General features: G+C 43.0%; 2 protein-coding genes across 2 annotated transcripts; both read right to left on the bottom strand.

The window, feature by feature from the left end:
* Window positions 1-9,551: 9,551 nt before the first annotated feature.
* Window positions 9,552-55,651, bottom strand: LOC306741042 (contactin-1a-like). Its single transcript, XM_079223295.1, has 24 exons — window positions 55,560-55,651; window positions 39,687-39,821; window positions 37,680-37,718; window positions 29,869-29,995; window positions 28,897-29,075; window positions 28,330-28,425; window positions 27,070-27,276; window positions 24,892-24,991; window positions 24,210-24,391; window positions 23,790-23,914; window positions 23,150-23,267; window positions 22,766-22,913; window positions 21,788-21,915; window positions 20,893-21,065; window positions 19,946-20,069; window positions 17,356-17,517; window positions 16,908-17,057; window positions 16,262-16,332; window positions 15,006-15,240; window positions 13,834-13,937; window positions 13,425-13,614; window positions 13,203-13,315; window positions 12,905-13,061; window positions 9,552-11,818 (listed from the first exon to the last, which is right to left on the bottom strand). The coding sequence occupies exons 2-24, from the start codon at window positions 39,739-39,741 to the stop codon at window positions 11,742-11,744; spliced, it is 3,060 nt and encodes a 1,019-aa protein (XP_079079421.1). The 5' UTR covers window positions 39,742-39,821; window positions 55,560-55,651; the 3' UTR covers window positions 9,552-11,741.
* A 25,421-nt stretch (window positions 55,652-81,072) lies between these two features.
* Window positions 81,073-120,198, bottom strand: LOC306741438 (neuronal cell adhesion molecule-like; the record flags this gene model as incomplete). The annotated part of the gene is made up of 31 exons (XM_079223725.1): window positions 120,186-120,198; window positions 103,188-103,353; window positions 101,706-101,811; window positions 100,374-100,567; window positions 99,884-100,006; window positions 99,023-99,193; window positions 98,409-98,465; window positions 97,090-97,201; window positions 96,792-96,976; window positions 96,469-96,603; window positions 95,603-95,746; window positions 95,382-95,493; window positions 95,133-95,299; window positions 94,371-94,518; window positions 93,959-94,083; window positions 93,627-93,653; window positions 92,741-92,842; window positions 91,714-91,911; window positions 91,478-91,548; window positions 91,038-91,263; window positions 90,787-90,902; window positions 90,432-90,627; window positions 89,560-89,682; window positions 88,970-89,146; window positions 88,041-88,076; window positions 87,501-87,560; window positions 87,072-87,191; window positions 85,695-85,856; window positions 84,888-85,019; window positions 84,082-84,160; window positions 81,073-81,319 (listed from the first exon to the last, which is right to left on the bottom strand). The coding sequence occupies exons 2-31, from the start codon at window positions 103,267-103,269 to the stop codon at window positions 81,073-81,075; spliced, it is 3,933 nt and encodes a 1,310-aa protein (XP_079079851.1). The 5' UTR covers window positions 103,270-103,353; window positions 120,186-120,198.
* Between the last annotated feature and the right edge of the window lie 23,981 nt (window positions 120,199-144,179).

Below are 144,179 nucleotides of genomic sequence, written 5' to 3'. Positions count from 1 at the left end.
TTTTCCTTGATATCAGTAAAGTAGATATTATGAGTAAGTAACGGAGAATAACAGAAGAGCTAAATCAGTGTGGTAAGACAACACGTATGCCATATTACGTGATGCAAAATCAAAGGCGATATCTCATATCACAATGTCGATACAATATGAATATATTGCCTAGGTCTCAATAAAGCCAGGCGTTTTCCTTAATCCTGCTGCCAAACAAACCAATAAAAAGAACCACCTTGGTGGAAGTAGTAATGGGCTTCATTTTTTTTTTGACAAACCAACATTTTAAAAGAATTGTAAAACTTATATATCTACATATAGGAGCTTCATAGAGACCTGGTCATATTTTTCCTATTTACTCTGGTTCTATATAAAATATACTTCCAATTTTTGTTGACTAACCATCAAACTAATTATGAGAACACTTGATCATGAATAACCCTGAGACGGGCACTGGCCATGTAGAGTTTAACTTGGTAGTGGAGCACTGGCTCTTAGCTCTGCCTGTGGACGGTCGAGCCACGACTTTACCTCATTTACACACTCATTACAAGCTGTGCGGCGAACTCCGATGATAGAGTGGCCACTGCTGTGTGTGTGTGTGTGTGTGTGTGTGTGCGCACATGCAGCTGGTTGTGTACACAAGTGTACATGCTGACTCAAGGCTTTTGCTGTAATCTCCCTGTCCCAGCTGTAGGTTACAGCCACATGTTTATCGAGGCTAGAGGGGAATCAGTAGGTGCGTGAGAGTTGAAAAGGCATCAGGTCACTGACTAACCAAACCCCCCCAGTGACGGTAAAGATGGGAACAGAGGGGGCGACTGAGTGTAGACTGGACCACAGATATTTAGCTGGTGAATCAACTGAGCCATTTTCTCATCACACTCGAAGACAGGCGTTTGGTTGCATGAGAGCTCTTGTGTACAGTGGAGCTTTACGTGACATCATTTATAAGAGGGATACATCATGTGTGCCAGCTGTGTATAACAGGTGTGTGTGTATTAGAATAGTGCATATATATATTACAATTTTCTGTTAGTATATCCATGTATGAACCTCTGTCTGCTCATTTGCTGGAGTATAAATAAGCTACATGTACGCAGTGGAATTCCTTTAAAATACCACACAAGGAAGAGACCTGGTAAGTTCATCAGTTTCTATTCAACCTCCCGGTTTACGGCCTCTCTTCAACAAAAGGCTTTTTTTCCAGATGTATGTCGGCTGATGAATCCTGAACTCGAGGCTCTCGCTGTAGAAACGCCGCAGAGGGCGGCGAGCTGCAGTCATTAAGGTGTGAATAAAGTCAAGCGTTCTCCTCCTGGATAAGTGAAATGATGAATCACTCCCGTCACCGAGTGCTTCCTGCGGTACACCGGAGGCCGGAGCCATAATGTGAGACTGAGCTGCAATACATGAACATCTGCTCGAGTTGATCCTGGGAAAACAGCATAGAAACTGTCTGCAGATAATCTCAGATAGGAAAGTCAGTTGTTACCATTGTAACAGAGTGTACACACAAGCACACAAATAAAGTGTATCCACACATTTACAGAAATGAGGTCGGAGTGAATATGAGACTCAGCAAAAACAGACCATTTCTATAACCTTCATAAAGAAAGGATGTACGGCCGGCTGCTGTGTTAGACTGCATTAATATTAGCTACGTGTATTTAATAAACCAGCAACACAAAAAGGCTGCTTTGCAATATGGTTGTATATTTCACTCTGCAGATATTTTCAATGTTTTCTATTTTCACTAGAGAAAAAAAATGACTTCAAAGTGTAAAGTGTCTTGATGATTTACTCTCCAAACTCCCACAGACCAAACTAACCAACGTCCCACTGACTTTCAAAAGGGGCCTTTCAGCAGGTAGGGACCAATTTACCCAGAGTGCTCCTCTTTCACGAGCGCGGTGGTCTTTAGCGGAACAGTTTTCTTTTTCACACCTCCTGCCTAAAACAACAGACCCGGGCTATTTAAGTAAACACATGCAAACACACGCAAACAAGACGTTCACAGCGAAGGACAAAACCCACAAAAGGTGCACGCTTTACTCCACAGCCGCTGCTCTTGGTCGGTCCACATCCCCAACCTTGGAATCTGAAATATGCTAATCTCAATATGGATCGGCCTTATTAGTAAACGCCAAGAGCTTTGGAAAAACATCTTGTTTGCCAAAACGACACCTATGAAACCTAAGCGGAATGAATTCCCATAAAAATGCACGGAGATAAGAAAGAGTAAGACAAGTCTAAATGCTGCTAAAGAGGCATTGAGTAATGAAGCGCTTATCTACATCTAATTCAACTGATATGAATCTAAATGAATGCAAGCTGACGTTTGTTTTAGCAGCTTAGTGTGTGTGGAATGGGAGAGGAAATAGGAAATGGTGATCAGAGCGGTCCCCCTCTCTCTCTCTCTCTCTCTCTCTCTCTCTCTCTCAGGCAAAGGATAAACAGCTGCCATGTAACTTCTGGGCAAATGTCGTCCCAAACAGAGCAGAACAGGTAAAGAAAACATCTCCAGAGGGTTAAAGCACACAGGACATGACAGCCACGTATTCAAGCGGAAGTTGAAAGGGACCGTCGGATCGACTCCATTCCCAACATCCACCGATCCCATTTTCTTGATCCGTCAGCTATGAGGGAAACATTTGTGCCATTTCATCTGAATACAAGCGTTCTGTTCCACTTTCAGCAGAGTGCTTTGGGGAATTGGAGCACAAGGAGACTATAAAGCCGTCTAGACGAGCAGTAAAAAGATGTGTACAACAGTGCGCCCAACTGATTTGGCTGTTAGACATCTGCCTTTGTTTGCAGCAACGTATAAAAATGTTTTTTCCATATTTCTCTAAAGTAGTTAAATTTGACCGTTACCCCCTCCCCAACCACACAAACACACAACTTCAATGGGGAAAAAAATAGGTATTCACGTGTTTAGCATTTTATTTCAGTGCTCAAATCTAATCCACTGACATAAAAGCTGAGGTCATAAATTCATCTTTTCTCTCGCTGCGAAGCAATCTTTTCTTGCCATCTTTTGTTATGAGAGCAAACAAACTGGCCTGCCTTCGTCCCCGACTGTCACGCAAGATTGGATTTTGATGAGACCGATACTCATGTTGTGCACTATTTGCTCCTCGCTTCCCCTTTCTTCTCTCTTGATCTGAACAAAAAGAAGAATTACCTGAAGCTATACTGTGCTCACTCTCGCACATGGAGGGGAAAAGGCACGAGTGTTTCTGCCCTTCGCTCAAGTGTCACAGGCACAGTCTGGCTCAGCAAAATAGATTTCTGCTCCCCTGTGCGGGAGACACTTTGTACAGCTTCGGTAACGGATGACGAAAAGAACGATCCGCTGTGTGAGTTACGGGGGAATGCTTCCTTAGTTTCCAAACTGACTAAAAGTTGTGGACTTGGAGGACGTTTGCTGCAGGCGAGAGGAGAAGTGACCTTGTTTTACCTGAACTGTGGTTGTATTTGTGTATTCATCTGGTTTTAATCAAACAAACAGGAGACAACTATGTTTTTGCAAAGGTGACTAATCCTGTTGCCGTTTCAATGATGCGTCGTGGCTCCATTATTCCTTTCCAACTTAGCAGAACAGGCTGACTCACACACAGCCGACGACTGCGCTCACACTGAACAGATCAGCTGGATCTAGATCAGTACATCTCTGAGGTACATGGGGAAATGTGCTGTGATTCTCACTCACTCAGTTTTCTCTGTTTGTCTCTCCTTTCACACACGCTACTGAACAAGCTCTCAGCAAGCTGTTTTCTGCAGCAGCCATCAGAGTCACTGACAATAAAGAACAACTGGCATCTGTGGAACCGCTTAGTTGTCAGAGCCACTTCAACAATACACTCAAAGGTTTCTTTGTTCATGTTTTTTTTGTACAATAATGTCATTATTAACAAACCACGAGGGGCAATATTATGAATCAAAAAACATGAAACCATCCGGCAAGGTGTAACTCACCTAATTAAGCCGATCAGAATATCAATGGACTGTTTTCTGAACAACGGAGGTACAATCATAACTTAGCAACAGTAACCTGGCACGGCAGGCCTGTAAAGCTGGAGAAGGATTTCCCCTCGGAGTGAAGCTCTAGTGAGACCTATACTCTGGATTTATAGAGTGGTGGTGGTGGTGGTGGTGTTGTTTTTTTTAGCTTTTCCAAAACCAAAACACAAGTATGAATTGTTAAGAATGGAATAAAAGTGTGTCTCTCTGCTTGATCGTGAGCTGCTAACTTTACCAGCTTACCACATGGAGTATCAAGGAGCTTATCTTTAACGCTACTACATTGTTTTGTGGGGTTGCATTTACAAAAGGAACATATTCAGAACTGGCATAATTGCGAAATCTGCTAACTGTAGATGTGAAAGTCACCGGCAAAAACACACTTCAACCTGTGCAATATAAATACATATTATTATGTCTGTATATATCATATTTTATTGGAGATTCTTACTGTTTTTTTTTTTATTACTGTTTTTACTGTTTTTTTAATTTTTACTATGTGTCTCTTGTGCTTCTGTAATCCTGCAAATTTCCCCACTGCGGGACTAATAAAGGAATATCTTATCCTATCTTATCTTATTTAATAACAAGAAGCCTGTTTTCAATCTACCTGAAGCATTGTCTTAATAAATGACATTTCCCTTCATACTCCAGTGTGTGACCGACGTAACAGCGTCTAAAGGGTCAACCAGACTTCCCAGCCACACAAAGGGACCTTGAATGGGACGATCCATAACTGCTACTGGGGTGTTTACTAGTCATCCAACTCTATTGTCCATTACAGACAGAAAGCCCATCAATTATTTCTTTACAAAGTGGAATTCCGCTAAACTGTAAAACTCTGTTTGATGAACTCCAACCCAGCTCTCTCAAGTGTTGGAAAAATCCATTTTGGAAGAAAACACACAGTGAGAAAACTATTAAAGAGGCATTAGAAAGGAGATTTTAGACGAGAGAAGAAGAAAAAGAACTGACAATAGATGCTTGCTGTGTTTCTGCCCAACACTCGCAGAGGAGGAGAGTGAACAGTTTTCCACATTAATCAAAAGGGAGTCTGTTGTGCTCACAGCATGCCGGAGGCAATTAGAGAGATACTTTACATGACCGTTACCTAGATTAAACCCGTCCAGCCTCAGCAGCGGGCCAAACACAACAGAGTCCGCAGTGTGTGTGGAGGAAGATTCACACAAAACTTTCAGGCTACCTCGTGAGCTTTTATAAAAACAGCTATGTTTAGATTTGGCAGCCACACCGAGAGGTTTGATAAATGATTCCCTGCAATAACAAAGCTTGAGGAGCAGTTAGAAGCCGTGTCCATATAGTTCAGCCCATCAATTTCATGCAACAAACACATTATGCAAAAGCAAGTGATGATTCACATTTAATACAAGCTGTTAACTGTGTCACAAGCTGTGTCTATATACACTATACATTGTGTTTAATGTAGACCACAGAGTCATAGAATTGTCTCCGAAGAGGATTTGGTTTCCGTGTTTGTCTTTTAAAAGCGAGGATGCAGTGATACTAAGTGAAATACAATACGCTCTTCTGACTTGAAACTTTCCACATAAAGGCAGGACACCACACAGACAATTACAGTACATGAGATCAGCTGCGACCCGGAGAAGAAAAGGACAAAGACCACTTCAGACGTCAGAAGGACGTCTCCAGTCACACAGGATGGACAAACCACGGTGAAATATAGGACAGATCCCTCCACAGACGTCTGGGACGAAGCTGTAATCACGGCATTGAGGTCATCACGCATTACTTACAAACATATACACCGACTACAATTATATATAAGCTCAAATATAACTACATATCATCCAACTTGAATTCAATGAACACGCATTATCGCTGTGAGAAAATAAACCCCACCATGGCGAATGACAACAGGGGGCAAGGAGAGATTATCTCCCCTCAAGAGTTTGCTGTCATCCCAAAATGAACATTTACACAAAGGACTGTCCGGCAGCAGGTTGAGCCTGAGCTGAGGCAGCAGATGAAACAGAGCAGGGAAGAGGAGAAACTCATAGAGCACCAGTGGCTGCTTTTTTCTCCTCTTTTTTTTTTTTTTTTAACAATATTCGGAAATGTTTCACCATCAGTGAGTCTGACTGCTGCCTCTGGGCATTTGGGGATGAGCACACTCTGGAAGCTTCATGAGTGGGCCGTGATGAATGTCAGTGTTTCCAGCAGTAGACAGTAAAGGGTACAATGAGATGTGAGCGCTTCTCTTCTTACCTCAGGTGCTCCCTCTGCACACGTTGCTGTGTCTAACATCTGGCTCTGCATGGCGTCAGTTGTCCTCACGTCTCTCTAAAACAAATCAGCCAACAAACACCATTTATCAGCCATGTTTTGCCGTGTACGACACCCAGTCTTGACTCAAAGTGAAAACACACTCTTTTTTTGTTTTGCTCCTGTGAAAACAAACCCCTCTCACCTTGCGGTACCCGGTGACCTGCTCTGCGATGCTGTTGATGTGCAGCATGTGCTGGTGCAGCCTCCGTTGGTACCTGAGAGCCGACAGCTGGGCCTCGTTGTGCAGGGTGGACACCTGGGCCAGCAGGGACTGCTCCCTCCGGCTCCACCTGAGCCTCGCCATCCGGGTTTCGTGCTCCAGAGTTGCGCTCCTTTCCTCCAGCGCGTCGGTGGCCGTGCGTAGCGCGTCCACGCAACAGTGCTCCCCTTTGTCGAAGTCGTGGCCGGGCAGCGGGAGCCCGCACCCTCCCTGACAGACAGCCCCACCGCGGTGACCCGTCTCCGGCTCCATCGCGCGCGGGTTCGAAACTCGACAGATTTGGCTCCTCGCGCGCAGACAAGTTTTTTTCCCACGTGCGGCACCAGGAGTTTTGGGCGGCCAAAGTTGTGTTACAAGTCTGAACACATGAGCGCGCGCACTGAAGGTTGTGTCCCGGTCTGCGCAGCTCGCGCCGGGCTGAGGGGCAGCGCCACTTCTCACGTTCGACGTGTGATGAGGAGTTGCTCTGAGGAGGAAAACTTTACCATCGCCGACTCACTCCTGCTCTCTCTCTGGTCGATGTGTTTCCCCTGCTGTTCACAAAAAAAGAGACAACAATACATGTCTTTGACTTTATTTTGACGTCAGATGGAAAGGCATCTTTGCATTCTGGCGGTGTTTTTTCGTGTAGTTTAATTTCCTTTTGTGCCGGTTTGATGTAATTGCGTGCAGAGATTGGCGCTGTGCACTTTGATGCGTGTTCTACGACCTCACCAGCAGAGGTCGCTAATTCCCTTATACACTCTGAAAGGGTTCACTTGGCAGCAGAGCCCTCAAATGTAGCAGTCCACGTCCTGGTTGACATTATTATTATTATTGTGCCTCATCTTTACCCTGTTAAATACATTTAGTCTGTTGCAGGTTCTGCACAGCGATGACATCTCAGGGAAACTGGTCTCAGGAGGACGATGGACCTTCAGTGGTTAAACCCTGGCTTGAAACACAATATCTGCACGGAGACCTCCACTAATAAAGCCTTCCTGCTTGAGCCGGGGCCGGTCTCGCTGCCTGACACAGCATGACACAGTGCAAGCATCTCAGAGAGGGCGTCACGTTTCAGGTCTCCCAGCGCAGTCTGGTTCTGGTCTGCTGTGCACCACTTTAAAGTATGTTTTGTGTTGTCTGGGCTGTCAGAGAACAGGTGTAGGTTTACAAAGACAATAGCGCAATATGTCCTGGGACTGCACACCTGTCTGCAAAAACACACACACGGAGGTCAGAAGAGCATCCTCCTGTCAATCACTGCAGATGAAGCAGTAGCTCTTGTATTTCTTTATAATTTGATATTAAATTCATTATTTTAGCTGTATTTGCAGAAAAGTCTGGTTGAGCAGCGGCCTGCAGGGTCACAATGATTGTGAGTGTGTTTTGGGGGTAAATTGTTACTCAGACACCTGGGATCTCACCTATCACACAGGCCATGTGCTTGGACTGATAAGCCACTGAAAGAAGGAAAAAAAGAAGTTATCTCTGTCGATTGTTCTCTCTGTGAGCTGATTTCAGTGAATACCACTAAGACCCCTGATAGAAACGAAGAGATTGCCTCCAGCTCTATAAGAATAAAAAATCTGATTGATTTGGCCCGACCTACTCCATGAAGAGAAGTGATATCCATCTACTTTTCATCTGCCGGACACCTGATAGGAGACAAAACTCCAACAGCTGTTTCTGCCTGAAAAACTAGACATTGACAGAGTTGGCCTTATCTGTAATGGAGGACAGATTGAAAGGCTATCTGACATGTTTGGTGAAGCGTAGCCGTCTCATGGAGACAGATTCATGGCTTGAATAAAAAAGGAAAAAAATCTACTCAAATAAATAAATAAAATAAATTGAACACTTGTTGATAATGGAAAATACTCCTAGATTATAAACAAAGCTCTAGTTTCGCTTATTTGTTATGTGAGAGCTGAAACACTGCTGAGAATGTGTCACGCGTCCAGTCTAATGTTACAGTCATACAATACTTTAATCCCAAAGCAGAAAGGACTAAGGACACAAGGGATTAGGTGTTGGGTTGTTTTCTTTCCAACAAAGCTTCCTTTTTGCTGACTTTTTTGATTTAAATCCACATCAGGAGTGTGGGCACATCTAAGAGTGAAAAGCACCTGAGACCACCAGTTGTCTGACCCCAGTGGAGAATCTGTCTGGATTTGATAACACTTCTTACAATCTTTGACACGTTTGCTTTTTGGTGTGTTTGTTTAAAGTGAAACTGTCGACAGGCCGGTCTGGAAATATTCTCCTGGGGTGTCTGCATTGCTTTGGCTTTCACAGATGGACTTTCAATGTAGAAATAACATGAGTATTTCAAACTCAATTAATAATTCATTCACTGGGAGCAACATCTTTTAACTGGGACTTGTCATTTTCAGTCATCCGTCCTTAATCCACAAACATTATTCAGTGCAATCATGCAATGATAAAGATCATGTGACGGGATGGAAAATTCAAGACGGGAGATTTTTTTTTTGGACCTCAACTCCATCTACTTCTTCAAGAGCATGTGATATAAACAAAATCTCCCAAACTAAAAAGTGGTGAGATTATTGTTTCCACGATTAATATTGTTCTTCAGAGGTCTATCATAACCGGTAAGCGGTCATTTCAAAACTTTGGTTGAATATAGTGGTACATTTTGCATCTTTCATTATGCATCTGTTCCTAATTTGTATATGCATGTACATTATAGAGATAAAAAATACATTACATTTATGGTTAGTGTAACATGCTGTGTTAAAACTTAGAAGTTTCAAGTTGATTCATATAAATTAAGACATTAAATAGAGAAAACGTTTGCGCTGCCTATATATCCTCCTTTGTAAGGAGCCATTACGTACAACGAATACTTCTAATTACTTCAACGATAATCTTGTAAATATAATGGAGTATTACTACATTGTTGTTTTGCTACTTCTTCCACATGGCCTGTAAACCCGACAGTGCAGCTGCTCTCACACTCTGTAAAAGTTACTGCAGAACAACAGAAAAAAAAACACCAGAGCACTTTAATAGTTAACTACACTTTTAATGTTTCTTGTCCAGCCAATGAGAGGTTCCAGTTTCATCCCTCACAAGTCCAGCGAAGCACTGAACGTCCAGCAAACCGCCACCAGTGACGCTATCAAATCCCCACCATTTGGACTGCGGGACCATATCTGACCTTGAATGAGTGAGATTCCTTTCGTCAGTTTAACATTCTCTCTAAAATCCTCTCTCCAAGACTTCATATGAAATGACCGGCTTAACGTAGCTGAGCAGCTAATGCACATATAGCTACGCCGTCTCTGACGTAAAGGGATGTCACTCAGGAATGGAATGTGTTTCATAATGAAGCTGAGAGGTTGACAAGTTGCTATGATGTTGATTTGTTGCAAAGTAAACGTACTTCGTCTCCAGTGTCATGCATGTTAGAATGTAGAGCCGCCGCTTCTTCCAAAACGTCAAAGTTCAAGGCATTCATGCATTTGGCAACTCTTTTCTATGATTTGTTGCATGAAGGAAAACTGGGGAAAAGCACTTTGTGGTGGATGTTGATATAGTCACAATGTAGAAGCATGGCCAGCATCAGTCACACAGGAAATAATTCGTGGGGGGGGAATTCAAAACGCAGCATTTGTTCTCTTCCATTCGAGGGAAATACACTTTTGAACTGTCCAAGGTGGATCATGACATACAAATATGATAATCATAAACAAAAAAACAACAACAGTTGATAATGTTTATATATCTCTGATCACATGTTAATAAAAAAAAGACAGAAATAATGCAGTGGAAATAAAGACGTTTTGATGGGCTCCTGCCACTGACATGGATGGCTTTGCTTATCATCTGTTCATGCCAGATAATACAAAATGAAATTAGATTACTGTTAGAAGAGCTAGGCAAGTTGTCTCATTAGCAAATATAAAGTAGCCACAGACGATCATACATTGCACGCTTATTGGAGGGCATTAGCGTCGCTACCGTTCACTATAACTGTTAATAGTGACTCTCACACAAAGCCATTAACAAGTGAGATGAGATAAAATTGTTTACACGAAATAAAATGCCAACATTCTTTACAAAGCACCAGCTGGTACCACGGAGGTCCTAATGATACAGTCAAAACAAACTTTTTTTTTTAAAGGTTTTTTGTAGTTTAGGTTGAGTTCAGCAATGACCCAGATGTTGTGGCAAAGCCTTGATCATTACACAATTGTACAAATATTACCAGAGGAGACAAGCACTCAGAATGACCGCTGTCACACAATGTGCGCTGCCGTTGGAAACATTGTGTGACATGTCCGATACGTCGTTCAGTTCACTTCCTGCTTCTGTGGTTTGCTTTACATTCAGCTTTGCAAATATGGATCCCAAACATTATGAACCATTTCAAACCTTCCTTCCGTGTAACAATGTCGTCATGCACACAATATGAAAGTGGTGCTTGTGTTGCAGGTCAACCCAATCTATTTTTCTTCAAATACCATCCATAGTATATTAGATAGCAAAACAATACCAATTATTGGATATATTATTTCAGCATGACATAACTTGCTCTTTCCTCTATGATGCTTGGTATTGAAAAGCAAGTATGAAAGGATGAGATTTGCTTTGACTGTATCTCTGTAACAAAGGTTGTGCTTCATTTTTAAAAAGAAAATAGAACTGCGAGTAAAGACATAAAGACATTTTTATAAACTCATACACTTATCCTTCACAGCTACTTGTTTACTTTTTACTATGGAATGCGCTGGAGGGTAGATTTACCGTAAATATCACAGATCAAATGAAGCCCACATTTCTGGACAAACAGCTTAATCTATGTAAGAAAGGTCGGCTTCATGATGTCGACTTAACGGATAATCTAAAGTGGAATGTTCACACTTTCAGTCATGATCCATCTTAAAACAAGTTATTGTGAAAGATAAGTGCAGTCATTTATATAAGGCATATTTAAAAAGTTGACAGAACTCCTTTGACACTCCTCCAAAGAGGCCTTATGTGGATAAATAAGGGATGTCTTTGTCCATTTCCAATTTTTCCATTTCTGTGTCTATTTCCACAAACATATTCCAGCGGGGAAGAGTTGGAATATGACGTCCCGGGATATGGGATGGAACCAAAAGATTGTGGAAAGAGTTCCAAAGTCCTCATAGGCGTCAACCACAAAGAGTCTCCTTCACAGGAAGTGAAGACAAAGATGGCGCTACATTCAGAGGTTCAGGCAGAGATGAGCCACCAGGAGCAGGGAGAGTACGCTGAGAGACGGGGCGGACATGACACCTCCACCTGAGAGACACAGAGACAGAGGCATGTTAGTTTCTCCTTAAATATTCCTGAAGTCACAGTCAAATTTTCAGGTTGGTTTGAGAAAAAATAAAAATCTCTCGAGTGTCCAGCTCTCATCCATCAAACTAAAGACCGTGTTTGGTGTGTGAAGTGTGATATTATACCCCATCTGTGTGGAGATCACCTTAAATGCCCCTCCATTTGTCAATGCCCTGCATTTGAAATCCCCCACGGTTTAAATTCCCGGGTCTGTGAAATCAAGCTGTCAGATGGGTCTGGGCTGAGCGATAAGGGATAAGGAAAACCACGGGAGGGGTTTCCTCTACTCATCAAGATCAATTACAGAGGCTTAAGGCCTCCTCCATCCAGTCAGCCTACCTGTCAGTCCATCAGCCAGTGAGGGGATCGAGTCAGGGGGCTATCAAGGCTTTAGTCATGGATCGTAAGGTTTCCCATTTTAGCCCTCCAATCTAATGTATGAAACCTGGAGTGTCAGCTCTGCTCCGGCCCATGGGAACCCTTCTAGCTGTGACAAATGATAACCCACCGCCAACTTTGAACCTTGCATAATCTCACCGGCAAATGGCAGGCCAGGAATGAACTGTCACAGTGTGTCACCTCAGCACTATGGATGTCAAATGTGAACAGATGACTGAAGGCTTTCTATATTTTGGATCCACTGATGGAACTAAACCTGGGTGAAAACAGAATACAGTCATATTTTTCTCTCACTCACTACATTTTATTTCAGTGTCCATCTAACAGAAAACACAATTATTGCAATACGTGATAGTGCCAGCTGCTTTTCTGTGACCCAACACTTATAGATTGAGGACACATATTTACAGAAAAGAAAATAACTTAAACACTGAATCAAACTCAAGCACCTAAATTGTACCATAACCCCCTGGAGGTTGACTTTCTAAACGTTCTAAACGCTCCTTTGTTCAGCATGTCTTTGTATCTGCAGGCTAAAGAGGGTTAACAGGAGAGGCTAGGATAAAACAAAGATCATTAATGTTATCAAAATACTACATTACACTATTCAGAATTGTGAATGAAGTAAATGGTGGATTCTCGTGTCACCTGTGATGTTGATTTGTGCCACAGCCCCATCTCCCCCTTCTGAGTGCGCCCGGACCTCCACCACGTAGTTCCCATCTGCGTGCATGGGAAGGTCTATGGACTGCCTGGCGGTTGTGTACAGAGTGCCTGTGGAGTGGCCCTGCTGCCTGTACAGCACCTAGGTACACACACACACACACACACACACACACACACACACACACACACGTACTTTAGAAGATACGTAAGGTGCCCAACAGCTACTGCTTCACTTCAGAGAGATTATAATCGGTAAAAGTAAATGTAGAACTGTACTCACTTTATAACCTTCTATTGATGCCTCGTTAGCCAGCGGTTTCACCTGTTCCCAGGCAATATTTACTAACTGGCCCTTTAACTTTTTACCAATTATTTTGGGAGCTTGACTTGGAGCTGTTAAAAGACAGAAAAAGGGTGATGAATAACAAGTGTATTAAAATGATGGCCGTTGTTGTTATCCATGCAGATCCCTGTACTAAACTGCTTCAAAAGCACAACATACGGGGCTTCTTGGTGTGGATCGGGTGGTGATCGCTGGCCGGCCCGTATCCTGCAGAGTTGTAGCCCCGAACCTCAACAAGGTAGTGGGAGTCTGGCTTCATACCCTCCAGCCTGGTGTAGTTCTCACTGCCGGATACCACCACCCTCTGGGCCCCCCCTTCACTGTCTTCATGATTCCTCCAGTACTTCACCTGGGACACAGACGGACAGAGGTGAGAGGCTAGGACCCAACACCAGCTTGGTGTGCAAACCTGGCTTTTACAGCACTTGCAACAACTGATTTAAAGCAGGAGGAGAGGGAAAATGTCATAAAAAAGCAAAGTATGAGTAAATAAGTAAAATTAAGATAGGTACAAGCTAATAGTAGTATATTTTTTTTCCCAGGATACCTCAGTAACAACACCACTGACCTGGTAACCATCTATATTGCTCTGTGAAAGAGGCAGCCACCACACTACGGCGTCCGTGGCAGAGAGAGCTCTGCCGTCGACCCTTCCAGGAGCTTCAGTTGGAGCTGAGGAGAGACACACCGTGCAGATTGGTAAACAGGTTGCAGTTTTTTCCTTGAATTTTCCGGCAGCGGTAATCTTTATATTGCACACACAAAACGCCAACATCGCGTATTTTATATGTATGAACATATTTTGCGCTAATGGAGTCTTTACCATGACCATAAACTAACTAGCGTTCCTTGTCTGTTTTTATTGGCCTTAATGATGACATTTTTCTCTCAGTGGTGCTTAAGCATCATTTTAGTGATGCGAATGAATCACTGTACGGTACGAGGGAAGTGACAGAAATCTCTCTTGGCCCACATTCCTTCACTGACCACTCTGACGCTTCCCCGTGACTTATGGGGCAGTTTTACACTTTGAGTGTGCTGCCTCTGCCAGGAAACTGTCCTTGGATGTTAAATTGTCATGCTGGGCCTTGAACCAACAACCCATCACATACAGTCATTGTGCTGCACAAAGAAACAAATGCACAAAAACAATACTGCACAACCAGCGTGCCAAAAAATGCAAATGGCCACAAACCCTGGAGGCAAAGTGCCTTCGCAGGCTAAGCCGCAAAGTCATAGACACTCGAACAAACGGCAAGCGTTCCCAAAGTGGGTTGCCGTGGCAACGGGGCATCTCTGTAACCCATCAGGTCTGGGTTGCCAGTGGTTATCTCAACTGTCTGTCAGTGAAAGTTAATAACTAGGCTAAATGCTTTGCATCCTTGGGCGAATTATCAGCTTTCTGGTTCATGCTACATAGATCATGGTAATCCCCCTGAAGGGAAAGACGGAGAGAGGGGAAGATAGGTTCACTTTCAAGGGGTATTAAAATTCCTCACAACTATACATGAGGAGTCCTATTAAATGAGTCCTACTCCATTGAAAACCCTGCTTGTGATAAGTAGCTGACACTGACAGATTGAAATAGCAGAGTGTTGGCATATTGAAGAACTCCTCATTCTCCGTGATACCCAGAAAACAGAAGCAGGTTGATCTGTGACATCGTTTTGAGATCAGTTTGCCACATTTTCCCCTTTTTATGCTTCAGCGTTGAGAGCTGTAGATCATTTTAGTGCTTACCGTCCTGTGCAGAATAAATGGCGGCTGTTAGGCTGAAGGGTCCCTCTCCTATGCGGTTAAATGCCTTGACTTTGACTTGGTACTCTGTCAATGGAGGGATGGAGGAGTCTTTGTGGACGTAGCGCTTGGCCTGGGGGTCGGCTACTGTCACCCTCATCCACTGGGATCCGTCGTGCTTTTTGAAGGCCACAATGTAGCCAAAATCAGGCCCGTAGTAGTACTGCGGCTGTACAGGCTGATGACAGAAACAACAAGCATCACTTTAATGTGGCACATGTTTTATCCAAAACACCCCTCAAGCCTGCCTGTCCCAAATGTGAATTGAACATAATCCGGTCAGAGGTCGCACTACGAATACCAAGCATCATTCACACTGCGTGTGCTGTGTACTATGAGTAACTGCAAGATTCAAAAAAGGCCAATTCCACTTGATGATTTGTACATAGTGTTGGGTGAAATGATGCTCAAGAGTTCAGAGTTGTGACACTTTGCTGGCTCGTCCCTCTTGATCGGTCCCGGCGCCTCATTTCCTTTGTTGGCTCTCTGGCTTTATTCTCGTCATCATATTTCCAGCGAGACATGGCTGCACTAGGCACCGCTAACCTATCTCTAAGCGCAGCGCCTCATCCTCCAGCTGCTCGAGAACGGAAAAAGGCAACGCTTCAGTCAAGCAAAAGGCAATTTACTTATGAGAGCTAATTTATCAACGGCCGCAGCGGGGAAATGAAAGATAATGATTCAGTTCAGTCATTGATTTACGTTGATGGGGATTGTTTTGTTTGGTATAAAGTAGGAGACTATTACATGCTTCAGTTCCTCTGCTCATCTGTTGATGTATTACATTGTTAGTTTTCCAAAGTGACTGGCAACTTATCAATGGCTCGCTTTAAATTCATGGACCACTTTTATTTGTATTGTCAAAAGTATGGTTAACTTTGCCAAAACATTGATCAAAGTTGACATGAATGCAACTGGAGTGATGAACCATTTTCTTTCTCTCTTTTTTTTTATCTGCATGCGAGCCAGCGCCTCACTGTTTTTCCCTCAGCCTTTTATCGTTGAAATGATGTCTGTTTCTTTTTCATTGTTCTGGCATGTTTTTCTTGTGAAGCAACAGGGCTCCAAAGGTTGTTATTGTTATTAGAAATGTAATGCATTCTGACTTAAAATGAGCTTGAGGTGAGAAAATGGCGCCATGTCTCCTCTCTGTGACCTTTTAACATGCGCCCCGTGTGCAGTGGAAGGTCCAGACCTACCGTCCACGTGATGGTCAGTTCTCTGCTAGTTCCTCCACCGCCACCGACGTCCGAGGGCGCCACCACAGGAACTGCAATGAGACAGCAACTCTGAGCCCACATGCTAAGAATCCACACAAACAACGCCAACCCACACAGGCTGTAACCTATCCCTGGCAGCAGTTCTGAAACATCCTTCCTCTGCAAATACAATATCGATGTCTGTGACCTGTGCCAAATGCAACACCGTACGGTCAATGTGGGAACCTCGCCACGAAAGGAGGCAAGGTTTTTTTGTTTTGTCTTGAGTCTGGTAGCTCACTCTCAAATGAAGGTTATTTGTTTAAGAGAGGTCACTGTAGGCCTGTGATTTCTATTTTATAATTGAATTTTTAGTATACAGTTTCAGCAGAGTGCTCATTTGTAGAGGTTTGTGTGGTGAGCTTGGCAGCATGCTTCTACTGTAGGAAGTTCAGATTGATGGGATTTCTGCTGACTCATTTCTACAGCGATACTTAACATAAAGTAAACAGCGCTATAATTGAATGATGAAGAATAAATATCAGGATGGAAAGCTGGACTGTAGGACCACATTTCCATGACAGTTTAAGTTACTCTGCATCTTCATACTGTCAGTTACACTATATGTACCAGGCCATGGTCTTACATGCTTCCAGGGTTTTGTCTTTTGGTGACGGGCTGCTTGGCTCTCCTTTCCCCAGAGTGCTGGTGGCAATCACTCTGAACTCATATTCGATCCAGGGGAACAAATCCACCACTGTGGCCATCTCTGCATTCCCCTCTACATCCGCAGGAGCTGGATCGGAAAGCACAGATTTCCTTTTTACAATGCCAACATGTCAGGGGTTTACAGCACCGTATAGTATAAGTTGTGCTTTCCTTCTATAAAAAAAAAAAGAAGAAGAACACATTCCTATATTTCAAAGCCTCGATGCGTGACGTAATTCTATTTTCACCATCTTTAAGAGACATTAACCACCATGTAGGCCTACAATATAACGATGTGGCATGACCCACATTATTATAACACTGCAGCCAGCTCAGCATTAAGGTAGCAGTGTTTATTTGACCAGCTAGTGTGCTGAAGCTCTCACATGTGGTGGCGTTCTTCCAGACATCCTTTGAGAAGGAGTCCCTGTACTGGATGCTATATTTGGAGATGGGGTTGTGGTTGTCTGCTCCACGGCTCCACTGCAATGTTACATTCGTGTCAGTTTTGTTCACCAATCGCACCCCACCTGGAGCACCGGGGGGACCTGGGGTAGAGACCAGAGCAAGAGACAAGTTATTAGTGATTTTTGACAGGTAATGAAGACAAGAGGGGCTAAACTGTTGTGTTGTGAGTAGTGACTCTTTCCCTCAGGCAGGGAGTGAACTACTTTAAAATTGCTATACAGACAGAAAGTGGATATAGCGTTTCTGAAAGAGCTTCATCTTTATTCAAAATCATGGGGAAATTATTGGTAAAAGTCATGAGCCGTGAAACAACGTAATACTTCAACACCAATCTCCTCTGTTTGATGCACATTAAAACGCAGCACGTCAAAGCTTTTAAATCTTCTCTTTTGGGTCTCTTCTTTAACAGCAAAGACTGATGTGGATTACAGGATTAGAGTCCATTAACATACATGAACTAAGGTTAAAGCAATCCAGTGCTTCTCTTGGTCCTCCTGCTCCCCTCGAGTCTTCCTTTGGAACATAAAAATGGCCTAATTGAAAACCCAGACTGTGTTAAGGTTAGCCTCCTAACCCACAGCCTCAGACATCAGCCAGGATTGACTTTTTCCAAGTCATGAATATGAGCCGAGACAAGTAAGGCGATTAGACATAGCTGGACATCCCTTAAGCTCCTCTCTCCTCAACAAGTCAGGAGAGAAAGTATTTAGTTTTTCGTACAATTCACTGTAAGGGATGAAATATTAAGATAAATAAATATAGGTTGTCCATGTCTGTACAACACTGAGTCATATAGATGCTTTGCACAACGTGTTGAAACTGAACTGACATCTCCACCCCCAAGAACCGAATTTAATAAAGACTTTGAATAGATTACCAGACAATTACATTAACACAGCCACATTTCAACGCTGTTCCAGACAAGACCGTAACATTACGCTACAATAACACACACACCCGTGGTATGAAAACAGCTCTTCTCCCTATCTCAAATCCCCTCTAATAACAAGCTACAGGTGCAGAACTGTGTTTTTAGCTCGGACAATCTCCCGAAGCGGATCTGCTTCCTCATCTGCCGTGATAAATGGCCGTCTTTCATCCGTAGCTCTCTGCAAACCCAGCCTGCTGGCATTTGGCACTCCATTAGGAGCGGCCCAGGGCCTGTGTTTTGGTTCCACTCTGGGAAACGTTACAGTCAGCTGCTGTGCTTTCACCTGGCCATCTGTCAACACCTGCTCAGAAAGCAGCAGCGGTGGCAGCACACCCAGGGCACAACAGGGATCACTGGCAACCAGATCACTGCGAGAGCTCTTGAGTTCCTATCTGAAGGGATCCTTTGTCCACCAACACTGGGCCCGCTTCAAGAGCCGAGGGGAGGCTGTAAGGCGAGCTCTCACTCATCAGGAAACGAAGGGTGAAAACGACCTGATGAAACATCCAGGAGGTGAAAAACAATAAATGACAGACGGCGCACTGCGGAAGAGAGGCGGTGTTCGTTTTTGTGCGTGTTGATATCTGTATGTGGCTGGAAGAACAAGTGCTGAAATCAGCAGCTCTCCATATCAAAATATTGTGGTGAAGGACAGAAATCTATCATGTCCTACACACGTCAGTCGTCAAATACATATTACACAACTAACAACCATGAACATGCTTGTTGCTGTACCTCAACAGCTCTCACGCTACTCTATAAAAAGCGTTCCTTTATTCTGTTATAATGAAGACAAGTGGAGGCTAACACTCTGTTCATAACACTTCATAATGATACAGAAGAAATGCTTGCTCCTTGCAGCTACACATACTCTGCAACTGTTTCTAATTAATCAACCACAGCCACAGCTTATATTAGGAGTTCATCAAATTTACTACATGTCTATACTTTTCCTGGCTGGACACAGAGATTTGGGATGAATAGGGCCTCCTCTCTTGCTGTCCTTTGCCTGGAGTCTCGGGGTCGACAGATTATCCGACAAAATCGTCTACAGTCTGGTTACTCTGAACAAGATTAACTTCTCTGGATGCCGTACTTGTGTTATCTCTCTCCGTCTCTTCTCTCTTTTTTCACAGGGTTTGACAACAAGGAGTCGGGGGAAATCTTTAATGAGTAGTTTAGAAATATGTGCCTGATGAACCGTGAAATGCTTTTGTCTTGTGTTCAGTTTAATAAGCTCGATGGAAGTAACCCCCCCTGAAAACCTCACTTAAAATCCTAAATATTTCTCTCCAACATTACATATTCACAAATATCAACCATAACGTTTGAAAAAAGTTCAACACGAAAAAACTGCTTCATCCGGACTGTGTGGGTGGAGCTTAATCAGATGTGAACGACAGAACCCAAACGAACCACAGTTAGAAGAAACACAAAATACAGAAATCTGTCATCTAAAATAACCCAAACTGTTAGAGACTTAACAGAGAATAATGTGTTCATGTTGGATGTCTTCTTCAGAGCCTTTGAGACATTTTGTACACATGACTGTTTGTGGATGTGTAACTGTGACTCACCCCTGACGACCAGGAGGGCGGTGGCGGTGACGTTGTCAATGGGGGTCTGTGCGGTGCAGGTGTAGTAGCCAGCATGCTTCAGCTGGAGGTTCTTGATCAGTAGCTCGCCGTTCGAGCTTCCATTCTGCAATAAACAACACGACAATTCATTTAGGAGAAAGCAAAAACGTCACAGATAATGAGGCAAAGCCTTCCTATTGTGTTCTTGTCAGAGCAACATTATAATGTTAGATAGTTTCTCCCTGTGCCTGAAACTTATCTTGAAATATGAGAAAGGAGATATTATTTCAAACACTAACGTAATTCCTCAAGAGCAGAAGGACTGAGTTATCCAACTCAATATCCCATTAGGTGAACTGGACGTGGGCTCCAGCTCGAGGGCTTCACCTCTGTTCCTATGAAGAAATGTCAGCCTCCACACAGTGTTTGCAATCTCTAATATTCATGGTGCATTGAACCCGCAGTTTAAGACTCAAACATGCTTTGCTAATACCACACAAACTGTACTAAGTGGAACCGGACCACATTTATACGAGGGGAAAATCCTCCTTGTGTACAAAAAATGGGGGATCATCAATCACAATCATAATAGCGTTTGCCTAGTGGGCAGAGTGGCAAATGAGAAATGCTAACCGCTAACTGATGGTTAGAGCTGCACGAAGAGAGAGAGTAGGTCATGTCAACAATAATGGATGTTAGCGGAAATTGCTATTAAAATGATATACAATGCACTATTCCACTCAGAGAAGGAATGTGGCTTTTAGAGTCATATCCATTTAAAGCAGGCTGTACTTTTCCATTTCAGGTATTCCAATAAAAATACGACAGACATCAACCCGACCTGAAATATGATTTGACTGGATGAACTCCAGACTAGAGCTGATATTGTAATTATTGATGTATCATTTCCCTTTAAAATACTTCATGAACCAACTTGCTGTCCTCACCAGGGTGCGTTCATAATGTTGACTCTCCTTGTGTAAGTCAATGACCCGGCCATCCAGGGACCAGACGAAGGTGATGTCCAGGGAGGGGTCATGTGACGCGATGCACTGCATCCTGGTGCTCTCCCCCACTTTAAGGTCAGCGTTGGACGGTGCCAAGGTGATCTTTGTGGAGTCTGAGGAGAAACACGGGAGGAACGAGGGAATCAGTGACAAAGAGAAAGAGATCTGCCCGGCCGCTGAAGCGTCATCTGGTGTATTAAAAATGTGATGATATGGGAGGAAGATATCAGGTAAATTACTTAAATAAAAACAAAAAGGGGATCTTGAGCAGTCACATGGTAGACAGCTAAATGGTAAAGTATGTAGTGTTAATATGAAATTGCTAGAATACTTCAATGTGCACAAATGTCCAGAAGAGGGCAGAAAAGAGCTTTAAATCCAGAATCACATGAGCTCAACTGTAAACAACTGTTTGACAGCTGAGATTGCATGTTTGAAGGAAAGAAATCACAAGCAAAAAAAACTCATATCAATGTTATTATTCGCTATTCAATCAAACTATCTCAACAGGTTCATAACTCAAGTCCTCTCCTCATTCCTCATTGAACAGTGCGTCCCGCCACATCAGATCTAAAGCAATCCCGTCTCGCCTTCTGTCCTTGGGGAAAGACTGAATATCCACCAGTAGCCTGCATACTGTCACTCTGCTCACAGGGGTAATAATTCAACAGCAGACATTTGGAGGTCGGAACGGTTTAATAGTGGGACTGAGAGAGGCATAAATGATCGTCAGCGAAGGCTGACATCAGTCAAAGCTACACCAGCTGTCCTGGATTATAAAAAAGAGGTATGAAGAGTGTTATAATTGAAGCATTGTTCATTAGCTGCAACTTGCCTGTAACCAACAGAGAGCCCGTGCTGTTGGCCTTGCCCCGGTCATTCTCGGCGAAGCAGGTGTACCTGCCTTTATCTCCTGGAGTCACGTTCAGGATCTCCAGGCTCCCATCCTCCCAGATGAGCATCCTAAGGAGACACCAGAATGAATTCTTTCCACGCTGACAAGAAAGAGTGATGCGGTATTAAATATTCAGCACGATACGAAGGTCAAAAGTCCAGCGTACGTTATTTCATAGATATGTGGATGATGAAAAATGTCGAAACTACTCTGAATGCTCGCCGGTTCCCTAATGGGAACCCATTTTTTCCCCCCTTTTTTTTAAAGAAAGACAAGTATGTCAACTTGAAACTATTCAGTAAGACACAACAGTTGTTGCACAAAAATAGAGGCGATGACGTTGGATTCATTTTCATCTGCATATTTTATATTCATGCTCGAGCATCGTGCCAGATGCCCGTCACTACTCCGCACCACGACAGCCACCATCCAGATCATTATGAAGCATACGCTGCATAGTAATTTGCCCGCCGTTCCTCCTCTACGTGAGTCCCCACTGTGGCGCACGGGGGGAAGGGTTGGGTGGCTTAGAGCTTCAGATTAGGATGGTTTTGTCAGTGAGGAGCACATGACAGAGGGTTTACACACCCAGTCTGTCCATGCTGACAAGCTCGAGAAGGAGTTTCATGGCAACCAGCAGAGCAGTTCACAGCAATCACCGGCAATCAACAAAGAGCAATCACTAGCAACCAACAAACAGCAATCACTGACAAACAATAAAACTAAAGATGTTCTGGCGCAAAGTAAATTGAGGAGATCTAGAGCTTATTTAGATCCCCACAGTCACTAAGCTGTTTGTGTCGAACCCCTCTAGAGGAGTGAGACGTCTCAGTTACTCTTCCTTGTGTTCATATGACCCAGATCCTGATGTGTCTCCCAGTCAGAGAGAGGTGGATGAATGAATGTGAGGCTGCTCACCTGGTGGAGTTGTGGATCAGCTTGGTGTCTTTGCTCCAGGAGAACACGGGCTTTGGAGCCGCTTTGGGTCGACATTCGATCACCACCCGGCCGTTTTTCGCCGCCATGACTCTCTTCACAGGGTTGTGTTCAAACGTGGGAGCACAGGCTGAGGAGCGACACTTTGGATTATTCATCACAAACTTATTGGAATATGCATCGACTGCACAAATGCAGAAATGTACAGTCAGTTTATACATGAATACAAATGTGTCCGGTACTGATCTGCTATGTGATAGTTTTTTTTCTGTCTCAAATCTGACGCTGCATCCATGAATCCTAATGAGCTCCAATTAGTCAGAAATGTGACCTTTAAATGTCTGATGCAGCCAGAGTGTGCCTCACCATACACACGCAGCTCTGCAGTGGCATATATGAGTCCGTGGTGATTCTCTGCAATGCACTGGTACATCCCTGAATCGTCAAACGTCAAGCTGCTGAACCTCATCTCTTTCCTGTGAGACTGTGGAAAAATAACGAAGAGTGTGAAGTTAAAATATCATCGTTCTACATTTCACCACATTCCTACAGTTTACACTCTATTAGTAAGTAAATGATTGAAATCATTGTTGAAATCCACAGACGTACGGAAGACAATTAGTATATTTGACTGGGAGAGGATTTCATTAATACATAATGATGAATCCAGCCCGCATATATCAAACAACCTCCCCCACTCCGCCGCCACTAATTGTTACTCTCTTGGGTATTTTTCAGGCCTGATGACAAGTGTTTCTATGGAGGGTTACACAACCCATGCTGGCATACACTCAATATACGAACAGGTACTTTCTCCTGACATGATGTGTACCCACAGTGCCAGCTTCCTGTCACCGCTGTGCTACTGGAACAATCCTGGGATGCACACTGTGCACCTCACGGAGATCTGAAGGGGTGGGGGAGGAGGGCTCTGCTTATATTACAGCTATAGCTAAATTAAGGTTCCTGAGACAAGACATATATATATTATTAGTTTGAATTTTACCGGTTGTCCATTTTTCAGCCAGCGGATGCGTGGTTCAGGTTTGCCGCTGGCTATGCAGGACATAGTGTAGTCCCTGCTGAGGTCCTTCTCTATGCTGCTGATGTGCTCCACCCACTCAGGAAAAGCTGCAAATGAGCAAAATCACAGTGGTACAGTGTTTGAAAAAACTTTGAAGCAAACTATAAAAAAAAAGCCGCTCAATAATATGTGATATGATACTTGAGGCATAACAGTAGGTGTTAAATCTAAAGAAAGGAAAAACCTGAGAAAGTGCTGGTAAATGTAACCCACGCAACAATGTCCAGAAGATAACAAAATAAAGCTGGTGAAGAATAAGCCTTACATTCGATGAACGAGTGCATTCCCTGCTATTTAGTTTTGAAAGAAGAAGGCTGACATGACAAACAACACACTTCGTACCTTCCACAGACACGCGTGCAGCGTGGTAGTCCTTCCCTTTCGAGTTCACCGCCTCACACTGAAAGCTGCCTGCGTCTTCAGCCTGCACGTTGTACAGGTGCAGGTGAGCGCCCGCCATCCGCACCTCGTGATTGGGAGGGAGCTGTCCGTCTATCTTCTTCCAACGGATCTCAGGGACAGGACTGGTAAGGGCAGAGAGAGAGAGAGAGAGAGAGAGAGAGAGAGAGAAATAATACACAAGGCAGTCAGGCTTTAGCTTGTATTGCATCACTGCACTCAAGTCATCATCGTTCTGAAACGTGCTTTATGAATGATTTAGCTCTGAGCACAGGCAGTGAATCTCAGGCGATCTGAGCTACAGTAAACAACATTTTACTGTGCATTAAGGGTGAACTAATATGGTGTTTTGAGAGATTGATACATCATCCCTATCATTTAAAATTCTGTATTTTTGTTTTTGAATGTCTTGATGCGCTGCATCATCTCAATTAACTTATGAGTAACCTTTCCTGATTTCATTACTGAGTGAGCATTAAAAAACTTCTGAAATGTATACTATCTTCATTTAAATTCTCCTTTGAGATCCATTTAATAACAAGATACTGATGCCAGACTTTCATGAAACCTTCCAGTCCAAACAGTGGACATGTCCAACAGGTAAGCAAGGATCTCTCACACTTACTTCCCCAGAGCGAAGCATTCCAAGGTGATATTCTGTCCCACCAGAGCAGTGGTATCTGGGAACTTGACTTTGAGGTCAGCAGGGTATTTCCTGATGGGGCCTAAAAGGAATTAGAACGGAATCAGGACTTGGGTGATAAAACCATTTCTAGCAGCTAAGCCTGAAACAAACAGAGGTCCCAGATGATTTTAACCATTGTTTGATTCAAGATTTTGTTTAAAAGCCTCTTCCGTCATTACTTTCCGTGGGTCAAATTTAACAAAAGATACTTCTTTGTAAATGTTCTTTACTCAGATGTCCTACTGAAGCACACACACAAAAAGCACTCCATAACAAGGCTTTTTAGGTCAGCAACACAATGGCTTTTTCTTTTACAATATTTGGGTTATGACGTTTACATGGAACATGAGAGACCAGATTATTTACCAGTTTATACTGCCCGTATTCATGTTTTTTAGGAAGTAGTGGCTCATTTCAACTGGGTTCGTCTCTTCCAGCCTAAGGCAGAGGAGTTTGTATTTTTAGAAGGAAACCTGTAAACTCGGTATTGTCAGGAAAAAGATTTTTGTGCATGGATCCAGCTGTGCCTTTGATTTGTCAAGAGCTCAGTCTCTCTGTCATGTCTGTACTCACACATTTAACTCAGCAGGTGAGAATGAAGACACAGTGAAGTTCATATACAGCACCGGAGCATTTACCGGTCTGATGGTTTGAATTGTTGTCATCAGCAGTAATACAGACAGCGGGATACAGGTGCAACGCTACAATCGATCCGTTCCGGTGTCATTTAACACTTTTATTTCTAGATCATCGTTTTTTGTTTTAAGGACAAACTTCTAACATAACGATAGTTAATGAAACACCTGCTGTTAACATGCTGAAGTATCCAGGTTTATATCTGCTTTTCTAATCTGCTGAAAGCTGATTATGGTGTTTACATGCTGAACACATGGACCAGGGTAAAAACAGATTTAGATGGTAAAGAATGTTTTTTCTCTTAACAGAAAATGAATATAAAGCATAAAAGCAATTTCGGAGAATCGTTGCTGCATGAGGCCCAGTGTGTCCTATCTCTGACAAAATGCAAAGGTCTGTACTCCCTCCCAAACACAAACTAGTTAGAGTTAAATACAGGACACGACATACCCAGAAGGCATCTCATAATAATACACATATGCATGAGGGAGCCCAAACAAATGGCCGCCTCGGTTTTGATCCTGACCTCTTCGGTGGGACACAACATTTTATTGTGTTCAGTAACTTTAGTACTTTTCAAATCTGCCACAGGTGAAGCAGGCCAAGCTACATGGCCATGAAAGTCAAAATCACCGAGGGCCACTGAGAAAAATGTTGAAATTGTGTTGTTTTTTGTTTGTACCTCTTATATACACACACACACACACACACACACACACACACACACACACACACACACACACACACACACACACACACACACACGCACAGAGCATTAATAACTACTCCTGTGTACACTAGTTTGTGATCGCTATGTATGGTGCTGTTCATGTTCCAGGTGTTTTTAATATCTCATAACATGCTGGCTCCGTCTCATAGCAAGTTTGTGTGCGGCAGTTTACCTCAGAGCTAATTTGTTCCTATAAATCTAATTTAAAGAGCCAACAGTGGCATGACCTTATCACATTTAAAACAAGCACTGTTGTAATTAAACATGATGCTGCAGCAGGGACGTGAGAGAGAGATAAAAAAATCAATGTGCTACGTTGCTGCAGCCAGGGAGAGTCACTTCCTATCTTGGAGCTTATTTTTGAAAGTCATCTTCATACTCACACCTTAAAAAGTCTGGATACTTTTTCTTACGATTTTCAAAACCTTCTTCAATATTTCTGGCTATAATAGAGACACATATTTAATCTCTATGTTGTATTTCAAGATTGTATAAAAAGACATCAAAGCATATGTTTTGTATTGCATTCTGAAGTGAGTGGCATTATTTGCAGGGAATTGCAGTGCATTGCATGTTACTGTGGTATCATAGCGTGATCAATCTACAGGACAATTAAACCAACCCAGAATTTAACCTTGGCTTTTATGTGGGGGTTTTCAGAAACCAGGAATCCCAAAGAGCTTCAATGTAATCATAATTTAAAGAAATATGCAGATGGAAGCACACTGGGAAGTAGAAAGTGAGGTACTGACGTTCAGCCAGAGGTACGAGGGGGATGTAGTTGGAGAAAACGCTCTTGGAAATGGACGGGCTGGATGCAATGCAGGAGTAGTTGCCGCTGTCGGAGGCGTCCACCTTGGAGATATAGAGGTTACCCGTTATCTGGGAGACAAAACGCCTCTTGTCCAGTGGGATGAAGGTGGGGAATTCATTGAGGATCCATCGGAATGACAGCTCATCTGCACAGGAAGAGAAAGGACAAAATGGCCCCCGTCAATCAAGACCTTGGACAGACTCACAGCAAAAGCTTCGGAAGGAGCCGAGGGGATTGGATGTGAAACTGGCTCACTTTGAATAATGTGACAACATGCAAATAAAAATAGCACAATTCGTTGGTGCTGAGGGGGATTTATTATTCAAGCGTCTATTGACCTTTCCGATGAAATCTTATAATTCTTTTAGCTGAGAGGCATAATAGAGGAATACTGTGAGCACATTGGCTTGTTGAGGTAATTCTGATGCCGTGGAGAGAGAGTGAACAATGCTTTCAGACTGCTCTGTCAGATTTCCATAAGCATGAATATGGAAAATATGTGTAAAGCTATTTGGGTTGATGGCTATGGCTATTAACGGCAATGCTATTAAAAAGCTTTCAATATTAGGCCACGAGCAGACAAATAGAAGAAGGGGAAATAAACAACAACCATTGTAATGACATTTTAGCTTGAACTTGATATGAGACTATTGAAAACATGTTGAATTCTTTCCCTTTTGCATCCATAGGGGAGTGGAAGTGAAACCAGCATGGGGAAGGCTGCAAACTGAGAAGAAAAAAAAGCTTCAAACTCATAATGAGACAGTGACAAAGTCGGTGATGTCATTACTTTTATACCTTAGAGGGCATTAAGAAGGGCAATTCAATCTCAAGTCAACAGGGGATAAAATATCTTTGGTTCATTTCATGTAATCGGTCCATCAGTGTCATGAAATCCCCCATGTGCATAAAAAAAAGCTCACTTTCTGATGACACACTTTCTTTAAATATATGGGCAATGTACACTCTTCAGTCCGGCTGACCTGCATGGCCATGGACGGCAGCAGCAATCAGTAAACCCACTCAGTCAAGCGCAGAGGAGACCACTACTCATCGCAGGGAACAGTGCTAACTACTGTGCCAACGTCCATCCGCCCACTACAATCAATCAGACGCTACGGCTACATGATGATGGAGGGTGAACACAGACCTGTAGGAACCCTTCAGCAGAAGCACACTCAGCTGTCACATGCTGTACCTGGATAATGTGGTGGGGGAGCGCAGAGCAGCACCGCCCCCTGTCCCTCTTTGACGTACACCGACTCCCTCTCCTCCGACGAGAAAAGGTCGAGGTCTGTGAGGGGCAGAGACAAAAATCAATTGTAAGACCGACTGAAGAGCTACTCAAAATCTACTGTCACACTTTCCTATTTGAGTATCTCCTGTACAATTTCTATAAAACCAACACTAGAGGATGCATAAAGTTCAACAGTTTTTGAAATGAGCTGTAGTTTACATACACACACACACACACACACACGCACGCACACACACACACACACACACACACACACACACACACACACACACACACACACACACACACACACACACACACACACACAAAATACATTCGCTATGCTGGCATCATAAAGTTAGACCATTCAATAATTGCACTTTCCACACCAATTATGATTTGTCCCAGCTTCCCTTGCAATTTTACCAACGCTTAATATGCATGAAAGGACAGCTCCAGGGCAGCTTCCTCTTACATCTGTACGGTACCGGAGTGGACATCATGGCAGCTCACATCTGGGTTACTTACATCCGAACTGGACGGAGGCCTCCCGGCTGATGACTGTGCCATAGATGTTGGTAGCCAAACAGAAGTACTGTCCGACATGCTTGGTTTTAGTGGGGCTGCTGATGACCAAGTTGCCTCCTACTAAACTGTAGTGGCTGCCTTGTGTATTCAAGTCAATTTCCACGTTGTCTATCTTCCACCTGAAAGGAAAACAAATCAGGGTCACTAGAGGTGTGCATTGTGAAAGCAGTATGCTGTACACTACAGGATGTTATGAGAGTATCTATGTGGCAGGTCAAAAGCTGAACAGTCTGCATTACAGTTGCTCTTTCTTGCGATCAACGTCTGCACATAGTGTAAGAATTAACCAAGATCTTTTTAAAGCTGTTCTACAGCAATAACACATTTCATGTTTTGAAAAGCATAACAGCCTGTACTGTAGATGAACCCTCTTAAACACTTTATACCAGCTGTGGTCAAAGCTAATTCCTTCCCCTCTGACATCTCATACTGGGCTCGCTGACAGTGAAACAGATTTGGAGGATGCCAAGCAATATCATTTACATACATTTACATCCAAATTGAAATGAATCATGCGAAGCGCTTTACATTTTGAGTTGCAAAATTAGGTTGAGCCACGTTGGCAGTGCTGTTAGTGCTGCTGCTGCAGGAACAACATCCTGTTTGTTATTCTTTTTTTCCCGGCGTGTCATATTTTGTCATTTAAACTAAAACAAAGTGAGTTGCGCCGGTTGTTTGAACAACAACACAACCACTAGGGGAACATGTATAACTCAATCATGCCCTGCTGAAGGGTCACACACACACACAATAAACCTTTGAGGTGCATCGAGGTTAAGATCAACATCTGTGTGACCTTGCCATTTACAGGCAGATCCTAAAACAGTCAGAATTCCGACCTGAGAGATGACGAGTGATGGGAGGCACACAGCGGGTAGTAATGAGACTGGGCTTATGGGGAGCATATGTTACTTGTATGTGGCAGGTGGATTGGCCCGGGCCCGGCAGCTCATGGTGATTTTTGCCTCGGGCGACTCCTCGGGGTAGATGGTATCCACCGGCTGCTCCTCAAACACTGGCCCGTAACCTGTGGCGTCTTCTGCCGACAACAAACAAACGAGACCCGGTTAAACAACAAGTTGGGTCAGACTCACAAACAGGAAACATCAAGGTGTTAGAGCTCAGCGTCTGTCTGGCACATCTAGGGCAGCTCTGTCAAAAACGAGACAGCAGGGTTCAGATGCAAGACACCAAAGAAACAAAAACATATTGACTGGTCTGTGAGATCGGCACTGGAAGATATTTCCGCCTGGTTTGTGGTGTTCACACATGCCTCTTTGGCTCAGTGGCTGGTTCCAGATACATCTTGGTTTATAGCTGAAACTAATCGTATCCTTGATTTCTCTCAGAGTCCCTCTTTGAAGCATGGTGCACAGTAATAAGCCCCTGCGTCATCCCAAATCGCTGTGCTCACGCAGGTACCAGACCACAGTGAAACATTCATCTGTTGCCAGTGCATATTATATTGTTGCAAGCTAATACCAATCCTGGAACTGGAAATGCTATCTTGACTTAATAGCATAGCTTAATAGCATAATCCAAAACCCTTTCATACTGCATGTGTCATCCTACATCCTCCAGCGAGAAGAACCTCCTTGATGAAAAATGCCTTTCTTGGTTCAATCTGCCTTTTACACCTCCAACACACACGTACAATTAGCCCCAATTACTCATTAGAACAGACAGACATCACAAGCGGAGGCATGAATAACTCATAAACACAATGCCAGGCTATGAATAAGCAATGAGGCGAAATGTTCCCAAACGCTGATTATTCTCTCAGATCAAGAGTGTATGTAGGTGACTGCAGGAATACAAATGTGAAGCGTGTGTGAATGTGTGCACGCACACGAGTGTTATTCCCACTGCGTCACCGATTTCTAAGAGAGCACAGCTGACATCTCAATGGGGAGACGCTCGTCCTTTCAGACGGTAATATCCTGCTTCTGCTCGATCCCTTTAACCAGGCCTGCATTGGCGCTTCGGATTCACTACTTCTGAAAATGTCATATTGAGTGACGGTGAGCATCCTTTAGAAGCCTGAACAAAAGAGCGTTTTCACTAGTTACTTCAACAAAAACAGGACGCTATGTTTGTGCAGAAAATATAGCAATAATCATATACATTCCAGCAGTCAAACATGTGTGAATGCTTGACATTGAGGTACAGTAATCTCCAATACTATGTGGTTAAACATCAGTGAACCAGAGTAATATGTGTCTGCCCCGGCTGCAAAAGGAATTAAAAATTGTATAATCCTAACCAGTATGAAAACCGACTTGTAACCACACTGGCAAGTCAGCAGCGCCGTTCTCGCACGAGGACGGCCAACCAGGAAGCAGCAATTAAGACGTTTGAGACAGGATCCACTCCCACACACACACACACACACACACACACACACACACACACACACACACACACACACACACACACACACACTCCAGCAGCTAACGGTGTGTGGGTGCTTGACATTGATGCAAATCCCAAGGACCAAGAAATTATATTGCTGGCTGAGAGAGAGAGAGAGAGAGAATTAAACATACTATTAATGGGGCATTTTGAGGCTGATGGAAGGCAAATTAAGTGTTCTGGAAACAAGAGAGAAAGAATAAAGGAGTGAAGAAAAGAAACAAACAGACGGACAGAAAGTAACAGGGAAGAGTAGAGTAAAGGGAATATACTACTGTAGTGACCCTATTCCACTGTTATGCACTTATCATTGCTCTGCATGAGTGTCAGCTAAATGCTTTGCATGTAAATATGAAATATAAATGTGGGATGGGGTGGAGGATGGGAGCCACTAAAGCTCTGCGGCAGTGCTGAAATAGTTGGAGTGAAAATCGGAGAGATGAGTGCTGGTGGCGCTCCTTTCCTTTCCCTGTAATGTGGGTTGTGACAGATGGTGAAGGGGAGTGTTGAGGCAGGCCACATAAGGCCCAGTGCCTGGAGACACACGGACCTCTTACATTCTCTCTGCCTCGTTTTATACTTCCTTCGTCTCTAACTCTCTCTGGCTTTCCTGTGTCCTCACTCCCTCTCTCTAACCTATATCCTTCTGTCACGCTCTGCTCCGCTTTATTTACCTTTCCTGGATTTTCTTCCACGTCTACTTGCATTCTAAAGGTCGCTCAACTTCCTAGTTAGCCATGGTGGCTCCATGGCCTCAGGGAGGGCGGCGTCAGTCGCAAGGCCGAATTATTGGATGGGTCGCCATGAAGGTCCACCAGAGATTATGGATCCTACTGACTTGACTGGTGATCCTCGAGTCTAGTGACATCATGATGTTGGCTTTTTTGTTTTTGAGTGAAATGTCACAGTATTGGTTGTATCCTGTTTTATTTTGAAGTCCTTGTCTCTTGTGTCCTCTGTTTCCCTGCACTTCCTGCTCCTGTGATTGTCTGCCATGTCCCTGATTGTTTCCTCCTGTGCCTAATCACCTGCACCTTCCCTGTGTATTTAAACCCTGTTTGTCTCCTGCCCCAGTGTCGGTTCGCCCTGTGTGTATTCCTGCTTAGAGCCGTTTTGATCTCTGTTGGACAAATAAAGATAAGTTGTACCGTTGTCGGCGTTTGGGTCCTCTCTGAAGCCATCCTGTGACATGAAAAGTCTCAGCTTCTGGATGGATTTGATCAATATTTGGTACGGATATATTCCCAATGCTCAAAGGATAAACCCTAGTGACCGTTGATTGGATTTTCACTATAATAAGTACAGACATCCATGTCCCCCTCAGGAGGAACTGATTTAACTTTGGTGAATGTTCCAACTGGCACCATCATAAGGTCACATTTTCATTATGACCAACCCTGGTGTATGGCAAAACACCATCAGCCTTAACCCTACTTTACCTTTAGAGCTAAGTAGAAGATGATAGCATGCTAACATGAAAAAGAAAGATGGTGAAATTGTCAACATTGTACCTGCTAAATACCAGCATTGCCATTTTTAGCTCAAGCACCAGCCTCTAAAAGCCCCCCTACCTTCAAATAACTAGTCGTGTATTCTCTCATAAACAGTTTCCACCCTCATCCTGAACAGGCCTGATAAGTTTCTTCCAAAACAGAGAGAATCTCTTTCTCTTTCCAACTCCCTGAAGCTACATCCCGATTTCAATCTCTCTGTATCTGAGGTTCTTTTATTCACTGCATAAAAACACTTTTCTTTTTTCTTTTTTAATTGACTTGACTGGATGCACTGAGTCGCCCTGTTTAACAAGCAAGTAATTGTTTACACACACACACACACACACACACACACACACACACACACACACACACACACACACACACACACACACACACACACACACACACAGACCAAACTCTCAGGGAAGACCACATCTGTACAAACAGAGGAAGACATACACTACTCAGAGCCTGCATCTTTGGGGCTTCCTGTAAGTGATCTTCCACTGCACAGATTTCATTATAAAACACAGACTCGTATTCAACTGAAATGGAAGTAAGTTTTAAATCTCATTTGAATTTGAGGTACCGATAAGGCCATTATTTTAGGAGCCTGCTATCTTCCCTAGCATCAGTTTGTAATGAGACATCAATTATTCATTGAGGTTTCAGGTATAATTTGATGTGCATCGACTTGTCGATTTGAAACGGTATAAGACACAATAACATAAAACAACAGCAATCTGTCATCTTTGAAAATGTACAGCTGTCTCATGGGTTTCACTTCCCATTTAGCAAAATACATGTTTTTGTTTCACATTTAAATCGTCACATAATCAATCAACACCCCAGAGGAACTTAATCCTCTAATGAATGTATCTTTACTCACAGCTGTCTGCTTGGGCTACATCTGCAGCATGGTTTGTTTGCATGGCCCCGAGTGTCCAAGTGGGACATATAACATATTGTTTCCTGCAGGCACCCAAAGCACGGTGTAGCAATAATTACCCACAAGCCCCTGAGCCACACAATGAGGCACAGTGGCCAACAAAATTGTCCCTTGGGTAGAAATCTACTCTCTAGATGTCATATGTTGAATTGATAACTAATTCTGCTTCACTGCCAGCTAAATTATTATGCAGAAGTGTTGGCATGAGAGTGCCAGTGTCAGCCAGTGTGGTGCCAGCTGTGCAATCACAACTGCTGTCAGAACGAATTATTCTCTGAAATGATGGCTGGAACAGAGCAGAGGTACTCAAATAGGACATGTGAGAGGGTGAACTTGAATCCAGAAGTTTCAAAAACCATAACACATTAATCTGAAGCACAGTCTGCTATAATAAATCGATGACAGAGGTTTTTGCAGAATCCAGCACCGGATAAGCGCATTAAAATAACTTCATCCAATTCTCAGCTGTTAAGCAGATGTCCATCATTCACTCATTCTCAGCAGAGCAGCAGCTCACGATGTAGGACTGTTTCAACCAAAGACATTCTTTTCTCCTCAGAGAATCACGCAAAAGCACCACTTTAAAACTTGTGTTTACCAGAGATGTGCTCATAAGTGTCATTCAGCATAAAAAAGCATGAAGAACGACGAATCAACGAAATAAATCTTAGTTGACTAAAACCATGAAAACCATTTAGTCAACAAATTGACTACAAACAAGCAGCGCTAACAGTCCAAAACCCAAGGGCATTCAGTCAATTCAGCAAACGTCAACTCTCATTTCAAAATCTGCAACCAGCACGATAAAACTAAAATAACTAAAAAGGTTATTCTGCAATGAGAAAATCGTTGCAAATGACTTTCTGCTGATCGACTGACGATTGCAGCTCTAAACTTCACGGCACTCAAACACAAAAACATCCACTTCCTCAAAGCTCAACGAGGTCATGCTTACGTATTTAGATTGAAGTGGTGTCGTCATTCACATGAAACGTACATCGACCGTATGGCTGGCCAGCTGAGAAATGATTCAAGAAGTCTCTGTTGACATTTTCATACTTTTTAATGCGGTGAAAACAACAAACCTTTGACAGCCATCCTTGAAGTCTGCAGGGGGTGATGGATGCTCGAACAGCAGAATGATCCACATGAGCATCGCTATGGACTGAATCATAAGCTGTTTCACTTGCAAGAACTAAAAATCTTCTCCCAGCTGGATGGCCACCTACGCAACGATGTAACCTTCGAGGACAGTGGGATCCACTGCCTCCTCCTATGGCTGTGCCGTCATCTTTGTCCAAGTTTGACAAAGCTTTCAAAGTGTTGAAGCCTGAGCAGCATTCAGTGAGCAGTGACCTTAAAAACTGAAGTCTACGTGTATCGGACTGATGTGTGTAGCATCAAAAGCATTCAGCAGAGTGCAGAGTCTTAGCTGCTTCATGCTGTGGTTTAGAGAGAAAGAGTGGAGATATTGGCAACATGACCAGGAGGTGACACTCTATACAGGCACATAGACTGTAAAAGTTATATACGGTCGATGCTTCATAGAACAGAAAAGAGAGTAAATGGAGAGTAAAATGAAATAGTCTCCTTCCTGAATCCCTCAACATTTCAACCTGCATGCAGCATCCCAATGTGTTCCCAGGCAACGAATCAGCAAGACTTCCTTTTATTCCAATTTACCCCTTGCTGGCAGTCTGCCTGAGCTTTATTTTTCTCCCACAGAAGAACATGCATGGTGCAAATTTATGCAGATACAGAAGTTAACACTGACAGTACAGTAAACGACAGGCTGCTCTGTGTAGTAGAAACTCTCAATTTATATCTACCAATATAGATTGACAGTGCAGACAGTGCTATAGCTTTCTGTTGGATTTTTTTATATTTGAAAGGTTGTACCTTTCAAAATCACATTTAATATTCCTTTCGCTAACACACTTGATGTAAAAAATTACAACATTTTGGGAAATGCACATATCTTCACCAGGGTGTTAGATGAAAAAAAAAATCGATGGAGACTATTTATGGACTATTTCTTGGCCGGGCAGTGACTTCCTGGAGTCTCTGCTGGTTGCCTGGCAACCTCACAGCGACTGTGCCCCTCTGACTCACATCCCACTGTAAAACCTCACCACGTCATTTATACACTTTGGTTTCCGTACAGATCAAACAAACGATAACATGTTTATTATGAAGCTCTATTTGCTGGTTTTGTTCCCTGTGGACAAAGCCATGCAACTAAATCCCCATTCACGGCTGACGGCAGGAGCCGGAGCACCTAACGCAGCGGGCATGAAAGTGGTTTCTATCTTCTCAACTTGACAAGTGAGCAAATTAGTTTAGTTCCCAAAATGTTGAATATCCCTATAAACAGTTCTCAGTCTGTCACCTAATATTCAGGATTATCTGCAACGATATAGGGGTTGTATGAAAAAGGGTTAAACGATCTTAAAATAAAAGTATACAAGTACATGAAATATATGTATATATGACACTACCATCCATCATATCAATAATCGTCACTGATATAACCCCCACCGCTCACACACATCCTCACAATGAGGCATAGCAGCTCTAATACAGTCCCAGCTCTAATGGTCCTACATTAATTTATTATTTAAGTAGGAGAAACCCAGAAATAGCTACAGTTGAAAGAAGCATGACCTCCAGATAGATTGTCATTAGTCCTGTCCTACTGTGGACCATGAGAAAGGGAGCCATCTGTCACTGCCCGTCCCTTAACGTATCCAGACAGGCAGATATTATTGTAGTTTTACCACCTCGGGGCAGCAGAAGACGGGCAGAGCTGCAACTGAAGCCTGTTTGGATCTGACATACTTCTTTTCTCTGGCTTCCATTGTACTTCGGTAAATGAGTAAATCAACAGTACAAACGCTGAATGGTTTGTTTGACGTAATATCTCTCTTATTTCTCATAAAACTTTAGCTGGGCTGCATTGTTCAAATTTTTTTTAATGGGGTTTCAGAGGGTTGTATTTCACATGAAAAGACATGCCATGTGGTTTGGCTTTCTGATAGATTTCCACAGAAAAATGCACAATTGTGCAAAACGAACGCCGCTCTCCTCTTCTGGACATCGTAACCATCTGATGTGTTTTCTTAATTGAGAATAAAGTTGAATTCCAAACAGCAACAGCTCTTGAGCAAGCGTTTGTTTTGACAGTATGATGCAATAAGCTACCACAAGTCACAGGCTGTTCTCGACTCAAAAGGATCTTATGTTGCACCCTTAACTTCCGATGATTTCACGGTATATTAATAAAATGTTATTGAATCGCAGCCGGTTTAACCTCACTGAACCACTTCACCGACCTACCAGTAAACAGGTGCAGCGTGCCGGTCTCCGTTTTGAAAACTATAAATCAAATAGAAATAAGTGCAATTTTTGACATTTCAGGTATTGAGTCTGAGTGAGTGGAGGGATCCTCAAGGGTGCTTTGATGGCCGAGTGACCTTTCTGGCTATCAAACGTTCTCTGCGACCTTGTGGTCATCCTTGATCTCGAAACCTTATCACCAGTGATAAAACTTTGGACACATAAGTAAAAAAAATAAATTACATTTTCATTTGAGTCAGTCGCTTCAAACACAGTGAGTGGCAGAGTTTCTTGGCTAGACTGATGGTGCTGGCAAGCAAAGATTCAGCAGAGAGAAATGTCTTCTAAATGTGTGTGTGTGTGTGTGTGTGTGTGTGTGCGTGTGTGTGTGTGTGTGTGTGTGTGTGTGTGTGTGTGTGCGTGTGTGTGTGTGTGTGTGTGAGAGAGAGAGAGAAACCAAGAAGCATCTATTTTCATCATTATTGAGAACTCCATAGTAACCATATATTTGGTATTTTAATCAGTCTTACCTCCATAAAAGTCGGGTGCCTCCTCGTGCATTGATGCATCTGTAACAGTTAAAAAAGGAAATCGTATCAACATATTGAACTACGAAGATTTAAATATACTTTATGTCTGCTGATATCCATTTTTGAATTACATCCGCAGGTGTATTTCTCTCAGGATACAAGCAAATGGATCAAAAACAAACGATCATCATCAGTCATAAGAGTTTCTTTGGAGAGGCGCAGGTCATAGAATTTATTTTTGCTGCTGAGAATGTGACGAATAGCTGGAAACGCTGCATTGTGGGCAATCTCTGTGCAATCCACTACATCCTGCTCTTCACAATAAAATAGAAAACTCAAGACTTTTGTGGTTTGCCTTCAGTGATTATAGATTTAATTACTCTAATGCTGTATTCAAATAGTCATCTATGTACATTTACAGAAGGGAAAGGACATTATCCCAACCTGACGATTAAACAATAATTCTGTTGCATCGTTATACTGCATAAGCTTTACTATGGGCCAGCTGATCCACAGAGAATACACACACTCATTCTCTACTTGAGTTGTAGTGTAGTGTGTGCTTGACTTTTGTTCTGCTGTCAGAGCATTAATGTCAGATTAACCATCAAACTCTATTCTCGTGGGGGCTAAACATAAATGTCAGGCCAATGTTCCAGCATCACGACCAGAGTCTGTTGGTTGGCTGCTGTCTGTTGAGATCGAGCAGCCGGGCAGTTCAGCCCTGTGTGGGTGAACTCTCCATACTGAGTGTATGTGTGCTGTGCAACCATGCATGTGAAGCTTTTGAGGCATTCTTTTTACGCCCATTTCTTTTTTCTGTAGATGAACGTCAGCGCATTTTCAACAGGATATTCTAAGCTTTAGCTGCAGTGCTGCCAAAACCTTTGGTGAACTCAGCTAGAATTGCCTTACCATGAGGGAAAGAAGAAAAAAAAGATACATTTCCTCAAAGTCTGTTTGGGTAAGATGTGGAGGGAAGCGGGGAGTATTCCCAATTTAAGCTTTTTGGTTCATGTGAATTCAAATATGAAACAAGTGAAACAGCCCAAGGTGTGGGAACACAGAGGAGCTTGTATTTTTTTTTTTTGGACAGGCCATTTTCAGGCTTGCTGTTTTCTGACCACTTTGCTTTGTTTCCAACACAGCTGACTGCACAGCAGCATCACCGAAAGGAATGAAAACCTGCAAACTCGAGGCCCTCCGAGGCACACGGCTATCCAGCCTGGAAGACATACATACGGGCTGTAGCATTTTCTACAATATTTGCTTTTGTTCAGTTAGCCTTGGCGTGTGTGTCATATCTTAAGTATATCTAGATCTGATTTACTTTACTTTTACGCCTGACATTACCAAGCACCTTTACTGGGGTCTCCCCTGTTATCACCTTCAGTGTCATTATGTTTAAAATGTTCTTTAAAGCTGGCAGGTAGGAGCTTCTTCACACCTTTTCTTTCTTGACCCTCATTCATCCTGACAATCCAGTTTTGACGTGTGCTGCTCTCAGCTAGCTGCCACCTGTGTGATATTCATGCTTTATATCTGGAGCCATTAATCAAAGTTTATGTATGATTCTGTAGCTGCAATATGAGTAGTTTAGACACATTGTATTGATAGTTTGTAAAAAAAAAGGAAAAGCATCAAGACGTCCTTTTGATTTCTGAGTGCTGCTCACCAGCGATTTTGAAAAGAACGTTCTCTGAGAACAAATTGAACTATTGAACTAATTACCACATTTAATGTTTCACTAAAGCTGAGTAATTCCTTTTTTGGTGATTTACACGGTTTCATTTCAACTGTAACTCGCGCTGGAAAGCAGAATGACTCATGGGGTCATACAATATATCAACAGCTATATAAAGTAACATGATTTTCACATTAAAAGGGTAGAGTGTAAGGTATGAGTTCTAGAGACGTGTTGCTTTCAACAGCAGTGATACCGTATCTCAAAATACACATTCTGACAATTCATTGAGCGATTCCCTTTCATCTGAGTGTGCTACTGACCTGCAGGGGCGAGAGAGAGGAGCAGGAGATGGAGGAGCAGGGTGAGGTGCAGCATGATGTTGAAGTGAGGACCACCAGGTGGGGTTACAGCTAGAAGCTCAGCTGATGGAACATTAGCAGGACTGCCTGGGTTTCCTTTAGGAGATAGAAGAAAATAGACAAAATTGAATCAGAATCAGCCTGAGTCGTATCACACGACAAGCGTCAGCAGCCAATCCCAGCCGTCAGGTGGATCACAGGCCAACAGTGTCGCAACATCTTCACCGTGTCTCTGCTTCCTGTCAGCCCTCAAGGCACATCGATGATTGACATTTTCGACTGTTGCCAGAAAAAGAATCCCTGAGAAGTGGCTAAGCTGAGCAGGCACCTCGCTGCTTACTCACAGCCCCTGAGATGATAACACCACACCAAGAACCAGCAGCGTTGCACAAGCTTTCAACCCGACACCCAGCAACACAACTTGAGAAGCAACAGCTGTGTGACTCAGAGGAGCTGACAGAGACAGGATGTGTGCCACTATACAATTCATATTTTCAGTTTAATGATGATTTGTTTTCATCAAACTAGCACAGCACCCCCCCTCCCCGTCACAGACGGAAGATATAGCTTCAGCTTATTTACTGATACAGGAGAGTCTGAAACAAGTTTTCCCATAACAGAGAGGACATATTTGGAAGGAATGAAAACATAAGCTTGAAGTGAATATGAGTGAACACGATAAGGAACAAGGACTAAATCAGAATCAGCTTTATTAGCCATGTGTGTTTATACATCCATGGAATTTGACTCCGGTTTCACGTAGCTCTCATCGTACACATATACATACTATATACAATAAACAAGATAAATATAAAAACGACATTAAAGACAACAGAGACCAAAAGACAATTAACGACAACAGAGTAATCAGAGTAGTGTGAATGAAGTGGAATGCACCTCCAATGGATTTGGTATCCAACTAACTAAACTAATAATTTTAACTGGCAAAATTAAACAAACAATCAATCATTATAGCCATAGACAGAATCTTCAGGGAAATCAGATTGGGAAAAAAATGTCAACTTGACAACAATTCAAATGTGGAAATTTGGAGCATCATTATCAAATCTGTTGACATGTTAAGAGCTGACAGGAAAATCTCATTAGCGCATTACCTTTCTGTCAGGTTCAGTCAGCTCTGCTTTCAATGTCTTTTTTTTTAGTGCTTTCCAACCTGCACTGTCAAAACTCACAACCGAATCTAACACCTTCATGTATTCATTTACTGGCCTTACAGTTCTGAGCATCAGTTCAATATTGTCCATTCATCCCCAGGTCGTGCTGGGCTGGTATGTGTAGATTAGAGTGTAATTGAACATGAGGCAGACACTATTGATTCTTTGCGCACAGCCTGAGGTGTCAGCTGGCGGAAACTGAGAGGTGTGACAGCAGGATTGAGATCTCAGCGCTCACCAGACAAATAGTCTTATTAAAGAAAATGGATTACGATAGAAGAGAGTCGGTGTTATATTCTGGCTTTGCACGACGCAAACATAACTGCACTGTGCGGCTAAACGTCCAAACGCACACTGATGCGCAGACAAAAATGAATTGAGACAAACGGGCAGAGACACCACGTGCACAATAAGTTGGACATAATGTCCGAGCTGTACAGCTGCAGGAAAGCGATCCAGAGGGGAATTCATCTTCACGCCGGCCTGTATCCTAGCAACACATTTCAAAAGGAGCAGTTTAGTGTGCCGCGGGGGGCCTTTTGTGACCGCCGATGAAACTATGCAAACACTCATTTTAATCTGGAACAACACCGCTGTTGTGGAACAAAGGCATATATGGTTCTCTGCTCATCGGTTGCACACATTCAGCTCTTCAACTCAGATAAAGTGCTGATAAAATAAGTTTATTAAAACTCACTCACGCATCCCACTCTCCATGAACCTTTATCCACAGCTATATTGCTAAATAAGAAAAATATCTGTATCTCATGAAACATAAATGATCTTAATAGATGCACTTAGGAGATTAGGGGAGACGACAAGGAGGCTCATTATAGCGCCGCAGTACATAGCGAAAGAACCAATCCCGTCCATCCCATTAAGAACTGTCAATGAATTGATATACTGTAAAAAACCATCAGACCAGCACCACTCAGAGAGGGCGCATGCTCTTATAATCAGTATTAATGGGGCCTCCTACCTCGCCTACCTTAGCAGCCTGAATGCACGTGATGAGAGCGCTCCAGTCATCACAGTAAATCACAAGGCCCGAGACGCGACAGCGCTCAAACAAGGCCATTTCTTCTCCTCCATAAATCACCCTGGACAATGCCAGAGCTATTACTGCATGTGGTTTGATTTTGGTGGGTGTTTTTTTCTTCTTCTCTTTCTCCCCCTTTCCCAGCTTTGCCTTGCTCGGTGAATTTCAATCTCTTCCCCTCTCTTTTTACTCCCCTTAGAATTCTCAGCCCCATTGCTCTGAAATCAGAAATCATATAACACCGAGCAGGGCCTGCCGGGGGCAGAGTCTTACTGCTGCACTCCGATGGCCAATACTGTCATTTATGCTTTTATCTTGACCCCAAAATCCCCTCAGGGCACCGAAGGATAAGTGAAAGTGAGGGGAAACCCCTCCTTTTCTCTGCTTGGGTCGATGTGCGCTGCATAATCAAGTGGGTAACTTTATGAACATGTCTTCCTCTATCAGCTTTGGCAGATCCGGTGATGTGGGGGAGGAGAGACGGAGAGGATGGGCTGGAGGAGAGGAACGAGGGAGAGGTCAGAGTGCTAGACTTCAAACCCAAGACGTTGCTCCTACAACCCCCACCCCCCTTGCCCCCACCAGCGTCATTCCTGACACACACACACACACACACACACACACACACACACACAATCAACCCCACCAACATCGTCACCATCAGTCATTAACCACAGATTTGCAGTAATCCCTGCAAGGGGAAGCCAAGATGGGGTTAACGCTGGATTGGTCTTAATCGGCTGGAGATGAGAAGATGAGCGCTGCTTAAGACACAGCGTCAACTACAGCATCCAAGTCTCGTCTGAATTCCACAAGGACGCAAACATCTCTAGCAGCCGCGGCACAAAGAGGCGCGTTGCTGCTCTTCTGTTTTATATCAGTGTAAACTGAACGATTTCAAGACATTTTATAGATTAATCAGGACAATAAGATAATGAGATAATTCAATAATGTGTTTCTTCTTTTGAGAGTTTGAGTTAGCAGTGGGGCTGGGAAATACATTATTGTTTATGATGTACTGTCTATTGTTATTCAATCAAGTCAATTTGTCAATTTGTGGGATTTTCTATGTAATATGATGAATTGCAGTGTTTCCCACATAATTAGATGTATTTGTCGTAGCTGGGGGATTTGGTGGCATCTAGTGGTGTGGTTGCCCATTGCAACCAACTGAATACCCCTCTGCTCACTCTGCTTTACAAGACTGAGGTGACGCGAGCTATCGAGTGCAAAACCGCCTCGATCAGAGGTTCATCCTTACACACTACTAACATGACGGTGGACCCGTATGTATATGAAGAGCTCATTCTTAGCTAACAAAAACACAACGATGCTTAGTTTCAGGTGATTATACACTCTTGAAAACATAGTTGTGAATTGTATATTCCATTTCTGCGAAAGCATCCTCCGAAAAGCTACTAGCCTTTAACGTTTCTAGGTTCTCTGTTGTGATAACACCCCTGGTCCAGACTGTCTTTGCGCCTCCTCCTTTGAGTTTTTGAAAATATTTTTTTAATATTCAACCAGATTTAGGGACAAAACATTCACGTTACCTCAAGCTATCCTTTACAATGCTTGCTTAAAAGTTATTTGAAGAGTCTGTCTTCGAGATTGGCAGATTGGATTTGATAGACCAACTTATCAGAGTTACCTTGAATGCAGTTTTTGACGCTAAGCATTCGTGAACTCTGCATTGATTCGATTCAGGAATTTGGCTAGCTGTCTACTCTGCAGGGAACAAGAGGAGCCCCTCAATGGAGTCAATGAGCAGCGCCCCCAACCTTTTGTGTGTGTGTGTGTGTGTGTGTGTGTGTGTTTGTGTCATATCAACCCGCCCCTAGGCAGCATATTACTTGGACTGAGGAAAGACATGTGGGATCTAATGTGAATAAGGTCTCTGATGAAACTCTAAAATCATAAATTTTATGATACAGCAGATAAGATTTGATGTCATCACTAAACGCATCAGGGAAAAACAAGCGAGACAGGCAGAAGACCCAGATTAAATTAAGATGAAAGAGTGAGACATTGGGTCTGACATCGTCTTCGAGAGGCAGCAGTGACTTGTCTCTTTTTTGCTTCTACTGATCGTCCACGAAACGGAAGTTTGGTCATTTGACTTTACCATCAAGAATTCGGATATTAAGCTCGAAACCAGTTAACAAGCCCAAAGGACAACAACTTCTATTCTGAGAAGCACATCTCTGCCATAGTGTCACTAACTATTCTTTACTTTCTATGTTACATATTCTGCTTGGTTGTACAAGCCAGTGTTCAAAATGCTAACTAAGAAATTTAAAAATCATATCACATCTGATGATATCAGACCCTGGATATACTGTGTTTGAGCACAAGTCCCAGAATGAAACACAAGCTGTGACCCTTCCATTTTCATGCTGAATCAGGGATATTTTACCACAAAAGCAGTGGTGATAAATTTATGCTAACGTATACATTATTCATGACAAAATCATTGATTTTGATTCAAAAGTGTGCCACAGACAGCCAGTGTGCACTCCTTCTCTACTGTATCTGTGTGCAAAATAAGACTGGACTGTGCTACAGGCAAACAGGTTTATTTCTCCCAGAAGACCAACAGAAAGATTCAATCAAATAAAAGGATCAGAAAGAGGCTATCCAAGCCTATTACACAGAGGATAAAGCAGAAACCCCAAGACACACACACACACAACAAAGGTAGAAAAAAAGAGCCTTTCTGTGCTTTGTGCTGCACAGGTCCACTGTTGCTAAGCAGGAAGTGATTCAGCACTTAATAGAAAAAATAACTACACTTTTCAGTTTGGAACAGCTTCCTTTCTTCACAATTCACCTTTCATCTTTTCCTATTTCACAGAGCAATCTTTTACTCGCAGAAATCCAGTTAATCTCGTTGTCTTAAATGAGAAACTGTCCAATAATTCAGTGTTATTCATTGATTGAACAAAAAAGAAGGTACAGTTAGATTTAATATGGGCTAATTTTGAATCACAAAAACACTTTAAAAAAACACAAAAACACACTGTGTTAGTGAGGTGTGAATTTAGTCCGTATTCATGTTCAGGCGGTTATTACTCGGTGTGTCGTATGCTATCGGGCAAAAACACCTCAATAGCTCCTGAACCCAGAGACCAGGCAGCTCAGTATGAAGTACAGTATTATTCATGATGTAATCCAGCTGCAGACGATCCAGTCAAGGCTCGTTCACTGTGTCAGTCTATCTCACCCCCTCTTCCCTCTTCCCTCCCTCACTCGCTCTCTGTCTCTCACCCAATAGACAGTCAGGCTAATGTAAGCTATTTATCCCAACCGCTGCAGTCAACACAATGCTGCCCCCCCCCCCCCCCCCCCCCTCCCACCCCCCCCACCCCCCCACCCTTCCCAAGGGCCACACAAGCTCAGCAACCACAGCTGACCTGAATATCAATGACACCAGTCAATCAGTCCATGAAATCTGGAGCTGGACGTCTGTATGAATTACATTAACCTCAATTCAGGTAATGTCTGTGAACGGATGCAGAGGGGCAATAGCAAACATGTGACTTGAATCATAAAAAAATAACAACTTTTGCCTTCCATTCCACAGTGCGAGTTTGTTCACTGTCAGGCAGCGAGGAAGTTACCGTTTGATGCCGTTTGTGACAAACCGAGGAACGTGGAATGACAGCTAATCATTTTGCTGTCTTGAGTGAGTAAAGTGATGATTTAACAGATGCATACATGTATATATGCACACAAAACATATGAAAACAAGGACATTGGATTAAATACAAAAGAAGAAAATCTGCAATTTATTTCCAGAACCGATCTCTTAATCTTTAACCTCAAGACTTGTAATAGATCTGCATGCCAAACCATAATAGTAGGTTCCGCCTTAGTCTTTCAGGATCGAAGCAAACATTTCTTGACAGTATGACAATCTACGGACTGGACGAAGATTATATTAAATTTGGGATATTACAAGATGATTAAAAGAGAATCCAATTCCAAATAGGCCTTTATAATAAAGTGCTACCAAAGTGACACCAAAAGGACTAAATGTTAGAGCGCAGCAGGTAGCTATGAATAAATGTGCCCTCTTCTGCCACCTAAATGTTACAGTGTTGTTTAGTTACAACAAATACTTATCTATCACAACATAAAATTGGTTTGCAGTTGTCTTTACGTTATGGTATTTTACCGTAACACAGAAATGAGTTGACCTTTTAGTGCAACAGCCATGAAAGAGTGCGATACACTCTATGTGAGGATAAAACTCAAGAGAAAGATATGAAATACTATATGTGCTTCCAAGTATGGAAAGTATGCCACATCATGCATGATGAAGTGTGCCATATAGGCAAAGGTCAGAGGAGACAAGCACTCCATAAAGAACGAGTGCTTAACTTAATCACTTTATGCCACATCTGTCCAATAAAGATACTGGCTTCCATAGGGGAGCAGTGGCATGCTTCCACTGATGGCTGTATACACTCTGCTGTAAATAACTGTTATTACTAAGTGACAGAATCTGACAGTGAATCTTACATTTGACGGCGAAGGCACAAGGAAGAAGAGTTCATATATTGCAACTAGTGAAAACAATCAATATCTTCAGATTGCACAAAGGAAACGTCTCAAAGGGAAAGTGTGAATGCAGTGCATTGATTCTGCATTGGATAGCTACAATAAATACAAACAATAGAAAACTTAATCTAAGTCGAGCCTTCCCCACAACGTATCCCATTCATCCCCTTATAGGATTAGAGGGTGTGAATCCAACATTAGGCTCCAGATTAACTTGACAAACTGAATGTTTAATTGCATGGTCAAGAAGAGGAGGAGGTTACCAATTAGTGGGGAACACACAAAGCGGTGAGAGAAGCGCGGTAAAACAATCAGGCCATGGAGAGTGTGTGTACGCTGCGACTCTGCAAAGTGCTTACCTTGCTGTGGAGGGCTATCATGCCGGTGGCTATGTGTCAAGATGAGCTACTTAGCAGCCCGTGTCCCCATCCCCTCCAACATGTCTACCCTGCCAAGTGTCCTAAATACTCGGCTCCATTGTCTGCCTCAGTGCTGCTGGATGGAAGCAGTCTCTCTCTCCAAGGTGCAAAGAGGAGGGAGGGCCGGTGGCAAAAAGAAAAGGCTAATTCCCCGAGCAGGACAGGGAGCCATGCAAATGGGACACCAGTGAAGACGCCTCCCTCCTCCAGTGAGAGCGCTCCAAAGAGGGGTCTTCTCTCATCACTGTGCCCAGCCTGGGGTTTAATCTTTTAAGCCCTCCCACCACACACACACACACACACACACACACACACTCAGACAATCACAATTTCAAAAGTAACACCCCTTTTCCACCAGCACCCCAACTTCAACCCCAAACTTCTGGAAAAGATGCCCGTTTGTGATCTGAAGAAGACAAGAAAATGCATGCTTCGGAAAATAATTAATTGTTTGTGAGTACGAGACCAACGAAGTGACGATAAGGCTGTTGCTGCGATATGGATTAGTAACTTGAAAGTTGATATCCGAAGCACATGCTGAAGTTAATTTTCTTCAGTGTATTGTATTTCCCTTCTTCTATTCTATTTATCTCACTAAAGAAAGCCAACAATAATTGAGCGTTTCTTTGAAGTTCATTTATCTCCTCTCTCCTCCTTGAATAGAAGTCTGCTTTTACTTTCTTCTACTTGTATTAACGAACGAGCATATTGAATGTCTAAAAGCTCCAGTTTTTAAAAGAGGTACAATTCGTCCCCCAAAGGTAAACTGAAGTCAGTAAAAAAAATATAAAACAACAGAGAAATGTAGAGAAAAGCTAAAGTAAGTATCAAGAGCCATTAAGCAGAGCACTGAAGCCCGTACCTCTCCAGTGGAGCTACTCACAGACTAACAGCTTGATGATGATGTATTATTCAGCTGCTTCCAGTTGTTGTGAGTTTCATACTAAGCCTGTGTGGTGACATGAGGTTAAAGTGGTGTCTGCTCTGTTCTGTGGACAGGAGGCAGCCACTATTAAACAAACTCTCATGTTGCGCCTTTGGGTTGCATTAACTTGGAAAATGCAGAGCAAGTGGTGCAGGGATTTGGTAGACGGGGCACGAGAGTAGATTTAGGAGATTTGGAGCCCACAAAACAAATTCGTCTGAGTTTCAATAAGCTTTAGGTTGGTATTAACACATGTAGCAGCATTTTTAGCCCAGCCGGATTTGACAGCATGATAAATTGGGTGATCGAGCAAAAAAAAAAGCAGGCTTTTTGCTCGGACACATTACAGAAGGCAATAAATTGATTTCAATTATTGGATTCCATGGTGCCTAATCATGCAGAGGTCCATACACCTTATTACCATCTATTACTGTGTGATTTATGTCCAGCTAAGGCTTTAAAGGAAGAACATGTATCTTAATTGATATGATAAATGCCTAAAACCTTAAGTTATGTCATGGAGGGATTGGGAATGACCCAGACAAGACTGGAGAATTATAAAATACAGTTAAAGAAGATCCACTCGTAAAATCTAGGCTGTAAGTAACATTAACTTTGTGGGTCATTCAACTTACATAAGTGATTACAGAAAATAAAAGGGATTATGGAGAGCAAGTGGTGAGAACAGCGTGTTTCAGTGCTGAAAGCAGATAAAAGTCATTGCATTTCGTACTAAAATGTTCCTAATGAAATCGGAAATCTACAAATGTCTGCACTTAACCTTCAAGTGATCAAAGCTAATGGATCAGGTCAAGAGGAGGGCGGCAGATGATGCTTGAGACCAAATCCAACCTAATGGCTTCCATTAAGGTGGCCAGACAGGACACTCAAAAGTCAGGAGAATTGTGCGTGGAAGGAAGAAGTATCATTTATTTTTATGAGCAAGCACTCCGTTACTTTTCATAAACCATGAGCTCCCTGGCTAATCAAAACCATGCAAATCTGTCAGAAGCGTACAGCATGTGGAGCAGGGCAGAGCGCCGCGGCGGAGCAGAAGGCCTGTGTCTGGCTGGCTTCACTGCTTCGGCTCTTTTCTTCAGATGTGATTTACCCAAAGTCTTCTGACTCAGCACAATCCCACCGCTGACGGGAATAAAAGAGGATCATTTCCTCTCTTCTGTCTATGTTACAGAGTTGCGGTACATTCAGAGTGGGTAAATAGTGTTGGTTCCGTTTCGCTATACCACTCTGACCACAACAGGCAAAATTGCCATTAGCATTTACAGAGAAATATTGCTGTTGAAGTTCCTTCAACTGCATTTTAGATTGGGGAAGTGTTAGACGAAAAATGTTTTTACTATTGATTAATACTGTATTTCCTCCAATGAATCGCCACCTTAACGTGGTGGAGGAGTTTGAGTGGCTCAGTGATCCTGGGAGCTATGTTGTCCGGGGCGTCAGCCCCTGGTAGGGTCTCCCAAGGCAAACAGGTCTCGGGGGAGAGCCCAGACTAAGAGCGGTTCAAAAAACCCTGATGATGTACGGCCCACGGAATGAAGCTACCTCGCCCGGACAAGGGAAACCGGGGCACCCTCCCGGAGCTCGACGGCGAGCGTCTGGTGGCCGGGCTTTCACCCATGGGGCCCGGTCGGGCTCAGCCCGAAAAAAGATCATGGACCAGCAACCCTGTGGACTCAACACCCGCGGGGGGAAGCATCGGGGTCGGGTGCTATGCAGACCGGGCGGCGGGCCAGGCAGGAGACCTGGGCGAGCCGATCGCCGGCAGCATAGACTAGCTCTAGGGACGTGGAACGTCACCTCGCTAGCGGGGAAAGAGCCGGAGCTGGTGCAGGAGGTGGAGCGGTACCAGCTAGATTTAGTTGGGCTCACCTCCACGCACAGCATGGGCTCTGGAACCAAGCTCCTGGAGAAGGGTTGGACTTTGTCCTTTTCTGGAGTTGCCCAGGGTGAGAGGCGCCGGGCGGGAGTGGGGATACTCACGAGCCCCCGGCTGAGCGCTGCTATGTTGGAGTTTTCCCCGGAGAACGAGAGGGTCGCCTCCCTGCGCCTACGGGTTGCAGGGAGTAAAGCTCTGACTGTTGTTTGTGCTTATGCACCGAACAGCAGTTCGGAGTATCCGGCCTTCTTGGAGTCGGTGGGAGGGGTCCTGGAAAGGGCGCCGCCTGCCGACTCCATAGTTCTCCTGGGAGACTTCAACGCTCACGTGGGCAATGACAGAGAAACCTGGCGGGGCGTGATTGGGAGGAACGGCTTGCCCGATCTGAACCCGAATGGTGTTTTGTTGTTGGACTTCTGTGCTAGCCACAGTTTGTCCATAACGAACACCATGTTCGAGCATAAGGTGGCTCATAAGTGTACCTGGTACCAGAACACCTTAGGCCGGAGATCAATGATCGACTTTGTAGTCGTATCATCTGGTCTGCGGCCGTATGTCTTGGACACTCGGGTGAAGAGAGGAGCAGAGCTGTCAACTGATCACCACCTGGTGGTGAGTTGGATCAGATGGCGGGGGAGTCGGCTAGAAAGACCTGGCAAGCCCAAACGTGTAGTGAGGGTGAACTGGGAACGTCTGGCGGAGGATCCTGTCCGGGAGGTCTTCACCTCCCACCTCCGGAAGAACTTCTCACAAATCCCGAGGGAGGCTGGGGACATGGAACCCGAGTGGACCATGTTCAAAGCCTCTATTGTGGACGCGGCTGCTCGGAGCTGTGGCCAGAAGGTCATCGGTGCCTGTCGTGGCGGCAACCCAAGAACCCGGTGGTGGACACCGGGGGTGAGGGAAGCCGTCAAACTGAAGAAGGAGGCCTTTCGGGCCTGGCTGGCCCAGGGGTCTCCTGAAGCAGCTGACGGGTACCGGCAGGCCAGAAGGGCTGCAGCTGCGATGGTCGGGGATGCTAAAACTCGGGCATGGGAGGAGTTCGGGGAGGCCATGGAGAAGGACTTTCGGTTGGCCTCAAGGAAGTTCTGGCAAACCATCCGACGGCTCAGGAAGGGAAAGCAGGGCCTACCCCAGGCTGTTCTTAGCGGGGGGGGGGAACTGCTGACCCGGACTGGGGACATCGTCGGGCGGTGGAAAGAGCACTTTGAGGAACTCCTAAACCCGGCTAACATGTCCCCCGGAGAGGGGGCAGCGCCGGAAGTCTTTGGGGTGGTTTCTCCCATATCCCTGGCAGAGGTCGCTAAGGTAGTCAAAAAGCTCCTTGGTGGCAAGGCGCCAGGGGTGGATGAGATCCGCCCTGAGATGCTGAAAGCGCTGGACATTGTTGGGCTGTCTTGGTTGACACGCCTTTTCAGTGTCGCATGGGGGTCGGGAACAGTGCCCATGGACTGGCAGACCGGGGTGGTGGTTCCCATCTTCAAGAAGGGGGACCGGAGAGTGTGCTCAAACTATCGTGGCATCACACTGCTCAGCCTCCCGGGAAAAGCTTATGCCAGGGTGCTGGAAGGGAGGCTCCGACCGCTTGTCGAACCTCAGATTCAAGACGAGCAGTGCGGATTCCGTCCCGGTCGTGGAACAGTGGACCAGCTCTTTACCCTTGCAAGACTACTGGAGGGGTCCTGGGAGTTTGCCCAACCAGTCTACATGTGCTTTGTGGACTTGGAGAAGGCTTTCGACCGGGTCCCTCGGGGGTTTTTGTGGGGGGTGCTGCGGGAGTATGGGGTGCCGGACCCGTTGGCACGGGCTATCCGGTCTTTGTACGCCTGCAGTAGGAGCTGTGTTCGTATCCTCGGTAGTAAGTCAGACACGTTCCCGGTGGGTGTTGGCCTCCGCCAGGGCTGCCCTTTATCACCGGTCCTGTTCGTGACCTTCATGGACAGGATATCTAGGCGCAGCCAGGGGGCGGAGAGGATCCGGTTCGGGAGTCTCGGGATCGCCTCTCTGCTGTTCGCGGATGATGTGGTCCTGTTTGCCTCCTCGGATTGTGACCTCCAGCATTCACTGGGGCGTTTTGCAGCCGAGTGTGAAGCGGCAGGGATGAGAGTTAGCGCCTCCAAATCTGAGGCCATGGTGCTCTGCCGGAAACCGGTGGATTGCTCCCTCCAGGTGGGGACAAACTGCCTACCCCAAGCGAAGGAGTTCAAGTATCTCGGGGTCTTGTTCACGAGTGAGGGTAAGGTGGAGCGGGAGATCGACAGACGGATCGGTGCGGCTGCAGCAATAAAACAGGCGCTGTACCGGTCCGTCCTGGTGAAGAGGGAGCTGAGCCGGAAGGCGAAGCTCTCCATTTACTGGTCGGTCTATGTTCCAACCCTCACCTATGGTCACGAACTCTGGGTCGTGACCGAAAGAACGAGATCTCGAATACAAGCGGCCGAAATGAGCTTCCTCCGCAGGGTGGCCGGGCTCACCCTTAGAGATAGGGTAAGGAGCTCGGACATCAGGAGGGAGCTTGGAGTCGAGTCGCTGCTCCTTCGTGTCGAAAGGAGTCAGCTGAGGTGGTTCGGGCATCTAGTCAGGATGCCTCCTGGACGCCTCCCATTAGAGGTTTTCCAGGCACGTCCAACTGGTAGGAGACCCCGGGGAAGACCGAGGACACGCTGGAGGGATTATATCTCCCGGCTGGCCTTGGAACGCCTCGGGATCCCCCAGAATGAGCTGGAAAGTGTTGCGGGTGAGAGGGAAGCCTGGGTCGGCCTGCTGAACCTGCTGCCACCGCGACCCGACCCCGGATAAGCGGCTGATAATGGATGGATGGATGGATGTATTTCATGTTACCTTCAGAATCACTAGTAAGGTTTCATTAGTTAGTTGTATTAGTATAAAGCCAGTGACTTCTGATTGAACTCTCACATACATTTCCATGCTTACACATCCTTGGCTGGTCATGCTGATAGAGACTGGAGACTGAAATATCAGTATGTCTCTAGCTTAAGAAAGGTATGTCTTGTGACTTTGGCCCTGACAAGCCAATCTAGTGAAAGACATGCAATGACTCATGATGGAGATATGAAGACGTCATGTGGCCTTCTGTGTATTGATATTTAAGAAGGTAGCCCTTCGCTTATTCTTCGAGCAGTCCAGGATACGCAATTGACATATCATGTTGTGTTTTTGACTCTGCTCCTCTTTGCAAAGGTTTAATGTCCTGATCAATGATTTTACCTCAAGGTGTCGAGTACATTTTTCTATCATAATGGAACGATTAGATCTTCTCAGACCAATACTAAAGTGGGATGTGCAGCATTTCATAATCATTATACATACATATACATACATTTTCTTCTGTTTTGTAACCAGTTTTATGGGACAAAGGTGCAGGAAGGCTGTTAAAACAAAGGTGACTGAATGTAGTCATACAAGGAATAGTTTAACACAGGTAGAAGGGATGTGAGCCTCATTTGTGGGAAGTCTTTCTGCCTTCAGATATCTGTCATGCCCTGGTTTCTGCTCCCTATGATCACATTTGATGTGGAGTTGCATGTCAGCAGTACAACGAGGAGACTGGATGCATAAAAGGGAGAACAGAAATACATATTAAATGAGACCGTCAGACTACTATAGTCTACAGAGATTTGGGGGTCTTCAAGCTTCTTCTTCTGCTTCTAACAAGTATTATTACATCCATTATTCTTGACCGCTAACACACAGTCGTTTACCATGATGAACTGTTCATATAGATGAGAGTGTCCGAATAGGTGGCGATGTGTGTGTGTGTCACCAACTGTCCTGCGCAAGGTACCTGTCACCGCATGTACGGCAGGTTAAAAACAGGTCAGAGAATCAGAACACGCATGAATGCATTAACTTGCATAATGTTGATAGGGATTTCCTGCTGCTGTCTATGGTTGATTGATAAAAGGACAGACACAATGAGGATTGAGTTCAAGCCAAAGTAAATTACCCCCGATTGCCTACATCTGATCCTTTCTTTGTCTAAGCCTTTTATTGCTGCTCAGTGAGTCAGTCAGAGAATAGCAGCCTGCAAAAGCCGGCCAACTTGTGACTTAGGAGACTTAGGGGAAGAGCCCCATTTGGGCTCAACCTGCCCAAAAGAGCTTTTTGTGTGCATGTTAATATGAGTAGTGCTGAGAGGTTTGGGTGAATGAAGCTATCAAGAAAGCCGTTCAGCTCTCATGGCAAGTGCTTTTTTTTTTCTATGTCAGCTGGGGATTAAGGTAGGGAGTGGAGCACAATTGGATTACTTTGATTAGATAGGGGAGAGAAAATAAAAACATATTTCAAGCCCCTGTAAATATGAGTTTCAAAATGGCTTTGCTAGTTATGCAATATGCTAATCTTTTTCCTCGTGTGTGTGTGTGTGTGTGTTTTGATCAGATTTGATTGACAGTGACCTGTATGGTGACATCCGCAAACATCCACAAATCTTTCATCATATTTTGATTCAAATGTTGCTAAATCCTTTTTGGTGCACAGTAAGCCACATAATGTATTGTCCTACTGAGCCTTACCCACTTAAAAGCAGTGCGTAAAATAACCAGAATTCAAAACTTTGGCAGACGATTTGGTGTTCATGTGGAACCCCATTACTCACAATAGGAAGCTGAATATGGAAATAGGTTCCCATGGGCACCAAATTCAAGCCAATGTTATTTCACCTTGGGTTTTCATTTACTTTACTTTTTTCTAAAGTAATTTATTCAATATGCAGTTCGCTCATTTGGTTGAAAATGATCTCTCCATCACCATTGCGCATATTCTGAGAGCAAAGCGAGAGCGCCTGAATTTTGAGGGAAAGAGGAACATGTCATTCTGTCCATGGCACAATCCCAATGTCATCAAATTATGCACAGAAGGCGTTACAAAAAGGTCATAGAGACTCTGATTATACGGTGTTACTGTGTGAAACAGCTTCTAAGCTGGAAAAACACTCACCACAAGCAACATCTCCAACACTGATCAATACTGAGGGCCGACAAACGCAACATACATGGATGAACAATGCACATATAGGGCACATTACATTATCACGGCATTTATTATGATAAAGCTGGACTACAGAAGCTACGCGGGACATACAGGACAAATACCCTTCAGGCTTGATATGAATAAATCAAACACTGTCCATGTGACACCTGATACAGTAGTAATGCATGAAAAAGAATGACAATAAACAATTCATATTTAATGAACTGCTGCCTTGGTGGCTCAAACATGTGCTAGCAACGCCTCAAGTAGAGAAAATGCCAACAAGACAAGACTATATTGTCACTCGCATGATGCCCTTAAAGACACACATGATGAGGATAATACAACAACAATGGAGACACACATACTGTGATACCCACCACCACCCCATTCCTTATGACAAGCTGCAAACTAACAGACACATGTTCAGTGACCACACACACACACACACACACACACACACACACACACACACACACACACACACACACACACACACACACACACACACACACACACAATGCTTCAATAGGTTCATCCTCGCGGTGTGCAGCACTGCAGTGTTGAGGTAGGATGTTTCATTCTGAGGGGCAGATAATGAGCTAGTCCCTCTGCAGAGGACAAAATCCCAGAGCCAGCAGGCGATGAGCTGTGTTGGAGAACACACACATACACCCACACACACACACAGTTCACAATAACCCGGGACTAGCTGGCAAACTTCGCCCTGCTCTGGCTGGTCCACACAGCGGACACATACACACACACACACACACACACACACACACACACACAGACCAAAGTGAGCCCACTCTGCCACCCACCTCTGTGTCGGAGCAAACAGCCCGGAGGTGCATGCAGACGCACCCCAGCAGCCCGGTAGCTGCAGCAGCCCTGTGAGCGTCGAGTTGGCAGCGGTGAAGGCGGCTGTATATCTCTCCGCTACAGGATGCCTCGGGATGAAACTGCTAGTCTGCTAGTGCTGGTTAGCAACCACTGCCTCCTTATATCACAGGCACTCAGTGGCACAGGAGGTCTCTCTATCAGACACACACACACACACACACATAAACGCACACTCATAAACATTAAGCTGTCAAATCATAGGGCTTCCCAGCTGTGACCTCACATCACAGTGGAGGGGGCGCTAAGAGAGCATCAGGGTGATGAGGGGGGGGGGGGGGCTTGCATATGTGTGGTTTACAGAGAGAAGACGAGTGAAAGCATGGCAGTCACAAAGGGGAGGAGACAATTACAGCATGGAAGGAGAAGTATGTACCATGGGAGGGAAGCTGCTGGGAAGAACAAGAAGAACATGGACAAAAATAAGAACAAGAACATGAACAAGAACAAGAACAAGAAGAACAACAAGAAGAAGATAAACAGTTGCAGGGCTGAGAACAAACTGTGGGAGTGAGGGAAGATGACAATTCAAAACTGTTTCTCGGTTTCTACAGCTGGAAATAAACGATCCAAACACACATGACAAAACCAGCCACAGCAAGGCAGCTGAGCTGCAACAACAACAACAACAGCTGCAAGGCTCCCTCTCCTGCTGCAATCTTCACCTTCTGCTCTTCCTCCTTCACCCATTCACTTTTCTTGTGGATCAACTCTTCCTCCCATCTTCAGTTCCCCCCGTTCTTGTGCTTCTCTTGCCTGTATTTCCACCGTCTTATCCCTCTCATCTGCTCCTGTCTTCCATTCCTTCTCCTCCTTTTATATTCCAAACAACCCTCCTCTCATCCATAATGGATAGTTTGGCGATATCCGCTTCCTGTAGTGGGCCCGTGCCCCTGGAGCCAGTCAGGTTGTATTGATTCCTGCACCAGAGAAGTCATCAAGGCATAGATAATAAGACTTATACACACACTGAATGTTCTGCATCCTTCCCTCACATCAATCTTATCCTTCCCTAAACTGACTGTCCTGTACAACACTGGATGTGTACAAATCCAATTAACAATATGGATTATTTGGTTATTAATTATCCAATATGGAGGTGTACATGCAAGTATCTAAGTGAGTAAAACAATTAGTGTTGAAGCAAGATTGAGCAAGAGAGGGGTGATGGACTCAGAGAGGATATAATAGAGTCTCTAGCAAATGTGTGTGAAGGTTTTCATGCGTGTCATTCTTACCCAGAAGGCAGTGATCTGCATTGCACAACAATAAACAACAATTTTTTTCAGCGACAGGAATTCACCAAAGCCACAGAAATCCAGTCTCTCTCCAGTCAGGTTGCACTGGGTGCTGCATTGAGCCTCATTAGACTAGATATCTGTGCATATCCCTATGCTGCGGCGAGACTGCCCCTCCTTTGACCCGGGTCTTCATATATAGGTCAACATTGGCATTCAAGTGACTAACATGTCTCACACACACAATGCTGCTCTTTTAAGGACTGGACAAACAATCACTTATGCCCTGCAGCATCCGAATATAACAATGTACAGTACAAATGAGGATAAACCAGAAAGCCGTTGTTCACTTAAAGCAGCACCTTCTATGGAGGTCGGAGCCCTTAGAGGCAGCGTTGCATCTTGAGGAACATGGGAGGGCGTCATTAAATAGGGCAATTTTCATGCCCGCTGAGCAAAACACATGCAATGTATGTAGTGGGCGGCTAGATGCAAAGAGACAAGAGGAAATATGTCAACATAATAACACATTTTCAAGCCGCCACAATATACCTAGAATGTGATAGAAAGGGAACGGTAGATTGACATTAGTGGAAAGAAAAAGATATGATCTCTTTTTATACGACATCTCTCGAGTAGTTAGAGCGCATAAGTAGGGCTCAGCTATGGGTGCAATCCTCCAATGGATGCAATGCCCGTCACAGTCCCCGTCAGGCCAAATTGAAATATCCAAATTGTTTATTTCTGCTTATGAAGAGACCAAATCACAAAGATATTAAATGTAATGTCATATAATCTGAAACCCGGACGTTTGAACTGAAAGATGGTTGCAGATACATTATCTGTCGATTAGCTATAAATGTGATCATGATGCGCAATCAAAAAGAATGATGATGAGACATTTTGTTAAGCCAAACACAATAAGCTCAGAAAAAGTGTTATTTATTCAAATGGGGCTCCGCCTAAATGTCTGGAAAGGTTTAAGATGCAACAATAAACAAGTTACAATAACCAAATCCCAGGCCAAACTGAATCTGACTTCACAATATTGACTTATTGCTCAACTCATCTTCTTGAGATTTCACAAATTCACTATCATGTAAGGATTCAGATTGAGCCAAACTGGGCCAGTGTGAAACAGATCAGTGGAGCCAACACTATGTTGTTTTATAGCTTTATACAGTATTCATGAGAAAGGGCAGTCCATAGAGTTGTATCTCTAATAGTACCCCTGACTTACACACAAAGTAATAAAAACCCTTGGCGTTAGCCAACAGTAGTGAATTGAGTATTTGCATCACCTTCTGGCAATCTAAGCCCGAAGATATGAGCTTTTGCTCTGGAGTGGAAAAATAGGCCTGACACTTAATTAACAAACAAGGTCACAGCACAGAGCCCAGGTCCCGCGCTTGTGTCCCACGCTGTCCTGGAGATATGACACTTTCTCGCTGCAAAGCACTCCAATGCAAACATTTTCAATACAAACCAAAACACAACCTAGTTCCCTCTAAGAGCATGGACCTGAACACTGAAAATCAAGCTGTCTGTTAATTGCATTAAGCCCGAATCATACAGACACAGTGTCCATGGCGGCTAACTGCCCACACTGCAGTGTGTTGCTGTATGTTTGTACAAGAACAATGTGTCTGCAATGGATCTGCCAAACAGCCAGATCGGTTGTGTTGGGGGGTTTTCTCAGCAGCATCTGTCCCTGTAGAGAAACCTGTGGCTGCAGCTTCATTCACATTCTCAAGTCAAACCTTACAGCTTCATCCAGAGTGAAGAAGAAGCATGGGAAAGGCAAACAGGAGCAGAAAGACTTGTGCATGCACTTGACATGCTGAAGCTTTTGGAGTGATCATTTCATGTAGTGAAGCCAATGTGGCCGTTAACCCCCAAAGCCGCTGTAGCTTTGATGCAACAGCAGCCCTATTGCCGAAGGGCAGCGGGGCTCATTTTGCAGCTTTAAGAACTTACTTCTGATACTTCCTATTTCCAAATTGCTCTCCAAGTGCAGCTGTGGATTGATGACATATCAAGCAAATGAGGAGAGAAAAATACAATAGAGCATGGAACAGAACACTGAAAATCAAGCAGTGTGTTAATTATTGCTGTGTCTCAAAGCATTACACCTAATCATACATATACAGCGTCCATTGCCCACTCCTTCCTTTTCCTCTTCACAAGCAACATTTTACCTCTGGGCTAGTCTGTCTTCATTATCCATGTCTGCCCAGAAGACTGTTTGAACAAACTGCAGGTGAGAAGATGTTTTGAAGGGATGACTATTAGCAGGCACAGAGCTGCTGGCTGTATTCAGTAGCTTCCTCCGCAGAGGTTTGACACACAGTCAAACCAAACAATCCTCTCCTCCACACGCTGCCTAATTTCCGCCTTTTTTTATCAGCTTTGTGAGAGAAATCCAGAAACTCGAGGGTGAACGAGTGTGTGGGTGGGTTTGTGCGAATAAGTTGTATGTGCGAACGTCAGTTGAAGAGTCCGGTGTTTCATCGACTCAACACTCGAGTGGACCTTTTCACCTCCAGCGAAATAAATGAAATGCCAAGAAAAGAAATGTAAATTCCAAGCACATGAGAATATAATGACCGCTGAGACACAATAAAACTCAGCGAAGGTCACAGGCCAAACATGATGCTGTTCACTGCATGAGATACAGAGAGGTCTTTGTGGATGTGAGCGAGACATCAGCCAATCATTTACATGTTTAAATCAATTCACTTGTGTGTACACAGAGCGATGCCTGAGAAATGGAATCCATCAGGAGGTAAATCAATGTTTGTCAGTCAGTAAAGCTCAGGTAAATCCGGGTCAGAGAGGCTGGATCAATCGCACTGTATTGATGTGTTAATACGGTGCTGAATACCTCGGTATCATAGCACCCTAGAATTCGGATAATTACAGAAGAAACCTCCTTTGATTCCAGTGCTGCAGTTAGAGCTTTTGTTTCCCACACTGTTCCTAACAAAGACGTGTGCTATTCTGTACTTTCCCTATTGTCAACCAAAGGTAAAGACCAAAACCATCTGTTTACTTTCTTCTCAGCACATTCATTGCCACTGAGGAAAAACATATTTCAAAACTGGTCAAGAATATATACTTAAACTTTAAGAAATTGCAAAAATAATTGCCTAAAGCAGCAGAGCACTGTTGTTTTTCATAATTAGGACTGAATAATGCATTTGCACTTTTCAACTGTGGATTTGGTGCCCGATAGGGAGTATTTACAGTAGGACAGTTTATGTTACATAGACTCAAAATAAGCAATGAGTGCCTATGCAGGGTTTCAAATTCATTTATGTTTTAACAGCTTTTGGCCAAGAATGAAGGTCCATGGAACTGAGGGATAAGCTTCATCAGGCTACTTGTTTGTAGGATCAACATATTGTTGTTGTTTGACAATAAGAAAACTATAGAACATCCCCAGAAGTATCCTTTAACTTCGAAAGCTATTTTTACCGAACTGAAATAATCACATATCATATGTTTTGTATAATATAATCATTCAATTTAAACTATTATATATTCTATCCACCTTTCCTGTATTCACTGTGCTTCAGGCTGTGTGTCAGGGTTCAACGTTAATGTTTTTCCCCACTTGACAAACCTACCTGCCAATGTACTTGCCCAAAGTAAATTTGTACTTGACCCGATACAAATTGTTATATTTATTAGTGGTGATCATAGAACAACGAGTTTGGCCGCCCTACATACTCCGCATGTGCAACTCTCAACAGAGAAGAGATGAAAGCGAGATGGCCCGCTCCTTAACTTACTCTTCCATTATCAGCTCCGGTAATTCCATTTGAGTTGCTTTACGTCCGGACGTTGTATTTGACTATCTTTATTGTTGAGCCCTGATGAACGTGGATGTCGGACCGCTTGGCTCCCCGTGCTCAGAGGGAGTCAGACCTCAACATCAAGTACTCATCAGTTCTAGAGCAGCAGGAAGCCATTATTTGACAACAGGCCGTTACTTCACCATATTAATAGGCTCTTTGTTTGCAGTGGAGTCTGCGCAGACTCTTATGATGTAATGAAATGTCCTTTCGTGCCATGAGACAATCTAGTTGTTATGCTTTTTTCGGTTGTTCTCAGTAATTACGCTAAATTCTGACTTGGCTATTTACAGTAAGTCTCCAAGTATATATATATGTTTCCTTCCCAATCAGCAGTGTGTTGCTGTATGTTTGTACAAGAGCAATGTGTCTGGCGTGGATCTGTTTTGTTTGTTTTTGCTCAGCAACATCGTCCCCTGTAGAGAAACCCGCTTCATTCACATTCTCATGTAAATAGTTTCTACTCTTACAGCGTTTTCATAGTCTGGTCAACATTCACCCATTCATATACTGATGGCAGGGGCTACCGTGCATCTGCCCACTCATACACCGCTGTGCACAGCCTGCGGGAGAAATTTTGGGGTTCAGTGTCTTGCCCAAGGACACATCGACGCGGACTAACGGAGCCGGGGATCGAACCACCGATGCTCTGATTAAAAGCAACCTCGCTCTATCACTGAGCCACAGTTGTTGAACCTTCCAGCTTCATACAGAATGAAGAAGAAGCATGGGAGTGATCATTCCATGTAATGAAGCCAATGTGGCCGTTAACCCCCAAAGCCTCTGTAGCTTTGATGCAACAGCAGCTCTAATGGCCAAAGGGCAGCGTGGCCCAATTTGCCGCTTTGAGAACTTGATAGCGAGCTCTGCAGATATTTGTTTACGTCATATACTTCCTGTTTCCCAATTTCTCTCAAAGGCAGCTGTGACAGATCAATCCAGGAAATAAGAGGGGGAGAAAAAAAATCCCCTCCCACACAGAGTTGATGCCTGTCCAGCATTCCTATGAACCACCAGAAGACGTTTGGGAGGACATATTAACAAGCCCTTTTAATGATAGTGCACCACACACACGCTGAGTTGTTTACTGTGGTAACGTTTCACTTAGCGCTTCTGTAAACCAACTCAATCTGAATGATTCCCAAATGAAAAGTCATAATTCCAAGTTGGGTAGAGGAACGTAAACACCCTACGATCTTACTGATAAATAAGTGATTAACTTGTGAGCGAGGAAACCTAATTAACATAAAATAAGGGGCTCCTCATTGCATTCATAAGATTTAAAGATTTCTCTTTCCGATACTTCTGCAGAGGCACTTCAGGGCTTAACTGTTCAAATAAGAGGCTCAGACACCTCTTTCAGAGTTGAAAGTGTACCCGAGACAAAGCCTGCTCTGTGAAACCAATGGCTGCCGTACTGTATTAGTCTGTGCCAGTGCTTTTAAGCAGTGCCATGCATATTCATGCCTACCCATCAGGAAGTCTTCCTCCACTTCTTGTGCCACGACAAACTCCACAGTCTATATCAATGGGTGCATTTATGTGTAAAATCATATTCCCCTGTTATTTGGCACTCAAGTAACTCCCTCCTTGAAAAGCTGCGTATACCATTTAAAATAGTCTGCATGAGCTAAAAACCTGAGTATGACAGCCGGCCAAGCAAATATTTGCTGATATATATTAACACATTATCCAATTTACTGCTTCTCTGTTGGTTGTTTTATTCTTATTAATTATAAGATGCTGTTTATTTGTGCATGCAGGGGTATTTGCAAAGAGGATAAACACTTCATTAGGACCAGACCCTCCACTATCATATACGTTCATGTTCGACACACAGTGTCCATGTCAACAAACCCAGTCACATGTGTTTGGAGCTGAGCACATGGCCGCAGTCAGACGGCCTGTTGACAGAGCAGAGTGTGTGCCGACTGACAATGAGCACCGCCTGGGAAAAGACCTGAGTCATCTGTTTCCTTTTGGCCAAGTCACGCCATGTGATCATGGCTCATAAGGCAGAACAGGTGCCCACATAAACAACAGAGGTACTGAAAAAAGAGTGCTCCGAAATCATGTTCCCAGACAATGATCAACCAACAGCGTAGATAATTCTGCAACTGCGATAAGACCGACGTGCTTGTCTCTTTAAACGCTGAAACTTTGAAAGACAAAATTGCGACGTCCTCACATTGCTTGGCTGTGTCAGCTAAGGATGTGCAGGAGCTTTCTGGCATTCAGATCCAAAAGATGATCAATTTACATAAGGAAATCATCTCCACTGTTATGAAGCTGTTTGTGCACAGTCCAACTGCTGTAGAAGACGCAGCTCAGATAACAACCCACGCAGCTTACAGCATCTCCAATCAAGCTTGAGTTCTCTGCAGTCGCAGCTAGAACACTAAACTAGGTTAAGAGACTTTTCATATATTTTGCTTCAAACAGTTGCGTTTTGCTTGACTGCCCAAAGAGTACTCACAGGGCCTTTTCACCTACATTGTGTTGGGTTTAATTCGTGCCAGTAAATAAGTAAAACTACAGCCCTGGGCGGTGGTTTTCAAGTAATATTTTGATGACTCGCGCGCCCTAATTGAACCTATAATAGTGTAGTCGGCAAAGCTCATATTTCATGGACTTGGCGGGAAAAAAAAGACGAAAAAAACATTGTTCAATTCCTAATTCAAATTGGTCAATCATTTCAGTTTCGAAGAAGATTAATACCATTTCTATATCTTTCCATTAAGCTGGAGCCACGAGATATAGTTAAAGACTGGAAGCAGAGGAAACAGCTCGCCTGGCTTTGTCCAAAGGTAATTGGTGTCTCTGCTGGTTGCCTGGCCTCGTATTTAACGGACAGACATAAGAATCATCTACTGAGAACTATTTCTAGAATAAAAAGTGTATGAACAATTTCTTACTCATTTCAAAATTGTTATCCATAATAATATTCTTAGTTTGTTTTGTTTGAAAACCTTTTGTGGAAAATGAAGTTATTCAGTGCTTATCCAGTTAGTTGAGGCATTCATTTTTGCAACCTTGTCGTTTCATGGTAGTGGAGTCAAACTATAATCTGGTTGGTCATGGGTCAATGTGAATAACATTACGTCTCCAGAAGTCTCTCGAAACAGTTCCTACCCTTGTGCAATCATATAGAAGAGCGGGTTTTGCTTTGTCTTGTTGTCCTCTGTTGCAGGGGAATTAAGAAAAGTACCACCCCTCCTCTTTCCATCCATTGTGCATTTTTGTGTGTGTGTGTGTGTGTGTGTGTGTGTGTGTGTGTGTGTGTGTGTGTGTGTGTGTGTGTGTGTGTGTGTGTTTGTGAGTGTGCGTATATATGAAGTCTATGTCTATGTGTGCTTGCTTGGCTTTGACGCTGTGCCCTTCGCTCCGTCTGTCCTCCACACACTACGGCCTGTGTTTACAGCATGAGTGGAGCTGTGTGTTGCAGATAAGAGTCAGAGCACTGCAAAGGCGTGTGCGTGCGCGTGTGTGTGTGTGTGTGTGTGTGTGTGTGTGTGTGTGTGTGTGTGTTTGTGTGTGTGTGTGTGTGTGTGTGTGTGTAAAAAGGATTCAGTGCTCTTTCTCCCAGTCAGATTCACCTCTGGATGCCCTTTCCTCCACTCACTGTCATTACACCTTCCTCTTGAATAATCCAACCTGTGACACTGACCACTATCCTACTGACACATTTCACCACTTTGCCCACACATGCAGCATGGAGGCAGTCCGCCTCCGTGCCCAACTGAACTCTGAACAAATGCCATATTAATATTCATGCATGGCTTATTTTTCTTCATGGAATAATGTGAGAGATAGTTGCAGTCGGCCAGTGAGTTAGTGTTGTGATTGTTGGCACCTCCCTCAGTCTAGACGTCCAGTAATGAGAATAAAAAGGGAGGTATCTCTTTACTGTTCATATAAATTATTTTACGCTCAGGCTGGAAAGTATAATGGGAGAAGAAAAAGATCTGTAATTAGGAAGCTGGCTTCCCCTTCTCTCCCGTTCTTTCCTTCTCACCCTCTCTCGCCCTCTCTTTCTCTCTCTCTCTCTCTCTCTCTCTCTCTCTCTCTCTCTCTTTCTCTCTGCATCAGGATGACTTGCTCAAGCAGTAGTCTGACTCATGATAATTAAAACAAAAAGGGATGGATCGCATGTGTTAGTTTTCATGCGGCGATAGTAGCCACTTCTTCTCTGGGGCCAATTAGATGTTGCTTGGGAAAATTGTGAGGATAATTTCAACAGCGGGAATTAGCAGATTGCAACAAAAGCTCCTGCAGCAACAAACCGAGCCAGGGAAAAGAATCTGCAGCATAATTAGTGCACAAATCTCATGCATAAGTCAGCCAGATTCCCTCAGAATGCCGGGTTCAGATCTGAATAATGATATGCCAACTGAAAAGAACAACTTTTGTTCGGGGACTTTTTAGGTTAGTTTGTCGGAAGCTATTAGCGCTGGTGTATTGTCCCACTAGCACTTACAGAAAACATGACGCAGGTGGTTACATCACCTTGTGAGTTTGTGAGCCAGATGTGACAGCATTGCCCTGACGTGTCAGTTGGCACGGCTAGCATGTATACAAATGATACACAACTTGGACTTAAAGAGGCCCGCATGGGCATTCTTTGACCTCTTTTATCCACCCTCATTAGCTATGCAACAAGAGGGTTGATTTGAGACCCTTTGAGAGGATACAGGGAGAGCAGGTTTGTTAGTGCGAAACGGAAAACCAACCTGTTTGTCGTGCTCGCCTACAGCGAATGCTAATGTCGCCCACATCAATGGGCTCTTCATGTCGAGATGCAGCCTTGGGCCCAGGAGCTCGGAGGCTGACCAGTGAAACATAAGCGCGCCAGCAGCACGGCACCAGAGCCAGGAGAGGACGGCGGCGGCCCGCAGCCCAGAGCTTGCACTAGCCACAGCTTTTATTTCTGGTTACACTGATCTAAGGAATGAAGGGAGAGCTCCAAATGTTTTGTTCTTCTCCGTTTCTCATTATACCCCCGGCCTCCCCTTCTTTCTCTCTCCATCCCTTTTCTCTCTCTCTCTGCCTTTTACATAACCAAAGAGCTGGACTGAAAAACAACAGACATTTTTAAATACGTGCTGAATCAATACAGACAGGCTGGAGCCAGGCTCTGGTCAGCAGCATTAACATACAATCAGCTCGCACAACGCAAACGTGGAACTTTCAATCGATCTTGAGTGAGCATCTCTCAGTGTCCTGGAAATGACAGCATTCAATGTATGATTTAAAAATACAGTGTGTGTCGCATTAGACTGAGAAAAGTAACACCAAATGGGAATACCATGGGATATTTATGGACGAAACTGTATCGCAAAGAAACAGAAAATCAAAGAAAATGTAATAACGTGGGCATAAAATGACTATGGGTGGTCTCAGCAGAAGCACAGCAGGTAAACAAACAGCGAGAATGAATAATGGGCATACGATAGCACTTGCTGATGCCCCGAGTGCTATGCTTCCCATCTCTGCAAGAGGTAATGGGATTTCTTGGGTCTAAATGCACTTCGCCCACTCTGTGGAGCCAGTAGGAAGCTAAACTATTGATCCACAAACAAGTTAGCTGTCCAGCTGTCCAGAGAGAGGGAAAACAAGACGCCCCTAAATGTATAATGAGGCTTCCCGGGAGCTCAGTATTCGCTCCACGTGCCAGGAGGCCTTCGCCTTTGCGATTAGCCTTCTCTCCATACACTTTTCACACATACAGTCCCTCCCAGAGAAGGTTAAAGGTCAGCCAGCTAAAGGACTGGTATGCTTCTCACCAAGGACGTTTCTGATTAGTGAAAGAATCCTCTTTGACCCCTTCAGTCTTTCATTACTTTCAACACACAACTGACGGAGAGTTCATGACTCCCGTTTAGTGTGCTATCACAGTAGCAGTGCATCCACACTATGAGGTAGCATGAACTAGGATAGCATAAAAAACAACATTCAGTGCACCTGGAAGGTGATGGTGTAGGATGAGGAGTGTGTTGGTTATCGCATGCTGAACTAGCATGTAGATGAAGTTGTGTCCTCTGCACATGCTCCCAGCGCCATAGCAACAGGCCTCGCTCAAAGGCCCCAAGAGTGGCTCGGCCCCAATGACAAAGACGCTGTCGTAACCTGACCTAATTGGACAGTTCCCTTCACCATCAGGCTCGTTCTTCATCCCCCGCACTATAATATTACAATGCAAGCGGTTGACAATACAGTAATCTCTCACAATCCCATGATAAACACAGATTAAATAGGATTAAAAGCAAAACAATGCAGCCCATTACTGAGAATAGGATCGATAAGAGATACAGAGGTAAACTGAACTTTAAAATGATGCTAAATACTATCTTTCATGTGAAGATTATGGAATAAATTACTGTCAGATGGGATATAGCTGTATAGGTATAGGCCGACATCAAAGGTGATTAATTCTGCTCCAATCTTTAATCATCCAAAAACGTCTCCTCTACTCCAAACAAACGCTAACCCTTATTTTTTGCAGCTTGTTCAAAGCTCTTATGATCTGGCCTGATCAAGATAGCATGTTTTGTAACGGCAGGAAAGGAACAGAAAATATCTAAACAGATGAGAAATGTACATTTTAACGACTGCATAAACAAAACCGCGGCTGAAATCCCAGGGAATAAATCAGACACACGCCAGTGATTTTCAAATTGCATGAAATTGAAAATAACCTTGTACTGGACCAAAATAGCACACAGCGTTGTGTGACTGCACAGCTTCTCGACATCCATGTAAACGATGAATCTGACTGCGTCTCCGAAGGTGCAAAAACAGATGGCTCAGAAGTCCACTGTGGGTAACACTATCGTTCTGCTTAGGGAAATGTTTAACAAATACACAAGAGGTAATGTGACACTTTGAGAAAGAGTTTAATTAAGACCCATTCATATTAAGATGTTTATAATTGACTCCTTAATTAGGGAAGACTGTCCTCTGAACTTGTTAACCTTCCAGTACTGTCACTTTCACTTCTTCTCTTCATTAAATACCAACATCTTTAGTACAAAATGACAACAAGCAAAATGCAATTAACTATTTGATGAGTAAACAACACTTACTATTACGGCGGAAATTGAATGCATGCCAATGAAGCCAGATAAGTTTTGTTCTGCTAATAAGAAAACAAACAGGGTTTTTTGGTGCTGGTATTGTCATGTCGGAAGTCAAATAGTATCTGAAAAATCTCCAAAAGCTGATAATAGTGTGTGGAAATTAGGAAGCGAAGGGCACACTTTTGTAATCTTCTTCTAATTGAGTCCATGAATCCCAAAAGATTTACTGTGATTGTAAAGTCTAAAAATAGAGAATGAGCGACAAATCAGAGAGAAGAAGAGAAAACTCGTCAGATATAACCTAGTTAATTGTTCTTAAGTCCAGCTAAAATGATGGAACTTAGGAGTTTTGAGGAGTTGAACCCTTCCGCTTCCCGAACAGACCACTAACAAATCTGGTAACATGAAGCTTGTACCCACTATAAGATCACACTGTGATGACATTGATCAATGTCATCTTATTTCCCGCCATGAGTGACAGGGGGAGATAGCAGGCAATTTCCGAATACTACCTGCTTGTCCAGGTCCACATTTTCTTAATAGGAATGGAGTAATCTGATTTTGAATGAGACATCACTTTCGCAGATAGACAAACCGTATAGGAACCACAGGAGTCACAGAGGAAGCGCAGCACTTTATCAACAAACAAAATCACACCGATAAAGAGCAGGGGGACAGATTAAATGTCCTATGATAAAAGACACTTTACGTTACGTCTTTAAGCCATTTCATCCAAGAACTTTTTTTTTTACTTTCTCAGTAAATAAATAACATCTTTCTCAAGGAGCTTTAATGCTATAAATAGACAAAAAGCCAGCAGTTGAAATCAAATACATCTATTTTTACCTTTAGCATTGAGCTGCTTTTGTGGCAAGCAACAGAAGGCAATTTGTGCAGGCAGTATTTTATCCTATTCTTAGACATGGCAGACACAAATCATGGATGCAGACGACCTAGATGAGCCATATACATGCATTTATGCGCGCGCACACACTAAAACAACTTTAATCCAGCGTGGCTGAATAATTATTCATTTGGGGACTGCCTTTAAAAGTACCTCCAGAAGTGTTAGGAGTAGGGCTGCAACTAACGATTATTTTAATAATCGATTAATCGGTTGATTATTTTTTTGATTAATCGATGAATCGGATAAAAAAATGTTTTTATCAAAAAAGCGTTCATTTCCAACCCTTTATTCAAAAACAGAACTGACAGTGCAAAACATCTTCAGAAAGTGCACAAACAGGTTGCTCCTTGAACATCCCTGAGCTGTTAATTAAAACAACAAAATGGACTAACACTAAAAACATACACATCTATGCTTTACATCTGCCAAATGTGAGCCCTTTTTACTGTAATTGATCCCTCCAGAGGCTGCATTTACATACCCTGCTTTATCAATATGTATGAAATACTGGGACAGAGGGAAGCTGTACTGCTCCATATAGAGCGTCCTCTTCCTTAAACTCTTTCATTCTGGGTCTCTTATGACCACGACGTCACGTTGTTGGCTAAGCCCAACGACGTGATTTGCTTCATTCTACTTTGAGTAAAAAAAAAACTAAAAAACCTGCAGCCAGATCCGCCGGTGTGCCGATTTAACGTTAACGAGTGACAGCGTGAACTGAACCAGACCGGGGGGTGACGGCATGTTTCATCACGTTACGTTTTTTTACAAGCAAGACTGAACTGTAACGGAACATAACGTAACTTTAACGACAATACACAACCCAAACACGTTAGCTAACGCGATAGCAAGCTGACTAGCTTCCATTAAAAACAAGTTTGAGGAACATGAAGACGCTGATTGGCCAAGACTCGACTCGTCAAAGATCTTCTATTTTTGAGAACATCTCAACCTCAGCTTTTCTCGTGTCTCACTCCAATCTCAGAAACGCTGGCCGACCAGTTGCTCCGCTCTTTTTTTTCTTCTCCGCGACTTATTGCCTGGCGTAATAATCGCGCGACACAACGAATCGATAATGAAATTCGTTGCCAACACTTTTGATAATCGATTTTTTCCGATTTTATCGATTTGTTGTTGCAGCCCTAGTTAGGAGCAACTATTTTAGATCATTAGATTAAAAATAAATAGAACATCAGCCAACAAAACCTTCATCAGTGAATCAAAGTGACTGATTTGAGAGAAACGTCCTACATATTTAAAACAAGGAAAGGCGCTTCAAATATCCAGCTGGGCATCACTTAAGAAAAGAAAAGCAGCGATTTCGTTCATCTGAGAAGCTACAAGCAAGTGTTTGACATTTTCGCTGAAAAAGATAAATAATTCACTTCAGCTCCAACATGCATGGCTCTCTTTTCTACCAATTGGCTATACACAGCTAACAATTACCACCATTTTACAAGATGATGATAACAAAACTGTGAAATGTCTGAAAGCTTCGTCACATGGATGCAGAGAGCATGGAGCAGTCCGCTGTGGGCGAATCAATGGTGGGTCTAGTGCAAACTGTATTCAGACAGCCAGAGATGGCAGATGGGGACTGAGGGCCTTTCTCCTCCCCAGGCATGAACAGAGAGGTCTGTCTCCAGGCAAACACAGAAGACGTCATGCCTCTGCCTCACTGCCGTACCATTAGTGGATCTCGCTATTGATCGCCGGTGCGTAAATTGCTGAGCAATCTAAAGGAAGCATCAAGACGAGAGCGTTACATGTTTTGTCAGCAGGACTGAGAGAAGCACTTGTACTTGCAGCGAAGACAGTCGCAGCAATGAGGGCTTGTGTCTGTGTGTGTTTGTGTGTCTGTGTTTCTGCACACAAACGTTCGCGTGCATATCTGTCTCGTGTTGCTATCCTCTGCTAGTGCATTCAATTTACCAATGAAACACGTCCAGAGGGCGTCTTGTCTCCAGTGTGACCGACGCTGTATTCAGTGTGACAGTCCAAACAGCGCCGAACAAACCAGCCCCGGTGCTGGCAAATGCCAACGATGCCAATCAGTTTAAAGTCTGCTCAAAAATCGCACGCAAGATCTTTTCCTCTCTTTAGCTAATGCTTTGACTCTTTGCCCACAAATTTGTCGCCCAGGGCTCAGAAGGACATCAGGAAACAAATCTTATCTCTTAAAACGTCCTAAAATGACTTAATCTGACATGGCTAACATCCAAGGTGCTGCTTTGAGCTCCAAAATAAAGCTGCTTGTATAAAGACATTAATTGAATTGGAAAATCAATCATTGTCTTTGTGTGTATATAAAAACTGTTTTCTGCCTTAGGTGAGTTTAGCCTGTCTACCATTAAAGGGTATGACAGATGTGTGACTGAAGCCTAAACCCAAAGGAAGAGTAAGTGTATGGCTATGTTGAGTCATGTGACTGTGACACTAATGGAGGCTGAGGCTGTAGCCTTGAAATGCATCACAGAACAGCAACATCCTGCAGGGTACTGTGTTACGTAAAAAGTTCCCTGTCATGCAGACCACTGAAGCCACAGCAGTCTTACAGACAATATGCTGGCAGGGAACAGATCATTGCAAAATTCAAAAGGCTATATTGAGACATATTTTGTTTTGCAGCGAGGGAGGGAAAAAATGTAAGATGACGCCTCGCATGGAGTATGTTAGCCTACTTCTGAGCAGAGTAAATTCATTCACCTAGCATGAAGGACTGTCCTCAGGGTGTACACAGGACAGCACAGGATGCATTAGCAGCAGTCAAGCTTACAAGATTCATAAAGTGCTCCACCTGACAGGCGGCCACGGAATCCCTATGACATTGTGCGCCACATTTATGGCTCTGATTCAATCAGGACAAACACAGAGTGAAGATTGTCACACATGGCACCGACCGGTAAATGAGGTTGAAATGAAGATTTTGCTCAATAACATTTCGGTCTACCCAGGAGCAGAAGGAGGTGAGACATTCTTCAATTGATCATCTGGAAACATCATCATCTTACAGGTGTGGGGACACAAGCCCAAGATCGGTTTTACAGGAATATACTGTAATAATCAACTAGTCAGTAAACCAACATTACTACGTTAATCTAGAACCAATAATCCAGACCATGCTGGTTCAGCCAGATCTGCCCATCACAAAAGCAAAGCAACTCTAGCTGTGAAGAGCAAACAAATCTGCATGAGATATCATAATTCCCTTTTAGTTTGTTTGAATTGATTGTGTCATTAATCACAGGCTTTGCAAGCTCATTAGACCATAATGGAACGGTGTGGCTGCAACGTGCTCTCACTGCTGTCTGCAGAGGAGCTGAGTTGAACCAAGTCATTAGTCTCCAGTATTATGAAAACCATAACTGTGCTTGCATCCAAATGCATTATGTGGTCATAAGCTAAAATCTTGAGTTGCAGAGACTTCACCACGTAACTGGTCTCAGTGCAGCTATTATCTGAGATCACAGGTTGAAAAACAATGTCAGATCAATGGCGCACACACACACACACACACACACACACACGCACACACACACACACAGAAAACCTATGTAATATTGCAAAACTCATACATGGGATGTGTTTTGTATTCACCATGAGTCAGTACATAGTTGCATGATTTCTATGAGGATGTCATCAATAAGCAAACTATTACATTTAAAAAAAAACTAATAACTACTAATGAAGACCCCCTTTAGCAATCTCTGGAGGACTTCTGGAAGTCCCTCAACATTACTTTAGCAACATGTAGCATGAAGGGTTTCTCTCCACTGGAGCCTTTAGTCTGGTGAGTCAGGACGCGCCCATGACACCTTCTCTCTCTAGCACCTGACATCCTGAAAGAATAACCCTGAGACGGGCCATTAGCGAGCACTCCACGGCTCAATCTGCCAGCAAAGATGACAGAGCCGAAGCACACGCCTCAATCGATCGCGGCACTCATACACGCGTTTACAGTCAAAGTGTTTACAGTCGTCGGGGAGCTTGGACGTCTTGTGTCCGGGAGGCAGGCGGCAGTTTGAATCATCGGTATGTGCGGCGCTGCGAGGCTATGGCCTCTGGCGGGGTCTGCAGAATGCAACACTCAGACTTAGCACATTTGCTGTATGTTGAAAACACATCCTTCACACATCTGCTCTGTGCATCGACTCGTTTTTTGTTGGGGAGGAAAGTGCACGCCGCCGAGATATGCAGCAGATCCGAGTCACGGCATCATCCACCGCCACGCCACGATGTGTCAGATACTGCACACGTACTGTCAAACACGACACACACATCCCCAAAGATTCCTCGTATACCCATGTCGTGCAATTCTGCAATACGGAGGGTTGCATGGGCTCCATCCCCATCACCATCTCAGCACATCCCCACTCAGCCGTGTTGTAAACAACACAGATTTCCCCAGCTGTCAAAAAAAAAAAAATGCAGCGCCCAGCTTCTCCGATATTACATGTCAAACGAGCAGTTTCCACTGTATATCTGCCCCCCGGTGCTCGTGTCCTTACCTTCCGTAGCGGGCAAACGCGTCCGTCCGAGTGTCCTTCACGATGCTCGCACCTGCTCAGCAGCGCATCGCCGCTCGAGAGAGAGAGAGGAGAGAAACTGGCGGAGCGGCGGTCCGGTCCCCGCGGATTGGATGAAGGGTTATGACCGTCAGCTCAGGGGGGCGCTAGACTCGCGTGTTCCTCACAGCGTGGAGCGGGGGGGGGGGGGGTCCCACTGTGGGGTCCCACTGTGGGGTCCGGTTGGTTCCTCCTGGGCTGCTGCAGGGGTTCCCCCGGTGCACCAGGATGACCTGAGGGAACGTTTAGAGAAGTGCATTCGGTCAAAGATATTATAAATGACATAAACTTTAATATCTCTGTATCACACACTGAAGACATATCACATTCACAGAAGAAAAAAACACATTCACATCACATTCAAAAAACGTTACTGGAACGTTACTGACATTTAAGAGTCCAGTTTTAGGGTCACTCCCTTTATATTAGTTTAAAACTATGCTGTAACTAAAACAGAATAAGTATAATCTGTAACTAATACATCAAAAAAACGTTACTGGAATTTATAGAATATCACAGCCTCATCCTTTAAGAATGCATTCCAGTAACGTTTTTGAGATGTTTTAGTTACAGATTATACTTGTTTTAAACTAATTAAAAACAACTTTTTTTTCAGGGAGGCGTATTTCTTTTTTTATTATAGTTTGTTTCAACTATGTTTTTATTTATTTTTACTATACAGTATATTGGCTCTGTGGCACTCTGAGATTCTTTGAATGAAAAGTGCGTTACAAATAAAATGCATTATTATTCATGCATTTTTAAGTGAAAGCAGTCTCTTATAGTGGGAAGTTGAAGTCCTCATCGTGTAATATGATATCAGTTTTGATGAGCATTAACTCTTAATATGCACAATCAAACTCGTCTAAAGGATTGTTTGATGGTCATGTCAATGCATGAGGGGTCTTTTCATGAAACAGCCCCATGTGGATCCATGGGGAAACATACATGCCAACTACAATATCTTAGTTACTGTATATTTTTGCCATTTCCCTTGGAGTAATGTTAACGTGAGAAAAATAAACAATAAAATAGAAAAAAAAGTCACACATCTTCAGTGGATGTTAGCAAACAGCTGCTCACCTTGAAATAAAGACACCAGCAGGTAAGCAGCCATTTGAAGTCGTCTTCCAGGAATATCAGTCTCCTTTCAGCTGCTTTGGTCTCCAGAGAAAATATCAGTGTCTCTTGATGAAGGCTTCACTGTGTTCACTTTCCATTCGCTAACTCTAACTCTGTCAGCCGTTTGGTGTTGAACAGGGACCATAAAGGGAGTTTATCAGAGCTTTCTTACTGGTAGCGGTTCCTAATGGCAGGTGTATGATAAGATCACATTAAATGTGCAGTCATGAAAGAGATAGTTAATAAAGTGTGTGTGTGTGGGGTGGAGATGCAGGGTTGGTTGTTGTTTTCCCCAAATGGACAGAATTGCATTTATGTAAATTGTGCCCACAAATCAATAATTCTGTTCCTGAATTTAAAGAAGAAAAACCCTGTGTGGACCTATATTGATATTTCCATCATGCTATTAGTGCAGGAATGAATATCTAATGCAGCATCTGTTAGGTCACAAAACTGTGATGTTCTGACTCCATTTCATATTTCTTCTTTTGTCTCCAGACTCTCCCTGTCATTCCTCACCTGGCCACCAGTTGTCCTCAGTGTGTAACCCTACACACCTGCTTCCCATTAGTAATCAGCCACGCAATCACCAAGCATTCACTGTGTGTAGCCGTTAGCCTTCTGCCTGTTTTTGTTGTGTTGTGTGAGTGTGACGCTTTTTTTCTCGACATCTTACTCCCATTCACTTCTTGTAATGATGAACTGTTTTGTCCATCAACCTCTGGTATACACTTGCGTTATAATTCTTGTCCTCCTTGACAGTGAGGTTTGTGTCAAAATGTTTCTAAAAACCTTTCCAAAATGTATTTACCACTTGGTTAATTCCACTCCATTGTTTGTAGCAGCAGGGAACGTTTCAGGGAAAGAGATCTCAAAACATGAGCACATAAATCAGACACCTCCAGGGGAAGATGAGCAATGAGTGACACTGCAGCCTGCGTGTTAACCGTTGCCATGTTTTTCATCTGGCAGATATAAAAAAGGGCACCTCTGCTAATTACAAAGCCTTGGCCGTGTGTCGGTCTGAACATGAGATCGTCTCTCTCCCCTGGGATCAGATTTAAATCTTGGATGTAAACACCACACAGCAAATAATAATCTGCTGTGTCGACGGCCCATAAATAATGCAGGACTCTTTGAGAAAGAGCAGGGTAGAATTAATTGAAGGACTTAGCCCTCTTGGATGGATTTGAGGGAACGTATCAAAGAATATCTTCTTAATGTGACCACAAACTGACTTTACATGAAGGTTGTAGCTTTATCTCGCTTTGAATGTTGCTGCTTTGTTCCCTACGGCTTTTTTGTTATTATTCAGAATTTTAGCAAGAAACATATCGTTTCCTTTGAGATGGGAACTGCTGTTAATACACTAGGAGAGAGAAAGAAGACATTATCTTGAGCCGAGGGGGATGTATTAGAAAAACATGTCGCTCCACAGAAAATAGCCAAGCCAGAGGGATTCAGTAACACTGAGGAAATTCATGAAATCCAAATAGAGCAGCATAACACAGGGCCCAAAAGGATATTATTTTGTGAGCGGGTTATCCAAAATCTAGGTGTATTCAAGCCTCAGACAAACACTTTTGTTCCTCTTACAACATGGCAATGCAAATAGAGACTGATCCTGCTGGTGAATAACACTGTTACAATGACGGTCTCTGGGGTGGATAAGAGGAACGGCAAACACCCTGCTGTCTGGAGGGAAGAATGGGTGGCTGTCATCTATCTGCCTGGCAGAGGAGGAGGAAGAGGAAGGAGGGGTGAGGGTAAATATGATTTAGCCCCAATGATCTCCACAGGGGGCTCATGCAAAGGTAACCCCCACCCAAACACACATGGGACAGGGAGGGGGGTGCGTGGGGAATAGAAATCAGGGCAGGGAAGAGCTATAATCCTCGCGCTATCATGATAAAAAAAGAAAAGAAAAAATGGTGGGAGGTGGTGGGGGTTGAGTATCAGATCGATAGAACAAAGCACTCCCACTTTATGTAGCATCCATCCAACAGGAGTGCAATGGTATCTGCCACCATATCAGCTCACTTCCCTCCCCCTCGGGGAAAACATCCTCCTCGAGTTGACAGAAACACCAGTGAAGAAAAGATACCGTTACACTTGGTAGGGGTGGTTTTCCTCCGACAATTGTGGTTTTTAAATTTCAGGCAACCCAAACCTACCATTTGGTCTCCAAACGGCTTGGTCTTGACAGATGTGTGCGTAAGTGAGTGTGTGTGTGTGTGTGTGTGTGTGTGTGTGTGTGTGTGTGTGTGTGTGTTGGCAAACCATTTGTCAGCCATATGGAAATGTCACAGAGTAATCATAAACAATTATCCTCCCCAGCTCTCAGAGCATCAGGAAAGGGCAAATCTCCATAAAGACACAAAGACTCTGCCACTCACGTGTGAGAAGCAGACGGCCCAAAGCTCAGCGCACACTTAGAAATATCAGAAACTAAATGATGGCGTTTTTCTAATACCTGCCTTTGATGTCCTTTATTCTACGTGGTGTCTTATTCAGAAGCTTGTAGAAGCTGAAAGATCGTGTCCTTCACTTGAGCGCCGTCTGGGATGCAAATGATGCGCTTTAAAGCTGCGCAGGTTGTCTGGAAACAGAGCATCACTACGAGAACATGTAATGATCTTATTCACCCTTGAAAGCAGACTGGAGGTAGACGTAAAACCAGCTAGAGATCAATTCAAACCAGGCTTTCCGCCCAGGAGTAAATCAAGGAGCTGGACACAGAAGGAGGATGGTTAATGGATGCCAAGGCAGACGCACAGCCGACCCTGAATGAATCCACTGAGGATTGGATGAGGAACGAGAGGGTGGAGGGAGGGGTCGTGCGGAGCGGCAGGAAGGAGGGGTGGGTGGTGTTCAGAGGGTTTTAATGGGGCAGCTGCATGTTTGGTCTCAATCATCACCAATCGACGGACAAATAATGTGATTCTGTTGCCATGAAAGTAAATAGCTGAGCCTCTGACAGGAAGCCCTTGTAAAGGAGGAGTAGGGATGTCAAGAGAGGGCCAAACTAATTCATAGGCCGTCGGCTTAAATGTATGCAGTGATTGAGTATATTGTGATTTGAATATATGATTTTTTTCTTTGTTGTCCCCTGAAAAACTGATTACCATTAAAAAAAAAAGTTTAAACAATTCTATTGACAGTTCAAGTCATGTGCCTTGCATGACTTTTCCTGTGTTAAAAAGCCTGTTGCTTGTTTCAGCCATCGGTGTAATTGCCTCACATCACTAGGTGGCAGTAAAGTCAAGAGAAAAGAACCTGTCAAACAATTACAGATAGATGAATTGTCGTCCAGCAGCTGAAGGTCATCAGGTCTTTGAGCTCATTGCTGCTCAGATTGAGAGTCAGAATCATTTTGGTTGAGATATTATGGATATTCTGTCCGACCAGCTGCCGTTCACACTGATGTGCTCATTCTTCAAAAAACTATCTTTGGCTTTAATTTTGAAGAAAAAAAAAACATCATCAACTCTAGTTCATTAATACGTGTAGCAGCAATTCATTTTCTATCACTGGTTATTAACAGCAAACAATCCTGCAAAAATATCTCCAAACAGCTTCCGCAAAGGAAAATGAATTAGAGTACCTGAATGAACAGAAGGCTAATAAGTCCTTGCCAGAGGGAGAGAAAATATTTCCAAGACACTTTACCAGACTTCCTCGCTTCCTGATACCATTGCCGTGTTATAATGCACCAGATGGCGAGCGGGTCTCTCGCTATTACCCTGACAATATGACTGTAATGGAAGATGAAGTGCCACAAGTTGGAGCCAAAAAGATGGAGCCCGACTGTCGTGTTCCATAAGGCCTTTCTATAGCTGCTTCACACTAAGCAGGCCGAGGCAGGTGGAGGCGCCTCAGCCCTCAGCCTCTGCTCACGGTACAGCGTAGTGTCACTGGATGGGAGGATGTAGGTTTAAGTGAGCGGTGCACATGTTCGTGTGTGCGTTTGTACGTTGGGCTCACTACTCCTGCAAATGACATTCTGGAGGGCTGGGATCCATCTCGCTCTTTCTATATTCCAGGCATTTGCAGCGGGAGATGATTTTGGTCCAATGCCAACACAAACACACCGACGGTGGTGGAGAGTAATTTAGAGGGATTTACTCTAGTACTGAACTGAAAAACAATTCAGAGGCACACTACTTGAGAATCTCCATTTTATTCTACTATATACTTTTATTCCACTACAATTCAGAAGGAATTTATAGTATCTCTGCCCTCTATTCATTTGACAGGTGGAAATACTTAGTACGTAACAGATTCTACATAAAATATATATAATAAACTAAAATACAACAAACCATAAACCAGTGTTTAGCTGGGGCTCCTTGTCACCTTTTATATATTTTAAAGTTATTTAGCACCAAGACCAGATTTCCCCTATGAACTTATCTCATGGTTTTAGTTCAATAATTGGTTGAGGCCCAAATCTCCATTATTTCATGAAAAGTAATAGCAGAAATATTAATATGTTCTATTTCTGCACTGTGTTGATGGTTGTTGTTTGTCGAATGTACACACCACCCGCCAAGACAATTTCCTTGTATGTGTAAAATACCTGGCAAATAAATTGTTCTGATTCTGATTGTTTTTCTGCATATTATATTTGGGTAATTTTGTTGTAATTAATCATTTATGGTTGTCATTATGTAGCTCGAAGCGTGCATGGACTAACTAACAGGGCTTTCATGACTCATTGAAATCGAGGCGATTCAGAACATCACTCATGTCTTCGAGAGGGGGCAAATGCATTTTTGAGTAAACAGTCTGAACACTGAAATTAAAGCAGATAATTATTTATTCATTCATTATATTTCCAGTAGCTTGAATTTCATACTTGCACTAAAAAGAGAAACTTAAATAGAGACAAAGAAAGTATCTGTTAGTACAAATCTGTTTCTTAAATACAAAACCATTTGCAATACTGTCAGAAAAGAGCATTGTTTTGGCAGTATAGTGGAACTGCGTAGAACCAAAATAATCAGAATAATATAATTCTGTGCATCAATTAATATTGTTGCTAAATACTACATGTTGTACAATACCAAAGTCATATATCTCGCTGACAAGCAAATCAGAAAACCATCAAAATTCAAATTTATATGCAATTTTCTGTCCAGTTAGTTACAATACAATGTACACAGCAAAAAAAGAAGAATATATATATTTTCTACAAGTACTCTATATTTAATACAGTTCTATCAACAAGTTAAACCATATCATGCACAATATTGCCTCTTAGGCTGCCCAATAAGCTGCTTGTCCCTGTACAATCAATCAAGGTATTTACAAATTCAACAGATATTCTACACGTCATTAAAAAAAAAAAAAAAAACTTGATGCAAGTTAAGAGAAAAGAAGTCTTGATTCCATCCAAAGGCCCTCAAGTGTAGTTAGTACAAGTGAACGATCTTTGCCTTAAAGGAATTGAATAATGTGTAGTCTTCACACAAACACCGGCCCACTCAGATATCCATACATTCATACACTGCAGAGATACAATCAGGTTCTGTACATAATGACTGCAGACTTCAAAAATGCACCAGACATGTTTTTAATGATGTTTTAGTCTGATCCAATTTAGGTGTGCTTAGCTTCTTGGAGGAGTCAAAGCCAGTCCTGTGTCTCAAGGCATTGGGACATCTTTACAAAAAAAGATAACAAGAGTATATGAATTATTCCTCCCTCCGCAGTCCTCTTCTCAAGCTTATCTTATCCTTTCTTGGATGTGACTTCCGCAGTCCTACTACTGTCTCTGTTCCAGTCACTGCAGTCTGGGAAGAGACTCCAGAATTGAATTGATGCTTTGAAGAAAAGGCACTACATGCTGAAGGAGCACGGCAGGGACTGACGCAAGTTGTCCCACCCTCAGCATTTCCCATTGGCCTTCGGATCAAGCTCAATAAGAAGAGGTTACATGCAGGGCAAAGGTCATAAAGTCACATGACGAGCCATGCAGCATTTCAGCTTCCTCCTCCATATGTGCAGTTGGATCATTCAACAGAGTGGTGACAGATGAGGATACATCGATGCAGAGATCTCAAGCATGCTTTGTGCACTGCTCCCAATATTCAGTTTACAGATAGCTCACTTTATTTATATATACAGTATATATATACTGTACATCTGCCATGTGCGCTGATGGAATTACATGAAGGAATTACATATTTAAATACAGATTCCAGTCCAAGCTTCTGTGTTGTAACAAAAAAAAAGGAGTAATAGTCGTATACTTTCGACACTGATTACTATTTGAACATAGTAGATAATATAATAACCAATAACAAAATCAAATATAGTTGAGACGAGCACTGCATAGTCCATAAGAGGTTTCCTGTAATGCTTCACTTGTTACTATCAAAGTGTTAATTTAAATATGGATTTGGGTCATATTAGGTGTTTCATGCATGCACTTGTTCAAATGAAAAGTCTGGTTGAGCGACTTCATTCCTAAATGCTGCGTAAGGTATAATGAGCCCCAGGTGTCCAAGCCTTAGAGATGCCTTAGATGCGTTGTGTGTATTTCATGTACAACACTTGGGGATGGAGATGTGATCATAAAGCCATGCAGTGTTGGGACAGCCCTCTAAGAGACACACGTGGGCATTGAGAGGTCCGTGCAGTCCCGCGTACTGACGGACTGATCGGCTACACAAATGAGTTCAAGGAGTTCATGGCATTAATAGGGGACGGGGCCTCCGAGCTCTCGTGGCCCTCAGCAGTCTCCTTGCTGGCACTCTTTCCACTATACTGGCCGATAAACGAGCCATCCTCGTTGAACTGTCCGTCTCCTCCTTCCCCGTAGTCAACTAAACTGTCGTCACTGTCGTCTCTCTTAACTGTCCCATTAGACGGCGTGCGGCTCCCTTTTAACGGTTTATGGTCCTCATTGTCACTGAAGGAGAAAATAACATGCAGGTGTTACAGGTGAGATGATGTGACAGATGCAACAAGGAGATTAGTGACTTTTTTAGATTATGGAGCACTGAACTGCTACTTTTACCAAAACATGCTGTACGCTTTGGTAATGGCAGCAGAAGCCCACCAATAAGTTGGTGGGCTTCTTCTGCTTTTCACTTTTTTATGCAACAGTGAACCGCTGCATAAGAAGCACATTTGAATTTAGCTTGCTCCGTGTCTAAAAAAAACAGTAGCAATGAATGATTAGTTGGTTTCCATCAGGCAACATGGGAATAAAGCTCAAGCAGCCATACCCTGTTCAAATTCCCCCTGAAACCAAATATGAAGTGGTAAATGTTTTGTTTGACAAAAGCATTTCCCCTCCTCCCCCCGAGGCAGAAGTTGTGATGAAAAACAGAAAATCCAAGGCAATGATGTGAATAAAACTTGGAAAAGCATAGTTTCAGCCAAACATCCCCCCGAAGCAAGCATGATAATAATCACAAATTGGCACAATGCATGAAACATCTGCAAAGAAAGTTTTCTTTGGATATCAGATACATTCCACATACATGAGTTGAACATCAATGAGATAAGATCACGAAAGCCATCATAATGCTGAAATGTTTTGAAATTTAGACTAGATATTAATCAGTAGGCAAAAGCATTTTTCAGGGATAACACTTGCACAGTTAAGCCATTCATGACTTCAAGACTTGTACATGATGAAGGCTTTATGACCAAATATTAAACTGGATGACGGCCGTGAAAGAACCTGGGATGCTTACACAGCGAGCACTTTTCTCCACAGTGACTGAACCGTCCGCTGACCCTCCTCACATGCTGGATTTACAGAACGATGATCCTCAAACCCACCGGCACACCATCGTCACCTTACCTTTCCTGAGACCTACACCCCTGCTGATCAGATGAGGAGATCTAGCTGGGATCCCACACAACAGTCACTCCTCACTATGCACCTGAGCAGGCACACATGCCACGTGCACGTATAGTCTGAACTTACAGTACACTCTCCTGCAGTCAAACAAGAACAGCTCAGTTGAGTGAAGTTATGCCTTTATTGACACACTGTAAGGTTCCAGCCGAGCTTAATGACACAGCATGGATAGAAAGTATACTCTCACAAAGGCACTATAATATTTGTACACTTTGCCTTGTGATTTATTGTCTACTGTGTGCTTTGAGTTGATGTCCATTGGAGAGATTCCCCTGCCGTGTAAATGGGTCTCTCTACATGAGTTTTGAAGGACGTCAACAAATCCTGTGAAAAGACTAAATCCAACAATTAACTAATTCTGTGAGCCTCATATTCTACTTATGTGCTATAGTACTGCATTATTATCCCCAAAAAACATCTGTATATTTTGTATTCTTCCACTGAAAAAAGTCCCCCATTAAATATACTATTTATTTCTGTTAGAGTAAGTTTTGCCAAACAAAATATAAATTAAAAAAGAAGTCCCCAGCAGTTTTAGGAAATTGTTTGGCCTTTAAAAAGAAAAGAAAATGTATCTTATAACTTATTTGTGGCCTTAAAAAAATAAAAATAAGATTTAGGTCCACCGTAGGAATAATATAAGTTGAAGAAGTTTAATAAAAGTATTGTGAGACAGACTGATTTTGATCTATTTAAAGAATTTGTTGACAAATGTAGAATATCACAGCCTCATCCAAGAATGCATGACTATTAAAGAATGGCTACTGGCCTCATATAAACAGCATTAATAACCAGCTCTTGTTCACTCAGTAATGATTGCTTCCCTCCAACATGCTGATACTTTAATATAATATCCATATGCATCTATGTACTGTTTATCTATATATGAACAATAATTCCATCCAACACATTATTGCCTAGAGCTAATTTTCATATATCCGATCTTCACACCGTGCATGTCACATATATATATATATATCGATATGTTTTCATCACAGCATAAAATCCATAGAACAGATTTATGTTTACATAATACAAAAATTAATATAAAATATAAAAGCAAGACCATTTTATAAATCGACTTATAAAAAACAATTCAATAATGCTAGCTATACAGAAGTAAAGTGCTTCGTTTTTTCTTTATTCTGCGTGCGATTGGAGAAGCAGCCTAGACTGAGGATGCTAACAAGCACATCTGGATGACTGCTGTAAGGAGGGATCGTCATTTCAGTGATTCTCAATCCTATCAGGGTTGTTTATGTAAGTAATAACACACTAGGCAAAGTGTTAATACTATATATACTGCACACAGGATGTTTATGAATGGCTTATTAGTTGGAATGGGATTTGATGCTTGGGGTCAGTTTAGGATGTGTTGCAAATGATTCTAGCTTATATATTTGTTTTCCTGACAGTCTGCTTTAAAGATTTTAAACACCTAAACCCCCAAAATCCCTTGAACCTGAAGAATCCTGTTTGTTAAATGACACCACAATGTCATATCAAACACACGCACATTAGAGTCCGACACAAGTGGCATCCAGGACCTCCCAGAACCCAGAAAAGAAAAGAAAAAATTGTGCTTCACGTTGGTAGAGGTTCAGATGAGGGGCCCTTCTTCTTTCAGTGTTGATCCTGGGTCAGTTATTGGTCAGCTGTAAAGGTTGAGAGGAGGGAGGGAGTGCAGAGCTCCAGCCCAGCCAGAGAGAGCAGATCTGGGCAGGAAGCAGGGACGGGGCAGGGATTGATGGGTAAAATGGGGCTCTGGGGGCTCCAGAGGCCAGGGCACTTTCTCTCACCTGTATTCCCCAAAAGTACAGTCCTCATCTTTCATTGGCTGGAACTCTGGGTCTGTGTGTGCGTCCTCCTTCTCTTTGACTAGGGAGAGAAGAGACAGCCATTTAGACAAACCAGCAAATATGGGAAAGTAAGAAACAACCAGGAAGATGTATGTGTAATATTAACAATTGTATTTAAGTTGTTTCTGTTGTATACAATTGCTCATTATTCAGACTGAATGTGACAAAAAGCTACGGCAGAATATTGCTAAATATTTGCTCCGTTTCTTGTTATAACCAGATCCTTTTCTCGGTATAACAACATACTTGTTTCTTGTCATTACTATGTATCAAATGAACCAGTTAAAATAAGAAACATGTCTTGTTCTAACTTATGACTTTATCAGAAAATCTTATGTTATTTGAAAAACATATCTTGAAGAAAAAAATCCTGTTAATACATAATACATTGGTTCCTTCAAGAGACTTCCATAGAATCTTGGATGTTTTTTTAACAAGATATATTGATTTTGTGTTGTAACAAGAACTTACATAATGAGAAATAAATGTCAAAATACCATGGAATATGTTTAAAGTGTAAAAATAAATTGTATTTGTGGATCTTTAATCATGATATTCCGAGAAAAATCTCAAAGCAACTATTTATTTGTCTTTGTGGCAGCCATACAAACCACAAAAAGCTCTAAAAAAAAAAACCACACACACAAATATTCCAAAAACCATTAAATCAAATAATTGAATGATGGCAAACATAGCATCATAGTGTGGGTTTATATATGAGTGGTGGTGTGTGTGCTCCTACTGACCAGGGTACTTTCCTCCCTTATTCCTCTGGATGAAACAGATGATGAGGAGGATCAGGATGAGCAGAGCGATGGCACACATGAGGCCAATGAACCATCCCTGAGTGGCGATGTCCACCTGTCTGCTCGCCACAGCTGGCCAGAGGAGGAGAGGAAGACTTAACATTGATGACTGGATGATCTTTTCCCACTGGTACGAAAAAAATACAAACATTCATCCACAATCATGTGCCCAAACAAATATTCTTGGAGTTCTCTTGGTATCTATTTGTTAGAGAATTCAGTTCATGAGTGGATCATGAGTGCTTATTGTCACAGAAAAGGAGACTTTAATGTTAGAGAAGTTAGAAATCTCCTACATTAAGCTAAAGGGGATTTAGACACATTATCAAAAGCACATTAGTACACAATGTAGTAAATCCATCTGTCTCACAAGTGCACATACAGACAGTCACAGAGACACACAGATAACACACAAACTGTACGCACGGAGGTTTACTGTTGGTGATATTAGGAGGGGTATTATACCACTAAACATATATTAACTTCTATATGAGGATTACCAAAATCTACAGGACTGAGTTTACGCTGAAATTAAACCACACAATCATGCACGCGGCTACACATTGTCTATCTATCGCTACCGTACATGCCTGGCATACAGAGCCACACCACATCTGTTAAACCCATGCTTGACTGGATTATAACTACACAACGGCACAGACTACGACACTTGTCCACACATGGCACAGTGCAAGGCCAGGCCAGGCCAGGCCATGAGGGGAGGCGACCGCGGGGGAACTGCCTCACCTGGGACCGAGACCAATAGCTCATCAGAGAGGTGGAGTGGCTGGTCGTGGTGACCTTTGGCCACCAAACGCACCCTATAGGAGAGGCCCCCCTTTAAGCCCTTCAGCATAACATTCTGAGTGCCGTTCACAAGCTCTTTCTGCCAATCCTCTTCACCTTCACCTGCAGGAGGGACGTTCATGAAGAGAGGTACGTTTGAGGGAGCAAACACTTCAAATGGGATCATGACATCATGGGATCATGGGATCGTGGGATCTAATTACTTAAATGAAGGAAACAAATTCTAACCATATGGGATTACACTGCAAATAATTATGTCTATATTAGATTTAAACTGTTAATATTCATGGGTTTATGGAGTTCTAAAACCAATTAAGTTTATGAATTAATTATTGCCCTGAAAGTAAAAACACACTGTAACTTAAGAAAACACAGTTCACAACTTCCCCAACAACACGTGCAGCATGCTGCCAAAAACAGGAAATATGACCATAAACGGAAATGCTGCAAGTTGCACAAGATGCCACAAAAAAGAGTTACACAACAACAGAAGTTTCTAAGGGACAATACAAAGTGCTGAACACACCTGGAAACGTGCTGTGTAACTCATTTCTGTTTCGAACCGTACGACTTGCAGTGTTCTGTGATCGTTTCCTGTATTCGGTTGTGCTTTCTGCATCTATTTTTGTTACCTCACTTTGCATCACTTTCAGCCATGGTAGCCGCATGTCTCCCGACGGGAGCTGTGAGTCTGTTGCTGTGCACGTGTTGTTAAATTGGTGGAGCTCTTTTCTTCATTTAGCTTCATTTTACCCATTTGCATGTGTTTCTTAAATTGCAGTGTGTCAAGCTCTTGGGGCCACAATAATTTATACATGTGGTGATGAGCTAAATATGAAATGTGTTTGACTGATGATCGAAAGATTATGTTTTTGATGACAACATTTTCTAAATTACTGGGAATCTATGATCATGATATTCCCTAATTGAATCCATTAAACAGTAGGTGTGAGAGAGCCATACTGCAACAACACAGTTTTTCATTCTCACTGCAGGTGGATAAAAACAAGAGAGCGCTTCAGTCAAAATCGTTTGGCATAACAGCATGTTCTGCTTTTTATGATGTTTGTCTGCTTAAGTTCCAACGAGATTATTAAAGGGAGCTGCACGCAACTCAATAATAATCAATAGCAGACCTAGTTAATTAGAAATCTCATCACAGACAGCCTTGTTTATCACATCTGGGTCCATGTTGACCGGAGCCAGCGTCAACGTGACTGCCAATATTTCTATTCACCTGCACGTGCCAATAATGAAGTAGGAGTCTCTTGCCACCTATGTTTGGAACTGAAATAAAAGGTGTCATGCTTTGCTTACTGTTTTTCACTACGTATTCTACATAAACGTTTTGCTCGGGGCCCCAGTACTCCCAACTGATCAGGGTCCCGTCCTCTCCAAACGAGGCGCTAACGTTCCCGAAAGGATTCACAGGACGCGCTAAGCACACAAAAGAGGAGACAACCATCAAGGTCGGTCTGTTGGTCAAAAGGCAGTCCAATAACTAGCAATTCATTTCTTTGATTTAATAAATTAAGTCCCAATAAAAGCTCTTAGCATCACCTCATCTAGAAAATGCAAATTTCCTCTCTATGGGACTAAAAAAGGATTATCTTATTTTACCTCATAGCCTTACACAATAGCTAAGATGGGGACACTATGCCAGCAAAACAAAAGAATACACAAAGCTGATGATGTAACAAGTCGGACATGTACAGTCGTGTACTAAGATCACAGCAGTATCTGTACCCTGATGGGGCGGACGGCGTGGAGGAGACCGTGCAATGGGATGAGGGGTTTGCGTGTTTCCTGTAAACAACATGGAGAGGGGTGAAGACCACACCACACACACGAGACACACACAGAGACGCAAACACTTTCCACAGGCAGAGACACCACAGACACCGACGGCATCATACACAATGCACACAGTTCATTGGCATGCCAAGCAGGCGCTTGTCATGCAGCGGGAAGCATCACTGGCAGCCAGCGTGGAAGAAGTGAGTACAGGGGCCAAAGTCGCCAGAGGCACAGTGAAAGAAAAAAGAAAAAAACAGCAGAGACTCATCTAGATTTATCACATGACATTAAAAAAAGGCTCGTCACATAGCATCTTTATCTACATGGCTTTGAACTTTACTCGGCTTTGAACTCGGCGGAGCATTTTTGGTGGGCTGCAGAAACTGATAGAGACGAGGGGAAATTGCTCAATGAGCGCACGCTTGCGATGGGTTTTGAAGCTACGGCTGCATCAGTAAAGCATGCATTGAGTCGAGATACGAGCGGTACCTGCGCCCACATCTACGCCATGCTGTGATATTAGAGCTTGTAGAGAGAAACAGGACACAGAGAAACAACAGGACAAGGGTCACTATGGGAGGACTCCCCCCACCATCTGTGGCACGGCATGTAACAGTAACAACATTCATGTTGCTCATGCCGAGTAATATAAGAGACGATGTTTCCAACAGCACGGGTCACCTTATAGAAGTAACAATGCAACTGGATCACACTCATGTTCCACTCGACGTGGATGAAGAGCTTATGTACGTCATGCTACTGAATGTAAAACGCTCAAAATAAAAGATAATGCCATGGAATAGTGTGCATCGTACATGGTAAGATGAAGAGGATTTCACATTCACAAAACACACAACAATGTTCTGACTCATTATCAATTTATGTCTTGAGCATTTTTTTTGTGAATTGATTATTTGTTTAATCTGTAAACTGTCAGAAAAAAGTGCGAGGTGCAACCAGTGTGAGCTTCAATTGGACTTCATCCAGACTTTAAACACAACTCTCCAGAACACCACGCTTTAATCTTCAAGTGCTTTGGGCTGCCATGCCTTCATCAGGATGGCGTCTAAGTTGGATTCTGGTTTTCTCTCTTATACATGAAATAAAAACTACAATAATTCTAATGAAGGCAAGATAGTCAAACATTTGGTGAAGGAAATTTGTTGTACTGAAGAGTTGTGTGATGTGTTTGATGTGTCTTTTTGCATGGTTTTCATACTTATGAAACACTAACATGAAGCCATATTCACAAAACACAAACCAGTTTTTTTTACTTATGATCTGAAAATGAATTGCATGTTTGGATTCTCTCCCCTGAGTTATAGATATAATAATTAATGTCAATCCCCTTTCCAGTGGAAGAAACATGAATACAATTAAAGTAATTTACTTGTAACAGTCTGTATTTGCTGACTTACCTTCGTCCAGGACGGTGACAGCTTCCTGAGAAATGGCCGGGCCTGGTCCCCTGACTGTATTCGCATTCAAATAAAACTTGTAGCGCGTGCTGTACTTGAGGTTCGGCAAAGTGACCGAGGTCTCATTGGCGTGCAGGGCCAGCTCCTCCACTGGGCCCAGCTCATTGGAGTTATTGACTACTGGGATGGAGGATGGGTGACAAGAATATTGGGACGGGGATGGAGGTTTGGAAGTTGTGAGATAAGTTGAATAGAGGTAAAAGGAGGAGGAGGAGGTCATAGATGGGGTCGCAGTGTCGATGATGAGAAAGGTGGAAATGAAAATGTTTGGGGTTTAGAGGTGGAGGGTTCAGGAATAAAGGACGGGAGTGAGAAAAGTTGATTTGTTAATTTGTGCTGTAATTTAGGCAAAATAACTTGCTTGAAATGCTCTTAGTACTACTCTAAATGTTTATTATTAATTTGTTTCTGATGTATAATCTCCGAACAGGATGACACTACAATACATGAAAAAGGAGGGCATACAAAACTACAAACTACATGAAGGAACTCGGCAAAGATATAGAAGTCTTAAGGAAAAGAAGCCTCACCTGGCTGATATTTGAGGGTGTAGCCAGTGATGCGTCCATTACGGTCATGAGGAGGACTCCATTCAAGGGTCAGAGAGTCCAGGTTGGGGTTGGTGACGACCAGGGAAGTAGGAGCACCCGGCACTACAGAAAACACATATACTGTGAAACCATGTAAAGCTAAACAGGGCAACAATATATATTCCAATGCATCAATTTAAAGTCTTCAACGTGTAGAAGAGGAAGCATGATTTTGTGACAACCAATCATGGCTCAAGTGTGATTTGGAGACTTAACACTTCCAGTGCTAATGCACTGAGACTGCTCTTTAGAATGCAAAAACTACAACATATTAGCTTATTAATGGATTCTGGATTGTTTTTTCAATGAGGGAAAAGGAGAAGATGTGCATTTAATATTAGAAATGATTAACTAGGTCATTGACACAAATTATAACAATTACATTTTAAGATGTAATAATCATGATACTCAAATCATGTTATATTAAAATCCCAGTGAAACAGAAATCAGAGTGTCCTTAGCTACTGCACTGTGAAATATTCCCTGGTGAAACAATATATTTAATCGGTAGTTATAAAAGAGATTTAAATCAAATCCCTTGCATTTGATTGGACCGCCGGCTTAGAATGTACCACAATACAGCGCTACAGCGACCACACACACACACACACCTCCATTGTCGCTTAAAGCTGCAAATTGATTGATGGGTGATGTCATGAATCTGTTGAAATTGTCTGGTACTGGCCAATATAAGCACACGTCATCTTTCGTTTTACAGGAAGGACATATGATTGGATTTTGATGTAGAAAGTGATATATTTTTGTTTAATATATATAATAAAAATAAAGAAAGAAACAGAGTATTCCTTTACCTCCTTCAGGTGTGTCAAACTGCAGGGTGGGGCTGGGGGGACCCTCCCCCTTGCCGTTATAAACCCTGACATTGAATGAGTAGAGACTGAAGGGGTGCAGGCCAGGCAGCATTCTGTGGGTGTGGTTCCCACTGAAGGTCAGGATCTGGTTCTCCACAAGATGGGGGTTGTGTTTGCGATCTCTCCAGTAGTACACCTACAAGTTACACAGTTAGTATACAGTATGAGGTGCGTGTGTGTGTGTGTGTGTGTGTGTGTGTGTGTGTGTGTGTGTGTGTGTGTGTGTGTGTGTGTGTGTGTGTGTGTGTGTATGTGTGTGTTACGGTAGGTGGGCATGTGGTCTTTTGGACTGTACCTTATATCCTTTGAGATGTCCTCGTATTAATTTAGAGGGCACAGGATCCCAGTGTACCTCTGCCACAGTGCTGTTTAGCATCACGGCCTGCACGTTATCTGGAGCTGCTACTGGCACTGCACAATAGACAAGGAACAGTTAAATACACAAGGAAACGTACCGAGTAAATGTTTTAGCTTCCACAGCTGAATGCATCGCCCCAGACTCGAGCACATAACACTTTCATGGTCGAAAGAGTCCATCCAACTCACAGTCCTCTCCCGAGTAGCCGTGGGCAATGGCAGGCTCAGGTCCCGCTCCATGGTCATTCACTGCCTGAACTTTGAGCTCATAAGGAACAAATGTGGGCGTTCCAGACACAACAAACTTGGAGTTGTTCGCCACAGTCACGGTGGTCCAATCGCTGTCCACCACCTTCTGCCTCCACATCACTCTGTAGTGAAGCCCTGGGCCGTTAGACTGGAGGCCTGACAGCGGCTGCAGAGGAGAAAGTTTTAAATCTTATTTTTCATTACTTAATTTTTTCAGAAGAACAATGATGGTACACCGTGATGTACAAGGTTTTGGCGGATGATATAAATCTCATAAGACCAGGCAATAACACAGTACAAGGACACTTCTCGCACAGTACTCCCTAGACAACAGTAAATGCTTCAGGATTAAAACAGATGGCTTTATACAACTTTATTACCTTCCATGAGATTACAAGATTATCATGTTCCGTTCCAAATCCCTGGACACCTGTTGGGTTCTCGTCTGGAGCTAAAACAAAAAATATATAATAAAGACAATATGAAACAGTACCCCGAGGAAAACCTTAAAACCGTCACTGAGGCTCAGAAGAATCATCTGTAGATTATGTATGTCATATTTAAAACACACAGGGCCATCAGAAACTCCACAAACAAAGGGCGGAGGAGCACGTACCTGCAGGTTCTGTCTTAACCACTCTGGAGGGGAAGCTGGGGCGGCTGAAATCCACGGCGTTGACGGCCAAAACTCTGAAGGTGTAGTGGATGTAGGGTGACAGTTTGAGGTGAGCTGTCGTCCTGGTGCCGGGGACCTCGGTGAGATTATGCCAGTGCCCTCGGTGGTGCAGCGAGTCTTCATACTGGATCAGAAATTCTGAGTGGATAAAGAAAAAAAAAGAAAAGTATTGTTCATAGCTGGGCACTCGATACACTGCTTGACAGTATATTTGCATAACGGAAATAAATGCCCTCAAGTCATTTTTGGATACTGTGACTCAAAAGCAAAATGGTTTGCTAAAATGTGTGAATATGCCACGCCGCCAGTGCTTTTCTGTGGATTATTCAGTATTTTCTTTTGCTGGTAAAACTTCACCATTGGACCTCATTGTGACCAATGATTTCAAGCTGACCTCAACTGTCATTGAATAAACTACATTACATTACAGCCCCCTTTCAGTCTGGTAGGGGTTGTCCAAAAGACAGATTTGGTGGATCTTTCCCTTTTCTCTCTGACTGTAGCAAACTATATTATTGGTTGATTTTAATTAAGGTGTTTTGCAAATCATTCGGATTTTGTTCATATATCTAGCTATATGTGAAAGATTATATAATTGAAAGGCGAAGTCAGTGATATAGTTTTAAATCTTGATAATGTTGGGAGACTCATCAGACAATTATTTTTTTTAAGTCAAACCCTAAGCAGCAGAGGCATCCTGACTTTTAGTCTCTGTATGGATCAAGCTCCAAAATGGCTTGATCCTACATATCATACAATGCAACTTAAAAGCATCTTTAATTAGAAGCTCCTTGCCTCCTAAATGCCCACTTCTTTCAATTGACACACCACATGTTTATAATAGAGGATAATCAAAATAAGATAATCAAAATATCTCTAATCGTATGTGTAAAAAGTGAATTGTCCTTTAAAGAACGTGCGTCTTCACATAAAGATCCCAAACAGACACCCTGATACACACACATACTCTGAATAGGACTGTTATGTTCATCCCCAGGGATCCAAGTGAGCTGAACACTCCTCTTTTTCTGGTCTGTCAGCTCCAGGTCAGTTGGAGGGTCGGGCCGCTCTGGGGGAGAAGCAGCACAGGCAGCAGCATCAGCACCAGCAGCATCAGTCACAGAATATGGAGGGTTCATGCCACGAGAAGATGGAGCAAAAACAAAGGAGGGTATCCGGTTTCATGAATGTGTTTCTCTGATTCTAGTATCATAACAAATACGGAGTATGTTGGTTTAACCAAGCACACCTTTCAGTTACTCCTCTGTGTCTTCACACGTTACATTTGACGCTGTGCTGTGCTCTGTGATGCACATGCACACGCTGCATCATGCAAATTAAACGACTGACGCTCAACTGAGCATCTCCCATGATCACTCTGCATGAAATAGAGTCTCGGGCTCACCAGAGAGGTTAAATTGATGCTCATGTTTGGGAATTGTAATGATAGAGTGAAACGCATGCTTGGAATAAATTAACCATGAAGAAATGGCACATTTGAAAAGATTCCAACCGGTGCTTTGGGGAGATGTCAGCCTTACAAATTGTATTGGGTATGAGTGTAAATGTCCTCCCTTTTGCCTTAATGTCTAGTGTTTGATGCATTCAAACGTTATGCACTTTTGTGAAAATGGAAAAACATATAATTCATTTGGTAAAAAAAACACCTTTGAGACAAAAAATAAATAAATATCGGTAAATCAAAAATGAAATAAACAACATAAAAAAATGCTCTGTGATTGTCAAAAATAAATCTTTGGGCCACATGCTTCACTTGACAAAAACATCCAACAAACATCACAAGCCCATGTCAGCCGAGCACAACTGGGTGCTCCTGTGTGCCGCAGGTTTACCGTAGACAACAGCTGGTGTGGTGGCCTCTGCCAGGGAGGAGGACAGGAGTGAAATAGGGAATTTAGTGGTCAGTCAGCCATAAGAAAACAAAGAAGATTATCTGGCTCGCGAACAAGACAACAATCAAATATTCATGCCGCTGACACGATAGCTGACTAAAGCCGCCACGACCCTCTTCAGTAAACTCTCAGGCAATTAACCTTGACGGGCTGAAAGGCAATCTGTCGTGCCAGTTATTGGACAGATTCACTTCTGTGGGAAGAGCTGTGGAGAAGTTTACACTTTAATAATTTGTGAGTTTGAAATTGAGCTCCTGCAAAGCTGAACATACCGACAACAGTGAGCTCAGCGCTGGCTGAGTCATGGTCCAGAGTGGTGTTCATGATGCAGGTGTACACCCCCGCATCGCTCTCTGTCACATCAGTGATGGTGAGGCTGTCAGAGTCTACGATTAATCTGTGAACGAAGCATTTATACAGACAGTTTAGCAATACATCGGAATGTATCAAATCCTGTTTTTTTACAGGTAGGATTGTTAAATAAAGACAGGCTAGATCCATTATACTACTATATACTATATTATTATACTTGTTTTAATATGTCTCTTGTCTGCACTTTACCCCATGCTGCTGTAATCCCGTAAATGTCCCCACTGCGGGACTAATAAAGGATTCTCTTAATTTATGTTATAACTAACGTAGACAGACAGCAAACACAGGTCTGAGAAGTGAGACAGCTCTGACCTCTCGTCATCGGGCAGCTCTCCGTCGTCTTTGAGCCAGGTCATGGTGGGGATGAGCGAGAGGTCGTGTTTCACCTTACACTCAAACACCACAGACCTGCCCATCTGGACCACTTTGTACTCCGGCTGCTTCAGGATTCGGGTGGGCTCTGATGGGAGAGGGAGGTGAGATTCAGTCACATAAAATCAAAGAATCAGAACGATCAATCTCATCAGTGTGAATAAACATAAAGCAAGTGTTTGGAATAGAGCTGACTCCAAAGGTTATTACTAGGCTGCAACTATAATTTTTATTCACAAAAATATATTATTTTTTTATTGATCAATAACAATTTTGGTGATAAAAAACAAGATAGATCATGCCTGTTGCAGTAAAGTATACAACAATTTGGATTCTATTCTAAGAGTAGTTTTTATTCAATTGACTTTTCTCGGGGATCTTCTGTTAATTGTTGTTTCCATGATGGTTCCTTTAATAAGAGAGAACGATCCTGTGATATCTGTGCTGATAAAGGCTTTATGTTTAAATGCGTCAGCAGATATGACCCATGGATAAACAAATTCCCCCAAAGAATCATTGTGAGGTGACTCTTTTCCTGTTCTCAGTCCTGGGTCTTCTCTCGACTCAAATGTTTGATAAATGTACTTAAGATTTACTTCTATCATAAATATCCCACTGCAATAGCATTGGGAAGTTATGAGCTAGTTGCATGCTCTCCCTGGGTGATCATAGTTCAAATCCGAAGTGAAGAAACACACTCACCTTTGACCTCCAGATAGATGTGATTCTCGTAGATACCGAGGCTGTTTCTGGCCACGCATGTGTATTTGCCACTATTTCGAGCTTGAGCTACGTGGATCTCCAAAGTCCCGTTGTCGTGCAGGATGTAAGGGTCTCCATCCAGGGTGCTGGACCGGCTGTCTTTGAACCTGAGACGGAGAGGCAGCCACCTGTGAGCTTTTAAAGCAACACACAACAACACCGTCCTCTGTGAAAAGTTCATTAACTCACCATGTAATTTTAGGGATGGGTGACCCGAAGGAAGCGCAGTCTATCAAGGCCTGGTGATTTTTGATGACCTGGTACACTTTGTTGGCTTGTGTCAGCACTCTGGGCGGCTCCGCTGCAGCGAGGCAGAAGCAATTATTCCCACGTTATTTATCACACGACGGAAATCAATGTAAATGGTGAACGGCAGTCTAATACAAATGGATCTTGTGTGATGAACTTACAGAGCACATTGGCGAATGCGTTGGACAGCAGGTAACCGTAGTCATTGGAGACATTACACTGGTAGACGGCGCTGGATCCAGTCTGCACATCAGTGAAGATGATGGTGTCGTCCTCCACCTTTCTGCTGAAGTCCTTAGGGGAATCTGTTTGTGGATAGCAGAGGTGACAGATGTAACTCTGGCTCTCTGAATTACGGATGAATCTCACAGAGAAGACATTTCCTCATTTACATCATCATTTTTGTAATCTAAAATGGATTTTTCTTTTGTTAAAGTTATTTTATGGCTGCTCTTTGTTGAAGTAATATTACTTATTGCTTCATTGCCTAATTAAAAGGAGAAGCTACAACCAGCAGCTGGTTAGCATAAAGACAAAAAACACTGCGGAAAGCTAGCATGGTTCAGCCCAAAGGTAACACAAATCGGCCTACAGCACCCATTAAGCTCACTAATTAACAAGTAGTATCTCACTTGTTTAACCTGTACAAAAATATAATCAACAAGTTATGGTTTATATATTTCTTGGCTAGGTGTATTGACTTCCTGAAGTTGCTGAGCAACCTCAGGGTGACAATAATTGGTGTATTTTCAGAAAATGTTTAACTATTTATTTGTGACTAAATTAAAACACTAAGGCAATTTGGTGGAATATATATTTTTTTTTTATATATACATATATATATATATATTACTCCCTGTTACTCAAACTCAGGTATTGTAGATATAAAAGATAAACCACATGTGGAAGAAAATGCACCACAATATCGAGGTATTTACAAATCAGAACCAAAATCATGTCTCAAATAATTAAATTAAACATCCCAGCTGCTATAAAATGAATGAGGCCAGGAACAGGTTGCACTCACTCTCGATGGGGATGCCGTTCATAGCCCAGGAGACAGAGGGCTTGGGCGTGCCACTGGCCCTGCAGGTCAGCACACCGCTCTCTCCTGGAGCTAGGACAAGGTTCCTGGGGGCGCCACTGATCCAATATGGAGCAGCTGAAAATAGAACAGAGCGCGGCAGAAGGCTGGAGAATTAATCACTGAACACACTGCCCTGTTGGCATCTGTGCATAAATCCATTACGAGATGGAGGGAGACAGAAGAGACAGAAAGAGGGATTGGCGGTGTCGCCACATGGTGAACGAACGGCCCGATGGGATACCGTGCACTCCATCACTGCTCACCTTTGACCGTGACGTGGATGATGTGGTGCACCGAGCCCAGCCGGTTCCTGGCAGTGCAGCGGTAATCTCCCGCGTCTGATTCGGACACGTCCACGATGCGTAGGGTCTTCTGGTAGTGCAGGAAAGATGTGCGCTTGGCTGGGAGGTCGCCGCTCACTTTGGTCCAAGACACATCCGGGGTGAGCCTGGATTCAAATAGGAAGAGAGAGAGGGAGGAGATAAAGACAAAGACAAAAACTTGAGCAGGTGGGCACTTGAGGCTTTCAGGGCTGAAGTAATGGCGAATCTTTTCACTTACAGTCCTTCGGCAATACACTCCATCTCCAGCACCTGTCCTCTCAACACCATCTTGGAGCTGGTGGGGCCAGTTGGGGTGAGGAAGGTTGGCTTCCTCTCATCTGCTGGGTCTTCTATAGTTACACACAAAGAGAACTATTACCAGCTCTTATGCATGCGTCCACAACAGAGTGAAGATCCAGGCCTGAAACAGACCCTTCACTTTCACAGTTCTTTCTTCTCTGCGGTATAATGTAACCTCTCTCCTACAATGGGTCTGCAATGCACGGGCATTGAGCTACTTCATTACCACATTCTCATATTTTATGGTTTGATGTAGATTTTATTGTCATGTTGTGTTTTATTGCACTGCATTCTGTGGGTGTTCATAGCCAATTAATTCCCCTCTGGGGTGATATTATAGACTGAAATTAATCTGATATAGAATTGAGAATTAGAGATGTGATTTGTTTTCTGAAACTGAATTAGTTAAGAAGAAATCTGCTACTCTAATAATAAAAAAGTGTTTATGATGATGTAATGATGATTGATTAACACCCTGGCATGTGAGCAATTTGATGAGAAACTGCTTACATGTTTTGGGTTAGAAAATAGAGACAAAGCAAAAGATATTTTGAGCAATTAGAAAAGAAGTGATATAAAATGATTGGTGACAGAGGGATTAACAACTAGGTGTGCTTTAAAATTAGGCAGGGCAGCAGGTAAAGAGTGATTTTGAAAATGAAGATTGCAGCTGGCTGTTTGACAGGAAAGGCAAAGAAAACGGAAGGTTTTAACATATATATATATATATATATATATATATATATATATATATATATATATATATATATATATATATACTTAAAGGAGTTGTATTAAACGGTAAATAACAGATTATCATTAATCAGATTACATTTGACTATGTTTAAAGCATTACGTAATCACTTTATTTTGAATTAAAATGTAGTTTTCAAACATCAAGCCTGCACAGATGTTGTTACATGTCCAAGTTACACAATCAGCTCAGTCGACATTGGAGTCATCATGCAGTGCTGGTTTAAGCAGGAGGAAGTGAATAGGTATCAGAAGGGTTTTGATTGGATAGAGCAGGAGTGACAGAGGGATAGAAAATTACCTTCTTTGATTTTGGGGTTAGTGGGTAACCATTAAGTGTTCGTGGGTAAGCACTAGAGGGTGCCAGATCTCACCACGAATAAACCAGTGAGAGGGTGAAAAGCTTTGGGTTGTCCGGGAGAAGGGTTAGTGTTAGTGGGTAAAAGCTAGAGTTTGGAGCGCTACGTTGACGAGGGGTAAACACTAGAGGGTGCCAAAACTCACCACTAAATAAATCAGTGTCATTGTAAAAAGCTGCCATTGTGTCATTGATTGCATCCACTGTAACACAACAAACAAACAAAAAATCATACACGCAACAAGTTGAAATCATCCGGCACATGGAGAAAGAAAAATAACAAATTAATATGAGTGTTCAGAATTAAAACAAAACTTTAAAACGACTCAAACGTTGAGCGATGAGTAATGATAACCATAAGAATCTTGTGGGAACAATAAATGTCAACTGCAAGATGCTTCCCTGAATGAGAGCCGTCTTTGTTGTTGGTGGAGCGTGCGCACACAGAACGTCTCACAGAAGTAATAAAAACGAACGCCTGCCTGGTAGATAGCGCTGTGAGCCATGAGACAATATGTCTTTTCAGTGGGATGACGACGACTGGCGTCTCTGAGGATGGGATCGGAGATAAGAAAGGCTGTTCCCCTCCTACGCAGTCACTCCAGCACATACTACTGTGAATTAACTGCCTCTCACGCCGGCACATTACACACAAAACGTACAGTGATGCTCACTAATTACACCCACATTTGACTTCCTTTAACTTGGTTTCTCCTGCTCTCTCTCTTTGTCGCTCTCTCTCACACACATTCAGACTTACGGTTGAGGACCTTGACGGTAATGGGTTGTTTCTGCTGGATGGTTTGTGTGTACGGGAAGCGGGCGTAGCAGATGTAGTCGTTCCTGGAATCCTCTCGAAGTACATTGGAGAAGTAAAGGTCTCCGTTCAGGGACTGGGACACCCTGCTGCTCTGCGGCAGCCTCTGGAAGTCTGAAATGTACAGCAGATTTAATCATTTGAAGCATACAGCAATTTCAATGCATGCTACTGTAGTCAAAGAGGAACATTTTGATAAAAGATAAGTGTTGGAATATCATTCCACTAAAGAAATAGCAGCAAATTCTGTGGATTATCCAAAGTAATTTTTTTTTAAAGAGCCATAAATCTGGTTTATCCAAAACGTATGATTGTTGGTTGATTCTGGACCTCACAACAAGTTCCATTTATTAGCCGAATTTTCAATTAAATCACACAATTCCTCTCAGCAGGTCTGCAAAGATATACAACAAGAGGTAGGAGAGCTCATGTTTTTTGTAATTTGGGTGAACCAGTAATACATAACTAATCTAGGAGCGACTATTAGACTATTGGTAGCCTCGAGTGCTTGTCTGTCTCAACATTAGCAACACATTTCCCATGAACCCATGGTTCTCCGTCACTAACACAGCAAGCTATGGTCGCAGGTGTTCATATTCATGTTTGCAAGGTATTGTAATATAAGTAGAACAAATGTATGTGAAAGGAGCATGTTTATAGAAAAGAACACTGATGGGGATTCTTTGAGAGGAGACACATCAAGGACCGACCTGGGCTCATGGGAAAAACAAAGTCAGTGACAGTGTGTGATAATGTGTTCATGTATACAGCTAAAACGTTATCTTCCATGACTGAAACGCTCACTATTGTCCATCCAGAATATGATGGGAGGAGGCAGGCCAGCAGGGGGTCGACACGGCAGCACCATGGACACGCCCTCCTGAACGACGAATGGCTTGACTTTCTCCTTCGACCACAAGGGGGACCCTGCATCGGCGGGAGAAGGATACACACTTCAGTGGACGAGGAACGTTGTAATTTGACATTAAATGTGGGTTGCTAATGGACCGTCGCTGACATGATGACAGATGCGACGAGGTAGAATGAGAGGGATGATGCCGAACTGAAGAACGAATACGCAGAAGGGGAAATACAAAGGGATATCCGCTCTACATCCTACATGCAACCTTTACCTTCCAGGAGTGCTCTTAAGGTGGAAAAGGCGACTTAATGGTTAGAAAAAGAAAAGAAAGAAGAATGACGTGAGAAGTTGTGACATATGCATGACATTAAGAAAATGGAAGAGAAAAAAAAATGAAATGAAATGAAATAAAATAGACTGCCATCCACTTACGGGACTGTTGTACGACTATGTTGTTGGAAACGGCAGTTCCATGTTTGTTCCTCGCCGTGCACTGGTACACGCACTCGTAATGCTCCGCCTTCGCTCTGCTGATGTCCACCACTAGCGTCCCAGAGTGGGGCTTCAAGGTCACGTTGGGGTCTTCGTCGATGTCAAAGTGGGTCCCATTTCTGGTCCAGGAGAAACTGAGGGGGAAAAAACAGGCCAGTATAGTAGAGTGTAGTGTACTAGTGTAGCTAATATCCACAGATGACAAATTGTGTTATGATCATCTGGTGAAGTGTACAGACACAACGCTGTACAGTAATACAGGTTTAAAATGGTACTAAGAAAAGGTTAGACAAATGTTTCCTGGTTAGGATGGAGAGATATCTTTAAGATGTATGTGTGTGTGCTCTTGTTCTTTCCTTCTGGTGAGTCCTTAATCCCAAAACATGTTTAACAAGTCTTAAAGGCTCTGAAAGACACTATTTTCTCAATCAGTTTCTTAAAATTAGTAATGGGATCCTACGTGAACACATGCCTAAATCTTTTGCATGAGAAATGTCTGTCTGTGTTTTTTTTGTTCAGGCTCCTGTCACTGCTTTGAAAAACGCAGGGTTCATTTGCAGAAAGGCGATGTCACATATTTCTGTGCATCAATCAGAGGTTTGCAACATTTGAATCAAAGCCAAAGAATTCCTATACCCTCCCCCGCCCCCACACACACACACACACACACACACCCACACACACACACACACAGTCCTAATAAGGCTGATTACCTTTTTTACTGTAAACTCTGACATTGATTTAATGTTGAAAGATAAATTCTTATGATTTCAACTTAAGTTTTCCCGTGGCCTCTCAAAAGATTTCATCTCTTCTGCACTTGCTGGGCTTCACTTCTTCAAATGGGTGTTTGAGGGTTGCACCAGACTTTGTTTCAGGGTTAAAGTTATGTTCAAGTAAAGTGAAGGTTCAGGACTAACACATGTGTTTTGTCAAAGAGGGTCCTTGCAAGTATAGAAGTGCAGTGTTGGTCCCAGCAAATCCATTCAATGAATGTATCCATTCAAATACACTGAGATAGATGAAGCAAAGAAGATGCCATAACTTGGAGTGAAAAATTCTAAAGCATTAGCGACAATCATCGTTTGGCAAAGGTACCCGGGGCATAAATAACATTCTTTCTTTATTTATTGTAGCTTGAATAAACCATAACTTTACTCCTCACATTTAGAGATCAGGCTTTTAACTGGAATGTGACAGTTGCCGGTTGAATCCAATATCTTTCATTGTCACAGCATCATGAATGCAAAATCACACTTCACAGATTCCTACCTGGGGTGAGGCTTGCCCTTCGCCTCACAGTGGATTATAATGTTCTCTCGTGGGTCGATGATGTAATCCTTGGGGGATTGGTGAGTTATGGTCGGTGGCTGCGGCACTGAAGGTGATCAGAAAGAGGGTGATATTTAATCATGATCTTGACTGCATAACTAAGCCTTTTTCTGTTGCTGTATTGACCACACAAGCAGCCATTACCAATCACATGCAGACTTACCACACTGAATCCAACCATACTGCTGTTTGCTGACAGACACGAAAAGCTCTCATAACATGGGCAACAGCAAAAAGGCCATGCTCAGGTACATTTCCCTTCATTGTAATGATCTGATGCTTAATGTATTCCTGTCAGTGCTGGGGAAATAACTAATGGACTATGACGAAAACAAATGATGCTCATGCTCTTTGCAATAACGCTCTACGGAAAACGCTCTACCACTGCAGAACCACACAGAACAAAGACAGCAAACAGAGAAACAAGTGATCAATGCATGCAATATGCAATAAGTCCACTCCAAAACACACTCAGCATCTCATAACAAAAAAAAACAGACCAAACATAATACAAAAATATAATAAAAAAATAAAAATTCAAATATAGCCTTTAATGCACAACAGAAACGCGAGCACAACCTCTGCAGAGATTCACACTAGTTTGAGACTTACATCCTTCCAGAACTTTAGTGTTTTCCCCAAGAATCAGCAAACAAGAAAGACACATTGTGACAGTAAAGAGAACCAGACATTAGTGGAGGAAAAATATGTGTCTCTGCATTATTTCAGCTGCAAACATAGTTTAAACAAGGCCAGTTCCCAGTAGAGAAGTGCCAGCCTCCAGTGGTCCACAGTTCCAACCAAACAACATGGAGAAGAGCTACGACAGTAGAGTGCCACCGTGACATCAGACTGTGTGCAGGCAGTCAGTCTGGCAACTTGTCTCTTATCCACATCCATCTTAAGGAGGAACACTTTACAGAACTAAGACAAGCTTTTCTCCAAAAATAAAATACAGAAATTGGACCTCAGTAATAGGTAGATATGTAGATCATATATTGATATAAAGGTAGAATAAATGTGATTAGATTGGAAATAACTGTATTCAATAATAAATGCTCAGAGCATTAATCTGCAGCTGTGTTTTTTTAATTAGATATTTCCCCTTGAGCTCTAATTAGAATGGGCATATTTCACTACTTTTTTAGATTTTATTGACAAAAATTATCACTTAAAAAACATTAATGCATTCCTTAGTGTGATAATGTCAAACACTATAACACAAGATGCACCATAAAGCTTCTTTTTTCGAAAACAAGGGAAATTTGCCCAACCACATTCTTAATCTGATAAAATACGGATTGACAATGGCAATTACTTTCATAATCAATCAATCTGACTTATTTTGCCATCTAATTTAGGAATAGTTAATGATTTGGGGGCATATAAATGCATTCTGTGGTGTGTGATGTGTTTCCTTACGGTCTAATGGGACCTCCAGCGTTGTGGCGAGGTGCACCAGGAACAGCACCAGCAGTGCTGCGTCCATCCTCCTCTCCATCATCGGTGTGTGACGCGAAGGTCAAATACAGCGATGCCCCGCCTTTCTGCTCAGTCACACTGTCTGAGGACGCGTGCTCATTCACAACTACAGGGAGAGAAAGAAAGAAAGAAAGAAAGAAAGAAAGAAAGAAATTGAGAAAGAAAGAAAGAAAGAAAGAAAGAGCGTCAGAGATAAGAGAATAGAGGCAGGAGCAGAGATTACTGGGTTGAATAGCACATCCAGTCACTGCTTCGATCAATCATAATACTGAGTTTGTTCTGTGTTGTGCTCACGGTGTGAGAGAGAGAGAAAAAGAGAGAGAGAGAGAGAGACACACACACACACACACACACACACACATATAGCTCTGGCCCCAGATCAATGTTAGTTGCCATGCAGTGCAGTTTGCTGGAAGCTATCTTTTTGATATAGTGCACTCCAATGCAGACCGACGCGGCTCACCCGGGCTCACACAGGCTCACTTTGCTCAGCTAATCACGGCCGTGGCCATTGGTGCATTAGGCCCCTCTGCCATATCGATCACGTCAGCCGGCAGATGACATGCCATGGGACAAGACACGGGGACTTTACTTTCTATTTCACTCTCAGCTTTATCAGTTTGATAGACTGACTGAGCCCGCAGCGAACCGATCCGGAATGAGGTCAGATTCCAGACAGCGAACCATCATTCTTTCACAAAGATTGTCGTAGTGGGAAACGTCATGTGTGATTGGGCGGATCTCAGATCTCTGACATCTTAGTGGACACCCTTCAATGTGGACAGCTGTTACAAGTGCAACAGGTTGTTCAGGTTCAAGCAAGGTGAACCAAATGGTGAAAGGCTAATTGGCTATTGATTAACTGTTACCGGTAATAGAGTGAGGATTTTATTTTCCTTTGTTACACAATATAACCTAATTATGCCTCCATCACAACACCAGTGGCGATGGACTGGAAATAGACTGGAAACAACTATGGTTGTACTCTATTGAACATACCAGGTTTGAACTCGTTCTCTTGTTGCCAGGCAGCTCAGTGTTGCCGAATCCCTCCTTCATCCAACCAGCAGCAATTATTTGTGTGAGACAAAGCTGGAATGAAAGAAAAATGCTAATGTTGAAATAATCACTGCCAAGGTCATCAAAACCAGCGTGACCCCCAAGCTTTCAGTGAATAGTCATAACTCCTGAGTCAAAATGACTCTGCTCAATTTAATTCATATTCATCTGCATAATTCAGGACTGTAGCGAAGAAATGAGCAGTATAATTCATTGTTTTCTCGTGAATGTGAGCGCAGCTCGCACATGACCAAGAAAAAGGTTAAAACGGAACTTAGGAGGAGTCGTCTTCTGTCTTTCAAAATCTGCAGCCTGACCTGTTTTTATCTTGCCTTAATGCCTGTCTTTCCCTGGGCATTCGCTGCCACAGTATTAAAACGTCACAGCTTAATTTGGAGCTCAAGCAGACTAATTTACAGCGTTATCACAAAAGCACACTATCACATTTTAAGATACTAATGCCGGTTACTGTATGAAAGAATCAAATTGAGCCCCATTAGGAGTGGAGCTGCCTGTGTGCTGCTATCCTGCCTTTGGGTTTGGGGCGGGTCAGGGCTGCAGATGAGGTGCGGGGAGCGGTGTCTGGGTCCACAGGCGAGGCAATCAGACCCAGGCCTGGTTCTCCTTGGGGATCTGATGTATTTGTTAGTGCTGCCCTACAGTCATGATTCGGCACCGGCATCTGGTGTCATGGGAAGAGACGGAGGCTAACGCTTGCTGCCCCCGGCTCCCACTACACCTCTAGGGAAGGCGTGTATTATACGCCTAGGGCAGCCAATCGCACTGCTGTTTGACATTAAAAAATCCAGGGAGGGAAGCGAGGGGGCAATTTCATCAAGCTAATAGGCTGCAGGGAAGGAGAGGTGCTTGCACCAGCTCTGAGCAGAAAACCTGCAACACACTTTTGTCAACAATATTTATTTTCAATTTGCAATGTGTTCAGGATTTACCACCAGATGTCATTTATGCAAAATCCACTTATGATGATTAGTTAAGAATTGCATTGTTATAATTTCTCAGTGCCAAATTAATTTTGTTTATGTAAGAAGTTGTTAGGATCACTATAATTTGTAAACAAGACATTTAAAAAAAAGCCTGAACTTGGAAGTGCACAGTCACAGGTGACGTGAAAAAAAAAAAGGGCAGCATGCGACAGCCAGAGAATAAATGTGTTAATTATACATTTTTTGGTGAATCCTTGAAAGCCTGGTGATTCTTATCTGGAAAAGAGCTAAGGCTTCATCCAGGATTCATTTCCCAATTTAATGAGGTGTAGCAGCTCAGCTCATGCAGGTCAGCATGTGTGTGCACACTGTGTATGAGTGTGCCTGTATTCATTTGTGTGTGTGTGTGTGTGTGTGTGTGTGTGTGTGTGAGTGTGTGTGTGTGTGTGTGTGTGTGTGTGTGTGTGTGTGTGTGTGTGTGTGTGTGTGTGTGTGTGTGTGTGTGTGTGCTATAATTATCCCTGTGAGCTGCAGTGATACGGGACAAACCCCTTACATCCCTCTCACAGCAGGAAGACAGTGGAAACTCAAGTGGGGCTCTTAAGACGTGAAACTAACCACCAGTGCCTGAAACTACTGACACTGCCTGAACGGCGAGCATACGAATGATTAAAAACAGCCAGACTTTACCCTATTTAAATTGAGTAGTGGATTATTCAGGTTCTTAATTCAAAGAACTTCACTTTACCGATGTAGCATGAGGCAGAAGCTTGCACAAAGAGTGTATTCTGAGCCCTGTGTCTTGAAGAAGAAACTACAGTTCAAAGTCCACTTCTCATTTGAATATACAATTCTTCGAGGGGACACGCAATCAGAAAATATCCATCACAATTGTTGAACTTCCTATACATCTTGTGCTGACGGAACGGGAAAAGCCAAAGTGAATAAAGTTCACTTGGGCAGAGAACTGCAGAGGCCGAGATAAAAACACAGTTGCGTTTGGAGTGCCGTGCCAAAAGCTGTCAGACTGCTGATTAAATCGAACAGGAAATGGTCTCTTAGAAAGAAACATTGCAGGTTGGTACGGACACTTCCAGCGAGGAATTCAAGCTATTTTTCAAAATAGATGAGGCCAAGAGGACGATAAACAGAGCTACTGTCTCTTTTAAAAAACTGAACGCGTGGAGAAGCATTTGCCTTCACCACCTGCAGGGTCGAACAATAGTACCTAAAGATGAGAACTGCAAGAGTACTAAAAGGACTAAACCAATGTATTGACAAGTTTAAACTCCTAACTTCTTCAACAAATGTTTTGGCCATTCAGACAAATCACCTTTTAAGTTGATATGATGAACAAATTGTTGCTTATGTACACACTAAGCAGATGCAAAGCAACATTATCATGCATTTGAAGTCATTTTCTGGCCACCTGATGAATGACAGTCCAATATTCACCCTCCGTTAAGCTCAGTTTTTGGTCTCCACTAACTACTGAGGGAATTATCTGGCTCCGTAGCTGCTAAATGCGTCACTATGTTCACCAGCTAGTCGCTAACCGGGTCTGTCTGCCGCCTGGCAGTGCCAGTGAATGGCTGCCTGGATTGTTTGGAAAAACAACCTGAAACAAAACAGCATGGTTTGCAAAATAGTAAGCTGAGATGTAAGGGGAATTAGATTTGTATTAAATAAACTAATGCATGCAAAACCACTGTGCAAGACCTTTAAATGCCACAACATAACCCGACTGGTTGTTCAATAGAAATCAGCAAAATGAAATTCTCCAATGTTAATTACTGTCTGGAACTACATAAAACCACCTTCACTCAGGACTTGGTTTTCTCTCTGTTCATTTCGTCCGTGGAGAAAACACTAAAAGCTGCATTGAGCTGTCTGGTCACTCATTCAGCCAGCCTCTTCAATTACTCCATTGTCATTTTTTCCATGGCCAGCTACTTCACCATCCCAAAACTAATTGGTTTTGTGCACATGTCAGAGAAGTAGCACATTGCAGCAACGTACACACACACACACACACAAACACACACGCACACATGCATGCACGTTGGCTGCAGAACGTGAGGGTCAGGACATGTCTAAGCACACAGATGGAGCTGACAGGGGCACGAGCTCTGAGAACTGAAGCACACCACGTGTAAATGAATAGCAGTCAGCAGGGGAAAAAGCCCAATTGAATTTCTCTTACAGCAACGGATAATATTACTCCATACTGTATGCCTTATGCTAACCACTAGTGAAGATATTGCCATTGTCTTTGCCAAACAATAGTGATGAAATACTGCAACACTGACAGAATCACCTCTGTTGCATCAGTACTGTGTACAGTTTTTATATCTATGATGAAAGAAAAAGCCCTTCGCTCATGCCAAGCACCCTAATTAACTCCTATAATCAGTGGTATTGATGGCTCATGAAATCGGGGGTTTGTGAGCCTCGGTATGGCCTTAATGGAGCAGCAGGGTTCCCCTACAGACGGCTGAATGTGGGGCTATAATGATGAGAATGGCTCGCATGCAGGAAGATGGTGATGAGAAAACGGATACGGTTGGAAGAGTTTATTTTTCGGAGGCTGCCGGCTGCAGCTCAGGATGTCACTGCATGGTATTCACGCCCAGGGCTGCGTGCCCATTTCTCTGTGCCATTAAGCATCTATGGGGGAGCGGGAGGTCGCTTGAAAGGTGTAGATGGAGAAGATAGTGAGAAAGGCCTTCATTTGGTCTAGTTTGGAAAGTCACAATCCTATTAGATTGGAATATAAGGTAATGACTCTGCTAAATAGTCCTCTGTAAGTCTTTTTTTAACAGAAACTGAAAGGAACATTACTTGTTTTACCGTCTTTAATTGCTCTGCTATGGATTCACAGCTAATGACGTTGACATTAGGCATTAGCTCCGATATGAATTACAGCCATGATGTATGAGGCTAAATGTTCATTGGCTTTGACTAATACCTCTCACAGGCCTTGGATCTGAGGCGACAGGATCACAATGCTAAATTCTGTGGGCCGGCTTCAGCGTGCGTTTCCCATAATCTTCTCATTAGCTTTTATAATTGGGGGAGCGTATGCAAATAATTGGTGTGGTTAACATATGAATTGGGGTCCTGTTGTTCAGGGAGACCCCACAGCTCAAAAACACGCCGTGGCCCTTTCATCGGCACCGTCCAATGCCGGACAATAAAGAGCTGCTACACGGTGAATATGCTCTTCTCCTTTCTGTCTTGTTGATGAACACTGCAAGCTAAACTAGTTTTAATACATGGACATCTGATCCACATTATGTGTACATTTCCTAATAAAAGACCTTCATCCATGATGTGTTACATTTAACACATTAAAGATCATAAACTTAAACCTTGGTTTGGGTTTGATGACTACATGTTTTTAACAGAAAGCATGTGATACAGACAAGCAAAACAAATGTGGAGATACAAATGCAGGCTTTCAACAGGCAGGGAGAGTTTTTTGAAAAAAATCATTATGGGACATTTTTTAAGCCTGACCCATACGAGGAAGTAAAAGTTAGGATTTTCAGCTTTTCCGGCTTACATTTGAAACATTCTCAATAAACTTTGATATAGTGTACTTCTCCCCCAGCTATCAATCGACCACAACCCTTAATGCGAGTGGACATCTGCTGCTAATGCAACTTGTCCGGCAATTTGTTTGGTCCTCCGCCTTTCACAGAGCACCGCACATTGGCATTCACTAAGCTTCCTGCATGTACACGCCAAAAACACTCCGGGATTTGCTCTCTGTCCCCTTTGCCCAAATGCTAATCACTGCCGGCGCCGGCACTTCTGAGAGGGAGCTCCTCTTTAGCATGCAGATGGAAGCTGCGCCGCGAGATGGGACGGCTCTGTGAAGGAGGAAATCCCTGCCTGTTCAACCTGAATGGTACCGAAGGGCGTTTTGCTTTCATCTTATCACTGCAGACCAGCTAAATATGACATATAGTCGGTGAGTCACGTCCTCACATTATACCAGCACTCCCTCTGAGAGCCTTCTGGAGACTAAATGGGTGTACGAGGCCCTCTCTTTTTCCTGAGGATATTTGTTGGTGGCAAATTGGAGGTCTTTCAATCTTCCCACCGCCTCACAATCACAATGTAGCAAAAGCTATAAATGATTAGCTAATAAGGCAGCAAGGTTGCAAAAGTTAAGTCCCCAAAGTGCATTTGTATGCTTGTCTGACACCTGACTTCTGCAGCAGCTCATTACTGAAGTATTAAGTGAGTGGAGGCACTTTTATAAAGCGTTTATTAAAATGAGATGAGAAGCACAAGGCTGAACGAGCAACTCTGGATCTGAACTTGACCTTTATCAGATAGCTGATCCCAACTCTGTAATTACTCCTTAAAAAGAGGATGTTTCGATATTGCCAAGCAGTCCTGCTCATGTATTTTGTGAATGTTAATTCATACTTGCTTCCAACCATTTGCCTCCTCCTTGTTTGTGTGTGTTCACAGAGTCTTTGGGTTAGTGCAGGGCGTCAGACAATTCAAGATGGAGCTTGAGTACGCTAGGCCTACCACATGAGTGTGTTATGGGTGAAGCCATTCATATGCTGAGCAGAGGTTCATTATCATGAGCGAATGAAGGAGAGTGGGTGGAATGCATGCCGACTGGCTTCCTGAATAGCTAAAAAGGACTCTCAAAATCCTCGGCGTACAACGTCATAAAACACACTTTAGATACAGAAACCTAAAAGCTTTGAGAAAGTAATCAACATAAAACCAATCTGCTGTGGGAAGACAAGCAAATCCTTTGAGACGGCAAACAGAAACACCCATGCATACGTGGAATGAGAGACAAAATAGTTGTTATAGTTGTACAATATAATCCATACACACAAATACAGGAAAGTATTTTATAGCTAAATATAGGGACACTCCATACAGCTTTCAGCAGAGCAGAGACCCTCAACACTGCTCTCCAAAAGGGCACTCTGAATCCATGGCAATCCCCTCCTGTTCTTAGATCTCCATGCTGACAAAAAGTTGTCAACCCTCTCATCAAACGCAGACATATAAGGAGTGAAAAGGGACAAAGAGGTCCAGACCTGTTTGTCATGTCATGGGTATCCTTGGAGAGAAACTGTACGCTTGGCATCTGCTCTGCCTCAAAAAAACCGTCTCAACCTCCTCTGAGCTTAACAAAAGAGGTATGATTAGAATCTCAGTTTGCCACCGTGTCCGCACCGGATGGCTTACTCCACACGTGAAGGGTCTCTCCCGATGGGGCCAATATGTGGAGTTTACTTAAAGCTTAGGGGCGCAGCAAAAAAAAAAGAAGAGTGTGCGAGACAGGCAGTGGATGAATTGTTCATCTCAGACACACAAAATCTGGCAGCCGGGTTGTTTTGCAGCAAATGAACTCCTGCGGGCAACGTCAGCCGGGGCAACACAAAGAAACAGCGTCAATGCGTGATTGCTCAGAGTCAACAGTTAATGCAGCCAGGCCTTTCTGGAAAAACGCTACTGTATAATAAACACTGTTCTGGTGGATTTTGAATTGTGCTGATACAGTACAGGCAGGCAGGCAGGGACGAATCATTTAGAGTATAGTCTACGCTTTGTACGGTACCATTCAGTCGAGCAAAGCATCCGCCGTCAACATCAGATAACAAAGCATGAACCCTGACAGTGGGCTGGAACGATCCTTTACCACTGTGTGTTACCAGAACATGTACGGTAGTTTGCCAGTGAGAAAGTAGCTGGTGGACAGAGGCAGCGAAGTCTAGTCTCATTGAGGACCATCTTCTCTGATTTGCCCTGAGGCCATGTCGGTACTTGTAATCAGACTAAACAGCATGCTGGAATTCATCCACCGTGTGAAAAGGACTCAGAGGCATTTCAAGTATAAGCGATGAAGGAAAAACCTTTCATGCAGTCTTTAAAGTGATAAAGACATCTAAATAATGCTGAAACAAGAGTCTAGAGCCTTGCTAGTAGCACTACGTAGCGATCATTTGAGCTAAATCAGCTTACTAACATGTTCACAGTAACAATGCTAACATTGTTTAGCAGGTATTGTGGTTATGTGTGCCATCTTAGTTTAACATGTTGACAATTACTGAGACACTTCACTTAAAACGATTAAGGTGAACCTCATGATGGCGCTACAGGAAAAACCAGGGGATCACCAACGTTTGTGGGCATCATGGATATCTGTACACACTTTCATAGCAATCCATCTATCAGTTGTCAAGGTAACAATCCCTGAGAGACAAAAATTATAACTTTTTGGCACTCATGATCACCAAATTCCAGTGGGGTTTCCCCTCTGGGGGCCATGAATGCCTGCACACACACGACATTGGAAATCCATCACACGGTTGTTGAAATATTCGGTCTGGATTAAAATGGTGGACCGACCACCGAACGTCGACAGACCAAAATTGCAATAGAGATAAGTTGCTTGCATGGCTAAAACAAAAAAAGAGCAAATTTCACAGCAGTAGACCTCGAAAAAAACTACTTACAACATCAGATAACAGAGTCTGAAGACTGACAGTGTGCTGGGACAATCTGTTTCCAGAGCATGTACTTTGCCACTGCTAAAGTATTGGTGAGAAAATCCTCAGCAGGTGGATAGAGGTAACAGTGTCTAGTGTTATTGAGTGCCACCTCTACATTCACAGAGCGCCACAATAGGCCTCTCCTGCCACTGCCCTCCTCTTCCTCCTCCTCCTCCTCCTCCTCCTCCTCCTCCTCCTCCTCCTCTTCAAGCCCCTTCCACTCCAACCCACCTGTGTCTGTGAAAGGTCAGCGCAGAGGAGGGTCCTCTCCCCCTCCCTAAACCTACAGCTCCATCTCCACAATCAGACCCAACACTGGAGCCCAGTGCCAGGAAACTCAATCAAAGAGTGGCTTCAGAGGGCTCAGGACCTCTCAAACCCTCCATTGTCTCCAGAAGGCTTCCCCACACCGAGGCCGGTCCATATGTAACACTGTAAGAGGAGTTGCTCATTACCGCCCGTCCCCGGTTCCACTTTGTCTCCTTTGTGCGGCTGACAGAAGAATCCAGTTGCCCAGCCGGGCCATTAAAAGAGAGTGCAGTTACGTAAAAAAAATAATAAGAAAATTAGTAGAAAAAAGGGTTCATTTGCAGGACTGGATGTTGACAAGACACATATGTTGTATGTTAGTGCAGCGTATTCAGACGGGACCGAAACACATAACCCTGTCACCTGTGGCGTCTCCGCAAGACAGTTCTTTAATGGCATCTGTTTAAAATGTGCCATTCATCCCACGAGTTAGTGAGTATTGACTGATAGAAACACCACACCACAATGTGTGTGAATGTCAGAGCAATCCATTATCACATAAAGGAAGCACTATGTAGTTGCCCCCTCTCTTAGCCCCTCCTCAGCTCCTTTCAGATACGGCAGGTGAATACAAATCATTTCCCCTCCACTGCTCTCTAAAAGGACTCACCATCCAATTTCAGACATTGAGGACACAAACAATGGTCCTTTCAAAATGTGAGAAAATCAAATCACGGCATTTCTTTCAATGAAAGACACAATCAGGAGTTAACCCTTGAAAAATGTTCTGAAAACTCTCATTGAGACTTATCAAAGGATCTATCAGTTTTTTACTCAATAATAGCATAAAGCCTTGAAACATAACTGCAACTAAGAATTACTTTGTTTATAGTTTCATTACTTGTTTTGATTAGATGAGAAAGAACATAAGTGAAACGTAAATTGCTGCATATGAGTGCAACAGGTCAAGCAGAGACTAAAGAGGAGATCGTTTGGGTCAGCGGAGATACTGTTTAAAAAAAATTGATTTTGCAGATGCCTGCAGAAATTCTTTCTATGAAGCAAACAATGACTACTCGGAGTAATTTATAATCACATTAAAATGTGTCAGTACAATTATTACATTATTAAAAGGTTATCATGTATTCCAACAATGTAAATTCTAATATTCATTGCAAAAAAAGACAATGAGTGAGCAGAAACTAGTTGTTATTATAGTTACTAGTATACTAATTATAAATACATGTTACTATTATTGTATTATTTAGTAGTAGTATTTATGAATACTTTTGATTATAAAGTGTTATAAGCAGATAATAATGCATATTAAAAGTATGTTTATTATGCATGACAGACATTGAGAGTGTGACATTCAGTCCATTCGTCCTCCTTTGCTTAGTTTATATTCGTTGACAAAAAATGTACTTTTGAAAGGCAGTTTATGTTAGAGTGGCTGAATAAATGCCTCAAAAATGATTGATTGATTCGCCAAATTCTTCGCGATTATTAAGATTGACTAATTAAAATATTGACTTATCATTCCAGCACAAAGATCCAACATCTGTGGAAGCAGTAATACTAGTTTCTGTCAAACTTCACATGTCATTACTTGTTTATTCTTTTACAAAAACTATGATATCTGTGGTAAAAGCTTTAGTTTTCAAAGATTGTTTTTTTTAATGTTTTTGTCTTGTTTAAGTTGGAACCGAAGCAGTAAAACTAGGCACACAGCATTTCTCCAACCAGTTAGCGTATGAAAACTGAATCACGCAGAATATAATCCACTCGAGACACCAAACACACACATGCAGAAATGCTGCTCAATGTGAGAACAGTGCCAGCTGCACTGATCCAAACACTCTTTCAGCCAAGTCTGAATGAGCTTTGATTACACTGGCTTGAGCTATTGCCACTTATTTTACGAGTCAGGTTTTCATATGCTAAACTCAACAAACACCTCAGGGGAGATGCACAATTCATCAAAGATAGCCCCGAGTAAACTCCTCAGACTATATTTGAACCGAGGAGAATTTTAATTTACTTTTGATGGCATTTGATCTAATTCAGTTCTGAGGCTGAGAAACTTGTGATATTTTACCAGAAAATGAAATAACAGGGGGAAGAGATAACGTCTCCCTTAAGTGAATGGAAGTATTTTTTTGCGAGCAAGTAATTGGATGACCCCATTTTATTTGAACACTGTTTTTTTGTGAAATTAAAGAGAGAGTTTTGAGGATTAAAGAATACTACGGAAGGCCCCTGGTGGTGACTGACTGATGGGCTTCACCAAGGCTTAGTGTGAACATGTTTCTATCTGTCTCATGGGTCTGGATGACTGAAATGTTGGCTAATGAGTAATAATGATACTAATGAAGGACATAGCTTTCTCATAAAGGAAGTCCCTTTATGTGCTGCAAAACTCCCTTTTTAAGTAATGTGAAGCCGAGACATGAAAACTCAACAGAGACTCAAACTGGTGCGGATAAAAAAAACGTTTTTTGGTGTTTATAGCTTAGAGATTGTTCCCTTTTACATCCATCATGTGTAGAGTTTGAGTGTGTTTCGAGAGGGTTTGGTGTTGGGTCCGGAGGATGTCGCAGCTCAGAAAAACAGTGCTCCATCCTTACAGAAGCCTGGCCCCATCAGAAATAATGGCCCCGGCAAGAACTGCTCCATCAGCCCTCATTTGTCAAATGGTGATTCCGGAGGAAACCATGCTCCTGTTTAACACTAACAGTGCGCCCGGCTTCCGCTAACAGCCTCTGTCCTGTGTCTGCGTTTGACAGGATGAGACTGGTTGGTAATGCAGGAGAAGTACCTGCTGAGTGTTGGATAATGGCTGCGTGAGACTTTGGTGGAGGTTTTTTCTGACTGCCTATCTATCGCTCATGGGTGTGTATATAAAAAGGTCGGAACTGGGAGGTTGAGCAGCACCGCTGAACAAGGTGTGTGTGACTCGCCTCCAGGGAGGGAGAACAGGGGTGTTTCAGTGTGTGTTGTGCCCTCAGGGTCAAACATGACAGAGGAATGAATTACTGCCATAAACGATAAGGCTACCGTAGGTAGCTCTGCATGAACGACCTCACCCTCCGCTGTCTACACATGACGAATGAATAAATGCTTTTATGGTCACCTAAATTTAGCATTAAACAGTATGACTCAAATACAGGCGTACACTTTGCTACAGTCATTTAAGAGCAGGGCATCGTTTGAAATGTTCGATACGAGTGCTGATGATGTACAGTATATGGTGTCTGGGTTTTGGTGTGCAAAAATTATTTAATTTGTTGAAACCAAACGTATTCAGTGTTAAATTCAAACAGAACTTTACTGTAAAATACTGAAAATCGATAAAGGTTTTTTTGTTTAAACTAAGAATCTGATCAAAATCTGAACAGATGCAACAATAATGGAAAGCATTAAAAAAAAGAAATCACACCATTATCATTTATCTTTCAATGAGGATGAGAATAATGATGTACTGTATATAAAATGTAATGATGTATGAATATAAAAATGATAATTCCATCTAAGATTGCTGATCATATCACAATACCCATAAAAAATAATTGCAATTAGATACAGCCCTACTGAAACCTATTAACAGAAAAAAATCCAAGATTGGGAGATAGAGGTTTGATGTAATTGAGCGAGCGCAGAGACAAAAGACTACAGTATAAAGCTTGTTATTTCGGTGTGCTCACATATTCATCTCATTCCTTTACTCTCTCGCTCTCAGTAGGTAAAGAGAGGGATGTCTCATTAGAATTGGCTGAGATGCAGGTGAGCGAGGGGTTACATCTAAATTCATCCATTTGTATTCCACCACAACACCCGCAGAACAGGCTGCTTATATTGATGAGCAGATAGACTTGGCCTTGGACCAGGACCCGCGCCTAACAGCCACATAAATCATGTGGTTTCTTAGAGGCCCCTCAAATCGAGAGACCCCACCAACGTATGATGGCGTGAGGACAATCTTCTCTGTCCGAGAAGCCACAGCGATACTTCGTCCACTGTGTGAAGAAGGATTCAGAGGCATATCAAGGAAAAAAGATGAAACAAAAAGATCTTTAATCATGCCGAGTTTCTTTGCAATCCTGTACTTTGAGATAGAAAATGCAGGATGGGCAATTAAAGTGTGCTCCAAAAAAAGATTGCTTGCTTTAAGATGCTTGGGGTTTGGAACCATATGTAGATTGATTATAACCTCTATTTCCTCTACTTTTATCGCTTTGTTGATATAAAGAATAAAATCACTAGAAGAGAGTAGACTATATACTTTCTCACTTCAAAAAAAATCTATCATCTCTGGCCAGTCAAGTATTCTGTCTGAACATCTTTTTTTCTTTAGCTCAAGTGTGAAATCCAGTTTCTTGAATCACTCTGTCGAAGGAACAGTTCATGAAATGTGAAAATATGCTTATTGGTTATTTTCTGCCGAGAGTTAGATGAGAAGATTGATATCACTCTCATGTCTGTACGCTAAATACGGAGCTAGACCCAGGAGATGATTAACTTAGCTTAGCATAAAGACTGGAAAGACCGAAAAATAGTAGGCTATCTACTTATGTCCTTATGCTAAGATAAAATAACCGGATTATTAGTTAACACTAGATTAATTAACTTGTCACAAGGGACAACAGACGAATGAATATAGTAGGGCTGCCTGCTGAAAGTCAATGAGTTGGATCGGCTGTTGGTGACTTGAAATTCTTCAAGTTGAGCCGTCACTGTTCTTTCTTATTTTTTGGAGGCTAGATCTGAGAAGAACTTTTCAACAAACCCTGTTAAAAACATGAATGGTGATGACAATGGTAAAAAAAAAGAAGTCACACCCACATTACAGAAGTGGCCGCGCGGCATTGGACTTAATTTGACTACGTTAATGGATTTTGTGATCGTGAATATATTCATATTGAGCAGCCGAATCCAATTTGAATCAAAACATGTGATTCGGGTACAGCACGAGAATATAGAGGAGTTAGTATAGATGCATTCAGCAGCGCAAGAAAGGACTGGACCAGATAATTGCACCGAGAGGGCAGTGACGGTAGAACAGGGCCTGGAGGAAGGTTGAGCAGGTGAGAGGAGTTGGAAAAAGAAAAAAGAAAGAAGGAGATGCAGAGCCGGATATAGAACGGTGTGTCCTCAGACTCTCCGGGCTGTCTGCTGAACAGTTTGTGAGTCAGCTGAGCATGAAGCCGGCTTTCTCCACAGGCCTGAAAGATGCAGAAGCCCCTGGAGGGGCCTCACCAGACGTTTTCTCTCCCTCCCCGTCTTTGTATCCATCTATTCATCTATCTGTTTATTCATGTCCTTCTTTTTGACACTTCAGCTGTGTCTCCCTGCACCTCCCCGGCCGCCGAGACACTGAAATACACACACAGACGTCCATTCAATCACATCCGCACAGCCCATTTTTCACACACTAGCTCTTGCACGTAACGTGCCGACAGGACTGTTGACATAGAGAACCGTCGGAGGATTGTCAGGCTTTCTGAAAGTGGTACCGAAGAAATATCAAAGCGTTCATCTGAAACTGCGTATGGGAGCTGCCCAGGAGCCCACTGTGGGTGAATCCCTTTACTCATCTGCAGCTCGTCTGATCTCAGAACTGCTGCTGCGTAATATCAATGCTTTCTAACCTTCACCGACGACAATGTTCGCGTGTACGCTGGCGTTTATGGAAAGAAGGTTATTGTGAGAGTCAGTGGCTGAAAGTCCTTCCTGTTTTAAGTAAGCAACTCAGTCACTAAACAACTAACTATGTGGTACGAGTTGTTTGTTCTGAAGTGAGAGTATTAAGACTCTCTGTACTCCGGTACATTGCATTTGAAATAATAAAGTGCCAATTCTAAGCTTTATAAAAAAAAACATAAGTTTAAACAAACCTCTTAGTTCGGCAAACATATTTGAGAGAGTATAAAGTTATCATTAGTAAAACAAATGATGGGGGTGGGGGGAACTAAAACAAATACCATCAAAGTCATAATTAATATAATGCCTGAAGTGTTTTAAGGGCAGAGAAGGGAAATGGGTTTTTGCTGTTCACATTCTTAAACTCTAAGCAATACACTCGATTTATTTTCTCATAAGCATCTAATCATATTTAGTATTTGGTTGCAAATCCTTTGCAGAAAATGACTGGGTTCTACAACCCACAGGCATCAGAGGATTGGCATCTTCACTGCGGTTGCTCTGCCAGGCCTGTACTGCAGCCATCCGCACTTCTCGCTGGTTTCAGGGGCTTTTTGCCTTCAGTCTGGTCTTGAGCAATTGAAACACATGATGAGCTGGCCTGAGGTCAGATGGACATGGAGATGGAGTTCAGCCATAAAACTCCTCGATTGTCATGTCTGTGTGTTGAAGATTGTCTTCCTGCACCAAAATTGAGGCTTTAAAAAAAGGGCTAAGCATCCTTCTCTTCATCCAATATGTCAAATGCTGGAGTCAGCACTTTCACCTCACAGTAGAGTCAGAGTCAGATAGAAAATACATCAATTCACAAATGCTTTCTGACTGCACTGTGTATGAAAAGACTGGGTTATGTAATCAATCAAAAGTCATACTCATGTAGAGTTAACAATATCATAGCTTTTTCTATAGAGGCAAAGCTCTGATTGGCCGATCCCCAATCTTTTTTCCCCACCTTCCCCCCACTTGGCATCAAAACACACAAACAATAATACCACACTCTCTGGCAGCCACGTGAGAGAAACCGGCACTATGGAGGGAAACAGAACCCTCTGCGGCCTTCTATTGAAGGGCCTGGGACCTGAATGCTGCTGCTCACAATGGACGCTTCACGCCTCACTGAGTTCCAAACCGCAAATTCGGTCCGCAGCTCCTAAGTGTGGCCCTCTATGACTCGGCCATTGAAAAATGTGGACTCAGCCTCTCTGGCCCGCCGCACACATTCACAACAACAACCGACTGCCACAGTGGGATGACGAGAGAGAAACGGAAAAGAATGAGCGACTCAGAGACAAGCAGACTGACAGATAGGCAGAGGCGAAGCGAAAGACTGAAATGGGCGCATGAATGGATAAACTGAGAGAGAGCGGGCCCATACCCATCGACCAAAAATAAAACAAGCGTAGTGGCACCAACAGCAGAGGTAGATGAGCTCCGAGCCGTCAGAGTCCCTTAATTCTCCACCGGGCTGTGCGTGCAGCCTCCCCTCCCGGCCGAGGCGGGATCCTTCCTTCACACTCCACTGGGCGGTGGACACACATCACACCGTGTCACCTCCACTCACAGAGCATTAGATCAACTCCCCGCTAAATCACAGATACACTTTCAGTACTACTGAATGAGGGGACGAGCCAAAGGTTACTGAGGGTCATTGGGAGAAGAAAAAAAAAACCTGTGTGAGCTGTGGGTCAATTCTCTGGGCTCTAATGCACATGGAGACCTTCTGCTTTAGGGAGCTACTTTAGCTCTTAATTGTGAAAATGCCATTAGGGAACTTTTCCCACTTCTGCGTCCTCCATTACGACACACTATGTGTCAATAGGAGAGAGGCACTAGGCATATAATATAGGCTCTGAAGTGCTATTTTGTGATTTACTACATATTGACGCCCACTGTCACAGCAGTGGATGAGGATGAGAGGGCGTGTTACCTTGACAACCATAGGCATCAAACAGACTGTTAGACACTTGAAAACTGTTTTTTGGTTTTGTATTCAATGCCAAACCTGGCTGCCAAAATGGAGGCAGACACAAAAAGACACTTTGCCAGTGGACGAATGCCAGTCCAGCAAGCGGTGACCTTTGCTGTCCAGCCAGAGCAAAAGAGCAGGCGTCACAACAGAGAGCGAAAGAGAAAGAGATGTACGGGTGGAAGTCGTTCAGGGACCGAGGAGCTCCACAGAGAGTGTTAATATTAATACATTCACACTCTGGCACTAGCATAGATGAAGCTATTTGTACTGGGGACACTTGCCAGGCATGGCAAACAGACTGACATGTGTGTGTGTGTGTTCACATCCTATGGGAGGGGAAATGCCTTTGAGAAGAACAAGTGTTTGATTCCGAGAGGCAGGAAGTTCACACTGTTATGGAAAATGATAGTGTTGGTGAAGATAAAAGTCTTGAGAAAAAGAAAAAAATATTCAAAGCCTGACGGAAATGTTTCCAACTTACCACAGAAACTCAAATCCCCTCTCTCCTCCTCCCTGGCTGGTTAACTGCTTCTTCTTCTTCTTCTTCTGTGGTTTTCTTCACTCTGGTGAAACAAAAATGGGAGAGAGCAAAACATTTGAGTACTCAAACTCAGGTTTCTCTACTCTCCCCATATGGGAACAACTCAGCGCTTTAAACCAAGCAGAGAAGAAAATATAATCTTTCTTAATAAGGTTTCTGGGGTCAAAGTTTGGTCACGGCAACAGTACGCATATTTTCCAACAACCAGTGCATCAATTTGACTTCACAATGGGCCCACTCATCCTACTCATCCATGTTTCGTTGTATTACAATCTTCTAAAATCCTTGTCATAGTGGAAGTCTCCTGCTATGTCAATGATTACACACCAGGACTTGAAATCACTCCTCCATTTTCTTTTTTGTAAGCATAGTGTGTTGACTCTTTGGTAAATGGACTTAAATCACTTCCAACTGTGACTAGTTTTGTTGGTGAAAAGAAAGCAAACATCCAAGCTGTGCAACGAGTGAACATGGATTTTCTATGTGTGTAATCCAAACTGATGGACACAGAAGCCTGTAGCCAAGAGCTGGAAGAGGACACATCTCCTCCCTTTGTTTCTGCTCTTGTCTCGTCTCATCTCCCCTGACCTCATGTCTTTTTTCTCATCTCCTCCCTTCTTTTAGTGTCGGTACCTTATGTTCAGGATCCCACGTGGAGCCGCATAATATTCAGGTGTGGGAATCAAATACTCTCGTCTCCTTAAATTCCTTCATCCCAGAGTTTTTCAGCCTTTGGATCAAGACCCCCCATGCATGAAGTAATGTGAAATGATATATGGAGGATCTTATTTTCAGTAGAAAGTACTAAAGTGCATTTCACATGACAACTCCTTGCTCTGATCTGAATTTGGGAGGGTCAGAAAAGACTTAGGTAATCTATTCTGATCTATAATGTCTTTTTCTTCTCCTTTCCGATTATCTCTTCACACAAGGTCACGGCCCACAAAAGGCTCCAATGTCCTCTCTTAACCTATCCTGTCCTCTTCCCCCTCCTCCTCTCTAATAATCTCCTTACATTATATCTACTCTCTCCCCTACCTCCCCTATGTCCTTCCCTTCTTTATTCCATGCCTGATCCTCACCTCTCCTCAAACACTGTCACAGTGAACACAGACACACATATCGGAATCGATGGGCAAGATGATTGAAGAAGCAATCCAATTTACTTCTAGCAAAGGCTTATCGACTTCAGTGTGCTGCTCCACATAAGAGTGTGGAAGCCCCATTGAGAGACGCCGCCGTTTCCACCCGGTTAAATAGGGACACTGCTTTCTGCACCGCTACCCAGATACTATTGCGAAACTAAATTCTGGTTCACACAAATAACAGATGTGGTTGTTTTCCTCCAAGTTCCCCGTTTGGTCTCACCACCCAGGAGTCGATTCTGCAGCATCTGCACACTGTATACATGTCTAAAAAACATCTGACGTGTTTCTTAATGTTATTCTCAAAAACTCTCCAAACTGTTGTGCAATATACAAGGCTTCAGAAAGCTTAAGAGCCGTAGTCAATAACATATTACTCCCTACAGAATATCCCAACAGAACATCTGGACTTCCCACAGCCCTGAATTTGAAAGGCTCCTGACCCAGATTTATAAACCACTGACATGCTATTTACTCCCAGCCTCACATTATTGCTGACACCTGTGCTGACACTACACCTGTGCACAGAACTACAGTTCAGCTCTTGTACAGGATCATTTCTGCCCCGCTGTGCATAGATGGCAGTGAAACATCTGATTACAGCTGAGCCACATGAATAAAACACAACAACAAAATGACCTTTCCACATCCTGTTTGACTGAACTGACGGGCTGATCCCATCAAAAGCGGCCTCCCCCCCCGTATGACATCGAGCCAGTCATCCCGCCACGCCACCTCAGCTCTTCGACACCACAGAGGCGAGCCGAGCTCAGTCCGGCTCGGCTGCCATGGTGATGAGAAGAGGGAAACAAGCCTGAGCTCGGATGCCGACAGTCGAGCAGGACTACAAAACACCACACAGCAAGAGACACGCGGTGGCCTCAAAACCTTGGGGAGCGCTCTCGTGTCACAAGCGCCGACAAACAGAACAGACAGCTGAATCTTTCATGAATATAGAAAGCACACCAGCACTTTACAAGGAGAAATTATTAGACGCAACAGATAATAAACAGAGGAACTGTGTGTCCTGAAACTTAAAGCTGCTCTAAGGATTATTTTGATGTTCACACCTGATCAAATGAATGCGTAACCTGAAGGGGCTCGCTAATGGTGATGAACCCACAGAGAATTTCCCCCGACTCTGCAGTTCCTCTGAGCTCTACTGAGGGTTTTTAGTACCTTTCACTTCCCCATTTTGGTTTTATAGCCCACTTTGCTGTTAACTTCACTCTCACTGCTCGCAACAGACTCATTTCTAACTGCTGTTTTCAGCACACACAAAAAAACTGTCAAATAGATCCACTGCACATTACCTGCCCACCAACAGATTGTCTACTAGCTGTTGAACATAACATTTAGTAACAAAAGAGATATTTACCAAATAGTGAGGGAATATCAAAGTAAAGTCTATATATTGGACTAACATGCATCATCACTCCAACTCCAAATGAATGATAATGTTGCTCCATAGCTGGTGTAAACAAGCAACTATTTGTTAATGCCATAGTACATCAGTGTTGTGGTTACAGCTGGTTGTGCTGCCCCCAAGTGGTAAACACAAACGTAAACTGTCTCTGGAGAGAGAGTTTACGTTTCCATTAGTCACATCATGCAACATGTGATTGTCCAGTAAAGTGAGATGTCCCCCGCTTGAGACAACGGGCAAAGGTAGTGAAGTGTCACACATTTCTCTAATGAGAGTCCGTTGGTTGTCTCCTGCAGGCTATGTGTGTGTGTGTGTGTGTGTGTGTGTGTGTGTGTGTGTGTGTGTGTGTGTGTGTGTGTGTGTGTGTGTTTGTCCTCTGACAAGGGAAGAGGGCTCAGCAGCACCAGCGTAGCGGCCTGTGGGTTTAATTTTAGACTCTTGCCTAATGAGAGGCAGAGTATGGCTGCAGAAGATACCGCTCTCCCGATGAAGCATCATTACCGCCAAAGAGGGGAGAAATAATTACAGCCGGAACACAGTCTCTCTTCCCCTATGATGACTTAACATCACGGGACACAGAAGCGGAGATCGGCTTTTATGCCATGACACTGAAGACAAGATGAGATTCAGCAGAATGAACTGTACACTAAAGATGATGTGTTGTTATGCGAGTGCTGGAAAAGTGAAAACCATCTATGAAAATGGTAATAACCCAGTTGATTGTCAGAGGACATCTCACCAAAAATGTACCACACTGTAAGAAATATCCTCACATTCTCATCTGTCAATACGCCAAAGGGTTTAGTTAGCGGACAAAACCAACTGGATTTGCTGTTTTATTCGACATTTTGGGAATCATCTAGGACTGACACTGAGTGTATAACTAATCGATTCATTGTTTGGTGTGTAGAAAAAACAAATGAAAAATCTCATGACCACTTTCCTTGGGCCTAAACTGAACTATAAGCCACAAATATTCAATGTACAATCACATGAGACAAAGAAAAGCAGCAAATCTTCACAACTGAGAAGCGCAAATAGTTTAAGGAATGTTTGACAGTGGTTTTGCTTGAAATAATGACTAAAATTACGACTGAATAATCAATTATCAAATCTGTTGCCGACAAAATTGTCTGTCAATCGACTATTTGTTTCAGTACTAATCTATGTATCGTTAAGATCATGATCAACAGTGAACAAGATACAAAAAAAAACGTCAATCACAAGTTCTGAACCGTATATCCAAAATAATCAAATGTCTTGTTTTAGATGACCAAAAGTCAATATGTTTCAATTACAATGTCATAAAAAGACAGAAGAGCAGCAAATCCTCACATTTGAGAGGCTTACACCGTTACATATTTATATAGATACATAAATAAATAACAAACGATTATTTGATCATCAAAATTGTTGATGATGAGATCAAATAAATGTTTCAGCAGTAGAATCATTCATTAGTTTCATAAGTTCAGGAAAAGCAAAACATCTTCTAAATTCAAACAATAAACCCTTCTGACTTGGACTATCACCTGCAGACCGTCAAGAGCATCACAAGCTGCACTCTCCCCACAACAGGTGACCATATGTCATAAAACAGCCATTAACAAAAGAGAGAGTACATCACCTTTATGTCGGTATATGAGTCAATAAGAATAAATCCCCTCAGTGTGTGCATCCGCTGTGTGAGAGCACAGTTCAGTTGACATAATCCCAGCGGCTGTGTATTCCTCGATGCGTCTGCGGGGACTGAGTGACAGTAAAGAGAGACGAGCTGATTCCCTCACAAACTCCCCCCCCCACTCCCTCCGACACACCCACAACCCCTCCTCCCCTCCTCCCACGTCCCTCCCCTGACCCTCCCTCCCCTCTCACAGGGGGATTAAAACAACCTTTTGTCTCTCTACAATAGAGGTTAAACATTTCCTGGTATCACATGAAGAGCTAACAGAACCCACAAAGTTACCGGGTGGGTTTAAAAAAAAAAACACACACACACACATTTGTACAGACGCATTAAATATTCGACAAGTTATTTGTTTGGTATCAGACGTGACTGTCAGCAGGATGAGGAGATGACAGAGCAGAACATCCTGCTGAGATATGAATTTGGCAGAGCATAAAAGCAACATTGACACTGTAATTGCATGTTAAATCAAATGGCACTGCAGTGTACACCAGCATAACTGTCAGCTGCACTGATTGTGCTCGAGTCAATGCAGCTTTCTGGATGTTCAATAGAGGGTGGAGTAAAACCAGTAAAGCCACATGAATAAAAGGGGAAAAGCCTCAAAGCACATCGTGAGGACTTCCTTTCCCAGACAGTGAGAAGCCAGAGAAAGTGCTCACCTACACTCAACAGATGTCCCCATGCAATCTAATCTAGCCGACTCCGAGAGGGGAAGCTTATTTACTGCCGACTCCTCACCAGTGTTATAGCAACCCGTTTTAAAGAATAGATGGGGAAAAGGTCTTTTGACGTCCGTTAGCTATGGTTGCAGAGGGCAACAATGGTGGGAGCTATCCCTTTGAAAGAGTCACTATTCTCTGGGCCCGGCCCTAAATAATGCTCCTCTCATTACAAAAGCACAGAAAATGTAACATGATCTCCCTCAAAGCGCATTGTCCATCCAACTTAACAATGATTTAGTCGGCAGTATCTAAAAAACTTTTTAAAACACTTTTTACCTCTGAGTTGCAGTGGTGGGAAGTGTCTAAGTACAATTACTTCATGTTTACTTCAGAGGTAAATAACTTTATATTTCACTCCATAGATTTGACAGACTAGTTATCTTTTCAGGATAATATTTTACATCAAAAAACATACGATTAGCTTATGAAATACAATAAATTGTAAAAAAAGAAGAAAAAAATTATCTAATCTTTTCAATGAATCGTCTCATGACCTTTTAGTTTTGTCTTCTGAACCTTTTGAGGTGCCAACCTCTAGGTAGGGAACAGGCAGGGTTGGGCAATAGGGAGGAAATCATATTTTTGACCAAACACCTTAATATCCATATTGCAATTGCATAACAGTGCATTAACAACATTTTCACACAACATCCGTAATGTTAAATTTGCTTCTATCAAAAGGTTTCTATGAAGTGTAAGACCTTTGGTAGATGTAAGGAGCTGATTTCCTATGAGTGGGTCCTAATTTTGTATCTTGTTTATGCATACTTGGTGAAAAAAAATACACATTTCTGCCAAGGGTTTCACACTGATCTGGTGGTGGCGGTACCACGCCAAATGATATGCCAATGTGCCAGCCGAGGCACGGTAGAAGAAAACCGCAAGCAAGCAAACATGGAGGTGCTGGGTTTGATAAGGTTTAGTGAAGAAGGAAATACATTTCACACATTTGTTTGAGCTCAAGGATACACACATTGTGTTTTGTTGCATGAAACTTGAGTTTAAAAACACAAGACAACGTAAATGATGTAAAAAATTGGAGTACTTCAACCATTGCTCAATTTTTTTCACTTGTGTGGTGCTCCTTGCCGGTTTGGGAATAGCCACTTAATGATCCTACAGAGGCATATGAATTCTGTCTGCTCCGGTGGGACCAATTCAATGGCTTCACAACATGGTTATTGTTGCATGCTACTGCGAGTATATAATTTCCTCCCACTTACCGTGATGAAACCATCAGCTTGCAGAGCGTCAGAGCTTCACTGGTGGTCGAGAGACCAGAAACCTCTGCGCTGAAATTCCACCTTAATTCACTGATGAACGACTTTGGTCGTTTTTCTATGAGCACATAACTCATTGTGTTAAGCTTTCGCAGCATCTAACCCCACCGCATGAGAAGCCTTTCATTTAAAAAATGTATCATAAATAAAAGCATTCATGGTGGCAGACATCTTTGGGCGAGATGATGGATAGCGGTGAGGTGTATGCATTATGGTATGAAATGAGAGAAAGGGCCATATTTCATTGAGCGAGGGGCGTGATTGACCAAGTCTAATGGGCATTATTTCTGCACACTGACTCTGTTGAGCAGAGACACTGGGCGAACCCTGACGGCCCATTGCTCCTTTAGACTCACACTGAGATAGGACCGCCGCCCTCCCTGCTCTTTGTCACCACACCAATGGAATAACAATATTTCAATGGCAACTGCATATTTCAATGGCAACTTTTAACAGAACAAAGTTCATGCTGCGGTCTAGACCAAGCCCTCCTAACTAGAGCTGCACGCTGCCTATTTGTGTATATATGTGTGTGTGTGCGTGTGCGTGTGTGTGTGTATTTGTGTATTTGTGTCTATCAGTGGGTGCCCGTGGTGAGGACTCCTTTCGAATGTCCTATTCAGAAATGTGAATGGGAGTGAAATATGATTGGCTCAAGGAGAGAATGAGGGCTGGGTTCACAAGGCTATCGAGGCAGGGCGGGGGTAAATACTTCAGACGAGTATAGATGATATTTAGCCCGTTTTAAGTTTTCTCCTCATGCATCCCTATTCCTACAAGTCATTTTCAACGCTCGTTTGTTTTGTTTGACTACTCGAAACACATTGTTCAGGTCACATCGAATCAGCAATTGTTTAAATGTGATCCTCAATGAAGTATTTAAACCATGACAATAACCCTGATATCGGCCGGGAACAACACTGTTCTCTGGTAATTTCTTCATTTTGTCCTTGTCCATGTCTGTATTAATTTTCGCCTCGTTAACTCTGGCTGAACTCATTACAGCACAGTAACGCTGAGGACTCGGAGGTATCGCATAGCAAGACTATCACGATAACTTGAGGTATCTGGTTGACTGTCACAAGGAAGGAGGTGAAGGCATTTCCCCATTAAAGACTTTTTTTTTTTTTTTCGTGTGTTGCATCAAGCTGCATTGTTGACACAGGCATCTGATCTGACTATGAGGAAAACAAAAGCGTCCGGGGTCTTAAGGGAATTTACATGAATTACAGCAAGAGGCCCATAGGGACGGCCGCGACCTCTCCTCAGCTTTTTGAAACTAAGACCCTGATCCCGCCCATCAACACACACACACACACACACACAACAGACACACATGCACGCACAGACACACTCGCAAATGCACAAAGACACACCGATAAAGAATGGTGTGACTGGTTACCATGGAGCCATGAGGCTCACTGACAGGCCTGGAGTGTTAACATGCTCACAGACAACAGACAGAATGATGGAGAGAAAAAGAAAAGGACAGGAGTGAGAGAGAGAGGCAGAGAGGGCGCAGTAAAAAAAACAAAGAAAGTGTAGAATAGGAGAGATTTACCACACACAGGCGGCAGAGCATCCCTGAGGTTAAGGACCTGTAGTGTCTTGCATCGTATTTCTTTTTGACTGAAAGAACCGTAATGACACAATTAAAAACACACAATAGTCCAGCTTAACAGAAGCAAGAGGAGCACTAGTCTCTTTTTTCTTTCTTCACAGTTTACAGCATCGATTCTGTTTCTGTACATTATTAAAAGGTAGTAGGGTTGGTAATCTTCAAAAGAAATTACATTTTTTGTAAAAATTCTCCTGACATCCCAAACGCAATAAATTAATCAAATGGTCTGATAAAAATAGAAAACAATCTAGTATCTGTGGCTGTTGCAGGACTCTAATAAGCTCGATCACCCACATTAAACAATTGGGTGGCTACCTTTGTTTACCTACTTGCCTGCCTGCCTTTGCTTACTCTGCACCTGCACTCATTCAACTCACTCAACTAACTCAAATGCAAAATCATTGTCCAAGCAACTGACGTAGAGCGAGAGAGTCCGGTTAAACGGGTCAGGGAATACTGTTGGGTCCGACAAGCAAGACTCGGGCACAACTACAGCAAGTACAGTGAGAATGTGTAAACTGCAATGTTGACAGTGAACAGTTTGAGAAATAGTTTTGACGGTCACGTTCCCCTTTATGATCTCTTTCAAATAAGTTTCCCCGATGGGAGGATTTGTTGACAACTTGCACGATTGTCTGAACATTCGTGTTTGTGTCCTCATTGCCTCTATTTCTAGTATTCTCTCATCTCAGTAGTTACTTTGGGGAGTACAGTGGTATCATTGTTGATGGAAACTAATGGCAAATGTTGTTTAAATCATAAGAACTAATCTGTAATAACCCGTAGTCTTCCTCCCCACTCGATGGACATCATAAGCTTTGTATCTCAGAAGAACTAAAAGGCAAATCCAATGTTTTTTGTTTGACTGTACTGTAACTGGAAGCCTCTTTAGGCTTGTTGTTTGCCATGTTGCACAGCTTCTCTGTGTAATGAAGAATTATCACTGATATGTATATATTATATTGTGCAAACTTTGAGTTTTAACTATGAAGGGATTTAGATTGTTGGCTTGTTTGCAACCCGTCTGATCCTCGATGTTGTTGGTTTCCCAGATTTCCACAATTAAGTTGACGAGTACAATGTTAATCGTACCTCAGCCAAAACTGAAAAAAATAAATTTCCCTTTAAAAGATAGACCACCAATACTGCTTCACAGCCAACTGAAACAGGAACCCCTCCTGCCTTGGCTATTGTTAGCTCACCATGTTCGAGCCAATGACTTTGAGTGACTTGCCAACAATAGCCATACAGAATATAGCGATATGGCAACCATTCATGTGGTAATAAAGCAGGAGAGGAAGCCCTACTGCCTGGTTTGAGACAGTGTGTGTGAGGCTTTCATCCAACTGCAGAGAGCACCAGCTGAGGACATGAGGGGAGATGGAAGAGATCCAGAGTTTTCTGCAGCAAAGAGGGAGAGAGGCCCACTGAGCAGGTCTACTCCTCTATATGCTCCATTCTGTCACCCATAAGAAGATCATCCTAGGTTCGGTGAGCATCCACGGCGTTCAGTGAGCACACACACACACACACACACACATACACACACACACACACACACACACACAGTATGTACATGTGGGCTCAACCCTGCATCCATATGTATCCACAGAAGGCGCAGGCATGTGTGCGCCTCCTTCGCTTCCCCACCAGGACCAATTTCCATCCGCCGTCTGTGTGAGAGTGTGCGATCGATGCTGCACGGGGCGCGTCATCCAGGCTGTTCATTACTGTTGGCAACCCTGCAGCCATGAGCAAAAACAACCTGGCCCGCTGACGCATTGCACTCCAGCCGTGGCCCGGATGAATGGACGTCGGTTTCATTTACCGCCGAGCTAAAGCGTTAACTCGTTACCGCAGTATAAGCAGAACTTGCGTTTGCTCCTCGACCGTCATTACTGATATACATGTCATCAGTTTTCATTAGTTTCCTTAACGAACCACATCGACGGCTGAGATAGCCCGGTGTCATCTTTGAAGTGCATGTTTGTGGCAGCAGGAGGGGAATGAGATTCCTCTTCTTCCCTCCTTCTTATCCTCTTCTTCATCCTCACCCACGCTGTGCATTCAGCGCTCACACCACCTGTCTCTTCAGCATAACCTCAGCCTCCCAAGACCACACAAACACATATGGCATCCAAGCAAACGCAAACACAGTCCAGCCGAAGTGACAGAGCAGTGAGGCGGTGTAAAACAAGACTGAGAGTTTAAAGTCTCAAGTCAAGCCAAAATATACTTTATGCAACCGTGAGGGTTATCTAGGGACTTCAATGTAGTCATCAAGGGATGGAAATGTAGGCTCTATGCGGATCTGTTGGTCCCATTTAGGCAAATCAAGTGTGTCCATGAATATAAGACATGAGTTTATAGTTAAACAGAATTATTTCTCGGCATCGTGGAGGTTAGTTTATGCAGTTTTCCGGTTGACTTAATGCTTCTATACAGTATATTTTGTTTGTACACCCCCTGACATCTTGGAGAATAATGCAACGAAGAGCGCGTCGAGCATTAACGCTTTTGTGCGTGCTTGCAGCTCGCCGCACTGTCTCTGGAGGCGCCACGATCCCTCACGTGAGTACAAACAAAGCTCAAGCGCTCACTTGGGAGTTTAACCGGGGCAATGCAAGCAGCAGCTCTATAAGCACTTAAGCCAAGTCTAATGCTAACGTCAGCATGCTAACATGCATACTTGCATGTCGGTGTTTAGAAAGTACAATGTTCACCGTCTTAGCTTAAAATATGCAATCGTCGGCCTTGTGGTTGCATCAGCATACAAACCGGCAATGCACTGAACGAGCAGATAAAGGTGATAAAGACTCATCTTTCTTCAGGCTATACTTCAAATACACGACTACACGAGATAGAGCTAGCGAGATAAAACAGATGGCAAAGCAAAAGCCAGGAGAAACACCTTGAAGCCCCTGCATCACACAGCAAACGCTGCGAGGCAAAATTATTTGCTTTTTAGTGAGTCCAAAAACTGACAAATCTGATCTTTAGCCTCCTACTCCTGCTCTGATGTGAAATCAATATTGCTCAATGAGTCAACAGTAACAACGGAAAAAGGCAACGGCTGAGTAAAAATAACAACTTCTGCTCACGCCTTCAATACACATACAGTTGACAGATATACCTATAAAAATAAATAACTTTGATGGAAGTGAAACAAGTCGCAGACAGCTGGCGGGCTGGGAGTGTCACTGACGTGGCATTATGTTGAGGTGTGCCGGGCCAGTGGTGAAGGAGACAGCGCTGAAGGGTTTAATCAGCCTGTCTACAGCGGACTGATGACACACACACACACACACACACAGTTGCTGCAGGTGCTGAGATAAAAATGCAGAGGCAGGGAGACAGAATGAAATGTAGAGAGAAAGAAGAGAAAGAAGGTCTGCCGAAGGCAGGGACAAATGAGAGGAGCAGAAGTGAAGGGCGGTGGATGTGTTGGCTAGCTAGCTGCTATGTGTGTGTAACGAACAATATATATATATATATATATATATATATATATATATATATATATATATATATATATATATAGGTTGTTTCTGTACACGTTTCTGCAACATGAATCTACAAATGTTTGTACGTCAGTGTAAGTGTTAGGTTGTGTGTGGTGAAACATGAAACCCGTGTGTGTGTGTGTGTGTGTGTGTGTGTGTGTGTGTGTGTGTGTGTGTGTGTGTGTGTGCGTGTGTGTGTGTGTGTGTGCTGTAAATTATCAAATAGCAGCCGGGTGATTGTCCAGGACAAACAAATAAAGGCTGCTGTACAAAGCATTGAGGGGACAAAATATAATTACCTGGATAATGGTGATGGGAAGAATTGTGAATGCATGTCTCTAATAGGTTGTGTTACAGAAATGATTACTGCTTGGCCTTCTCTGTTGTTTGCCTACATAAGACTTTAGTGTCTTTGCTATTTCTAACAGGCCCAGTGGAGGAAGACCACACAGTCTCACATCCCTCTCCCTCTCTTTTCTCCAACTTCCTTCTCCTTCCCTCCCATCTCTTCCCGGACTCCATGCTCTCTGGTGCAGGTGACAGCGCGGGGACAATGGGATGATATCACTGCTCGGCCCCTAGCAGCTTGTCTGCATGCTGCACAATAACAGACTGCTGCAGCTCGAGTGTGCCACAGTGTGAAGTTTGTGGGAGAGAGAAAAGAAGTACAAAGAGCGAGACAAAGGGTGAGGGAAGACGGGAGAGAGAAAGAAAAACTAACTGTACTGCATAACTGAGGCAGAATAGAGGAGAAGGGAGGGAAGAGTGAGGAGGAAAGACACTCCGAAATAATCTGTAGCATCAGTGTGTGTGTGTGTGTGTGTGTGTGTGTGTGTGTGTGTGTGTGTGTGTACACACACTGGTGGTCATGTGTGTATGCAAACTACACTGAGCTTATCGCCTATGTGCCTATAGCTGAATATGTGTGGGCAGGACTGCAGACTGTGCTGCCATTTAATTACAGCACTGCTCCTTCCTCCTCTCTGACAAAGACTCACACACATACATAAACAAACACACACACACACAGAAAACAGCACACGACGCACCTGCCATGAGGCAGATTGGATTTACACTGCATCAATAATTCACCCTCACATATATCCCCAAACAGACACACAGGCACACACACACAGACACACACACTCGGCACAGGTTGTCTTGGAGTTAGAGGAGGCAGTCGTCACAAACACACGATGGAACTGAGAGAAATCGGGGAATAACTGTGGTTTGAGGCGAACGCGCGTCCCACTGGCTGATTCTGCATCATTGCAGCACAAACTACCTCAGATATTTAGCCAATTATGAGCCGTGTACACACAGACGGTGAGGAGACTTCTCTGTCCTATTCTTAGAAACACTTGAATAAAAACAACAACCCTGGGCTTCCTATTTTCCAGATCCGTCGTTACACTTCTTGTGAGGCAGAGTACCTGACACACTGCTCTCATTTCCTCCACTGCGTGCGTTGAGCGTGAGGCAGAATTTCAGCTGCCCCTGTTTTCAGCAGCTTAGTACAGGATGCAAATGGGCTTCTGCTTGTTTTGATCTGTTATTGCAGCCCCCCCCTCACGCCCCCCAACACACACACACACACACACAAAATCGGCCAATTGTTATACCGTGACTGTGTGATTAGATGTGGCCAGGTGTCGTTACATAGCATTTAGCGTTTAGAAGTTTTGATAAGTTTGATAAGTCTTTGAGTATTTGGAATACTAACAAACTATTTTAGTTACTTACAGTCCAACACTCAAATATATGAAATTTACATTCGTATGAAACTGAGAGGCAGCAACATCTGACATTTGAGAAGTAGATGTATTTAGGACATTAATGGTTCATGTTTAAATGTTTGTTTTTGTACACAGGAATTTATCTTGTTATATTTCTAATGTTGTGTTTACAGCAGTGGTTTGCGGGATGGGCCAAAAGTTTGGCATGATGCAGAAATTAAACTATAGCTAACTATAAGACTAATAAGAATAAGAATTGTATTTTAGCTGAATGAGATTTCATAGTGAGAATCAGAGTGAATCAAAATACAACATCCATAAACATCCCATTGCAGCTCTCAAATGGCTCCTGGATTCACGTGAACACATAATGGATTCCAATGCTCTCTTTTAAATGTGTTCAACCAGCGTTGGTATTTACAGTGGAAAAGCTCATGTATTGATCAAATGAGCCATTAGCACTTTGAACCAGGTCTTTATTGGAAACGCTTAAAGTGAATCCCTTTATAATGTTTTGAGTAAATGGATCTCCTGCACTACGGGCATTGGATAATGCACTCATTGTACATGGATTCCATTAGGCTGAAGACTATATGAAAATAATCAGTAATGCAAACATGAACAAGAATGTCTGACCTTGAAGGGTACAATCTAAATATTTGTACACTAATAATGCAGTGCACTGTTGTTCGGAGTGCATTCTTAAGAGGGAAAGTTCGAACATTTTCTTGAGTCTCATAATTTATGCACTTGGATGTCAAGAACAGGAGGGGGCAGGAATTGTGAGGAGTGTGTAACAATTGGGCTTTTCTTCCCCTAAAATCTGCATAATTATTGAGGTTAATTCAACGCAGAGCTTGTGCACCATTGTCTTTGAATGTGGCTGCCACTGCTTAAATGAATAAATTAGTAACAAAACGAAGCTGACAGACAAGCTGTGCCTGAATGCACCATGTCAGAGAAACTGGCTCTGAAGATAAGCAGAAGCTGCAAGAAACTGCCTTCACTCGATTTGCTTGAGACAACAGTCTCGTCATTTACAGGCATTTGGGCCGGAGTTTCCCCCGTGATGTGATTTCTCTGGTATCTGTGCTGCATGCTCAGTTATTCCCAACCACGGAAAATGTCATGCAGCCTCCACACTGTATGAGTGTTGGTCTCTGTTCCCTCTGCTTCATTCTTGATAAGCAAAACTAACATTGCTGCAGTTGTGACGAGACACCTTGTAATCTTCAGGGAAATACAGTAAAATTGGACAGATGTTCAAAGCTGAAATAACCTAGATGGCAGCATAGACAGCTGCATAATAAGAAAAGTGATAGAATGTTTTTTTGGGTGAATTGCTCAACATTTTTCGTCAAATATTGTCTGAAAGGGGTTCATTGTGAGCTGAATGTATTGACTGCATGCGTAAAAGTGTTTTGCTACTTATTTACCCACCCCAGATGTCTTTTATGGGCTGATTGGGAAGAAAAATAGTAATCGGTATGCAAGAAGCTCACAGATGCTGTGCAGTATATCGAGGCAATGAATCACACATTTATTTATTATTTTAAGTAAATGTTAAGCTATCCCCTAAATTATAAAAAATTAATCCGGCATGAAATATAAATGTGTGTGCCATAGTTAATGAGATATTTCACTAAAAACCTGAACCTCATGATGGAAATTAAACCAAAAGTAAGAGGCCTTCATCCTCTGGAGACCATGAACGTATGAGCAAACCTTTGTGGCAATCCATCCAAAAATCCAATATTTCAGTCTGGACCAAAGTAGTGGATGGATCAACCGACAAACCGACCGACACACATTGCCGTCTGTCACTGCTTTGGCTAAAAGAAAGGTGCAACACATGTTGCATTGACTGAAAAAAGCTCACGCAACGCTCTGCTCAAACATTTTCTTACTCAAGGCAGACGTCCTGTTTTCTCAGCGAGTTCAGCTGAACATTCACTCAACTGCTTTGCCATCAAACCGCCTCTAAGGAAAACATTGTAGTATACAATTGGTTTATACACCCACAGTTACTTTCTTATTTCCCATAGTGACATCCTTCTTCTGAAGTGGGACTAGAGTTGGGTTAATGAACTTAAAAGCGTCCTCATCTGGGCTTTTATGTGCGCGGTGCTGCTCTTATTTCCTCAGGCTCTTGACGTGATAGATGTGTCCTTGACGTGACTGATGGCCAGTTGAGGGCCGGAGACCTGGAGGAGCTCTCGTCAGGGAGGATAAGCCCTCTGAGAGGTGCTGCAGGGGCCAAGGGGACCGTCGCTTCAGGAGGAGGTCTGAGCGCTGCCTGTCTCCAGTAGACCCTGAAACCACGTCTGGGGTGTGGAACAGTGAAGAGTGACTGACCAACCAGACTGTCTGGCCGGGTACTTCTTGCCTTTCAAGGTCCCTCTCTGCTTGAGTGCTCAATTAGTGACTAAGAGCCTTGCTGACAGACTACCAGTAAGTCCAACAGTAGTGCTGGTTCAACACAACACTGTTTTAGTTGTCTTTTCATAAACGGGGAGGCTGAGAAGGCCTGAGGGCAGACAATTCTGAACTAGGAAGGGGAGCCTCTTCAACCACCGACAACAAACAGCAAGACAAGAGAAGACAGGTACTAGTCACACAAAGGAGGCTAATCATTTAACTGCAGGGCTTTTCTGTTCTGCCGGTTAAGCCTCTGTAGTGGAGCTGTTTTCACTTCACTTCTTAGTTCTTCATTTGTTGACTTTCAGTGAGAGGGGTCTTACAAGATCAGCGTCCTCATCCGGAGGACACCTGCCGCAGCTGTGTCAAGGTATCTGTAACTCAGTCAGAGATGAGAAACCCATTCAAATTGTTTTTATAGCACAACAATATTTGACAGGATATCCTCTGTTTTTTTAAAAAGGTGGACAAACTCCTGAACTGTTTCTTGCCTATTCATATGTAGTGGGGGTAACTGCTGACAAGCTTAATTTGATGTCACAGTAATCTCTGTATTCTAGTGAGTATAAAAAGGCCTTGGAAGAATAGCCTGGATCAGCACTATATACTGCATTTCCTCTCTCTATGCAGTGATCACAATGCCAGTTAAAGCTGCCAGCGCCTTTTCCTTCCAGTGTGTACTCATTATAGAGTGGCAAGTCAAAAAGCCCCACACAGTGGAAGGCATCCTGATCCCGGTGTGCCTTTCACATGGTAAACTGTTTCAGATGGGCCCGGTATTGTGCTGCTATAATACAGCATCTGCTTTATGGCACGGAAAAAATGCATTGTCACCAAGCGGCAGTGAAAGAGCCATTGAAGGACAGCCAGGGCTTCAACCCAATGCTGAGGCTGTGACCGTGACACAGGCCGGTGGGTGGTGGTCCAACAACGTGCATACTCCTCTGACACGGAGGTTGTGAAGGCGACGGACAGAAAATGAAATACAGGTGCACAAGAGTCAAGAAGTTTATAGTCAGGTCAAGTTTGAGAACAGTGGCCTGAGCTGCAAAAACTAGTCAATATACCGCATAATGTCAGAGGAGTGCATGAGTCTAAATGAGGCTTTGTATCCGGTCTCAATGCAGCAGCATAGCGGGTCAGAATGCTGCAGTGGGCACTGGAGCTTGGCCAGGTGGGAATGAGACACGATGCTCACAGAGAGACAGGAGATGCTCCTTATTCCTTAACTCTCCATTAAACATTTACAGCTGCACTCGGCACAGCTGAGAGCTGCTGCTGTGTGAAAACGTCTCAGTGTCACAGAAGTGTTCATTTATACCATCACTATCAGAAATCATACAACACAGTGGTCTATTCTGTGTGCAGGTTCTTTTAAAAAAATATAAAAACGCTTTGTTCTGAGGAGACGAGGAGAAAGAAGCAGAGGAGAAACTGCATGATACCATGAAAAATACTATTTAAATTGGCCCACGGGGAGTAAGATGATATCTTGCGTTATATTTAATCCTCATGCTTCCATATCTGTGGTCAGAATGGTGAGGCTAATCACAGGGATCCGTGTTTAAGGCAGAGCAAATGTCCCCCTTACAATTATCTGATCAGTTCCTGAGAGCCAAGACAAAGATGGAATAAAGCCATGACTTGATAACAGGCCAAAATTAAAGTTGGGTGCTCTTTGTAGCTGCTGGGCGTTCTCAACCAAAGATCGTTTGTGTGGGAAGAACCCCAGAAACAACACTGTTCAATCGCAAGTGTTTCTTTTAGTTATACGTCTTCTATAATGCGCACATTTCAGGAGTCAGGTTGGATCAAGGAGCTTGTAAAAAACAAGGTGAATTAAGCATACTACAGCTGATATTTCAATATGTCATATACATATTCAATCAACATTAAAGAAATAAAAGTATTGGACTCAAATTGGGGATTAAGGCCAAGAAAATAGATTGTGACTTCCCTAATTTAACACGATTCATTACTTCACTTACTCACAATTACAGAGAAAGCAGGCAAAACATGAAGCAGCTAAATAGAGAGTAAAAAGCTACTGTGTAAAGAGTAAGACAAGCAAAATGCAAAGTAGCACAAGAAATGAATACAAAACAAAAACCTTCTAACCTGACAATCAACATATAATCACATGGCGGACAAGTGGACACAATCCGAGAGTCAAGGCGAGCATGCTGCATTTAGATATGGTGATATGTTTGGTCGTATGCAAAATAATGGCAATAATGTAAAGTGATTTGTCAGATGTTTAACTCACTGAATCAACAAACAAATATTGAGGGAACCTTTGAACTGTATTAGATAAATTGATTTACCAGAATATTTGATATATCGTGATGCATTGGTATAAAATGACTCGTCCATATTGCTTCCTCAGAATGTCCAACCAACACCAACAACTTCCAGTCTAATTTAAGAAGTCAATATACATAGTCAAATGGAAAACTATAACTCAAAGATGGTTTTCCTGCCGTATTACCCGATCATGCACATGCCTCCAATTCTAACCATTTTAGCATTACAAAACACAGATATGTTGAGGTTGCTCCATTTAGATTCCACAGATGCCCAGTGCTGAATGAAGGAGGTTAGGCATGCAATTGTCCAATGTTATGTAAAAGAGCCACTTTTATACCATTTCACCATGTCTGAAGTTGGATGTCAATCAAACTGAAGTGCTATGACGAGCCGTCCCGGGTGGTTTCTCTGTGGCCACCTACTCCATTATCCTTCAATTCCACACAATACGAGTGACAGGGATAAAAAAGAGGTGCTTTCATAAGACATTATGCGTAAAAATGGACCTCCATCATAGTGGTGCATTAGATCAGTAGTAAGTTTGATTCAAACCTCCTCTTTTCATTCTTTCAAACCAGCTATTTGGAAGGAATTAATTCAACAAGGCTGTCAAGGACACGAGCCTGCCACTCCTGCCAACGCTCTGCTTCCACTCGAAATTCAGAAACATAAAGTCCCATTTCGGTTGAATCACAGCTTAGATAAACAGAGCGGGGGAAACAGATTCAGCGACTTTTGTTTTGAGGACAAAACCTCATATCCAGCTCTGTGACTGCATTCTGATGCTCGACTGGGAAAAACAACACACAAACAATCGAATCTCGTGAGAGGGCAAGAACAGGTGAAAAGCAACTTTCTTTGTCCAAGTTAAGACATTGATATAGTGATAATAGAAAACCAGAGCCCTTATTCACATGGGTACAGGTCAGCGATACCTAGGAGACATGGGAAAGGGCACATGGGGAGAGGACATGCCCTCAGGCCTCCAGCAGGTGCATTGTTTCCAGGATCAAAAGAAAAGAGCCATATTTCAGACGTGGCTGCATCCTGGTGAGGAAGAGCACGTCCTGGTTCCCCGTCTCTCTCACCCCAGTCTGACCCCTCGCCTCTTCCCCCCTTCATCCCCACTTCCTTTAGACAAACACCTGATCAATAGCAGCCTCCTTCTGTGAGTCATTCTCTTCACAATCGTACTCTTTTCAAGTACTGTTTTTAAAAAGGAATGACCACAGTAAACATGGACTTTCACTCAATGGACACCAAAACAAAAAGACTGAGTGAAAAGCAAACCCTTGAAGTTTTAGAAATTTAGAGCATACAATCCAACCCACATCCTAAAGTTGGGACAAAGGGGAAGACACTTTGCAGGATTTTATTTTGTCTCAAAAGATTTGAAGGGTAGGCTGAGAGGGGGCGTTAAAACGCTCTTTCAAAGCGTGTGTTCTGTTCTCTAATCTGTCTGTCGTTTCCATCCATACAGACACACTTCTAATTTCACTTCAAAGCATGGGGGATTGTGAGCATTACGGATGAAACTGCATGAAATCAGTTTTTTTCTAAAATTATCTCCCCAAAAACACGCTGATGTTACTGTGGCTCTGTGCACTACTTTGTGTCATGGTGATGCACATTGACACAGACTGCATTCACTCAAACTGTGCAGCTTGATTTGAACTTTATTTCCCTGATATGCTCCACTGCTTCCAGGTTGACGTGACCGACATATTGCTGAGCCTGTGGTGACGACAGCCACCCCTGTTGGGTCGGTAGGTTTGCAAGGATTTCATCATCAACCGCCCCCCTCCCAAGTCAGCCCCAGCTTCAGATTATGGGAGTCTAGTTATCACCCTCTCCCAGGGTTGAGTTTGGGGTGCAGGGCCAGAGTAATCCTGGGGAGTTTGACTTGGGACGCTTAAGGCTTAATTAGATTCTTTCCACTGCCGATGACTGTGGAGAATCCAATCAGTCCCACCTCTGTGCAGTTCCACAATTCTGGTCTGATTAGCCGCCATATCAGTGAACAACGCCTACGTTTAAAGGCAATGTTGGAAACTGGGAATCTATGAGTTCATAAAATATGCATGGATTTAATGAACGCTAGCAGTTTGCCTAAGGCTTTGCCCCCGATAAGACAGTGTAAACATGGAAGATCACAGACTTATAATAACATAACGGGGACCCAGATGTGTGTATATAACATGTACATTTTTGGGGTAACAACGGGGGGAAGTCAGATAGTTTAGATCACAAATCCCTAATGATTACGTGACAGAGTCATATGGTTAAATGTCCTTTAAACAAACCCAGGGAAAGGGCAGAAAGAAGACCAAGAAGTAAACCCGGAAGCTATAAAACGACTTGACACATTGGAGTGAAAAGGCACAATCTTGGGGTCCAGGATCCGGTTCCTGCAATACATCCATGGTTGTGACCTGTTCTTTCATTTGCTACTTGAAGCCGTTGTCATCATATAATTGTACACAAACTAATTCTTAAATTGAGATGAGTTGGTACTAAACATTTACACCCTGCAACTGCCATGTGTAGCTGCTGCATCGATGCCAGAAGCCACTGACAAAGACTAATGTCAGCTTACTGAAACATTACCCATTGGAAGAGTAAAACATGACACTTGATCAATATAATGTTTAAATATGAAAAACTAGAGCGGTTTTAAATGACATATCAGAGAAAAAACACTACCTCAAATCAAAATGACAGCTACTTCAGCATATGGTCCCGCTCATTCTGAAGTACACAACTACTATAAGCTTAAAGACTGGAAGTTAAGTTTAATATAAAACTGCAGTTCTTGAATTATATGCGAGAGCTTTTGATGCTACACTGCCTTCATGTTTATATTACTTCAGTGTAAATTGTATAGCTAGAAGAGTAGTTTCTAAGAATGTAAGAAAGCCGTTATACATTAAGTAGCTGTGACGCACATGTAGATATGAAATATAGTCAGAGGGATTGGTATATAGAAGGGAGAGGTCAAAGAGGAAAGGAAATACACAGAGAGAGAAAGAGACAGACAGTGGTAGAGATCAACACAATCTGCTCTCTATTTAAATCACATGGCTACAAACTGAGATTATAAAATAGGTTTTAATAATTCCATAAGTGCCGTGCATATCCGAATCTGAACGGCTGGCTCTGGAAATTTTAATCACTATCATTCAATCAAGGGGAAGCGAGATTTTTACTGAGATAGTGGTTTTGTAAATTATGTAAAAGCCTCAGACATGCACTTAAGTTTCGCTCAGATAGCTGACACAATGCACATAACCCAACAGTGAGTACTGCAGCCATACTGTACAGTCACAATTTCATCTATTATGCCGCACCAATCCCGTTTCATGAGAGCAGCGCTGAACATCTAAAGAGTGCCCCTTGACTCCGAGCTCAGCCTTCTACATACCACCAAATGTCAACTACAATCAAGATACTGACTTCAGAAACCAGAGCTATATGAATTCCACCTCAGTGACACATCACAAATGACCAGTGAGTGAAAATGTCCTATTTTCCTCTCACAGGATCTGTGGAGGCGTGCTCTCTGTCACGCAGTAACCCCTTTGAGTAACATGTCCACCACTCATACAGAGATGTGGTCATTGTGACTTGAGCCCTGAGAGGCCCAAAAGCAGTCAACCTTGAAGACCGAAGCTATAGGTCTGCTTCGGACCAGAGTCTTTTCAACCTCTGCCAGAACAATACCAACTAAAACCAATATAAGGAATGCCATTCATCGCCAATATCCTAATATACAATGGTGTAATTGTGTGATAGAATATACAGGATATGGAGCACATGTAAAAAATGATTTCTGCTTCTGAAACTGAATTTTCTTTTATTTTTAGTGTGCTTTGAGAGACTTTAAGCTCTTAACACCATGGGACTTTGGCTATAAACCACGACACACTGACAAAGACTCATTGATATTTCCACATAGACAGAGAGACAAACACAGAGCTAAAAAAAAAAAAAAGAAGCCCAGTGTTGGCCCAGACAGCTCTCAGCCACACTCAACGTTTGATTGGGTTATCAGGCCAGCCAGCCTCAGAGGAGATCCTGATAAATGAAGTTGCCATTCGTTCATCCTCCCCTCCTCACAGGGAGCCCAGCTAGCCCACAGCAAGGAATTATTTTAGTGACAATTACATTCTTCCAGCTCCTCAAGAAGGCCGGAGCTGAGAAACCAGCAAAGGACTGACCGCAAGGAGATTATACTGATTGCTATTCCATTGCCCGCAATTGATCCTAAATTGCTTTGGCACAGCGCCTGAACACAGTCGCCTCCATGGTGGGTGTCATTGGGTATTTATTAATAAATCAAAATTACAGACAATTTTACTGTCAAAAATGACGTCAGGAATCCTGAAAATATGTTTGGTGATCTTTGTTGTGTGATTTCAGGAAAAATAAGGAAAATTGAACATGGCCCACATACAGTATACAGTATAAATATTAAGGGTTATTTTTACTGTAGGTCTGTTTGAATAATTCAGGTCAATAATATATTTTGTCCAACAGTCAAAAAGCTAAATTCATTCCATTTACAATTTAAATAAAACAGAGAAAAGAAGCAAGTCCTCACATTTGAGAAGCTGGACCAACACATTTTGAAAATGCCTGTCGATCAACTGAACAGAACAATTGACAGCTTTTAGAACTAAAGATGTTTAATACTCAGACAAAATTAAGCGACGTTATTGTGGCTCCTCCCAGTGATACACATCAGTGTGGCAGCGTGATCATCTGAAAAGGAGGATGTTGCCTGGCAGACGTGTCTGGTGCTCATTGTCGTACAACTGGTGACTATTGGCCCATCTGTGATCTCCGGACTGCTCAGCTGATTGGTGTAAAGGAGGGAAAAGGGATCTGGTTTGACAGCGACACAACATTTTATGATTCTAATGGTTTTCTGACCTCAATCTTCCCTAATCATTTCGAAGCCTGGACAAAGATTATCTGGGTATAGATTATGTTTTTTACAACACACGTGGCACCAGGACAAAAAAGAACGACAACAAAGTCCCCCAAGCCAGCATTGTATTTTGTGCTTTTGATAGCTCAAAGAACACGGACATTTATCTGCTGCTAAATGGAGGAATCTCAAGATATACACTTGGATTTGTTTACCATCCCATTCCTTTGTTTCCCCTGGGAGAATTTTTTTTTCCCCCCCAGGATTCCTGTGGCTGTGTTTGGGGGGTTTAAGAGATGAAAAAGGGAAAGAAAAGCCCATTGGTCTCAGCGCCACAGAAACAGCATATAGAGCCAAGCTGTCATCCCACTTGGATTAAGGGCCCTTCAGTGGTGGCTGCTGAGCTGCTAACATGGTGTCTTACCCTCGGCCAGGGTGTGGGAGGGGGTAGAGGGTGGAGCAGTGGGTAAGGGCATTGGAAGGCCTGGCCTAAATAAGACCTCGAGGTCAGCGAGCCTCCTGAACCATGGAAAAGCCACTTTGTGTTTCCATGTCAACTTTATTCATGAGCTGACAGCTAAGTGTCTCCTTCTTTCCTGTTGATTCAATCACTGTTGCATCATGTGCCGGGGCGACAAACATCATCTACGCCTTTGCAACGCATATCTTTGCAGACCCCTGCTTTTACAAGTTTACTATGTTCAACAAAAACAGACTGGAGTGTAGAGGCTTGTGGTGGAATTCTTGGCAGCGGCTATTCTTTAAACCTCCAAAATTATAAGCAAAAAAAGAGCTGCGGCGATGAGCCATTAGACAACACAAGTGGGCTGCATCCCTGTGCCAACAGAGAGTGGGATGTGTGGCCGAGTTACTCTTAAGCTCTATGCAAATAGGAGGAAGATGGACGCTTGAGGCTAGAAAGCATTCAAGTGCACACTCTTCCTGAATTCTCTGTAATGTTGGCGAGCCTTCACCCTACCGGTGGAGCAATGCCCACCTCCTGTTGTTTTCAGGACGGGAAAGGGAAGCAGTGGTCCTCGTTATGTGATGCCACTGGGCCACCAACTACCTCTCCAACATCTGCTGCCCATCCAAAGTTGGCCGGAGCTTCAACAGGCCTGAAGCCTGTCGGTAGCAATGACTGCCTCTCCAGTCC

This window comes from Taurulus bubalis (genome assembly GCF_910589615.1).
Source record: "Taurulus bubalis genome assembly, chromosome: 9".
Taxonomy (NCBI): domain Eukaryota; kingdom Metazoa; phylum Chordata; class Actinopteri; order Perciformes; family Cottidae; genus Taurulus; species Taurulus bubalis.
This window is presented reverse-complemented; position numbering and strand designations above follow the sequence as displayed.

Excerpts from the sequence above, each read along its gene's own strand:
- LOC306741042 (XM_079223295.1), bottom strand. The coding sequence starts at position 39,741 with ATGCTGCACCTCACCCTGCTCCTCCATCTCCTGCTCCTCTCTCTCGCC. Across the intron at positions 20,070-20,892 it reads AACATTATGAACGCACCCTG|AATGGAAGCTCGAACGGCGA; the intron begins GTGAGGACAGCA and ends TGTTTATTGCAG. Across the intron at positions 17,058-17,355 it reads CTGGAAGAACGCCACCACAT|CTCCTGCGGATGTAGAGGGG; the intron begins GTGAGAGCTTCA and ends TTTCCGATCCAG.